General features: G+C 39.6%; 1 protein-coding gene across 4 annotated transcripts; it reads left to right on the top strand.

The window, feature by feature from the left end:
• The first annotated feature begins 62,007 nt into the window (after positions 1-62,007).
• LOC131191894 (protein SSUH2 homolog) lies at positions 62,008-115,401 on the top strand. 4 transcript variants are annotated; one of them, XM_058170500.1, is made up of 13 exons: positions 62,008-62,295; positions 63,935-63,996; positions 76,151-76,249; positions 77,831-77,909; positions 79,517-79,646; positions 91,946-92,006; positions 93,174-93,298; positions 95,547-95,609; positions 99,051-99,133; positions 109,084-109,176; positions 110,404-110,509; positions 112,024-112,131; positions 114,270-115,401. In XM_058170500.1, exons 1-13 carry the CDS (start codon positions 62,270-62,272, stop codon positions 114,408-114,410), a joined length of 1,176 nt encoding a protein of 391 aa, XP_058026483.1. In that variant the 5' UTR covers positions 62,008-62,269; the 3' UTR covers positions 114,411-115,401. The 4 variants fall into 4 exon arrangements, with proteins under 4 accessions (XP_058026483.1, XP_058026484.1, XP_058026485.1 ...); XM_058170501.1 differs by lacking the exon at positions 62,008-62,295 and adding an exon at positions 62,405-62,585; XM_058170502.1 differs by lacking the exons at positions 62,008-62,295; positions 63,935-63,996 and adding an exon at positions 67,228-67,349.
• The last annotated feature ends 28,778 nt before the right edge of the window (positions 115,402-144,179 follow it).

Here is a 144,179-nt window from a genome sequence, read left to right as displayed (position 1 = left end):
ATAAAACTAATTAAGCCCAATCTTTGGATATAATAAAGAGTTTTATTGAGACAAGAGAAATATAGGGTAAACAAAGGAAGGCAACAATCATAGGCACAGAAAATACCAATAAAGGAAAATATTTGTAGCTCAGGGTTGAAATTAAAAGAGGACTCCTTGGTGTCCTCTGGACTTGATTGGTTTTTTTGCATTATCCAAACTAAGTAATAGTGCTGATGTTAGTCAATATTAAATGCAGAATGACTGAGTAAAATGAACTTTGTATTTTTTTTCATTATTGCTGCTCTAGGAATTATTAATTTTGCAGACCTGTAGGGTATACTCTTTGATTTCCATCTATACAGACTGAAACAAACAATATGTTAAAAAGTTAGGATATTAATGTAGTTACTTACCAAGCACATCTAAATTAGAATAGAATAGAATTTTATTGGCCAAGTGTGATTGGACACACAAGGAATTTGTCTTGGTGCATATGCTCTCAGTGTACATAAAAGAAAAGATACGTTCATCAAGGTACAACATTTACAACACAATTGATGATTGTGTATCTTTACAATCCCCAAAGCATGTCACAACTTTTGAGCATCTCTAATGTTTGGAAATTGAAAGGTGAAAAATGTGACATGCTTTAACAGAGGGATATTTGTCATAAGAATGAGACAGTCAACTTCATTCCTTCAACAAACATTCATAGAATAGAATAGAATAGAATAGAATAGAATAGAATAGAATAGAATAGAATAGAATAGAATAGAATAGAATAGAATAGAATTTTGATTGACCAGGTATGATTGGAATTTGTCTTGGTGCAGATGCTTTCAGCATGCATAAAAGAAAAGATATATTCATCAAGAATCATAAAGTACAACACTTAATGAAAAAAACTATAAAGTTACTATTCCCTGACCAAGCAATGAGCATTTCCTGTCTTATTTATCACAAACTTTCTTATTCTTGGATGTTTATTATGTAGTAAAGTGAGGGGGAGTAAAAGAATAAAAATTACCAAAATTGCTTGCCGTTGCATATCTTAACAAAACAGTACATTGTCAAATAATGTACCTGAGAGCAATTGAAATTGTAATATATGGAAATACAACAGCTCAAGACCACTTCAGCTTTGACTAGTAGAAGTAGCAAGCTTTTTCATTTGCATACATATCCTCTTAACATTTGCCATTATGTTTCTGTTTTGAATGGGGGGAAATATCCAAAGAAAACACTCTTAAAAATGACACTTTTTGAAGGGGACAGGGATTGTGTGGAAGCAGCATTACCTATGAACCTCCTCCACATCTTCATTATTTGCAATATTCCAGATACAATATCCGTTGTGGGGAATTTAAAGTTGCAAACCAATTCCCACATCCAGTTGCTAAGTATAAGAAGACCAGGCCTAACAATGGCCAGCAGAGGCTGAAGCCTTTATAATGAGTTAAATTCACATGACACTTCAGGAGAACTATCAACTTGGACAGAGGGGAAAAGGAGATGGTGTTTTCAGAATCTTTATTGCAAATCATATCTGATATTGGGGAAAAAGCAACTGAATTGGAACATGACCTCCTGCATGGTTGATACAGTCAATCCTAACGACTGGTTTTTTTACTATGTTGTTCTGGGAATTCATATGCTTGATGACAAAACTATTAGTTTATGGCAGGGCTTTCACACTCATGGCCCACAGGCCGGATGCGTCACATGATGGCCACACCCACCCCAGGGGTGGGTTCTACTTACCTCCGCTACCAGTTTGCAATGGGAGTATATGCACTCACTTAGCTCTCTCTCGCACGTGCTTTTGCATGCGAACAGATCATTCATGATGACGCCCAGACGGGTGGGCGGGGCCTCCTGCCACTGTTACTACCGGTTCACAAGAACCGGACTGAATCAGGAGCAGCCCACCACTGGCCCATGCCCATTTTAACAAAGGGGAACAAAAGTCCCAGTATGTCACGTGATGCCACCGTGATGATATGAGTTTGACAGCCATGGGTTAAGGCATTGGGGGACGGAACTCATCTCATTGTCTATGATATTTAACATATTCATGAGACTCCGTGTACCACAACCAGCCTATAAATTGGAGCAAGTTATAGTTCTTCATAGTACAGGCCCTGGTTATTGATGGACCATTTATCCCCAGATTTTTCCTATTTTGTACAATCCAGCAGAATTTGCATACTTCAGATCCTATCAGTTACATAGTTTCATTTGATGGGACCCAGGGAGTGAGTTGCTTCTATTGCACCACCCACCCTCTGGAGCATGGGTGTCAAACTCGCTGTGTCACATGACGTTTCGCGACATTTCCCCCTTTTGTGGAGCTGGGGTGGGCATGGCCTGCATGCGACATGTCAAACAAGCCACAAGCCGCCAGTTTGACACCCCTGCTCTGGAGTAATATCCCTTCCCCAAGTATATGGTTCTGCACTTAGTTCCTGTTCAAATGAGCTCTTAAGTCTGGTTCCCCCTCCAAGTCTTGGTTTAAAGGGGCATGTAGATGTCTTGTGAGATATTTGATTTGGTACTTCCTGGTTCATTTTTCCAGAAACTTGTTTTTGTATTACTCTACCTTACTGTTTCATGCTATATTCAGTTTTATGATGAAGCCTTGGATGGCTTGTAAATTTAATGAAGAAATTCCCTTATGTCAACATTTTGACTACAAGAGCTTCATGTGGTGTATTTCAAGGAACAATTGCAAAAGCAGCTTTTGTCTATAAAGCCATATAGGCCTTTGAAAAACAATATGTTTTCAAGTAGACCTCTCCAGGTATTAAGATACTTAGAAACACGCAAACACTTATCTCCAGTTATTCCCTTTACATGGCTTTGCATAAAGCCCCTTGGTAGAAATCCAGAGCTTTGTATTCAAGATCTTAAAAGTCCCCAGCATTTCCTAAAGGAAAAAAAGAATTGCTGAATGATGCACCTGCTAAGTTGATTGCAGTGTAAAAAAAATAAAAGGGAAGTATGACAAGCTGGCTTACAACATTATAGGATGAGTTTGAGACCTCATTTTATTTTTAAAATGCCAGGAAGGAAACGGAATTTATTCCAGTTAGTTCAGAATCGAGTTGGAAGGGATTTTGCAGGTCTTCTAATCCAATCCCCTATGTATGCCATCTAACAGAGAGTAGTGAATTGGGGAAACAATAGAAGAATCATCATCAGAAAGGTGTGGCATATTCAAGAGGTGGTTTTCAGCAGGTTCTGACCGGTTCTAGAGAACCGGTAGCAGAAATTTTGAGTAGTTCAGAGAACCGATAGTAAAAATTCTGACTGGCCCCGCCCCCATCTATTCTCTGCCTCCCAACTCCCAGCTGATCGGGTGGAAATGGGGATTTTTCACTAACTTTCCCCTGGAGTGAGGTGGGAATGGAGATTTTATGGTATCCTTCCCCTGCCATGCCCACCAAACCATGCCCACCAAGCTACGCCCACATAACCGGTAGTAAAAAAAAATTTGAAACCCACCACTGGTATTTCTCTGTATAATGCAATATTGTTTGTATTAGCAGAATTAGAACCAGAAGGAGTCTTCTAGTCCAACCTCCTGCTCAAGCAGAAAACCGTATAGCATTTCAGACAAATGGTTGTCCAATCTCTTCTTAACAGTCTCCAGTTTTGGAGTACCTACAACTTCTAGAGGCAAGTCATTCCACTAATCAATTGTTCTAACTCTTAGAAGTTTCTCCTTAACTCTAGATTGCTTCTCTCCTTGATTAGTTTCCATCCATTGTTTCTTGTCTTGCGTTCTGGTGCTATGGAAAATAAGTTGAACCCCACTTATTTGTGTCAGCCTCTCAAATACTGGAACACTGCTATCATTGTTGTGCCTCATCCGCTTTCCCCGCAGCCGGGCCCGTCTTATCTGCTTCCGAACGCTGAGGAATGTCCTAACATGCCTCCCGGCCCCAGCCCTGGCTCCATGCCCAGACAGGCCGAGGAAGAAGAAGCGCCCCCAGCCCCCAGCCCTGGCTCCATGCCCAGGCAAACGGAGCAACTAGACCCCTCCCCCTCCCCCACAGCATGTGAGCCTGAGGAAGGTCAATTACCAACACCTGCAGACTGGAGTGACCCTCGCATCAAGAGAATTGATAGGCGGCGGCAACAGAAGGAAGGGAGGGGCAGGTCTGGATAAGTGCTGAGTCATGGAGCCACACCCCATGGCCTATATAAAGGATCTGCTTTCTGGCATTCTCTGAGTCAGGCAAAGTCTACCTTATCTTGCTGAAGTCACTTTCTGGTCTCCTGCCCGCCTTGAGAACTTTGCTTTGGCAGAGCTGCAGAGGCACGCCTGATTCGGATTTCCCTGACCCGGCCGTCAGCGGAGGAGTGGGACATGACAATCATATCACCCCTAGTCAGGGATGAAATCTACTTACCTTCCATACCAGTTCAGAAGTGTGCACTCCGCATGCATGCATTTGCTCCACTCACATGCGCACGCATCACATGCAATTTTGGACCCTCTGTGCATGTGCAAAGCCTTCTGCGCATGCACAGAGGGTCAAAAAACAGGTTACTTCCTGGTTCAAACCAGAAAGTAATGATGTCCGGGTGGGTGGGCAGAGCTTCGCGCTGCTGCCGCTACCAGTTTGGCAAACCACACACTGCTGCCGCTACCAGTTCACCTGAACCGGTGTGAACTGGTAGCATTTCATCCCTGTCCCTAGTCCTTCTTTTCTTTAGACTAGCCATATCCATTCCTGCAGCTGCTCTACATATGTTGTAGTCTCCAGGTTTTGTTAACCAGCAATGAGGATGAGGAAGAAAACATCCAATAGAATATATTTCCATATTTTCTCTCCTCTCAGCTTCCTATATGATAAAGGGATGGAAACAAATCTTCCGTCTTTCTAAAGTGACAGCATGCAAAGATAGAAACTTACCACATCATCATCATCATCAGAGGTGGGCATCAATCACATAACCGTTTTCTCATGGAAAAGGAGCTTCTATCCTTCCTACCATGGGCTCATAGTACTAATTTAATTGAATGTGTTCATCATCTGCTCCTGGCCTTGGCCAATGTGCAGCGATTCACAAAAGGATAGCAAATTCAATAAAAAGTGGTAAATCGGACCAACCAGAAATAAGAATATAGTTTAAGGAAAGAGAAAGGATGAGTAGTCCTGGTATTTGGCCCAGTAAAGAGTTGTTTATTTCTAATGGATGGCCTTTTTTCAACCCATTTCTAAGCTTGGTGGTTTTAATTATAATGTCATTTTATTCTCCTGTTATTGTTAGCCTTTCTGGCACTACATTTAGAGGAAAGTATAAATACAGTAAAATGAATAAATAAGTGAAAGCACACACCCAAGACTGAACATTGATTTGCAAAATGACAAGGACAATGTTGGCAAATGTAGCCTCCTCAAAGTCATTTCCATGGTCACATGGTCACATCGCTTGGGTTAATATTGAGAAAACTGGCTCAGCTTTAAAAATAGTGAACCCATTTGGATCTATCCTGCAACCAGGAAGGGCATCTGAAGACAAAAAAAATATTCAAAATTGATTTGGTGCTCATGTTAGCACAAGGGCAACTACTCATCAAAACAACTCAACTGATGAATCTGCTTTTTCTTTAAAAGCTGAGTATTAAAAAAACCTGATTCTTTAAAGCAGCCACACCATTTTTTTCCTCCAGTTATACACAGGAGCCAGAAAAACAAGGAGCTGCTTGAATGAATGGCAGAAAAGTGCTGTGTTCTTCCAAATAATTTTCAATGCCCTACAATGTACAAGACTGGAAATGACACAAGCCGCCCTAGCAAATCATTGGCAGAAGATGTACTATATGGGCTCATATGACAGAAAATTATAGCTAAAAATAAAGTTTTGAATTGTTGTATTACTACAAACTTCCCATGCAGTTATTTCAGGACTACTACTTCTCATTTCCTGCTATTTTATGCATGGAATGCACCATTATTTACCAAACTGTGACTATAAATAGAGTACAAAGAAATATATTCCCTTTTTATAAAAGCACACACGTGGATGGTGGCTTGTAGATGTTTATTTAGTTCCTTTACTTTGAAGTTTCAAGATCCACGACTTTCTCTCCATCAATTATCATCAAATATCACATCAAATACCTGTACAATTAGCACAGGGGCCCCCCAGGGCTGTGTGCTCTCCCCACTTCTCTTCTCTCTGTATACCAATGACTGCATCTCCAACGATCCCTCTGTTAAACTACTGAAGTTTGCAGATGACTCAACAGTGATTGGTCTCATTCGAGACAATGACAAATCCGCATATAGACGAGAGGTCGAACGACTAGCCTTGTGGTGCGACTGAAACAATCTGGAACTGAACACACTCAAAACCGTAGAAATGGTGGTAGACTTTAGGAGAAACCCTTCCATACTTCCACCTCTCACAATACTAGACAACACAGTATCAACAGTAGAAACCTTTAAATTTCTAGGTTCTATCATATCGCAAGATCTAAAATGGACAGCTAACTCGACAATTACCTGACCTTAGGACCTTTCGCCGCGAACTTAAAACTTATTTATTTCGTATGGCTGGACTAGCCTGATTTTTATTTTTATTGGATGGGTTTTTAAAACTGTGTTATTTTAAGGGGGAGTACGTTTTTTAATATTTTGGGCATTTAAATTAGTTTTTTAAGGGATGTTTTTAATTATTGTGTGTATTTATATTTTATCTGCCTGTTCACCGCCCTGAGTCCTTCGGGAGAAGGGCGGTATACAAATTAAAATATTATTATTATTATTATTATTATTATTATTATTATTATTATTATTATTATTAACATCAAAAACATCATCAAAAAAGGACAACAAAGAATGTTCTTTCTGCGCCAACTCAGTAAGCTCAAACTGCCCAAGGAGCTGCTGATTCAGTTCTACAGAGGAATTATTGAGTCTGTCATTTGCACCTCTATAACTGTCTGGTTCGGTTCTGGAACCCAACAAGAAAAACACAGACTTCAGAGGATAATTAGAACTGCATAAAAAATAATTGCTACCAACCTGCCTTCCATTGAGGACCTGTATACTGCACGAATCAAGAAGAGGGCCGTGAAAATATTTGCAGATCCCTCACATCCTGGACATAAACTGTTTCAACTCCTACCCTCAAAACGACACTATAGAGCACTGCACACCAGAACAACTAGACACAAGAACAGTTTTTTCCCGAATGCCATCACTCTGCTAAACAAATAATTCCCTCAACACTGTCAAACTTTTTACTAAATCTGCACTACTATTAATCTTCTCATTGTTCCCATCATGCATCTCTTTCTACTTATGACTGTATGACTGTAACTTTGTTGCTGGTAATCCTTATGATTTATATTGATATATTGACCATCATTTGTGTTGTAAATGTTGTACCTTGATGAAGGTATCTTTTCTTTTATGTACACTGAGAGTATATGCACCAAGACAAATTCCTTGTGTGTCCAATCACACTTGGCCAATAAAAAATTCTATTCTATTCTATTCTATTCTATTCTATTCTATTCTATTCTATTCTATTCTATTGAATGGGAAGGAGAAGACTCCCCACCTGTTAATCCTGCCTATCCTGCCCTTTGTGGTTCAAAAGGGTTTCTTTCTGTACAGATAATCCTCAATTTATGACCAGTTGTTTAGAATTGTTTCATGTTACAACAGACCCCTGAAAAAGGACCTGGTTTTGAAGTTCTGACATCAGCCCATCCCTGTGGTCATATTTTGGGTGCTTTGCATCTGACCCACATTTGCCTAAAGGAATCTAAACAGCAGTAATGCAAGCCAATAGGTATCTGAGTTGGGTCAGAAATTCTGATCCAGATTTGTCAAGGCTTAATGAAAGTTTTGTCCATACAACACGATCCAAAGAAACTCCTTACCAGCATTTGCCTATGACTTGGGGAGATGCCATCTTAAGTAGGGAATGCTTTCCCCCAGTTTGGAGGCCATGTCATTTTTGTCTTCTTTGTTGCTGTTATTGTTTTTGCACTTTTGTGGCTATTAGGTTGGTTCTGGTGATGAATGCAGTGAAATTCAATGTTGTGATCCCATTGATGTGATCAAATGCTCAATCTCCTTCATTAAAACTTTGCATCCTTCCCACTGTGATTTCAACCATTCTAGCTGATGAATTATACAGCACAGTCAAAAACATGCTCTTTGTTACATGCATTATACATGTAATGCACAGAAAAAAGGGACAGGGATTTTACTGTGTGGTTATCACTGTAGCTGCCATGTTGACTTTTTTGTCCCACTAAGTCAGATTCCCTTTAAGACATTCCGATTGTCAGGCTGGTTTTATAGATATTCTTGTGATTTTATATCCTAACACATTTCTTAACACATTTTATAATATATTGGTGTGTAACATGTTCATGTATACAAAAATGGGGGAGTGAATGTATCGACATTCATTGTGTATGTATAAAAAAATACAAGCTGGTGTCATTGAATTCCTGTGCAAAGTTTAGATGCAATTCAGTTAAGTTGGAATACTGTATAACCACACCAAATGCATTACCAAGTTCAAACAATTCAATTTACAGCTTTGGAGAACATTCAGTGGCATCCTTTGTTTTGATTTCTGATGTCGTAAACCTGAATGCATGGGCATTAAAGCCACAAAAGCAAAACAAGGAGGGGGGAGATAAAATAGAGTCTCTAGGAACAAAAGTCATTGCAAATTAGAATTAATTTCATTTCCTTGTAATGCAAATGCATTTAAAAGCAACTTCAAAGCTGGGTGATTATGGCAAAATGCAATCCTGAAAGAAATCAGCCTTATTGATGCTTCTTGTGATACTCTAGGGATTAATACATCTGGTGATAAAACTTAAAGAGCATGCTGTTGAGAGGGAGCTCTTAGCAGAACTTGGTTTTCGAGGGAAGGTGGTAAACCTAGAAATAAGGAGAAATTTCCTGACAGAACAATTAATCAATGAAACAATTTGCCTTCGGAAGTTGCGCGTGCTCCATCACTGGAGGTTTTTAAGAAGAGATTGGACCACCACTTGTCTGAAATGGTACAGCGTCTCCTCCTTGAGCAGAGGTTTGGCTAGTCTAGAGAAAAGAAGGACTAGGGGTGACATGATAGCAGTGTTTCAGTATTTGAGGGGTTGCCACAAAGAAGTGTGGCGAACTTATTTTCCAAAGCACCAGAGGGCAGGCAAGAAACAATGGATGGAACTAATCAAGGAGAGAAGCAATCTGGAATTCAGGAGAAACTTCATGACAGTGTGAACAATTAACCAGTGAAATGACTTGCCTTCAGAAGTTGTGCATGCTCCATCACTGGAGGTTTTTAAGAGGAGATTGGACAACCACTTGTCTGAAATGGTATAGGGTCTCCTCCTTGAGCAGGGGGTCAGACTAGCAGACCTCCAAGACCTCCTTTCTGACCTTGTTATTCTGGTAAGTCACTGAAGTTCAATGAATATGGAAGAGCTAATTTCTCAGAAGTCATTTTCTTCTGCAGAAAAAAACACCAAGATCTTCAAACCCCAATAAGCCCAACTGAACCCAAAAAGAGTCATGTTGGTCTAGCGGTTAAGGCAACAGGCTAAAAACCTGGTGACTATGAGTTCTAATCCTTCCTTAGCCATGAAATCCAGCTGGATGACCTTGAGCCACTCACTGCCTCTCAGCCTAACTCGCCTCACGGGGTTGTTGTTGTGAGGAAGGAGCATTAGATAAGTCAACCACCCTGAGTTGTTCATAAAAATAATAAAGGCAGGATATATATATATATATATATATATTTAATTAAAATTAATTGCATCAGAGGTACTGAATTGCATCAAGCTTGAGCATTACTACCCCCACCCCCCAATCCTTTTAAGGCTGTCACCCAATCAGAAATTCTGAGAATAAACGTCTGAATCATCTATTTTCCGGGTGTAAGTTTATTCATGGTGATGTGTAAGATGCTGAGAAATAGAGAAATAATTGGGCAGGGAAAGAATGACATCTCTACTTCCTTGTAGATACCATTTCCACAGGAAGGTATGAACAGATAGCTGCAATAAACGGCCTTCATAATAAAAACAGACTGCCTGAAGTCATTTCATATATCATGCATCCTCTTGTATGCTAATTTCTTTGGTTTTAAGACCACATTTAATTTCCTGGTCTGCGTCTTTTCAGAATATAGTAGAAAGGATTAAATATTTAAATTTACACCCCAGGAAATGAATTCTTTGATCTCCGAAAACAAGCATGTTACGATTAAGGAGAACCTTTAAAAAAAACAAAAAAACAAAAAACTCAGCCTGCTAGATTTTTTTACAGAGTAATAGATCTTGAAAAGAAGATTCCAAACTACCATTATTATCTGTAATCTTATTACCCCAAATTTTTGTCTAGTTAGAAAGTACAGATTTTTCTGTCTGTGACAAATTTCACACGACAGTGGTTTCTACTGGTGAATGGCTTTTATACATGCATAAATTATTTTCTTCGTAGTCTCATCTGAAGTCTTGCTAATGGCAAGTATTCAGGTACATCAAGGATCCTCTCAAATTAGTAGAGCCACTTGAATTCCAATTCTGGGCAATCTTAAAAATGGCTGTAGCACATATTTTTTCAAAGCAAATGCACTGACTCTTGCATTTGTTTTGCATATCTACCATACGTATTGGATCTAAGCTCTTTTTTGTTATCTTGTCTAAGAGCTGCTCTGAGAGTGAGATGCACAATTTCTACATTTGATAAACAAAGAAAATGACTCTGCGAAAGACAATAAAGTTACTGGAATTTAAAAATAATCGGTACCATTTTTAATAGAATAGAATTCTTTATTGGCCAAGTGTGCTTGGACACACAAGGAATTGATCTTTGGTGCATATGCCCTCAATGTACATAAAAAGAAAAAAAAAACCATTCATCAAGAATCATAAGACACAACACTTAGTAATAGCCATAGGTTACTAATAAGCAATCAAATCATGCAAGGAAACAAATAAAACAATATAAATTGTAAAGATACAAGCAACATGGTTATAGTCATAAGTGGGAGGACATAGGTTATAGGAAAGGATGAGAAGAATAATAGTAATACAGTCTTGGTAAATAGTTTGACAGTGTTATGGGAACTAGTTGTTTAGAACTAGAATGATGGCATTTGGGAAAAAATGTTCTTGTGTCTAGTTGTTCTGGTGTGCAGTGCCCTATAGTATCGTTTTGAGGGTAGGAGTTGAAACAGTTTGATGTCTTGGATGTGAGGGATCTGTAAATATTTTCACGGCCCTCTTCTTGATTGGTGCAGTATACAGGTCCTCAATGGAAGGCAGGTTGGTAGCAATTGTGTTTTCTGCAGTTCTAATTATTGTTTGAAGTCTGTGTCTGTCCTGTTGGGTGGCGGAACCAAACCAAACAGTTATAGAGGTGCAGATGACAGACTCAATAATTGCTCTGTAGAACTGTATCAGCAGCTCCTTGGGCAATTTGAGCTTTCTGAATTGGCACAGAAAGAACATTCTTTGTTGAGCTTTTTTGATGACATTTTTGATGTTAAATATATCAAAATATACATAAATCTTGATATATGATAGAACCTAGAAACTTAGAGTAGAATAGATTTTTTTATTGGCCAAGTGTGATTGGTCACACAAGGAATTTGTTTCGGTGCATATGGTCTCAATGTACATAACTTGAGGGTCTCTATTGTTGATACTGTATTGTCTAGTATTGTAAGAGGTGGTAGTATAGGAGGGTTTCTCCTAAAATCTACCACCATTTCTATGGTTTTGAGTGTGTTTAGTTCAAGATTGTTCCGGTTGAACCACAAAGCTAGTTGTTCAACCTCCTGTCTGCATGCAGATATGTCGTTGTGTCAAATGAGACCAATCACTGTTGTATCATCTGCAAACTTCAGTACTTTAACAGAGGGATCGTTGGAGATGCTATCATTGGTGTATAGAGAGAAGAGAAGTGGAGAGAGAACACAGCCTGGGGTGGTGGTGGTTCCTGTGCTAATTGTATAGGTATCTGATGTTATTTTACCTAGCTTCACCTGCTGCTTCCTGTCTGTTATGAAGCTTATGATCCATTTACAAGTGTGGTCAGGTACAGCTAGCTGATTTAGTTTAGTTAGAAGAATATTTGGAATGATGGTATTGAATGCTGAACTTAAGTTTACAAAGAGGACCCTTGCATAGGTCTTTGGGGATTCAAGATGTTGTAGGAGATGATGTGCAGAGTCATATTAACAGCATCATCTATTGATCTATTTGCTCAATAGGCAAATTGCAAGGGGTCTAACAGTGGATCTGTGATGGTTTTCAGGTGGGCCAGCACTAGCTTTTCAAAGGTTTTAATAACTACAGATGTTAGAGCAATCGGTCTGAAGTCATTCAGTTCCTTGATGGAGGTTAAGGTTAAGGAAAAGATGTTTGAAGTGTCCCTATGGGGGTATATTAGAATAGAATAGAATAGAATAGAATTTTATTGGCCAAGTGTGATTGGACACACAAGGAATTTGTCTTGGTGCATATGCTCTCAGTGTACATAAAAGAAAAGATACGTTCATCAAGGTACAACATTTACAACACAATTGATGATCAATATATCAATATAAATCATAAGGATTGCCAGCAACAAGTTATAGTCATACGGTCATAAGTGGAAAGAGATTGGTGATGGGAACTATGAAACGATTAATAGTAGTGCAGATTCAGTAAATAGTCTGACAGTGTTGAGGGAATTATTTGTTTAGCAGAGTGATGGCCTTCGGGAAAAAACTGTTCTTGTGTCTAGTTGTTCTGGTGTGCAGTGCTCTATAGCGTCGTTTTGAGGGTAGGAGTTGAAACAGTTTATGTCCAGGATGCGAGGGATCTGCAAATATTTTCACGGCTCTCTTCTTAAATTTATTTAATTTATGTTTTTCTCACATGCTGCAGTCATTAAATAAATCACTTAACTTACAAATAGGCCTGCACTTAAATAGCCTTAAGTATGTTCCTGGATACTTTATGAAGACGACTGAAGGGTTTATGGCATGAGAACTCAATTATAAGTCAAGTACATTAAAGCTGATCACTCTCCTTTTAATTACAAGGACTAAATTAGCTTTAACGTTAAGAAGACATTTTAACATGGTTGAAGATGGGACTTTCAATCTTGTTCTTGCAATTTAAACTAGGGTAAAAAAAAAAAAAAGGATTTCTTGTAATCTCTTTCCAGCCAAAGTATAAAATTCCATTCTATCCTTTTCTAGTCTTTCAGTGTAAATTTTAATATGGAAGTCAAACTTTCTTCCCTGATTCTCTCTTCCTAACAAACAACTGAGATTATTTCTTCTTCACTTAATGATCAGACATGTGAGTGACGTATGTGAAAAGAATTATTGTTTCAAAGAAGAACTATGTCCTTGACTATAGTTCTATTTTTGTTGCAAAAAGTATTGGAAAACACCAAACTGCCAGTAGACAATTGCACTGGAAGTGCTTTGCAAATCTTGGTGATGGTAACTATTTTTTTCAAAAGTCCCTGGGAAAGTAAACAGCCACAACTCATGGACAACTGGAAACCATTATATGAAGTAATTGTTTCCTTTTTAAACTGTTAAATAAAACATAGCAAATATTAGTATCTCTGTGGCAAATATTCCAAGGCTTTTGAAACCAGATGTTTAATTTGCCATTATACAGTATGACAAGTTTCTTTCCTAATGGATGCTCAGCAGTGGTGGGTTTCAATTTTGTTTTTACTACCGGTTCTGAGGGCGTGGCTTGGTGGGTGTGGCATGGCTTGGTGGGCATGGCAGGAGAAGGATACTGCAAAATCCCCATTTCCTCCCGATCAGCTGGGACTTGGGAGGCAGAGAATAGATGGGGGCGGGGTCAGTCAAAATTTTTACTACCGGTTCTCTAAACTACTCAAAATTTCCGCTACCGGTTCTCCAGAACTGGTCAGAACCTGCTGAAACCCACCTCTGATGCTCAGAATGGATAAATTTAGCTATGGTGGCTGCAGTGTGCTTGAGGTGGGATACAAATGTATAAAATTAGCAATGAGATGCCAACACAATAAAAGTTAAGTCTCTCTGGCTACTTTTTCCTCTCCTTGGATGACCTCACCTTTTTGTCCCATATTATTTTTCTTTGGTGACTACAGTTTTCACATCCCAGTAATTATTTTTGTGTAAATAAAGCAAATATCCATGTTTCCCTATCCTTAGTTTGACCCTCTAATCTTGGTTGGCAGTGATTACTTCTATTTGGCACTATCGATTAAAAATTGCTATCAATTAAGTTATTAAGTTATTTTCTCTTCAACAATTTTTTTTTACTAAAAAAGCAGTAAATCATAAAAAATGCTATCAACGGAAGACAATGCTGCCTGGGCCTCGCATAATTTTTTTGAAGGAATGGGACTTGAATTATAAAAGCCTCATCTGGAAGCTGTTCCAATACTAATCTATTTTTGTTACACTTAAGAAGTTAAAGAATAAAAACGTACAGTTTAGCATAAAATAAGGTGCTGGACTAGAACTCAATACAGGTAGTCCTCAAGTTATATACGTTTTGTGACCATTAGAAGTGGCACTTGGAAATGGCACTGAAAAAAGCAACTGATGATCATTTTTCAGAATATTTGCAGATATAAAATATAAAAATATTTGCAGATCACTCGCATCCTGGACATAAACTGTTTCAACTCCTACCCTCAAAACGACGCTATAGAGCACTGCACACCAGAACAACTAGACACAAGAACAGTTTTTTCCCAAAGGCCATCACTCTGCTAAACAAATAATTCCCTCAACACTGTCAGACTATTTACTGAATCTGCACTACTATTAATCTTCTCATAGTTCCCATCACCAATCTCTTTCCACTTATGACTGTATGACTATAACTTGTTGCTGGCAATCTTTATGATTTATATTGATATATTGACCATCAGTTGTGTTGTAAATGTTGTACCTTGATGAAGGTATCTTTTCTTTTATGTACACTGAGAGCATATGCACCAAGACAAATTCCTTGTGTGTCCAATCACACTTGGCCAATAAAATTCTATTCTATTCTATTCTATGATGATCATTTTTCACACTTATGACCATTGCAGCATCTCTATTGCTGCCTGGCCATGTGACCAAAGTGGCTTAGCAATTGATTCATATTTATGATGGTTGCGGTGGCCTGGGGTCATGTGAGCATCTTTTCTAACCTTCTGGCAAGCAAAGTCAATGGGGAAGCCAGATTCAGTTAACAAGTGTGTTATTAACTTAACAACTGCAGCGATTCACTTAATAACTGTGGCAAGAAAGGTTGTAAAATGGGGCAAAATTCACTTAACAATGGTCTCGCTTAACAACAGAAATTTTGGCCTCAATTGTAAGTCGAGGACTACCTGCAGTTTTTTGGTAGTTTTCCAAAGATGACAGAACTGCTGAAACTTACAGTCATATTTTCTCAGAAGTAAGTCAAATTGTGTTTGGAGGGTGCATTATTTCTACTAAACATCTATAGGGATTGTAGTCTTAGCCTAAACTAGGTTATGGATTCCCAAAATCATAAATCATGACCAAAAATGCTTAGCAAAAATAAATATTCTATGAAATTGCTTCATAGGCATGTTCCCAAGCTTATAGCAACCTGTTTCTTACTTTTTCTCTCTTTTCTAATTTAGTCAAAAATGTTGCGAGATGCTAGTGATAGGTACATCTCTATTAACTGTGCCAGTTGCAACCATATATGCAACTGTGTATATTTCTCATTTGGGTATTTTTGGCTATAAATGCTAATAACAGATGCAGCTACTATTGTCTTTCCCTTGCATGTATGTCACCTAACAGAGAGTAGTTAATTAGGGAAACAATAGAATCATAGAAGAATCAACATCGGAAATGTGTGGTATATTTCTGTATAAAGCAATATTATTTGTATTAACAGAATAGCAGAGTTGGAAGGGACTTTGGAAATCTAGTCCAGGGGTGTCAAACTGGTGGCCTGCAAGCCAGATGCATCACATGCAGGCCATGCCCACCCCAGCTCTGTGAAGGGGAAATGACACGTGACAGCAATGTGACGTGGCAAGTTTGATACCCGTGTAGGGGTGAAATGCTCCCGGTTCAGACTGGATCGTCCGATCCGGTAGCGATGCTGGCGGCTGGCTCAGAGAACCGGTAGCAAAAATCCCTGCCCCCCCCTGCCCCAGCTGAGCCACGTGATCATCAGAGGTTTGGGTTTTTTTACTTTTAAAAGCATTTTTTCTTTGGCCGAAAAAATGCTTTTAAAAGTAAAAAAAAGCCTCTGATGGCTCAGCTGGGATCTCAGAACCCTTTAAAAGCATTTTTTCTACAACCTCTTTGGCTGAAGAGGCTTCTTTGGCTGAAGAGGTTGTAAAAATGCTTTTAAAAGGTTCTGGCGATCAGGCAACTCAGCTGGGATCGTCAGAACCCTTTAAAAGCTTTTTTTCCTCTGGCGATCCCAGCTGAGTTGCTTGATCATCACAGGGTTTTAAAAGCATTCGGCTGAAGAGGTTGTAGAAAAAATGCTTTTAAAAGTAAAAAAAGAAGTTGGCCATGCCTATCATCCCCAGTCCTTCTTTCCATTAAACTAGACATACCCAGTTCCTGCAACTGTACTTCATATGTTTTAGCCTCCAGCCCCCAATCATCTTTGTTGCTCTTCTCTGCAGTCTTCCTAAAATCTCAACATCTTTTTATATCGTGACAACCAAAACTGCATGCAATATTCCAAGCGTGGTCTTACCAAGACATTATAAAGTGTTATTGAGCTTTTAGTAGCAAAAGTAGTGCCTCAATAAACTGTTGTCATTTACACATATGGTCAGCTTCTAGCTCATATGATTCTGAAAAGTAATAGTGAAGAAATCTGTATTTAGTGTCTTTGAAACTTAAAAGCAAAAAATATTTTTGTGGCTTCCTGTTTAACAGGCAGAATCCTTGGATTCTGCATGCAATTAGTCTCTTCCCATGGTCTTTAGACTCTTTTTCCTGTCTTCTACATCCTATTTTACACGCAACCTTTTCCACTGAAGATTATGAAACTCTTTCCCTAGAGAAGTGTGGCTGATCTTTCTCTTCTCAATTTCATTTGAGCACACAACTCAAACATTAAGCTTTGGACGTAGGTTCTTTTTTTTTCTGCTTTGGGCCCGCCGTTGAATTATTATACTATACTGATTGTTGTGGTTTGATTATTGTATTTAGTGGTGGTTTTGTAATAACTTTACCAAAACTACCAATAATTATATTTAGAGATCCTGGGAATAACAACAAAATAACCAGTACAAAATAAATGAAGCTAGACAAGTAAATTCCTAAGTGAAATCAATTAAATTGTAGTAAACACACGCAGATATGAGATATAGCTTTCCTTCCAGAGTTTGCCATCTGCCAACAGCAGTGGAATTTAGAATTTCTTTAGCAAGCTATTGCACAAAATCCACTTTTGCTGACTCTGCCCATAATTTCTACTTTAAAGATGGTACCAGTGATCAGAGCTCCTAGGACAGCAATGGCTAACCTATTCCAGACTGAGTGTCCAAAGTGCATGTGCATGTGCGCATATGTGCGTATGCCCACCGAAACTCCCCAAACGCAATGCACACATGCGCCCGCGCTTGTGCCCCGCCCCCATGCATGCACCCCACCTCCACGCATGCATCCTGGCCCCCTGAGCTGGGGCAACAGCTCACGTGCCATCAGAGGGGGCACTGCATGCCACCTCTGGCACATGTGCCATAGGTTCGCCATCACAGATCTAGGATCTCTCTCTCTCTTTCTCTCTTTCTGTCTCTCTCTCTCTCTCTCTCTGTCTCTCTCTCTCTCTGTCTCTCTCTCTGTCTCTCTCTCTTTCTGTGCAGGTGAATAATTATCTATAATTTCTAATCTTTGTTTCCTTTCTATGCTCTGAGACTCTTCTTCTTTCACTACTCTATCCTATTTCTTTGCTAGACCTGCACTTTGTAAATCAAACGTAAACATATATGGATCAAAGAACAGTGGTATAATCAAATCTCAGGATACTCTATAATCTCATTTTGTATAAGGGTTACCAATCAAGATATACTTGAATTCTTTATAGTTGGTTCACAATGGCATCAGAATTCAAAATCCATCCTTGAATCATATAAATAGACAAAACTTATACTGTGAGTCACACTACATTCCACTGGGAATTCTTTCCATCAGAGCTCAAGTATGACTCTATTAATATACTCAATGCAGAGGTGTATCAGCTTCATCAATGTGCCTTGAGATGTTCTTCTTCAGGTCATTTTCTTTTGTGTGAAAATCCTTTTCTTTGCAAGGGCTTGTATGACGTTCTGACATCGTTTTCCAGACTGCTGAACTTTATATGTTGTTTGAAGAGATTCAGATCTTCTCATACTTACGGAAAATCAAGCAAATAAAAATCCATCCAAATGTTGCATGCAAGAAATATCTGGAACGTTGTGGTCTTTTCACCTTTTCAAAACATACTCTCCTTCTAAACATCTATGGAGATTCTCAGTCATCAAGTCATGGTTGTCCCAAAGGTGCTTTTTCAAAAGGCAACTGGACTTCCTTTGTTTTTCCTTTGAAGACATTTCGCTTCTCATCCAAGAAGCTTTTTCAATTCTGACTCCTTCTAAACAGCTACGGGCAGCTGCATCAAACAGCCCATTCCAGATTTGCTGATAAATTTGCTTTCCTGATGCTTAGTTGTGTTGCTTCCACTCTGGACAGGAAAAGGGAATTAACAATGTATTTCCCACAGAGGGATTCAGTGCATCCGTATTCAGAAAATGCAGTCATAACATAACATAACATAATAACAGAGTTGGAAGGGACCTTGGAGGCCTTCTAGTCCAACCCCCTGCCCAGGCAGGAAACCCTACACCATCTCAGTCAGATGGTTATCCAACATTTTCTTAAAAATTTCCAGTGTTGGAGCATTCACAACTTCTGAAGGCAAGTCGTTCCACTTATTAATTGTTCTAACTGTCAGGAAATTTCTCCTTAGTTCTAGGTTGCTTCTCTCCTTGATTAGTTTCCACCCATTGCTTCTTGTTCTACCCTCAGGTGCTTTGGAGAACAGCCCGACTCCCTCTTCTTTGTGGCAACCCCTGAGATATTGGAACACAGCTATCATGTCTCCCCTAGTCCTTCTTTTTATTAAACTAGACATACCCAGTTCCTGCAACCGTTCTTCATATGTTTTAGCCTCCAGTCCCCTAATCATCTTTGTTGCTCTTCTCTGCACTCTTTCTAGAGTCTCAACATCTTTTTTACATCATGGCGACCAAAACTGGATGCAATATTCCAAGTGTGGCCTTACCAAGGCATTATAAAATGGCACTAACACTTCACGTGATCTTGATTCTATCCCTCTGTTTATGCAGCCCAGAACTGTGTTGGCTTTTTTAGCAGCTGCTGCACACTGCTGGCTCATATCTAAATGGTTATCCACTAGGACTCCAAGATCCCTCTCATAGGTACTACTATTGAGCAAGGTACCACATATACGGTACTGGTGCATTTTGTTTTTTTGGCCTAAATGTAGAACCTTACTTACAGTCTGTGTATGATAGTTAATTATAGCAGGTAGGGTTAATTAAATGGAAACTAAATACTTCCATGTAGTTTCCTTGGTAATAATATATAAGGGGCTTCCTTCTGGGATGTGTTTTCAACTTCCCAGTGTAGTCCATAGCAGTGGTGGTTTGCCCCCGGTTCGGTCCGGTTCTTGTGAACCGGTAGTAAAACCGGCGGGAGGCTCCATCTACCGATCTGGACGTCATCATGGACGATATGTGAATGTGCAGAAGCTTCTGCGCATGCGCACATGCACTCCTGTTGTGAACCGGTAGTAAAGGTAATTAGAATCCACCACTGGTCCATAGCCTTAGGATTTCATACCGATCTCCATTGCAAGGATGAATCAGCTCTAACTTTACTTAGCTTTCTCAAAATCAGTTAGTGTTGGTTAGCTGCACCAATGTTGAACAATAACACAAACATTTATTGAATGCTAGACAACTGAAATGGGCCGATGATATTGGAAGAAGGCAATCACGCACTCCTGGAATCGCCCAGATATTTTGCCTGATACATGACATTTGGACTCACCGCCTGGAAAACGTTTGAAAGAAAAGTGTAATAAAGGTTCCATGAATATTTTTATAGAAAGCACAACCTGGAAGAACCTGTTCACTATCTTCACCTTGGCAGTCCCACAAGGGAGGAAACAGTGATCACATGGGATGTTCAGATATTTGCCCATCATTAGCACTGAGGACACAGGTTTTAATTAGTTGAGCATAGCAGCTTTATAACGTTTCAGCACATTGGGGAAAGGTACAGTACATGGCAGAGGCAAAGCTGCTATAAACCAGCCCTGCATATAGATAACTGGAAATTGAAGTCTTTTCCTTGTTAGATTTGAAATGCATATATACGGTTCCCTGGCTGTTATTTTTTATTTCATTAAATTTCAAGGTTGCTTAACTCCAGACAGCCTTTGAAGGCTTACGTGTTAAAAGTAAAAAACCAATTGAGCATCTTATATTAGTTTGTAAGAACAGAAGAGTAGAAAGGAATGAAGAATGATTAAACTGGCAATAGAGATCAGATGATAATACAAGTAGTAGTACAATCACACAATTGAGTCCCAAAATCCTGTTGCTAAGTGAGATAGTTGTAAAATGAGTTTTGTCCCATTTTACAACTTTTCTTGCCACTAAGTGAAACACTGTGGTTGTGGGTAACACAGTTGTTAAGTGACTGGCTTCCCCAGTGACTTTGCTTGTTGGACAGTCGCAAAAGGTGATCCCGTTACCCCTAGGGACCCCTGCAACCATCATAAGTATGAGTCAGTTGCCAAGCTCTGAGTTCCAGTCACAGAACTGTGGAGATGCTACAATAATGTGAAAACTGATCATAAGTGCTGTTGTAACTTGGAATGGTCACTAAATGAACTGTTTTAAACCGAGGACTACCTGTAGCATATCTTCAAGGCTAAACAAAAAAAATAAAGAGGGGAGGGAAGGTGAAGATAAGGACAAAATCCGAAAATAGTTCCAGAAAGGAATTAGTAAATTTTTGCATAAGAAAACAGCAGAACATTTCTAAAGATTTGGTAGAACCTCAAAGAGAAAAGCCGTCTGTTATTTAGCTTCTTGATTATTATCACTGACCTTAAAGAAAAGTACTGAAGACAGTTTCAAAGCAGTAAACTACTCTCATTTCACAGCAGTCTTTAGGAACGGTGGCATTTTACAAAATAAAGCATCTCCCAAATTATTCACCCCACTGTTCCCTCTCCCACTTTAAAGAGCTATCGTGTTGGATTTCTGGATACCGTTGTTTTTTTTAAGCAAGAACTGACTGGCTTTAATGACAACTGAAATTATTGACCTCCTGTTGAGAGATGACTCTTTACAAGGCAAAGCATAGATCAGAATTTCAAAGTTCACACTTGCTTTCAATTTGTTCCCTTGAAGGGCAATTTAACCAAGAAGACTTATGGCTTCTCCGAGTAGAAAAACAGGGAATTAATTATTCAGGTAAGCACTCGGTTGCCACAATTCTGCAAGGAAGATGAGAGGTCCCTGATACTCAGGGATTACCCCCCAGCCCCGCCTGCCCGCCCCTCTTTATATGCAATCCAGCTCTCCAAAACAATCTTGACAATTTCTGCCACTTGAATGTATAATTAACATTCCCAATAATTGCTTTATAGATTCTGTTATTTTTCTTCTTCTTTTCTTATGGATCTTAAAGTACGAACAGGGTATGTGTGATACTCTTGTCATTTGGCTTTGTCATTGTACGTGAATATTCAAATGCAGGGACCACAAAGAAAAGAAAGAGGAGAAATCTAACAGCACCACAACTCCGATATGGGATGAAGAATTAGAGAAATGAATTTATGAACTTTGGTAGAAGGTTTATTAAAAATGGGAAAATGGATGGATATACGGGTAGCCCTCGACTTGCAATAGTTCATTTAGTGACCGTTCAAAATTACAACCACACTGAAAAAAGTAACCTAGGACAGGGGTCCCCAAACCTTGGCAACTTTAAGTCTGGAGGACTTCAACTCCCAAATACCCCAGCCAGCAAAGCTGGCTGGGAAATTCTGGGAGTTGAAGTCCACCAGGCTTAAAATTGTCAAGGTTGGGGACACCTGACCTAGGATTTTTTTTCACACTTACGACTGTTGCAGCATCCCCACGGTCATGTGATCAAAATTCAGGACACTTGGCAAGTTTATGACGGTCGCAGTGTCCCGGGGTCATGCGATCCCCTTCGGCAGGCCTTCTGACAAGCAAAGTCAATGGGGAAATCAGATTCACTTAACAACCGTGTTACTAATTTAACCACTGCAATGATTCACTTAACAAGTGTGGCAAGAAAAGTCATAAAATGGGGCAAAACACACTTAACAAATGTTTCACTTTATGACAGAAATGTTGGGCTCAATTGTGGTCGTAAGTTGAGGACTACCTGTATTTTAGGATGTTCATGGGAAACAGAGTGGGTAATGTGTGCTTTGTAGTGACGAATGAATGTTTGTTTCGTTGTTCTGGGAAGCTATAGAGTTGATATAGCATGAGGATCATAGAAGTAAATTGAATGCATTGAGAATGTTTGTGTACTACTACTACTACTACTACTACTACTACTACTACTACTACTACTACAGTCATGGTGGGAGTCTTGAAGCACTTCCAGGTTGAAAGGATTGAGCAGCGACAACACCGGGGCCCGGGGATTACCCAGTTGGGGGCTTTTTTCATTTCCCCATTAGATTGCCTACAGAAGTGGTACCTGTTTATCTACTCGTGATCACCTGCTTTTGAATGGCTAAATTGGCAGGAGCTGGAGCATGTGACAGGACCTCACCCCATCTCATGGCCACTCAAATGTTTCTGTAAGAAGTGTATAGTCAAGAATGAATGGAAGCAGAATGAGCATGGATTGGATGCTAAACTGACCATCCAGGACAAAGAAATACACTGAAGTGGTTTGACCATATAGAGCAGGTGTGTCAAATTCAGGGCCTGCAGGCTGAATCCGGCCTATGGGGTGCTTGAATCTGGCCCATGGGGCTGGCCTGGAAATAGCAAAGGACTGGCTCACGGTGCCTCTGGAAGCCTCTGACAGCCTCCTGTAGCACTTTGATGGCCAAAACAGGACACGCTCCCCCACCCTGCAGCCAGCCCGCAGAGAACTACAGTGCTGATCCGGCCCTTGAAGAAATCCAGTTCAACACCCCTCATATAGAGAGAATGCATGAAGAGTGAATCACAAATCAAATATATAAACCAAGAATGAATGGATGAAGAGAAGTGGGAAGGTTGAGAAGCTGCAATTTCATGGATTTCATGAGATCTCAAAAAAGTTGAAAGCGCAAAAAACATTTGTAAAGCTTTTGATTTATGGATGTAGTAAGATATTACAACATTTGTGTGTGTGTGTGTGTGTGTATGTGTTTATGTGGTGGTATAGATAATGGTGTTGGTGTATATTAGATTTCCTTAGGTCACTTCTTCTTCCTTTAATTTATTTTGCTCACTACTTGCTATTCTCTTTCTGTTTTTTGCTTAATTCTGCTTATCCAAAAGAAATTATGAGCTTGTATATATGTATATCGGAGTTCCAGAAAAAAAAAAGCAGTTCTTAACAAAGTGAAACACTGGAAATGATTGGTTTTGTGTTTTTTTGGGGTGGGTGGCGTTTTTTTTGAGATTACAGTGATTAAATTTATTTTGCTCATGAGGCATATTGTAAAATATTGCCAGACTTTTATGAAAAGAATATAACCATAGTTATTTAATTTCTATATGACCTTTTCTTTATATAACTTTACAAGAAAATAATGCCATTTTTAAATCTATCACAATTAAACCATAAATCTTGAATGTACTTGTACATACACCTTTTTTTCTTTTCAAGAAAAGCAATATCACACTGGCGTGGTTGTTGCTGTACAAATTCCTAAAGAATTAAAATTGAGAAAAGATTTGCAAGTATTCTGGATAAATAAATGGTGGTGCTCAAAGAAGCACTGATGAAGCTGCTACTATTTAAAAGATATTAAGATGTTTAAAAATATTAATAATTTGCCTGAAATCCACTACTATTGCTATTAGTATATACTATTTTATATAATTGTTATTAAAGATTTTTTTAAAGAAATATAAAAGCTAATACAAATTAATATAAATTAAGAAAAAGTAAAAAGAAAAAAAGTAAAAGAAAAATGGAAAATAAAGGGCCGGTGAATAGCGCAGGCTGGTAAAGCCTGTTATTAAGAACACAAAGCCTGCAATTACTGCAGGTTCAAGCCCGGCCCAAGGTTGACTCAGCCTTCCATCCTTTATAAGGTAGGTAAAATGAGTACCCAGATTGTTGGGGGGGCAATAAGTTGACTTTGTAAAAATATACAAATAGAATGAGACTATTGCCTTATACACTGTAAGCCGCCCTGAGTCTTCGGAGAAGGGCGGGGTATAAATGTAAACAAAAAAAAAAAAGAAAAAAAGAAAAAAAAGAAAAAAGATTCAAAGAAGTAGCTTCTTGTCTTTTTTATAGCAGATATATTTATTATATATTTATATGTTACTCTGTGGTTACGGCATAATTCTTTCTATAATCTATCCTGTCTAATTATCAAAACCATAAAGTCATTTTTTTCTGTTTCACATAAAAATTATTTAAGGGATTTCCAGTCAGCAGTAAATGCAGATATTGTAGGAGATGACAAAGCTGAGTCCAAGGGAGAGGTCAAACACAAGTCCCTGCATACTCACAAGAGAGCCAGCCCACTTTGAATTCCTTGTTATCTCCCACTCATTTCCCTTGACTGTTAGTAGGTCAGATTTTTGTACAGAGATTAAGCTTGCAATAAATCTTTATACTTATTTCAACTGCCTGGATCTGCTGATTTCCCCGGCACTTGACAGATATTGTTTTTTCTCTGATTAAACAGGTCAATTTAGCCATTTTAGCAAGTTCCATCATCTTATCATTCCTCCATTGTAGGCATTGTTGAATCTTTCAATTTTTGTGCATACAATAATCTTACTGCAGTTATCATATAGAAAAAGTAAAGTTTGCCTATCAAATGTCAGGGTAACAGCTCCCAACCAATGAAGATTCCAAGGCCAGAAGTTCCTCAAAGTTTCATTTTATTAGAGATATCATATTGGCACATCTGGGAAAACCTGAATCTGAAAGCCCCCGGTTTTCCCCACCTAAAGGAAAGTCAAAGTCTCTTCCCCTGGTACCCACATGCCCATCCCATGGTCCAATCAATCCACCATCCCAACTGGAGATGATTCCCCAGTCATGTCTCTCCAGGTGTAGGCTGAATGTCCTTGACTCCCAGAGAAAGGAATGTTGTTATGGCTATATATCTCCACCAACTCCAATCAAACCCGCTCCCATTTTCCCATAGCACTAAGTGTGGCAGCCCTGAAGAGCCAAAGAAAAAGATGGCCTCTAGGTCTGACATCAATCCCGAAAGAAAAACTTTTGGTTTCAGTTGCATATTAACTTTTAAAATCCTCTGAACATCTATATGTATTTGAATCTGGATTTTCTAGCTTTTTTAACCTCACTTATGATAAAAGATCTGTTTTTGTTGTTCACATTTCCAACACAGAAGGAGGAAGGAGCATTATGTATTTTAGTTGCCTTGAATTATTTATAAAAATAATAAAAGTAGGATTAAAAAAAAACTAAAAAGGTGCCTTTCTACATTGTAGGTGATTTCTCTTGTGCATATATCAATGGTGCATCATTTTACAAAAAATCTCTAAGATTATAACATAATCTAATTTTCAGTCCCTTCGGTCACATCTTTTCCCACTGTTCCATCTGTAGATTATAACCAAATTTTATCATGCATTTCTTTCACTTAGGTTTCAGACATCAATAAAAGTTTACACATTTTAGCAATTACGGTACATGTTCATTACTTGTTGAAACAATTCTGTTTCAAACTCAGTTTTAATACCTTCAAAACCATACATTATTTTTACTTTAAAAATCTAATAGATTTTAAGCATGACATTTGTCACATGCTAAACAAGAAGTCCCAGTTTAACTGATTTTTGGAGATTATATGTACCAGATTAAACTTCTATGTGAAATTTTGTTGACAGTAATATATTATTTAAATGGCTTTGCCCAGGTTAGAAAAGGAGACGATTTGAGGTCGTTTAATCTCAACTTCTCTTGCAGGTTTCAGTTCCAATCTATGGGTTGAGTGATTTTGATGAGTAGCTTTTAATGACTTGCTTTCCCAGAAGGAGGTTTAGCTATTTTTGAGAAATTGCTTTTAATCCCCTCACCCTCACTGGTTTCTTCAAGAATACTCAAAGTGCTAGACACAAAATGACCTTTGTTTTGTTTCTTGTCATTCTGTTTCTCTTGGCCCTATTTCGATGGCATTGAGACTCCAACTGGCCAAACCAGCAGGGATATTTTTAAGGTAACCAAGTATGTGGCCAATCAGAGACCAGGCAATGTGAGATAAGTAATGTCTGTTGCTGGAACTCATTCATATGTTATGATTTTCTGGGACTGTGTTTTGCTTTTATTTCAGGAAAACATCCAATAAGGTGTTATTGAATGTGGAAGAGTAGAAGAACCAGGCCTGTGACACTTTTTCCCTGCTGAAATCTTGTTCTTGATCAGATTCCTTCCACCTGCAATTTAAATGAGCAAATATTATATTTGCATTTCAATTAATCTTCTCTTTTCTCGGCAGTGCAAATGTCACAAGAAACCTAAGCCATATTAACTTCAATTCTGAAATGGTGTCACTATTCTCTCCTGCATATCACCCAACAGTGGGGCAAACATCTGCCAATCATAGCATTGCTGCAAACATAAAGTGGGCCTGGCTGTAGGAAACTGACACTTCTAAGTTTATTCCTATGAAATTACTATGCTAATGACTACAACCATAACAATTACTATATTCTATTACTATTAAAATATTTTCTCTGTACTGCAGCACAGTGTATAATATATATTGTCCAAGACAAGGTTAAAATACTGGTACAAAACTAAAAAAAATATATATATCCAAAAAACAAACAAAAAAATCACAAAACAATCAGAACATTAAAAAGGTACATCAAAAATGCACACCCATTTTATCCCTTCCAGTTGAATACTGAAGAACATATTCCGTTAGTTACCACCCCTTGTGAAACAGGCCCTCTCAAAAATTTTAAACTATTAAATATATTTGCAAATTGCTGACCTGTCTTCTATATGTTATAACATTATTGACAAAGTAGTTAAGAGATGGAATTAAGAAACAAACATAAATATTTGTTGCAGGACAAACTATCTGTCTGGGACGAGATAAGAATCGCTGGGAACCGGTTGAGATGGTAGACATTAATCCATACAGTCACCAAGGGCCAGACTTTACTCAGTGGTGCCTAACTAATAAAACTGGGTGATGAAGCATGCAACAGTGTGAATGTTCCATTTGTTTATGAATCTTGTATTTTTTCCCCCAGGAAATTAGAGAGCTGTTTTAAACAGTTATGGGCAGGTGTTATATTCTTTCACTCAATCCATAGCATCTTTTGGAATAAAAAACAAAACAAAACATGACACAGACCTATTACAAGTAAGGAGAAATTTTCTGACAGTGAGGACAATCAGTGGAATGCCTTGTGGGTGCTCCATTATCGGAGGTTTTCAAAAGTAGACCGAACAACCATGTGACCAGGTTGGTATAATGTCTCCTACCTTGAGCAGGGGGTTGGACTAGAACAGACGTGTCAAACAGGCGGCCCATGGGCCAGATGCATCACGTGCAGGCCACCCCAGCTCCGCGAATGGGAACAACATTGTGAAACATGATGGCAACATGACACGGCAAGTTTGACACCTGTGGACTAGAAGTTCTTTGAGACCCCTTCCAGCTCTATGATTCTATGTTCTATGAATCAACAAATATTTCTCTGTGGATACTTGAGTTTAAATTATTTTTTAAAACAAATTTATATTTTTGACAGGAGGTAAATTGTTCTATATCATCCTGTGAAAGCAGTAACTGGGCAAAAAAAGCAATCAAATCAATAAACAGTTAGGAATGTGAGCTGCAAAAGTAGCCAGCTAGCAAAGTAAAAGAGATATAGAGGAGAGAGGAGCTTCTGATCACCCAATCAGCAGCTTTAAAAGTATTTGTAACAGGTAGTTCAGATTTCAAAGACTCTGAAGATCTCAACAAGGCCTTTAATTGAACTTTAGTAAGAATAATTCATATATAATATATATGAATCATATATAATATATATGAATATATATATTATATATACATATTGAATATATTCGTTGAATATATGTTGAATATATGTTCAGCGGATCGAATCCCTAGTGCTGCTGTGTAATGGGGTGAGCTCCCGTTACTTGTCCCAGCTTCTGCCAACCTAACAGTTTCGAAAGCACGTAAAAATGCAAGTAGAAAAAATAGGGACCACCTTGGTGGGAAGGTAACAGCGTTCCGTGAGCCTTTGGCGTTGAGTCATGACGGCCACATGACCACGGAGACATCTTCGGACAGGCTTTGAAACGGAGATGAGCACCGATCCCTAGAATCGGCAACAAGTAGCACGCATGTGCGAGGGGAACCCTACCTTTACCTTTAAGAATGATGACTCCATCACAAACTCCAGGCAGCTTCATAGTCTGATTTCTACAAAATCTACTGCTAATGTTATCCCAACAATCATTCCATAGCAATAATTAAAGATGTAAAAAAAATAATAAAGTTTGTGATTTACTTTCTTTAAATGTATAATACGATGGAAACAAAAGGAATATAGACTACTAGATGTTATCATTACTGAGCCCAGTGTGTGTTTTGTTCAAGCACCTGAGGCTAATGACGTGCAAATGAGAGATTTGATTGCCACTTTGAAGCTGCTAATGATTCATCCTTTGATGTTTTAACAGAAACTTAGGAGACCGATAGCCTAATGTACTGTGTGTGTGTGTGTGTGTGTGTGTGTGTGTGTGTGTGTGTGTGTGTGTGTGTGTTAGAGAAATGTGGATTAGCTCCACAAGAGCCCAGGAGGATGGCAAGCAGAACGAGATCCAGGATTACAGAGACCTGAAAGGGGTTTTCAACATCATTGCATATTAAATTGCCTGCAATTTCACTGACTGCCAAAATGCATCACATGACCGGTTTTGTCCTCATTGGGACTCCTCAGATGAGAATAACCAGACATTCTTGGAATTCAAATTCTTTACCAGGAAATGAATTCATGGTCGTTCACACTTAGATGACTCCTATGCAGTACATTAGCTTTAGGAGCAATTGAGGTCCTTGTACTCAGTGGTTAGAGAATATCTAGAAAGGCTCTCAGAATACAGACCACCAGAGATACAGATGTTGTATTATATTATATGGCATAGCATTATGTTATAGTATGGCATTATGGCATATGGCATACCTATGACGTGTGTCCCTTGGTGGTCAGTGCAATTAAAAATATCAACAGGATATACAGAATATATAAATACAACAGACACATACACAGACATCACAAGAGGAGTGTGCAGAAGTCATGTAAAAACCCATACATGAAGCATGGCATAATGTAACATCTGTATCTCTCTGCTCACAGAATGTAGGGGAAGATGGACTGTATAGAGCATTCTGATAGACTAATTGTCTGCAATTAATTTTTCAGAGCAGAAAAATAGTTGCCACCCACCAATTCTTGTTTCCACAATAACTATGAAGCTGAAATGAACAATATGCTCATGACTAATTGTGTTATTTCTTAGGTATCATCTCTTATCTTCAATAATATTATTTGGTAGCAGTACACGCTCAAAAATTGGAGATATTCTGTTGATGCAGAATGATATTTTCAGAGTTTTAGCAGATATGTTTCTGCCTGCCTGCCTGCCTGCTTGCATCTATCTATCTATCTATCTATCTATCTATCTATCTATCTATCTATCTATCTATCTATCTATCTATCTACTGTCTATCTGTCCATCCATCCATCCATCCATGTACATACTTCTCAATAAATTTCCCAAAAAGAGAAAGTTGAAGATTGGACCAATACTGGATGCTCCTTGCTGGATGGCTTCTTGAGGAGGGACTGTACCACAGATTCCTTCAAGGCAATTCAACACACTCTCACGCAAGGAGCCAGCCTTTCACAGCTTGGATCCTATGACATGCCACCAATTGGGAAGTCTTGATGCAAAAAATGTATTTCTTAAAAGTAAAAGATACATTTATTTCTTGCCCAGTAACTTCATTAGTTGTGTGTGTGTGAGTGAGCGAGAGAGAGAGAGGGAGGGAGGGAGGAGGGAGAGAGAGAGGTCATATAATTGGTGTTCCTTCAAATCTGATATCTTCCTATTATGCATTGGTAGTGACTAAGTACAAGCAAGTCAGTAAATAATATTTACTACTAGTAGTATATATGAAGATCATAATTAAATATATAATTACTATTAGTAAATTGAATTGATATAGTAATTAAATTAAATTCTTCATAGCCAAAATTAATACATGCACATGTGCTCATTATGACATAGTTATATTCAAACCATTTTATGCTAATTATTTCAAAATCTTCAGTGTCAAAAGGAGTAACATCATTAAAAAGTAGCAGAAAACTATGATCTGAATTATGGGATAAAGAGCTTTGAGTCTTAAACTCATATGTGTTTCGTTTCGTTTCGTTTCGTTTCGTTTCGTTTCCTTTCCTTTCCTTTCCTTTCCTTTCCTTTCCTTTCCTTTCCTTTCCTTTCCTTTCCTTTCCTTTCCTTTCCTTTCCTTTCCTCTCCTCTCCTCTCCTCTCCTCTCCTCTCCTCTCCTCTCCTCTCTTCCCCTCCCCTCCCTCTCTTTCCTTCTTTCTTTCCTTCCTTCCTTCCTTTCTTTCTCTTTCTTTCTTTCTTTCTTTCTTTCTTTCTTTCTTTCTTTCTTTCTTTCTTTCTTTCTTTCTTTCTTTCTTCCTTCCTTCCTTCCTTCTTCTTTCCTGGAAACAAAGGAGATCCGAAGTGTTATTACTAGTCAGCAACAAGCCACATTTGTTACTGTGCTTGCATGTAACAAATTATCCATTTTTCAACTAAAATTGCTTACGGGTTGGTTCATTCATAAAAGAGTAACAAATGGAATAAAGGTGTCATTTTTCCATTTGAAAGGTTGTATAATTTACCCTTCATCAACCTCTACTATGTGCTGAACCTAGATTCAAAGAAGATGAGCATAGTTTTAAATTTTGAGAAAGACATCTATAACTTGGACTATGCTGATGACATTCTTATTAGGCAAGGGAACTGCAAGCTCTAGTAATAAAAAAAATCAAAGAGTACAGTGAAAAAAGTAGGACTAAAGTTAAATATAAAGAAGCAGACTAATGATAATCCTACAAAGATCGGAATCATGTAAACCGTGGTATTTCCTATGATGCTCCATGAATGTGAAAGTTGGCCTTTGAAGAAACAAGATAGATGAAACAAGAAGAAACAAGAAACAAGAATACTGATGCTTTTGCATTTGAGGAACAATCTCCTGTAGCACAAATTCAGGCAGCTCATCCAAACTATTTAAAGAAAACTTCTTTAGATCACCTTGTTTCTTCACGATCAAATCTTCATATTTATCCACTTTTATTTGTATGTCCTCCATTCCATTTTCCGAATAATTGCACTGGTTAATTTGCTCCAAACTCTCATCCAAAACGTCCCCATTTTTTATCAATTCGTATTTTTGAATAATTAAATACATACTTTCTGTGTAGTCCTGTATAAAGTCACGAATCCATTCTTCTGAAAGAACCTCCATAACAAAATTCCTGCTGAGAATCCCCTTGTTAAGTACTTAAACAGCGTAATATAATCCAACAGTCCACAGTCAAACACAATAAGATAAAATCTCCATTCAGTTTCGATTCAACAGCAAAGCTCCCTTTGATGTATCACTCTGCTTTCAGTTTCTCTAAAACGAAACTGAAGGGGGGGCGGAAGTCAGAAAATCAAAAATACTTGCAAACCAATAATTGTTCCTCACACTCGTTCCGCCTGCTTTTCGTATCCACAAAAAGAAATCAATTGCTAGCAGAAGTGGACACCTTCCTCTTTTCCTGCTTTTTCAGGAGCGCAGAGAATACTGGAGGTGGGGGAGGGGTAAATAAGGGGATTCAACCGTTCAGGACTTTGTATTACAAAAACAAAGCCCCTAGGGGAATCTACCCAAATCCTCCCCCTTGCTCTGTCTCTCTCTTTCAACCAGAGAGAGAAATGAAGCCGGGATCAGTTGTTAAATCCGACTTTTACCATATTCAATGCGGAGTGCCATAAATTAGCACCCAACGAGAAAGGTGGCGCCACCCAGAAGCCACTCACAAGCTTAATGTTTCCCAAGAGTTCTCTTTTTGGACTGATGGAATATACGGCAGTAATTTTTGGATTTCTGGACATAAGGAATTACTAGGAAATATTGTAATTGACTTTTTAAAAGGAGCAACGAAAGAAAGACAGAGATTAATGCACCAAAAAAAATGGCAAGAGACAAAAGTATTATTTTTGAAACAAGGTTTTTTTAAAATATTAATAGACAAAAATATTAGTGTCCCCGAAAGGCAATTCGTGATTATAAGAGACTAGATATTTGGATATACTGGACTTTGATGAGGAAGGACTAAAGTTGAATAGATATTGTAATTAATTAAATAATATTGTAATTTTCTCTATTGAAATTTTATAAATTTTATAATCTGTTGTATTGAATTTTAAATAGAATATTCTTGAAAGATCTTATGTAAGAAGGACTTGGGGGGGAAATTATATGGTTATATGGTTATAGAAGCTATAAGGGAGATATTCTCTGAACTGGATTGGATTTTTATGCTTTAGCTGGTTTTAAATATTTTAGGATTAATTTGTTCTACTGATTTATATATTTTATTACTGTTTATTGTTAATTTTTTGAAGGATTTGGTTATGTAAGGAGGAAGTCAGAGCTAGAGAGGGAGAATTGGTATAATAGTTTTGGGAAAAAATTTTTTTTTAGCATATGTTTGTTTTATTTTTAACTATACCTTGTGTTTGTTCCGGGAAGCCAGGGGGGAGGGGGGAGGGGGTTTGTGAAGGGAGAGGGGTTGGGGGGAAAGGGGAAAAAATTTTTTTTTGTAAAACTTTTTGAATAAAAAATTAAACAAAAAAAAAAAACCTGATGCTTTTGAACTTAGGTGTTGGAGAGTATACTTTTTTTTCCAAGTGTTTTTACATTTTATATTATTTATACATATCAATGCATGAATAGTGTGATACCTGGGTATCATACATTTTGATACAAATATACATAATATTATTGCTCATAGTTATTATATTTCATTTTCATTGTTTCATATTGTTTAAACATACCTAATACTACCACAAGGGATGTGGTGGCTCAGTGGCTAAGATGCTGAGCTTGTCGCTCGAAAGATCGGCAGTTCAGCGGTTCGAATCCTTAGTCCCACGTAATGGGGTGAGCTCCCATTGTCTCAGCTTCTGCCAACCTAGCAGTTCAAAAGCACGTAAAAAAGGCAAGTCGAAAAATAGGGACCACCTTTGGTTGCATGCTCCTTTGGTGTTTAGTTATGCCAGTCACATGACCACGGAGACGTCTTTGGACAGTGCTGGCTCTTCGGCTTTGAAATGGAGATTCCCCTAGAATCAGAAACAACTAGCATATATGTGCAAGGGAAACCTTTACTTTAAATATTACCGCCCTTCAATTTATAAACCTTCCTCTTATTATTACATACTGTATATCTTGTTATATATATATATATATATATATATATATATATATATATATATATATATATATATATATATATATATATATTTGTTTTCTGAGGTCGAACGTCGCCAAGACACTTCCAATTTCTGGAGAAAACCGAATAACCAAAGACCTATATATATATATATATATATATATATATATATATATATATATATATATATATATATATATATATATATATATATATATATATATATATATATATATATGTATATATATATATATATATATATGTATATATTTGTTTTCTGAGGTTTTCGCGGGTGTTTGTATGTAGGTCTTTGGTTATTCGGGTTTTCTTCCACGTAAAATTGGAAGTGTCTTGGTGACGTTTCAACGAAGTCTCATTCGTCATCTTCAGGCTTCAGCTTCGTGCTTCTGGGAGCAATGTGTGATTGCAGCTGTTTCTTCCTTTTTAACTGCTAGTGGGGGTTTGAACTGATTGGGTGGGAGCTTGGCTGTGCTCTGATTGGATAGTTTTTTTTGTGCTCTGATTGGCTGGGGGTGTGTCCTGTGTTGGTGGGGGCTTGGTTGTGCTCAGATTAGTCTGAGTTGCAGGGGGATTTGAGCTGGTGAGCTGCACTGCTGTTGTTTGGCTTCGTGTTTGTGGTCGTGCTACATCTTCATAGTGGGTGTCTGTCTGCTGTATGTATGGATTGGAGGGGTTTGAAATGGCTAATGTTGCAGCTGCGGTCTAGCTTCTGGTCCTTGGTCGTGCTTCCTGATCAGTGTGGGTTTGGGTCTGCTTTCTGGGTGGATGTGTGGTGGTGACATCCTGTGTGGACCTCGTGAGTGTGGGTCTGGTGTCATTCCTCATGTTAGGGACTCGTTTGTCAATAAGGGCGGGTTTCCAAATGGCTGGTAGGCGGGAGGTATCATCTCGTTTGTTCATGCTGTGTGGGCGTTTTTCTATCTCGATGGCTTCTCTGATTATTCTGTTGTTAAAGTGTTCAGTTTTGGCGATAGTTCTGGTCTTTTTAAAGTCAATATCGTGTCCTATGGCTTTAAGGTGTTGGACCAAGGAAGAAGTTGGTTCCTCTTTTTTGACTGAGTTCTTGTGTTCTTCAATGCGTGCACTTATTCTTCTGTTGGTTTGTCCGATGTATGTGGTGGGCAGGCGGTGCATGGGATTTCATATACTCCTTGATTTTCTAACTCAATTTTGTCTTTGGGGTTTCTTAGGATGGTGGATATTTTTTGGTTTGTGCAGAATGCTGTCTTGATGTTATGTTTGTGGAGGATCTTGCTGATTCTGTCTGTGGTGCCTTTTATATATGGGAGGAGGGCTGTGCCATTTTCTTGTTCTCTGTCTTGGATTTTAGTGGGGGGTTCTTTTTGGATTAGTTTGGTAATCTTATTTCTCTGGAATCCATTGGATGTTAGTACGTTAGTGAGAGTGTGTAGTTCGGTTTTTAGGTGTTGTTCGTCAGCTAAGCGTTTTGTTCTAGAGATGAGTGTCTTGGCTACGGAGTTGATCTGTGCTGGGTGGTGGTGTGAGAGTGCGTGCAGATAGCGGTTTGTGTGTGTTTTCTTCTGGTAGATGGTGTGTCCTAGGGAGCCATTGGGTTTCTTGTAGACTAAGACATCTAGGAAGGGAAGTTAACAGAAGTTAACAACCAACTTGTTAAAAGCAGACCCAAACCCACACTGATCAGGAAGCACGACCAAGGACCAGAAGCCAGACCGCAGCTGCAACATTAGCCATTTCAAACCCCTCCAATCCATACATACAGCAGACAGACACCCACTATGAAGATGTAGCACGACCACAAACACGAAGCCAAACAACAGCAATGCAGCTCACCAGCTCAAATCCCCCTGCAACTCAGACTAATCTGAGCACAACCAAGCCCCCAACCAAACAGGACACACCCCCAGCCAATCAGAGCACAAAAAAACCCTCCATCCAATCAGAGCACAGCCAAGCTCCCACCCAATCAGTTCAAACCCCCACTAGCAGTTAAAAAGGAAGAAACAGCTGCAATCACACATTGGTCCCAGAAGCACGAAGCTGAAGCCTGAAGGTGACGAATGAGACTTCATCGAAACATCGCCAAGACACTTCCAATCTTACGCGGGAGAAAACCCGAATAACCAAAGACCTATATCTATCTATCTATCTGTTGTGTCTTGCCCGCCCTCAGAGCAGCCGGGGCCTTCTTACCTGCTCCCGAACACTGAGGAATGTATGCCTCCCGGCCCAAGTCCTGGCTCCATGCCCACACAAACTGCAGAAGAAGGAGCATCTCCCTGCCCCAGCCCTGACTCCATGCCCAGGCAAACGGAGCAGCTAGACCCCTCCCCCTCCTCCACAGCAGGTGAGCCTGAGGAGGGTTTACTCCCAACAACAGCTGATTGGAGTAATCCTCGCATCAGAAGATTGGAGAGGCGGAGGCAACAGAAGGAAGGGAGGGGCAGGCCTTAATGAATGCTGAGTCATGGAGCCACACCCCATGGCCTATATAAAGGATCTACTTTCTGGCAGTCTCTGAGTCAGGCAAAAGTCGAACTTATCTTGCTGAAGTCACTTACTGGTCTCCTGCCTGCTCTGAGGACTTTGCTAGGACTTTGGGCAGAGCTGCAGAGGCAAGCCTGATTCGGATTTCCCTGACCCAGCCGTCAGCGGAGGAGTGGGACACGACACTATCTATCTATCTATCTATCTATCTATCTATCTATCTATCTATCTATCTATCTATCTATCTATCTATCTATCTATCTATCTATCTATACACACACACACACACACACACATACATACATAATACTATTATTCCCCTCTTATTTCTATCTCTATTTTAACTTTTTTCCCATATCACCATAATATTCAAAGACATTTCTTTTCTATCTTCCATCTTTCACCAGCTTTGTTATTCATATTTTCATATATTTATATTAAAATTTCATCCTTCATACTTTCATTGTTCAGTGTTTCAATGTACACTTCTAGTACCAATCACAATCATGTAAATATGTAGAGTAAATCTATTTATGTTCTTTCCAATCATCCAATCCATGTGATTCTACTATTAATATGCATGCAAGTGTTGGAGAGTATTCTTGAGAATACCACGGAATCAACCAAATGAATTCATGAACAAATCATTTCAGAGTTCTCACCAAGACCAGGGCTCCAGTTATCCTACTTTGGAGATATTAAGTGAAGACCTAGGTTTCTAGAAAAGGCCCTAATGCTAGGAAACACAGAAAGAAAGAGAACAACACTGGCAATGACTGTACCCTGGAAAATATATATATATGTGATCACTAAGAGTCAACAACAACTTGATGGCACATAGTAATCTATCAACATCCATGTGACATAAGTAGACATATCAACTAAGAAGTTTCAGACTGCTTTCATACCATCCACTCTGCAGGCTATTTTCTGCGGTTGAGAATAATCTTTATTCAGCTTAGCATAATTATTAAAATTATTGCATAGTTTTTTTTAAAAAGAATGTAATGCTAAAATTGTTTAAAAACACAGGAGGTTGTAATTTTGGACAACATTAGTTTTAACAGCCATTTTTTCAGGCACCTTAATGAAGGATTATGGTGAGTTTAAAATTACTGGATAACTTGCAACTCTTGTACTTGATCTGCAATTTCCTTTCCTAAACTTCTGCCTGATCTCATTGTATTTTGTCCTCTCACATGCTGCTTTCTTGATGGTTAATGGGAATTTGGGAGGAAAATAACAAGCAATAAATGCCACCAAATCAGGATTCAGATGTTCTTGAACTATACGGATTGCTTGAATAGAATCCAATCTTTCTAGACTCTGAGAAAGGGTGCTATTAAAGTAAATGTAACAATTAAATAGCTATAGAGAGCACTGATGATGTTACTTAGCCGGGTGATAAAACATCTGCAGGAAAACAACCAAACTGAGAGAGCACCAAGGACTTTAAACTAAACATATCTAGATAGCAAAGTAAGATAGCATCTCACTAAGTGTTGGAAGAAACTCTATTTGTTGAACTGGGATGAAATGTTCTTGTCCACATGCCTCTTTTCCTTCTGAACATCCATTTTTAAGAAAGGAATGTGACTTTAATAGCATAAAGAATCCAATCAGTAAGGGTGAGGAGCAAAGTCTGAAAGTTGAGCAGAACTAGGAGAATTTGGAAAACAGGACTCATAGGGGGTAAAAAAGATCTAGCAAAAGACCTGCTCCGTTATGTATCTGCCCCTCGACTAAAGTAGTGGGGAAAACCTCTGGAGAATGTCGCACCTGCTGAGGATTTGCTATGCGATGATCTGAAAGGGGGCATTTTGATATACAGATTTTGTCTGTAACATTTATTTATTTATTTATTTATTTATTTATTTATTTATTTATTTATTTATTTTGTCACACAGTATATATAAGCATAAGCATGAAATAACTATACAATATATAAGCATATATATAAGCATGAGTATGTAATAACTATATTAATTGGATATAACGAAAGGAAACAATAGGACAGGAACGGTAGGCAGGCTTGTGCACATTTCTTCCCTCTCGAAATACGGGGTGGGGGTGGGGGCAGCTCTTGGATAAAATGGGGTCCTTTTGTGTTTCTGTCTAGACAGTTATTGTTGTTCTGCCTTCACAGGCTTTTAGAATAATAACATTCTGATTGTTTTAGTTCAGTGAAATCAGTAATTTAACTGAACTGTGCTTTTATTTATCTTTAAATGAAATTGTGGAATATGAATAGTATAAATTACAGGCTGAAGCAATTATTCAGATTTAAAGATCAAAAAAAAGAGAGAGAAATGTTCATAGTGGCAAACAATGCACCTGTCTGCAATCCTGTCTCTTCCCCAGACTGTTCTGCAGTCTGAATAATAAACAAATAGCAATTATTTTATTGGTAGCTATTAAACCATGGCAAAGCCAGAAAATATGCAGAAAACAGCAACTCATGATTTTAATGATTATTGCATATCAGATGTGTACACACACACACACACACACACACACACACACACACACACACGATGTAGCCAATGGTTTACAAGAGAAGCCAAAGTTATTTTATCTTTTTTCATTCCTTCACCTTTCATCCATTATGCTATATCCTGATTTTGAAGATTCAATACTGTTCGATGTGCTGCTGTTTCGCTCCAGGTAAAATTGTCTTGTGTTTTATTCCAATATCTAGTTATTTGTCTATGTAAAATGACAGAATTTTGCCATTATCTTCTGTCAAGTCACAGCTGACTCCTGGGGACTCCAATGACAAAAGCTGCTTAAGTTGTCCTTTGCTGATGTACACAATTTTTGGTGTATTCCTGTGGCTTCGTTCCCTCCATGTCGTGCACTGTCTGCCTCTTTTCCTTCCATCCAATCTGCCCATCATATGACTGCATGACTGTAACTTTGTTGCTTGTATCCTTACGATTTATATTGATTGTTTCCTAGTATGATTTGATTGCTTATTTGTACCCTATGATTATCATTAAGTATTGTACCTTATGATTTTTTACAAATGTATCTTTTCTTTTATGTACACTGAGAGCATATACACCAAAGACAAATTCCTTGTGTGTCCAATCACACTTGGCCAATAAAGAATTCTAATCTAATCTAATCTAATCTAATCTAATCTAATCTAATCTAATCTAATCTAATCTAATCTAATCTAATCTAATCTAATCTAATCTAATCTAATCTAATCTAATCATCTTTTCTAATAGGTTCATTAGCTTTCAGAGTGTGTCCAAAGTATGGTGATATTGGTTTTTCACAATCCTTGTTCTCAATGAGTCACCTGGCTTGATTCTTCTAAATTTGGGTATTTGGGGGCCGCTTGGCTTACCTAAGAAAGCAGCTTTCTCCATAGTTCAAAAAGTGCCAGGATATTTTTATTTTGATATTGCAATGTATCCCTCTATCCACGTATCATAACAGGAAAGATAATTAAATTGGCTATGCTAACTTTTATGATAAGTGAAGTACCACTGCCTTTCTATCCACCTGATATTAGCTACATGGACCTTATGCCAAGCCTGACTGCATTCTGTCTGAAAGAAGGAGTTGGACTTTAAAAGTGGTCCATACTTGCCATATTACAACATTATCTGCAGAGTTCTGTGGCATTTTATAGAACTATGTTCTCCCTCATAGATAACCACATCCTGTTGTCATTGCCTTTCATGGCCTGTGACTGCTTAGTCATAAGAATCTATCTGGCTTGTATAATATCTAACATCCTTATCTGCAGCCTGTCACAACATTCATCATCTGTAAATATACCCTGTTTCCTTGAGCTAAGGGATGAGGAAATGTCATTTACAGATACGCACTTTGCATGAACTAGACTTTTCTTCCTCCCTGCCCCCCCGCCCTTGAAGTAGCCAATTTAGCACAGAGGCTAGAAATCTGAGAACCGTGAGTTCTAGTTCTGTCTTAGGCACAAAGCCAGATGGATGACCTTGGACCTTCTCTCAGCCCTGGGAAGAAGGACGTAAGGGCAAATGACTTCCAAAATCTTGCCAAGAAAGCTTCAGAAACTTGTCCATCAGGAGTCAGGACGTAATAGTAGAACGGAATGGAATGGAATGGAATGGAATGGAATGGAACGGAATGGAACGGAACGGAACGGAACGAAATGGAACAGAACGGAACGGAACGGAACGGAATAGAAGCTGGTAGGGACCTAGGAGGTCTTCTAGTCCAGCCCCCTGCTCAAGCAGGAGACCCGATACCATTTCAGACAAATGGCTGTCCAAAATTTCCAGTGATGACGGTCCCACAACTTCTGAAGTTAATTGTTCACACTGTTAGAAAGTTTCTACTTAATTTCAGATTGCTTTTCTCCTTGATTAATTTCCATCCATTGTTCCTTATCTTGTCCTCTGGTGCTTTTGGAAAATAAGTTAACCCCCTCTTCTTTGTGGTAACCCCTCAAATACTGGAATACTCTTATCATGTCACCCCAGTCCTCCTTTTCTCTAGGCTAGTCAAACCCAATTCCTGCAACTGTTCTTCAAAAGTTTTATTCTCCAAGCCTTTAATCATCTTAGATGCTCTTCTCTGCACTGTTTCCAAAGTCTCAAAGCCTTTTTTATAATGTGCTGCCCAAAACTGGATGCAGTATTCCAGATGTGGCTGAGACTTTAAGACTGATTCAAAGGCAACTCCCTCCAAAAGAGTGAATGGGCCAAGGCTATTTATCTGATGAATAGCAAGGACATCCCCCACTCCTATTTGTAGTAGAACAACTGAATTTGCCAGCATTTTAGAAATGACTGTATATTCGCCAAGGGTGCAATCGCATATAAAATGATTACACAAAATTAGCCCTGCAAAAGCTAGAGGCAATTTCTTTTGAGTCAGTCTATGAAGGATCAGGCTATGGATCAAGCTGATAGTCATAATATGATTTAGAAAGAATTCCATCTTTTCAATATGATATATTGCTGGTTTCTGAGATTTAAAAATCTGTGCCATATTATATGAAGAGGCTATTTCATAGTGTTCAGATTTAGTTGTATTTCTGGAATGGTGCATTTGTTGACTTTCCTCACAAAAGAAACATCAAAATAAATTTCAATCAATCAAAATAGACCTGGAAGGGACCTTTATGTCTTCTAGTCCAGCTCAAGCAGGAGACCCTATACCTTTTCAGACAAGTGACTATCCAGTCTCTTCTTAAAAACCTCCAGTAATGAAGCACCCACAACTTGTGATGGCAAACTGTTCCACTGTTTAATTGTCCTTATTGTTAGGAAGTTTCTCCTTAATTCTAGGTTGCTTCTCTCCTTGATTAGTTTCCATCCATCGTTTCTTGTTCTGGCCTGTAGTGCTTTGGAAAATAAGTTGACCCTTTTATCTTTGTGGCAGCCCCTCAAATACTGGAATACTGTTATCATGTCCACCCTAGTCCTTCTTTTCTCTAGACTATATTTATGTTTGTATATATTGTAACATGTTAGGGTACAGAGTATCTTACAAAAGCAAGGATGATAATTAACTAAACATTCTAGAAGTATATTGGCTTTTTTTTTTTTACAAAATTTTCAAAATAAATAGTAAATTTATGTAAATGTAAAAAGCATAAACATTAACACTAATCAAAAAGAGAGGAAACAAGGAAAAAGGATAGAAATGCAGAGAGAACCAAAACAAATAGAAGCTTCTGATTTCTTCTGCAGCATACTGGATATTTACAAAATTAACACTTACTTTATAATTACAGTGAAAAGAAAAAGCTCACTTTCCCCCCAGTATCTTATTTTTAAAAAAATAATCAAACCCACCAATCATACATGCATTCTTTCCATTTCATACGAAAAGTCTATACGGGATTTCTAGTCACTATAGATGTATTGTTTTTTTCCCCCAATCAAAGAATTTATTTTATCCATCTTTGCAAGTTCCATCACCTTCACAATCCATTCCTCCATTGTGGGTAGTGTCAAACCTTTCCATTTTAGAGTATATAATAATCTTGCTACAGTTGTAAAAAAATAATAATCCCATGACTTTTTCCCCTAATTTCTCTTCCATTAGTTCTACATGAAAAGACTCTAGTTTCAGATCTAAATTTATAATCTTCTGAATTAGCGTATGCATGCATCCAACATTTTTTGACTTAAAAGTATATGCCTACCTTATGTTCAGCTAATGGAAAGATTTAAGCTTGATGGGAAGAATTATGAATTTGAAAATGGTTAAGGTGTGGTGTGACTTTTGTGGTGCTGGCATTAATTATTGTGTATACCATGGACAGCTAGAGTAACTAACAGAGAGGTGTTAAATCATAAAACCAGACACATCACTGGAAGCTAAAATCATAACACTATATCTTTTTTTTTATTATTTTGTCACAACAGTATATGCAAACATTGATATAAAACAACAACACATCATAAAACATATATATAAGTAAAAGTATGCAACAACTATATTAATTTGATATAATGAAAGGGAACAATAGGACAGGAATGGTAGGCACTTTTGTGCTCTTATGAACACCCCTTATAGTCCTCTTAGGAATGGGGTGAGGTCAATAGCAGACAGTTTTTGGTTGAAGATTTTGGGATTTTGAGAAGAGACTACAGAGTCAGGTAGTGACTTCCAAGCTTTAACAACTCTGTTACAGAAATCATATTTTCTGCAATCAAGGTTGAAGCGGTTAACATTAAGTTTGAATCTATTGTTTGCTTTTGTATTATTGCGATGGAAGCTGAAGTAGTCTTTTACAGAAAGGATATTGCAATAGATGATTCTGTGTGTTAAACACAGGTCTTGTCGGAGTCGGTGGAGTTCTAAATTTTCTAATCCCAGGATTTCAAGTCTGGTGGTATAAGGTATTTTGTTGTTTTCAGAGGAGCGGAGAACTCTTCTTGTAAAATATTTCTGGACGCGTTCAATTGTATTAATGTCAGAGATGTGGTATGGGTTCCAGACAGGTGAGCCGTATTCAAGAATAGGTCTAGCAAATGTTTTGTATGCTCTGGTTAGTAGTGTAGAGTTTTTGAAAAAGAAGCTGCGTAAAATTAGGTTTACAACTCTTAGAGCCTTTTTTGCTATGTAGTTGCAGTGGGCTTTGGCACTTAGGTCATTTGATATGAAAACTCCAAGGTCTTTAACAGGGTGGGGGTCTTCTCTAAGGTAATGTCCATCAAGCTTGTACTTAGTGTTAAGGTTCTTTTTCCCAATATGTAAGACTGAGCATTTGCTGGTTGAGATTTGGAATTGCCAAGTTTTAGACCAATCAGATACAAAGTCAAGGTCTTTTTGAAGGGTAGAAGTATTGTTGGTGGTGTTAAATAGTTTGACATCGTCAGCAAAGAGAACACAATAACTTGAGATAAGGTCACAGAGATCATTTGTGTATAGTATGAAGAGCATCGGTCCAAGAATGCTGCCTTGGGGAACGCCACTCTTGACAGGAACAGGATTTGATAGAGCGTTGGCAATTTTGACCACTTGTTATCTGTTTGACAGGAAGGCATTTATCCAATTGTGAAAAGGTCCTGAAATGCCATAGGATTTTAGTTTTAGGAGAAGTTTATCATGTATTACTGAGTCAAAAGCTTTGGAGAAGTCTATGCAGATTGCATCTATTGCTTTGCCTTGATCAAGATTAGTGGTCCATAGGTTTTTGCAGTGGAGAAGTTGTAAGTTACATGATAATTTTTTTCTGAAACCAAATTGTTTATTATAGAGTAGGTTGTTTGTTTCTAGGTGGAGGGTAATGGATTGGTTGATGATAGATTCTATTACTTTGCATGTGACGCAACATAGAGAGATTGGTCTGTAATTTTCAACTAGGCTGGGATCTCCTTTTTTGAAGATAGGGATGATTGTGGCTAGAGAGTTTGGGAAGGGAACTAGTCATGAAAGCTTTATTAAAGATTATGCTTAGGGGTTCAGCTATATTAATTGAAAGTTTTTTTAAGAAGTATGAACATAGTCCATCAGGCCATAGATAATGATGGTTTCAGGTTGCGAAGAGCTTTTTCAACATTATCTTCTGTGAAGTCTATATGTGTTAAGTTGTTGTACTCATTGTTAGTACAATTGGGGAATGTTGGATATGAGCCATCACTGTTTACAAAGACTAAGCCAAAGAATGTGTTAAAGAGGTTTGCTTTAACTGTTTCATCAGTACATTCATTGCTGTTAGATTCTTTTAGTGGTGAGATGGATCTTGATTCTTTAAGTTTATTGTTAACAAAATTATAAAAAGCACGACTGGAATTTGTGCGCAGAAGATCTTCTTCTTGCTTGGTGTGGTAAATGGTGCATTCAGTTTTTATTTGGTTGCAAATATTTCTGTAGCGGTTTTTGAAGTTGCTACATGGCCCTTTTTGTTTTTTCTCCAGAGGGATTTCCTTTTGGATTGAAGCTTCTTTATTGATATGGGTAATTTGTTTTTTTTATTTTGGTGGTGATTTGTGGTACATATTGTTTGATGATTCTATTGATTTCAAGTAGGAAAACTCTGTAGTAATCTTCAGCAGTGATACAGGTTGAGAATAGATTTTGCCAGTCAAGATATGAGAGGTCGTTGTTTATGAGGTCATAGTTGGCTTTTTTGACATTGTATTTAGGAGTACTCTTATAATGACGATTTATGTGAGGACGTATATTGAGACAAAAGTCTATCATGCAGGGTCACTGTTGGAAAAGCGTTCTTTTATTTGTAGTCCATAAATTGAGTTCGTGGTATTGCAAAAGATGAGGTCGAGGCAGTTCTTGAGTCTTGTATTGTTAGTAACTAGTTATTCAAGACCTAGGTTTGTAACGGTGCTGTATAGTGTAGTATGGATTGGTTCGGTTGTACATTCATTTGTTATCCAGTTTATAGAAGGTAGATTTAGGTCACCCAGGAAGATGAGAGGATATCGACAAGATAAATATCTTGTATATATATATAAATATATATATAAATATCTGATTTACTTTGGCCATATTATGCGTGCAAATTCATTGGAGAAGGCAATGATGCTAGGAATGGTTAATGGAGAAAGAAAAAGTGGCAAACAAAGAACACGCTGGCTTAATGACATCAAATCTTATGCAAAGTTGAACATACAACTGAAAGAAGCTGTGATTGACAGGGAAACATGGAGAGCACTTGCCTATAAAGTCATCAACAGTCGGATACGACCAAATGGTTGAAAACAAACAAAACAAGATTGAATTTCAAGTGGAATTGTGTATGACCATAGTATTGCTATCATATACAAACTTTTATTGAAAATGGAAACAGAGAATGAACAAGTTAATGACTATATAATAAAAGAGGCAAACAATTTTGGATGATGTAGTATTATTATTATTATATTTTTATGCTGTCCATCTGGATCAGTTGGAGAGTACGTGGAACAAGTGAAATATACACTTAATTACAGCCTTAAAGAGAATTTTTATTACAATAATATATCATTGGTACATGATTGTCAAATTGTCAAAAATGTATAAGGGAATTTCAAATATCTGTTGGAAATGTAATGGCTAATGTGCATTTGAATTAAGACTTGCTTTGGGAAGAAAGATTGTTATTAATGCCTTTGGCTTCTGTTGCAAAAATTGTATTTTAAACATAATTTGCCAGTTTAGACTCTTTCTTTTATGATTATATAAATCATTGAGGTTATTTCTCTAGGAGTTCTTATGAGAGATAATTTTGGAAATGACATGGTATTCTTATTAGGTGGTCAACATGGTGAGCATGGCCCATTAATAAAATGGCTTCTGGGGGGCGTGGCCATGACCGTGGTGGGGTAAGGACCTTTCCTTCACTTCACAGGGCTTAATAATGAAGATTTATGAGGATTAATGCTGTTTGGAATGCACCGTTATGGATGAAAGTTAATAAATCATGAAGTGGAAGTGTTAATAGCCCAGCAGACTGAATTTAAAACTGGTAGGTCATCTGAAACTGCTTGAATTAAGGAGTTTTTACTGCGTGGGATGACCGAACTGGCAGACACAAGGAGTTTGGAATAAATTGCTGTCTTTTGCTTTCCTTATTATAATTATCGTGTTCTGTGTTAAATGCTGAGGCTAAGGAATATCAAAGACTGAATTTGTTAATGAGAAGAATTTTAATTGAAGAGATCGATCTTTTGTGCTGGACTGACTGGCTGATTGGCTGAAGAAGATTTTATTAGGTGGATAATTTTTTTATTATTTTTCTTTTGAGAGGAAATTAATAGCTTGTTTATATTACAGAAAACAAAAAAAGGACTTTGTTTTGAAGTTCAAGCTGGTTTGTTTTTTTTTTTTCTCTGCCGACATGGAGAAAAAATGGCGCTGATTAAGCTGTGAGGTAATTGTGTTTCTTTGTGGAGTGAATATGACTCATAAGTTACTGATAAGCTACTAACGAGTGCAAATAAGCCGTTTCGCTTCAATTAAAAGATTGTCGTCCCTTGATCTTCATTAAGACCCTCTGTAAAATTGGTTTGACTGCTGTCCTTTGATCTTCACTAAGACTCTTTTGGAATCCCAGTTTGAGAAATTTTTTGGTTTTTTGTTTTTTTTTTCAAAATGACTCAACAACTTTCAGAAACGCAGCAAATTGCTGCAGCTTTAAATAAAATTGGGGAAAAAATAGCAGCACTATCAGAGCGTATAGATAATTTGACATTTAAACTGACATCCGAAGTGCAAAATTTAAAGCAAGATATGGATGATAACTTTGCTAAACAAAAAGAGGAAATGACAATGATTAAAGATGAAATGGAGCAGCTGCATGTGCATGAGGCAAAAGTAGATCGGCAAATTGGCAAAATATTTTATAAAAATGAGCAGCAAGATAAGAGAATTTGTCTTTTGGAGGAAGAGATGAGGAAATATAATTTTGTTATCAGAGGAATCTCGGAAGAAAGGGAAGATAAATTGAAACAGCGGGTTTTGAAATGGATTAATGATTTGGATACGCAACTTACGTTCACAATAGCAGACCTGGCAAGCGTTTTTAGAATTGGATATAGAAGGCAAAATGGTTCTAACAGGAATGTGCTTGTCAGGTTCGCAAATCTTGGTGATAAGTTGGAAGTTATGGCCAAGTTAAGAGAGTTGGGAGATGCTTTGAAGTTTGAAGGGAAGACTATTCAAGTCTTCCCGGATATATCAAGAGAAGAAAGGGCATGGAGATTTTTTTTAAAACCAATTACAAAAGTTTTGAGAGATAATGGAATTAAATACAATTGGAGGCCACCACAACAATTGAAATTTTTTTATAAAGGAAGGATGCGTACAATCACCCCAGATATAGATGCATTATTATATTTACGGAGCTTGGACTGATTGAGATGGAGGATTTAATGGAGATAAAAGATCAAATGCTTCAGATGGGTGGAACATACGTGGAAACATCAATCTCAGAAGAAGAAAAAGGGGCTATTGGAGGGCAAGACTCCAAAGGGTTAAAGAGGAAAGAAATATCACCTGTGTTGGTTGAACAGAAGAAGAGTCGTGAGGATACAGTAGGAGAAGAAGCAGATAAGAGTCTTGGAAAATATGAAGCTGAATGCGGGTCATCGCTATCTTTTTTTTTGAGTGATGAATTTAAATAGACAGCCCGAAAGAAGTGCCCCGGGCATTGGCACGTCCCCTCTCCCCCATTCTCTTTATAGAGGCGAAACCGATGAGGATGTGGGGGAAGAAGATTGTTTGTACTTTATTGTTTGTTTTTTTTTTTTTTTTTTGTTTTCTTATTGTTGTTTATATGGTAGTTTAATGTCGGGTGGTGGGGGGCACAGAAAGGAAGATGCGGGGATAGGATTAAAAAATTTATATTTTAAATGGGAGTTATAAAAATAATGTCATGGAATGTGAAGGGTACAGGAATCAGATTAAAAGAAGAAGATTGGAGCTTAAGATTAAAAGGATTTACCAGACATTTTATTTTTACAAGAAACTCATCAGAAATCTGAAGATTCAAATAGAATGTATATAAAAGGTATGCAAATATATGAAAAGCATTTGGAACTTCAAAAGCTAGAGGAGTTGCAACACTGATATCAGATAGGGTGTACTTTGAAAACATAAGGTAATTTTGGATGAAGATGGAAGATATGTAATAATTGTTGGAAATCTTAATGAGGAAAAAGTGACACTTGTTAATTTATATTTACCGAATGAAAACAAAGAGAATTTCTTGAAAAATAACAAAATTTTGGAGAATGAAAGTGTAGGAAAGTAATTGTGGCTGGGGATTTTAATTTAATCAGAGATAAAATAGACAGTACTAATCCCACCGCTGTGGAGGAGCAAATAAATGGGGATTTTAAATATGTGGATGCTTCGAAACGGCGTGGTTGATGTGTGGAGAGAGGTTAAAGGAATTGAGAGTATACACTTTTTTTTCCAAGATATATAATACATATTCTAGAATTGATTATATTTTTCTTTCTAAAGATTTGTTGAATAATGTGGATAAGGTAGATGTGGGAATTTTTAAAGATTCTGATCATGCAGAAGTTATGGTGGACTTAGATTTTAATTTTGAGAAAAAAAGAAGCTATTGGAGATATGACGAGAAATTGTATAAAATGAAAAGGATAAAAAATGGATACTTAAAAAATTGGAGGAAAGTTGGAGATTAAATGATAACGGGGAGGTTAAATTTGAAATTGTTTGGGATGCGATGAAAGCGGTGTTTAGAGGGGAGAGTATTAAATTATCAAGTAGGAAATATAAAAATTATAAAATTAAAATGGAAAGAGATAAAATAAGATTAAAGAATTGGAAAATCAATTTTGCTTACTAAAGAAAAAAAATTCTTCAGGAGCTTAATATGTTAAGAAATAAAATGATAGAAGAAGATACAGAGTTAGTAAAAGAAATTTGAGATTTTTAAATAGGAATTTTTTTGAATTTAGTAATAGAAATTCTAAATTATTGGCAAAGATGGCGAAAGATAAAAGAGAGAAGAGAGAAATTGGAGTTTTGATAGATGATAGAGGTATAAGATGTTATAAAAAATTAGAGAAATGTGAAGTGGTTAGAAACTTTTTTCAGAATCTATATTCAAAGAAACCAATTAATCGGGGAAAATTGCAGAGTTATTTAGAAAAGTATGTGGTGAAAATTGATCAAACATATAAGGAATTGATGGAAGAAGATATAACACAAGATGAGATTAATGGAATAATACAAAAATTAAAATTAGGGAAAGCTCCAGGTGAGGATGGATTACCTGTTGAGTTTTATAAAGAATTTAAAGAATTAATAATACCAAGACTGCAAAATTATTCAATGGAATATTACATGGTGGGAAGTACCTTCGTCATGGAATAGAACGGTGATATCCTAATTCCTAAACCAGATAAAGATTTAGAAAGGATTGAGTCCTATCGGCCCATTTCTTTAATTAATCAGGATGCAAAGATATTTACTGCTATTATAAGTAATAGATTAAATAGATTTATAGATAGATATATAAGTTATAATCAAGTAGGCTTTGTGAAGGGTAGATACATGAGTGATATTGTTAGAAGAGTATTAAATATTATAGATGTAGCTGAATATAATGGTGATAAAATTGGTATAGTATCATTGGATATTTTTAAAGCTTTTGATTCTGTACAATGGGAAACAATTAAAGTAATTGTGGAGGCTTTAGGCTTTGGTAATAAGTTTATACATGTTATTTCAAAATTGTACCAAAAGAGCAGTGCAAGAGTGAAGGTGAATGGAATATTAACTGAAGAGATAAAATTAGAAGCTGGTACGAGACAAGGATGTCCCTGTCCCCAACATTATTTTTATTGGCTATGGAAATATTGACAAAATGATAGAAAAGATGAAGAATTAGAAGGATATAAGGGTATAAGATAAATTTGTATGGATGATACTTTAATTATTTTGAAAAATGTAGAAAGATTTGAAAAGATATATAAGCATTTGATAGAATTTGAAGAAATGACAGGATTGAAAGTAAATTGGTCAAAGTCAGAATTATTGATGGATAGTAATGGTAATGAGTCTGAGAATATGCAAGAGCAATTTGGGATAAGGATTAAAACACATTGAAATATTTGGGTATAGTGCTTTCACTTAAGGTTAAAGAATTGAAAAACTTAATTATGATGTGGTGATTAACGAAATTGAGAAGAAGATAGATAAATATAAAATTTTAAAGTTGTCTTGGTTTGGTAGAATTGCAATGTGTAAGATGATGCTGCCCAAGTTCAACTTTTTATTCGAGATGCTACCACTAAATTTGACAGAGAAAGATATTGAAGGATATCAGAAAAACTGGATAAATTTTGCAATGGTAGCAAAAGACCCAGATTAGTGAAGAAAATGTGGTATCAAAATCAAAAGGAAGGTGGATTAGGAATCCCCAAATTATTTAATTATTATTGTGCGTATGGTATCCGGATAGTGGTAAAAATACTTAAAGGTGAAGATAATTATTGGAGAGATTTAGAGTTAAGGATATAGAAATTTGGATCAAGGTGGTTTTAGATAAAGCAAATTTAAAATGTGTAAGTAGAAGTTATTGGTTAAAGGGATTAAGTAAAAATGTGGAACAAATTTGTTAAAATTTTAATTCGGATATAATCTTTTGGGGAGACAACTGGAATTTGGCCGATTAAAAATAATATAAAAGCGTAATGAAGTGATTAAAGAGGAAAATATAGAAATTATTAGAGATTGGATAAAAGTTATGGAAATGAAAGGAGGAATAAAGAAATTATTGAAAAATTAGGGTTAAGTTGGTTTGAAAAATACAGATAGAAAAATGGACAAAAAACTAAAGGAAAATTATTCGATAAATAGATGTGAAACTGAATTTGAATATTTAGTATCTCGGATTATGAAAGATGAAATTGGGCTAAAGGGACTCGTTAGTAGGGTTTATAAGATTATAAATTCTGATGAAAAATTACAAAGAGTGATGAGGACAAATTGGGAAAAAGATCTTAATATTGAAATACCAGAATCAGATTGGAATGTGAATTGGAAGAGTAGAATTATGAGAACTTTATCTATAAGGATTAAAGAGCACAATTATAAAGTTGTTTGGAAATGGTATTTGACTCCAGTAAGATTGTCACAAATGGATAAAAAAACTAGTAAAAAATGTTGGAGATGTGAGATGGAATTGGGGACTTATGAACATATGTGGTATAATTGTGATAAGGTTAAAAGTTTTGGCAACAATTGAGAAAATGATATTTGAAATGATGGGGAAAGTAATAACATTGAGAGTGGAAACTATATTATTGTTGGTAATTAAGGAAATAGAATTAACAAAATATGAAAAAGAATTGATTAGAATTATGATTATAATAGGTAGAATTATAATAGCTAGATATTGGAAACTAGATGTGATTTTTAGAATAGAAGAGTGGAATTCTGAAATGTGGAAATTAGCTTTAAATGATAAAATGACATGTGATATTAAAATTAGAAGTGGTGTGTATAAAGAAGATATTTTCTGGAAGACTTGGAAACCATTTGTGGACTTTGCGCTTGGAACATTGGACGCTTCAGTACCTGTACCTCGAGAACGTGGATTTTGGCAATCATGAGGATATATCCGAAGACCCAAATCTTCCTTTTATGTATAGCACAAGGGTGTAATAATGTATTTTCTTTTTGTTTGTTTGTTGCAAAAAAATAATAATAAAAAAAATAAATAAAAAAAAAATAAAAAAAAATAAAGTTTGGCACATCTGAAAAAAAAAAAAAAAATGGCTTCTCTAGTGGCCTGACAGTCACAAAGTACCAATTTACCAAAAAGTGATCTGCTGAGATTACTTCTTGCCATCTTTATTTATTTATTTGGAAAATTTATATTGCCACCTTACTCACTCATGAGTGACTCAAGGCAGCTTACAGGAAATAAAAACGCAATATAAAAGAAATAAAATAATAAAAATAATAATGCCCCACTGGCCACCCCGGGAACAACACACACTCATACCAGCCATTTAACAGGCTCCATCCAGCTCTGGGTTCTCCAGGCCTGCTAGCAGAACCACATCTTCAGAACCTTCCAAAAGAATGTTGGAGTGGGAGCCAGTCTAATTTCTGGAGGGATGATATCACGGAGCCACCATGGACAAGGCCTTTCTTCTGGGTCCTGACATATGTATCTACTTAGGGGAAAGGACAGTGGAGGGTTTCAAAAAATTTTTTTACTACCGGTTCTGTGGGTGTGGCTTGGTGGGCATAACAGGGGAAGGTTATTGCAAAATTCACATTTCCTCCCAATCAGCTGGGACTTGGGAGGCAGAGAATAGATGGAGGCTGGGCCAGTCAGAATTTTTACTAACGGTTCTCCAAACTACTCAAAATTTCCGCTACCAGTTCTCCAGAACTAGTCAGAACCTGCTGAAACCCACCTCTGGGATAGGACCCACAACATTCCTTCTCTCCCTGCTCTAGTGGGTCAGGTGGATGTGACCAGCAAGAGACGGTCCTTCAGATAACCTGGTCCCAAGCCATGAAGGGCTTCAAAGCTGACAATCAGCACCTTGAATTGCACCCGGAAGATTAGGCAACCAATGCAACTCCCGCAGGAGAGATGACACATGTGCACACTGAGTTCTGCACAAAACCATGTGGGCCACTGTATTTTGTACCAACTGGAGCTTCTGGATGCTTTTCAAGGGCAGCCCCATGTAGATCATGTTGCAATAGTCAATACAAGAGGTGACTAGGGCACGAGTGATCGTGAGTAGAGATTGTCGATCCAGGAAAGGGCGTAACTGCCATACAACCCACAATTGCGCACGACTGGCCACGACTGCCACCTGCTCTTTGAGCAAGAGTCATGAGTCCAGGAGAACCCCCAGATTACACACTGGGTCTGTTTGGGGCTGTTCCACCCCTTCCAAGATCAAAAATGGCAATTCTCCATGGCCCAAAGAACCCCAAACACAGAGCCACTCGGTCCTGCTAGGGTTCAGATTCAGTCTGTTGCTCCCCATCCAGCCCCTAACAGCCTCCAGGCACTGTGGCAGGGAGATCACAGCATCACTTAATTCACAACTGAGTATCAGCAGCAAATTGATGATATCTCAGTCCATGGTGTTGGATGATCTCACCCAAAGGCTTCATGTAGATATTAAATAGGAATGGAGAGAGTACTGAGCCCTGCGAGGGCTGGATCTCTCTCCTCCTATTAACACCAACTGAGAATGGCCACAAAGGAAGGAAGTGAAGCAGGATAGCACAATCCCCACAACTCCCAACCCTTTTCTGTCTCTCCACCCCAAGGTGGAGTAGATAGGTACAATAGTCTAAGCTCAGGACTGCAGCAATTCATCCTTTTATTGAATGGGACAGAGAGTCTGGCTGGTACCAAGTAAGGTCTTTGTGGCCATTGGAAGGCTATAGCCTGATGTTTGAAGTCCCCATATCTGTCTGCCTGGGAATTTGTCTGCCTGGGAATAATTGTCATTGGATCCAATGTTATTCTTTTCTGCTGGGTTTAGAATATTAGACAACGTTTAGAGAAAATATGCCCAACTTTTGCTTTTACATAGAGTCATAGATCTTTCTGAACTAAAATTTTACCCCAGAATATAATAAATATATGCTTACAGAAACTCTTTTATGAAATTTCCATTAAACCAGCAATACATTTTAAAGGGTATAATTAGCCAAAGGCAGCATATTGATTTACAAAGGTGGCAGTTGATTAGTTGGTTATTTATTCTGTAAAGGCAAATAATGGCAGAATATATTTAGAAACTCAAAATGAAAATAATAATGAAGTTCAAATATCTAGTTATGAAGTGATTTTCTAATTTATGCTGGGATGACAGCTAGCGAGTATTTATTTTAAACCGTGCTAATTAATGAAGAAGACGATGATGCTTCCAGAAGTTAACAGTTCACAGTTCTAACCACATGGTGGTGCCTTGATCATAATAAACATAGCAAAACATGTTCACCAGCTTTTAAAGGAGTTAGGACATTTTAATTACATTTCACCAATATATTGTTTGCTTTCTCTTGTATTCAAGTAGGCAGCATGAAAAAATCTGTCTAGCTGCAAGAAATTTAAGGTAGGTCTCCTGATATTTAAACATTTCTCATGAACACTTTGGGACAGGATCTCCAGTATTTTGTTTTAGTGTGAAGAAGATATGTTTGAAGCAATTGTATACTATCATGAAAAATTTAGAGCACATGTAAGACAGATAGAGCTAGTCCTTTATTGTTGTTAGCTGCGAAGTCATGTCCAACCCATCATGACCCCTTGGACAGCGTTCCTCCAGGCCTTCCTGTCCTCTACCATCCTCTGGAGTCCATTTAAGCTCACGCCTACTGCTTCAGTGACTCCATCCAGCCACCTCATTCTCTGCCGTCCCATTCTTTTTTTGCCCTCAATCTTTCCCAGCATTAGGCTCTTCTCCAGTGAGTCCTTCCTTCTCATTAGGTGGCCAAAGTCTTTGAGTTTCATCTTCAGGATGAGCTAGTCCTACTATTAGACAATAAGAGGAAACTGTCCCAGATGGCAGATGCTGGTGAGGGCAGCTTTGCCTTCTGGTTCTTTTTTCTAAACCCTTCACTGAGCAGCAAATGCCATAATATTCGTTCCAAGCCCTTGAATTTACTTGCAGCCTTAAGTACAGTTAATGACATAATCAGGTGAACAGGGTTGAAGATCCGACTGCTGGCACATTCAATGGCTACATGCAGAAGGGGAATAGGGAGCCATCTTATGCTGAGGCTCCTGTAACAAAATATTTCATGGCAATCTTGACTTAACTCAAGAACCCTATCCAGACATTGTTCTGATCATTGCCACTGGATGACTGAACTCCATAATAGAACTATCTGCAAATACATATATTTCAGATCAAAGAGTCCTAGGCTCTTTTTCTCTCAATTCTACTCCAATAAGGAGTAGGAAGAATCAGAGATTTCCCATGGAGTTCCATGCACTGTAGAAGTTAATAATCTTATTTGCTACTTTGTTTGATTTATGTTGTTGTTGTTGTTGTTAGTTGCGAAGTCGTGTCCGACCCATAGCGATCCCATGGACAACGTTCCTCCAGGCCTTCCTGTCTTCTACCATCCTCTGAAGTCCATTTAAGCTCACGCCTACTGCTTCAGTGACTCCATCCAGCCACCTCGTTCTCTGTCGTCCCATTCTTCTTTTGCCCTCAATCATTCCCAGCATTAGGCTCTTCTCCAGTGAATCCTTCCTTCTCATTAGGTGGCCAAAGTATTTCAGTTTCATCTTCAGGATCTGGCCTTCTAAAGAGCAGTCAGGGTTGATCTCCTCTAGAACTGACTTGTTTGTTCGCCTTGCAGTCCAAGGGACTCGCAGGAGTCTTCTCCAGCACCAGAGTTCAAAGGCCTCAATTCTTTGGCGCTCAGCCTTTCTTATGGTCCAACCTTCACAGCCATACATTGCAACTGGGAAAACCATAGCTTTGACTATACACACTTTTGTTGGCAGGGTGATGTCTCTGTTTTTTAGTACACTGTCTAGATTTGCCATAGCTTTCCTCCCCAGGAGCAAGCGTCTTTTAATTTCTTGGCTGCAGTCCCCATCTGCGGTGATCTTGGAGCCCAGGAGAATAAAATATGTCACTACCTCCATTTCTTCTCCATCTATCTGCCAGGATTGAGAGGGCCGGATGCCATGTTTGATTTATATAGCTACCCATCTCACATAAGTGACTTCTACAATAAAATGAATAAAACCAATAACATTCATAACATAAAATGAAAAACATAGCAGCCCAGCTCCATAAATAAACATAATTTATTAAATAAAGGGGAGTGAGTTATATCTATGATGATCTGTGCCTAACCTAGTTCTACAGCAATTCCAATAATGCCATTATCTCTTCTGTAACTGAGTCTATCTGCCTTGCTGCTAGTTAAAGCATCCACAATAAGATTTAAAAACCATTTAAAATGAAGAATTACAAGAACCAAATAAATAATGTAAAACCAAAGACAAAGATGGCCAAAATTAACATTAGCTAGAATGCTTTGTGGGAACAGCTGGCTTTTTCAGCGTCTTCCTGAATGCCATCATGGAGAGGGTTGGCCTGATCTTCCCTGGGGCTGATGGTGCCCCTGAAAAGCATCAGTAGTTCCTGGCTTCAGCTTCCTTCACTTCCCAGAACCAAAAGCAGTTTTTTTTTTTTAAACCAAACTGACCTCTTCAGGGCAAAAACCGTACAAAAATCAATGAGTAAATTTTATACTCTATACTTATGCTCTTCAATTAACAAAGCAGACCTGGACAGGGGAGAGCCAGATTTAAATCTCACTCCATTCCTAAGAGGACTATAAGGGGTATGCATAAGAGCACAAACGTGCCTACCGTTCCTGTCCTATTGTTTTTTCTTATATATATATGCTTATACTTCTTTATATTTCCTCCTTTATATATAGTATATATGTTTATATACTATATAATCATTTTGTGTGATGCTTGTGTATATTGTTATGACAAAAATAAATAAATAAATAAATAAAAATAAATAAATACACACCTCATGAGAGGATTTCAGTCAGTCACTTTCTTTCAACCAATCAATCCTTTCTTTCAACCCTTTCACTCTCATAGGGTTGTTATTGGAGAACGAGTGGATAGTCCCATTCATGATAGCAGGGATTCCAAAAGGATGGAGAGATATTAACATGGGTTATATAAGAGGCACTATAGTTGGAAAGGTCACAAGACTATGTTTGATTTACTTTGACTGTTTACTTTGGCCTGCAAATTCATTCAGAAGTCAATGATGCCAGGAATGGAAGAAGAAGAAAGGACAAGCAAGGAACAAGCTGGCTGGATAACATCAAAACTGATACAAAGATGACCATCCAACAACTGAAGGAAGCTGTGCTTGATGGATAGCATGTCCATAAAGTTGCCAAAAGTTGAACATGACTGAATGGTTAAAACAACAACTTGTGAAGGTACAGTGGCATTTGTTCCTCTGTCTATTTCTGCAGAAATTGCTTGGGAGGCCTTATTGGGTGCTGCTCATCTTGAAGAACTGAATCGGATAGCAGCAGTTTTGTTTTGAAGTGTTGAGGTAAGATGCACTTATATGATTGCTCTCAAGAAAGCAGAATCAAAGTTATAAAAATATTTGGGAGACACCAGAACCGCTAGCTAACGGAGAAATAAAACAGAAGCATGCCAGAGGAAAGTAGTGGCAAACTATTTCCATGATATTGCCAAGAAGACTCCTTGGACATGTCCATGAAGTCACCAAGAGTTGAACTTGTTGAAGAAACTTTATGATAGAGAAAGAAGAACATCAGCAGTCTGTTAACCCATGGGAAACTTTAGATGTTCACTGGCCTTATTTTGCTTGCCATGCAGAAAAAGGACTGTTTTTCAGAGCACTTTATTCATGGCAGCTTTTCATTTTATTTTGTATCTGAATCAGATTTTTAATTATCTCACCCTTCTTTCACTTTCTTTTATTTAGCTCAGCACACATTTAAGCATGTTTTCTATATGGCCTAATCAAACAAACAGAAGGTTGTTTTATTTTTGCTTTTTTCCTTATTGGTTTATTCATCCCCCCCCCCCGCCCAAAAGATCTTATACAAGTTACTTTTTCATACTTGGTATCCATATTTAGCCCAAATACACCTTTTGTTTATTAGGATTCTAGCAGTGCTACTGTATGTTGCTGCCATATTGGGTTAGATTGTGATCCATAATGGAGACTGGTTCACCAGCTAAGATTAATGGTTTAGATCAAGTATTCTTTATATTTTGGGCCACTCACTCCTTTGAGAATCTGGTGAAACCTACAGACCCACTTCTCATTTAATGTATTCATGTGTATAAAATACAGAGGTAGAACTGTATTGCGAAGGAATTCAGAGCCTCAAATACAGTTATCAAAATATGAACCCTGTTGTAGTCGTTGCTTATCAATCTTGCTCCATCCGCCTCCAGGGAATGCATTTCCTAGGATTTCCATACCCATTGGGATCTTGAGAGTTTCTATCTGGGAAATATCAGGTTGAGAAGCATTGGTCTATGGAATATGAGATGTTTGCCTATCTGTTTAACGTAAGACAGTATTTTAGGAAAAGAGGAAAAAGTTTGAAACAGGACCCTTTGTGAATGCAATCTAATTGTTGAATGCTCTGATGTTCTCTAAGCTTGGTTGTTTGCCTATGTTTTATTACCCACCTAGGCAATGAAATAAGTGCTAGTGAGAGCGAGGTTTGCTCCTTTTTTATATACAGTAGCTTGCCCTGTGAGTGCTGATGGAGATGTTTTTCTCATTGGTAATTTCTTGATTAGGGTATTGTTTCTGTTTGATGGTTTGTTTGGTGTTGATCCCTGCTTATCTGTGTGTTGGCTGTTGAAAAGGATATGTTCTGATCTTTTTGTTTCTTTGTAGCTTTTTACTGTTTCTTTTGAATGGTTGATTTGTCTGACTTCCAAACTTACAGGAATTCCTTAGTATTTCTGGAATTAGCTTAGTCTAGGACAGGAGTGTCAAACTAGTGGACTGTGGACCAGATGCATCCCGCACTGGCCACACCCACATGTGGTTTGACACCCCTGGTCAAGGATGTTCAGAGATCACAATTGAAACTATGTTTGAGTCTGTCCATGTGTTGTACAATTAAATGGTTTTCATTGTGTCTTCTAACTGCCAGTTAGTGTTTATGGATGTACTCTGCAAGTCTTCAATTTGTCTCTCCTAGGTAGTGGCTGTTACAGTCTTTATATTGTATTGTTGTAGATGAGTCCTATTTTTTTCTTGGACTTCTGAGTCTTTTGATTTACTTAAAATGTTTCAGAAAGCTTTAGTTGGTTTGTGTGCTATGTGGCTGTAAGAGTTTGAGGGTTGTTTCTGAGATGTTTTTAATGTATGGCAATGCTATCCTTTTCATCTTCTTGTGAGATAGGAAGTTATATAAATTTGATTAATAAATAAAATAAACAGGTCGTGTTGGTTGTTCTGTAGAAGGTTGAGTATTCAGGCACATTTGATAATTCTTTTTAAGCTTGGGGGTTTTTTTTCTGGAGTAATTTGTACTCAGACTGTCGACTTTTCATTTATTTGCTCAAATAACTAAAGGGAATTCTGCTAAATGAAGTCAAAGGTCTAGCATACAGCAAAGTATAGACTTTGAGAAGATCACAAGTAGGGCATAAGGTCAATAATGAACACCATCCTTTCACTGCAGCTACTTTGGGAATGACTCACATACTCGTTCTCTTTCTCCTTAAACCAAAAGGTCCCATAAATTTAGTATGCCTGTGTGCTGTTCACCAGTTTGTAGAAAATTACATGCTTAAATTTACCTTCCTCCACATTTATTGAACAAATCTTCAGGAGTCTGGTATAATGTCTATGGCTTCCTCTTTCACTATTAATTCTTACAACAGAACAGTTTAGGCAGAGAAGTAGTAATTTGTCCAGGGCTGACTGATTAGTTTCAGGGACTGACTCAAAGATGCTTTTTTCTTTCTTTCTTTTTTTATTGAAAAAGTTTTAACAAGCAAAAACATTTTTCCTCCTTCCCCCCCCCCCACAAAACCCCCTTCCCCACTCCCTTCCCCCCCCCTCCCGGCTTCCCAGATCAATCACAAGGTATTGTTATACATAAACCAAACATAGAATAAAATTTTCCCTTCTAATCCAATTAACCTCATCCAAATCTTTTCATTTCCTAACCCCCCCATTATATAAAATAATACATCCTAATTATTCAAAGGCAATCTGATATCTCTTAATCTGATATCTGTTTTGTAAATAATCAATCCATTTTCAAAGATGCTTTTTTCAAGAGGCAACCGGATTTTTTGGTTTTTCTTTGAAGACATTTCACTTCTCATCCAAGAAGCTTCTTCAGCTCTGACTGGATGGTGGGGAATGGAAGGATTTATACTTCTTGCAGACAGATGGTCATTTGCATTCTTTTAGCGGCTGGTTAGAATAGAATAGAATAGAATAGAATAGAATTTTTATTGGCCAAGTGTGATTGGACACTCAAGGAATTTGTCTTGTCTTATCATTTTTATAAAAGAGATGTTTTGGAAATCTGGAAAGCTGTATGGTAATGTAAAACAAATCAATTTATCACTCAAGCTGCCATCATTGCGGACAGGAGTTGCCATGTTTGAACTTTACCTGGGCAAATATCTCTTTGAATTCAGTTCTTAGTAAACATATCTGTAGCACTGATTAACTTAGGGGATCCCAAAGCCAGTGTTGGAAGAAATGTCCTTCTGGGCTCAGTTCCAAGTGGGGAAAAAGAGATTGAAAACATGGAGACTACTTGAAAAGATGGTTTAATGGTGGACAGGATCACATGGTTTGAGTTTCCGAGCAGAAAAGGGGAAGAGATACTGAGAGTCCCTAGGTTTTATACCCTCTCTGGCTTTGAACTTCCTGGGTCACAGGAAGAATATCCTGACTGGTTGCTGTCAGATGTCATAGCTAGCCTTGCTGGCCAATGTAATCTTCCCAGGTGCCATGTGGGGAATTTCTGTTGCTAGATGGGTCCTATTGTGTTGCAGATGATGGTCCATTGACAAAGTGGGGTGGGGAGTAGTCCTGTTGAAGACTACTTCAGCTTCAATCATAACAATACAAGAGCAAACAATAGATTTAAACTCAATGTTAACCGTTTCAATCTTGATTGCAGAAAATATGAGTTTTGTAACAGAGTTATTAATACTTCGAACACATTACCTGACTCTGTGGTCTCTTCACAAAATCCCCAAAGCTTTAACCAAAGACTTTCTACTATTGACCTCACCCCATTCCTAAGAGGTCTATAAGGGGCGTGCATAAGGGCACAAACGTGCCTATCTTTCCTGTCCTATTGTTTCCTTTCATTATATCCAATTTATATAGTTATTACATATTTATGCTCATATATATGCTTATATATTATATAGTTATCTTCTGCTTATGCTTATATATACTGTTGTGACAAATAAATAAAGTAAAAATAAATAAATAAATTGGGTTTCTGCTTCTGGCCCATTGACAAAGGTGGGCGGGGGGGGGGGGGGAGAGGCAGGAAGGTGGGAGCTGCTTTGTCTTTAAAACATGTTTCTCCATTTCTCATCCACGGAAATATATTCTGCCTTTTTAATATTTCCCAAAATATTTCATTCTTCTAGGAGAGGGGTGGGTGCTAACTTCCCACACCAGTTAGGCAGGGACTGGACTGGAGCCCATCAAAAAATCCCAGAGTTAGGAAAAGTCTTCCACTGGGCTATTTTGCTCCGGAATCTTCGAGTGCCCCGCCCCCAGCAATTACATCACCCCCAAATGTACACATGTATATATTTAGATATCTTTAGGGCTCACGCTCTGCAGGATGAGCGGTCAAAATGGGGGTGGAGAAGGCGAGGTTCTCGCCCATGAATAATTTGGGATCGAGGCTGGAGGTGCTTTTGTGCCTCCTGGAGTTTGCCAAGGTGCAGAGCAGATCCACTCACCCGAGCGGGCGCGAATACTTTGCCAAACTCCAAAAGGCACAAAAGCATCTCCAGCCTCAATCCCAAACCATTCATGAGCGACAATGACCGCCCTCTCTCGCCCTCTTCCTATTTTATTTCTTTTTATTTTTATTTTATTTATTTGTCACAACAGTATATATAAGTATAAGCATGAAATAATTATACGAACTGGATACAATTAAAGGGAACATTAGGACAGGAACGGTAAGCACGCTGGTGCTCTTAGGCACGCCCCTTACAGACCTCTTAGGAATGGGGTGAGGTCAATAGTAGATAGTCTTCGGTTAAAGATTTGGGGATTTTGGCCGCTCGTCCTGCAGACCGCGAGCCCTAAAAAATTAAACCCTTCCCTCCTTCGCGTTTTCCTTCCAGAATCCAATCCGGAGATTTTTCACAAACCGGAAAGTTGGTTCGTCGGGCGGAAAGGCTGGGCCGAGTTACTGATTTAAAGAGAAATGAAAGTGAAAGTTAAGGGGAAAGTCGGGAGCTTGTGGTTCGCTTCTAGCTTCCAGAGAAGTTCTTCGCAGCCATGGCCCAAGCAAGCCAAGCGATCCGGTGAGAGCCTTTTACCCTCCCGCTTCCCTGGCAGGACCCCCCCCCCACACAAAAAAAAATCCCTTAAGTATTTCAATAACTCTCTGCAACTAGGGGAAAAAAGGGGAAGTCGAGCGGAGCTCAGCTGACTGCAGAATGTAAACCGCGCGCCATCGTTTGTCTATTTCTGGAGACCGAGAATGCGATCTAACGAAGCCAGCCCACGCCGAATCCCCGGCTAAAGACTGGGGCTTTGTTCTCAGAAACCACGGTTTACGGATCTCATCTGATTGTCTAGGTTCGCACGGCAGGTGAAGATCACAGGGACCCGGTTTGCTCAACAACCCGGTCGGTTGTTTTATGGGTTGGTTCAAAAAACAAAACAAAACCCTGAACTGCCGTTTTCTTCTGAAAAGAAGAAACGTAGTTGAACTAGTAAACGCATATTTGCAGCAGCTCTGGGGAACGTAGAACAAAACTTCTATTGAAGGCACTCCGGATTCTTAATTAAAAACATAGGGCTTGATTCATACGGAATCATGAGGCTGCTCATTTAATCTCGCTGGCATAGTGACCTCAGGCTTCGCTCATAGTTTGCTTAATCATTGAATAAATTACCATTATCTGAGTTCACACAATATGCTGATAACAAATGGTTTACAAATTGCAATGGCTAGATTCATAGGTCTGCAGTAACAAGCCACATTATGACTGCATTCTTACAATACACCAATTGTATAAGTATGGTGTAAGATGTGTACTCATTGTGATTTATAAGCAATCTTTATGGAATTGTGATGGGCAGCTTGTGGCCTCAGGGTTGCAAGAGATCCTGGATCCTTTTTTATGACCCTTGGAGATTTTTCTGACCACGAATACTGAGATTTGAGTTGGGGTAGACGTAAAATCTGTAATTTATCAAAACCAAATTCTAATCTAGACCAAACCAGTTTGCAGGCCCTCAGCCTTTGAAAAATGCCAGTGTGCTCTGTGGCCATCAGAAGGTTGTCCACCCCTGCAATAAACTATCATTAGGCCATGATGACTCAGGATTGTGTGCATACACACATACATTTATTTACCTTTTGTCTGTGTTTCCCTTCATTTCAAATTAACCACATATATTGGAAAAATTAGAAGATTGCTCATTGCTTTGGGACAAGAAAAACAGAGTCACAGGAATTTAACCTTATTTGGCACAAATCATATCTGGACAACAAAAATACAGACAGCTATTAGATGACCACAAAGAGAGTTTTCAGAATCTCTCTTCTGTCATCTGGTTACTGATTTATTAGGCATAGCCTGGTTATATTTGAATTATTAATTGGCCATATTTTCCTCAGTGTTAAATATTGGATGCATGAGAGGGGGATTGAAAAGGGCAGAAGCTTATCCTCAGTTTCTATCTATCAAAGTTCACCTTTATAGTAACTACAATGGTAAAGAAATTAGATTTGGACCAGGGAAATCTGGCTTCATGTCCCCACTTGAACCTGGAGCTGGCTGAAAGGCTTTGGTCAAGTTGGTCTTTTTCAGTCCGGCTTCCTGATAAGATTGTTGTGAGGATCAAGTGAAAGGAGGTTTCAAGAGGAGGGGGAAAAAGGGAATGATAAACTGGTGTGCTATTTTATATCATGTTCTCTTTCTCTCCCCATAGCGATGCATCAAATCATAAATATTATGGAACTATTGATCAGATGCCTGCTTCGGAGATTTTTGGTATGAGAATTAAGCCATCACTACAGCAAGTATTCTAAAGATTGCAAGTGAACTCTGCAACATAATGAATGTAGATGTCATTGTCATGAATCCTGCTTAAGATAGGTTGAGTTCAATCAGATAAAAAAAATCATTGTGGCTGCAATCAGTTGATCTTCTGAAATTTACTCCTTTAACATACAACTCCAGTGTGTTTGGTGGGACTTCCTTTATGTTATCCAGAGCCCATGAGAATGCCAGATCAGATTGGCTGAGCTAACTGCACCTGCCTCACTTCTAGAGATGTGCTAGGAGCATTTTGGATCTGAAGCCAAAAAGCAGCTTCAGAATATGCAACAACTGAAAGAAGCTGGATCTTTTCCTAGCTTTGGGTGGTAGCTGCGCAATACTCAGGAAATCCTCAGTGTCTTTAATTGAAACATTTCTTGTTCCTGAGAGCTTCTATACATGGCTTCTATAGGGAGATGCTCACAGCTATGACACTCCACTTCTCAGATTCAGATTCAAAGTCCTGCAAATCCCCACTTGTCAATTATTAACAACAGGAAGCTTTAATACCTTCCAGGAAACAGCTGGAGTTGGCAAGCTGTGGTTCTCACCATAACCAATAACTTCAACACCATAGAGACTGAAACAAATTCTAGCTTTTCCCCCCCTTAAGGACCAATAACCTTTCTTTCACTGCAGTAGTATAGTCCAATTTAGGCACTGCGGGAGTTGCTGGATTTTTTTTCTTCTTCTCCAAATTATTTGGGACACAGAAACTTATATTACCCCTAAATAGGAAAATTAAGTCTTATAATACATGTATTTTCTCTAGAATTATTTTTTTACATTCTAAGATTTACCTCCACTCCCACCCCTTCCAATTTCTATCATTTCACTGCAAAATATAAATTGTGACATCCTGTGTTGTTGTTTTTTTTTGCTGTAGGAACTTTCAAAGCTTATTTCAACATAGTTTCCCAACCTTAAAACTGAAGAACTGCAGGCATAGGATTTTTGCTCTTTCTCCTCCAAATCTACTTCTTAATGTCACCCTGTAAATCTTAAATTGGCACATTCTGTCCACAAGTACCAGTGTGTTCTTTGGCACCAGCAGAGTTTTCCTTCAGCAGTTGCCTCCCCAATTTCCTTGATCTTTCTCCACCTCCCTTTAGCAGGTGGTAACCAATTTTACCTGTCCCAAATGCAGACTTAAGTATACAAAGACGGCAGTTATCTGCTATAGAGCTACCTAATCTGGACTGGCTCCCTAGCACCATGTAACGGGGTGAGTTCCCATTACTTGTCCCAGCTTCTGCCAACCTAGCAGTTCAAAAGCACATTAAACAATGCAAGTAGAAAAATAGGGACCATCTTTGGTGGAAAGGTAACAGCGTTCCGTGCAACTTTGGCGTTTAGTCATGCCGGCCACATGACCACGGAGACGTCTTTGGACAGCATTGGGTCTTCAGCTTTGAAACGGAGATGAGCACCACCCCCTAGAGTCAGGAACGACTAGCACATATGTGTGAGGGGATCTTTACCTTTAATCTGGACTGAAAAGATCTAGGAGATAGCAGGGAAAGAGATACAGAAAATGTTACTTTTTTGTGCTTTGTGGTTGTTATGAGTTTTGCAGCTGGTAGCCTGCTGCAGATAAGAGCTAAACAGTTTTGATTCAAAAGTGAAATCTTCTTGGGGGAAGTAACAACAGAGGGCTTCTGCTCTACCTCTAGCTCGGCCCCCCTATTGGTGAGCTCATTGGGAGGGGGAAGAAAGTAACCAGATGTAAACTCATTGGCATGCAACAAAGCATTTGGCCGGAACGAATAGCTTTGAAAAACCTGAGAGAATTCAGTTAACTGACAGAAAGGTAAGCTGAATTTAAGGAAATGAAGTCTACAAAAAGACCCCAAAGCAGGGGTGAAATTCTCCCACTTCTGACCGGATCTCACAATCCGGTAGTGATCGTGACCAGTGATTCGGCGATCCGGTAGCGATCGCTGAACCATTGGCGACACCCACTGCTCAGGTGTCATTACTTCCTGGTTTTAACCAGGAAGTAATGTATTTTTTTTAAGGTCTTTTAGCAGAAGGTTTTGTGCATACGTAGAAGGTCTGCACGCACATGTGATGTGCGCGGGCAGCGTGTGGACTTCCGAGCCGTTAAGGAAGGTAAGTCGATTTCACCCCTGCCCTAAAGCATGGTATTTTAGGGGAGAGGAAGCCTGTGGGAAAAGCCCTTGTACTGTGGGAGAGGACGTGTATTGTAGCTGTAGACTTTATACCAGTGTTTCTCAACCTTAGCAATTTTAAGCTGGAGGGACTTCAATTCCTAGAATTCTCCTGGCTGAGAAACTCTGGGTCCATCCAGCTTAAAGTTGCTAAGGTTGGGAAACACTGCTTTACACTGATTGTCTGCTTAGAGCTGTAACATAACAGTGTTTTAGATGAATCCATCCTTGGCCTGTGTGATTGGTGTTGGGCCATTCTCCAGACCATGGTTGCAAGATTCTCCCCCACCCAGCCATGTTTCCCTGATAGAGCACAAGTTGGACTCTTGTCCATTGCTTGGCAAGAAACAGAACTGGGCTTCTGCCCTCTGTCACAGCAGTAGATGAAGGCACACTCTTCCACAGCATTCTGCAGGTGTGGGAAAGTTGCAGCCCTGTCCAAATTCATCCCTGGAGGCGGAAAAAAAACTTGACTTGTTACAATGCATTTTTCCTCCATGTATGACTGCAGTCTAATATACTGACATATATGTGTGTGTGTGTGTGTGTGTGTCTTTGGTTGTTCGGGTTTTCTCCCGTGTAAAATTGGAAGTGTCTTGGTGACGTTTCGACGAAGTCTCATTCGTCATCTTCAGGCTGGTGTTTACTGCTTCGTGCTTCTAGGAGCAATAATATAAAATATACTGATAATATATAAACTGAAAACTAGAGTGTTTGGGAACAGTGGGGATTTGTGAAGCGGTTGTGGTCTGAATCTGCAGGAAGAAGGAGGGAAGGGGTTTTACTCTGGGTGAGAGACAAAGTGCCAAGGCGGAGACCTACAAGCAGCTCCACTTTAGCTTTCCATTTCCTCCACTTTCTCTGTTACTAGTCACACCTCTTCTACAGCTTGCCTTGATTACTCCTTCTAGTCTTTGACCATATTTAGGGCTCAGTAAGAGGAAAGGGGCTGGGCTGTTCCCTAGGCCCTTGTATTGGTATTTCCTGGGTTGAAAAAGGAAATGAGATTTAAAGAATTGAGAAATATTTCTTTCTTAGTTGCTCCTTTACGGTGATGAGACCAGCATGAAGGAAGATCGTCCTGGTGTTCCATAAATCACAGGGCCCTGGTGGATCTATTGCTTACAGTTACAGGCTGGTACCTGTTCGTTTGCTTCCCCTATCATGTTTTTCTTTTCCCTTCTTTTCTTTCCCCCCTTTCTACTGCTCCTCCTTTTTTCGCTCTCTTTTCGCTTTTTTTCTTTGCAATCTCAACTCTTGGTTTTTCTTGTCTATGGAGATTCTCGGTCCTCCAGGTCATGGCTGTCCCAAAGGTGCTTTTCTCAAGAGGCAACTGGACTTTCTGGTTTTATCTTTGAAGATGCTTCGCTTCTCATCCAAGAAGCTTCTTCAGCTCTGACTGGATGGTGGACTGAACCCTTCTTTCCCCACCATCCAGTCAGAGCTGAAGAAGCTTCTTGGATGAGAAATTGCACTTCTCATCCAGAAGAAAAAGAAAGTCCAGTTGCCTCTAGATAAAAAGCTCCTTTGGGTCTCGGTTTTCTGGTTTTGCTTTAAAAAAAAAAAGCATTGGCACAGGAATATGAAAATCGGGTAGCTGCCTTCTGACTAAAGCATTTTCAGAAAAGCTTTTGGGAGCTTCATAGATCTCATAAAAGTAGCTGTGGCTCATGAAAGTTTATGCCTTTTGATGAAATCGTTAGTTGGAAAAGTTACTACCAGACCCCTGATTTGGGTCTACAGTAGACTGATGGGTCTCCCTTCTGACAATGGCTTCACAAATAGAAGGAAATTTCTTCATCTTTGTCTCATGCTATAAAAATGACATGGCTTTTTTTTAAATAAAGATTTTTAATTGGCCTTTAGTTTCTCACCCAGTGAGAAGGTTTTTGGCTTGAAATAATGAGGAACTGGTATTTAGGGGAATATTCATTTTATGAACAGGGTGGCGCAGTGGCCTAGAGGTGAAGAGACTCACCTTCCACTTGAAAGGTTGAGAGTTCACTCCTAGGTAGCTGTTTCTCTATTAGGGTGCAAAGAAAAACTGTCTGCTGCCAACCCTGCATAGGCATCAGGTAGGGCATCCAGCCAGTAAACGCTCAGCTCCATTCAGTCGCCCCAAATGAAGGGATTAAAAGGTTATAAAAAGAAAAAAAATCAATTTTATGAACAGCCTCCATGGCAGCTATTTCTTTGTTCCTCTGAATTCAAAACATGCTCACCAGTCAAAAAAAATTCCAGTACTTATCAGAAGTAAATCTCATTAATTTAAGTGAATTGCAGCTATGTCTAGTTTAATGAAAAGAAGGACTAGGGGAGACCTGATAGCAGTGTTCCAATATCTCAGGGGCTGCCACAAAGAAGAGGGAGTCAAACTATTCTCCAAAGCACCTGAGGGTAGAACAAGAAGCAATGGGTGGAAACTAATCAAGGAGAGAAGCAACCTAGAACTAAGGAGAAATTTCCTGACAGTTAGAACAATTAATCAGTAAAACAACTTGCCTGCAGAAGTTGTAAATGCTCCAACACTGGAAATTTTTAAGAAAATGTTGGATAGCCATTTGTCTGAAATGGTGTAGGGTTTTCTGCCTGGGCAGGGGGTTGGACTAGAAGACCTCCAAGGTCCCTTCCAACTCTGTTATTCTATTCTATAAGTGAACTTTTCCCCCTGAACAAGTATGGAAACCAGCTCTACAAGAACAGCTCAGCAAAAAGCTTTCTTAAAAGGAGGAAATGTTCTTCATACAGGCATGCATACTCACTCATGGAGAGTTCTGACTATATAAAAAATAAAAGTAAACGTATCAGATTAATGAACCATATTATTTGAAGGGATTGGCTAAATTTTTCTTTTCAGAATGCAGTCCTAACCAAAAATAATAATAAAAAAAATACCCTCCCTATTAATAATAAAGTCACTTTTGGTTTTTTGGTTTTTTTAAAAGTAGATTGCTGCATGACTTGCAAAACCAAAAGAAGTATAAAGTATGGCTAGTTCTCATAACCTTCCTTCTTAATCACAGATGACTTTCATTTTTGGCTTGTCATTGGATTTCCTAAGCTGGAGCCCAGCAGTAGTCTTGGGTTGTGCAACAAAGGTCTTGACTTGCAAAATATCTTGGAAGTTTTAGAACATAAAAAGTCAAACAGGATATTCTTCATCAGAAGTGGGTTAAAATGAGAGCTCTGTAAAAAAAAATCATCACGGGCTATTTTGACTCTCCAACCTATTCTGAGTAATATGCATACTACATTTTGTGCAGGTTTCCTTGCCACTGAGATTAGAACTTTCAGCCTTTCATAAGCCTGCCTTGGCTTGTATGCCCTACCCAAAGCAGATCCCAACAGACATACTAAAAATGCAAAGGAGTCACAAAATGCTCTGAGCAATGATTTAGCAGGCGTTTTACCTCCATTACAGGTAGTCCTCGACTTACATCATCACTCAGTCTCATTGAGTGATGGTGCAAAGTTACAACGACATTGGAAAAAAGTGACTTATGACCATTTTTCATAATTATGACCGTTGCAACTGGTTCATGTTTACGACGGTTGCAGTGTCCCAGAATCTCTTTTGCAACCTTCTGACAAGCAAAGTCAGTGGGAAAATCAGATTCACTGTTACTAACTTAACAACTACAGGCGGTAAAATGGGACAAAATTCACTTAAATGTTTCTCTTAGCAACAGAAATTTGAGGCTCAATTGTGGCCATAAGTGGAGGACTACCTGTACTCGATGGTGTTCACCTTGACCCTTGGTGGACACTGATTAAGTATTACTTTGATTACACCGAGTTTTATTTTAAAAAATATTCTACAGGTAGTCCTCCACGTACGACCATAATTGACCCCAAAATGTATGTTGCTAAGTGAGAAATTTGTGAAGTGAGTTTTGCCCCATTTTATGACTTTTCTTGCCACAGTTCTTAAGTGAATCACTGCAGTTGTTAAATTAGTAACATGGTTGTTAAGTGAAACTGGCTTCCCCCACTGACTTTGCTTGTCAGAAGGTCGCAAAAGGGGATCGCGTGACCCTGGGACATTGCATTCGTCATATATATGAACCAGTTACTAAGCATCTGAATGTAAATCACATGAGGATGCTGCAATCTCATAAATGTGAAATGTGAAAACGGATACAGAGTGCAAAAAATGAAAATGGAGAATCAGGGAAGGAGCTGTGGTGGTGCAGTGGTTAAAATTAAGTATTGCAGGCTAATTCTGCACAAGTTCGATTCTCACCAGGCACAAGGTTGACTCAGCCTTCCAATCTTCCGAGGTTGATAAAATGAGGACGAATGAGATTGTTGGGGGCAATATGCTGACTCTGTAAACTGCTTAGAGAGAGCTGTAAAGCACTGTGAAGTGGTATATAAGTCTAAGTGCTATTGTTATTGCTACTGTTTGCCAGTTAGGGAAGATTCTGTTGCTATCTGAGGAGACTTAAGCTAATGGATAGGCAAAGGCCGGTGTACTTTGTAGCTTGGCTGCATCTGGTTGATGTCCAGAAAAAGAGTGATGAGGATGGTGTGAGGAAAGTCAGCTGGGCCCCCTGATCTGAATCTATAATTTTTTTTCAAGCAGGAGTTAGGTTTGTCTATACACAATGTTAACATTGATGATTTATTCATTTATGCATGCAAACATTCCTTGAACTCAGTGTTGACTCCTGACAACTGCCTAAATAAGTCCCTGCTGTTTCCTTGGCAAGGTTTTTCAGAAGTGTTTGTCATTGCCTTCTTCTTAGGGCTGAGAGAGAGTGAGTGGAGCTAGAGGTGGAACACTAAGGTACAACTAGAATTCACGGTCTCTTGTTTTCTAGCAGATGCCTTCACCACTACACCTACTTGGCTTACAAAATTTACACGAAATTGTAAGAAATGTTGACTGAATCCTTTATAGCAGTGATGGCGAACCTTTGACGTGCCAGAAGTGGCATGCGAAACCATCCCATGAGGTATGCACGGTCCCGCTGGCCTTCGCGCGCGGGGAGCACCAATATCCAGAAGAGGAGCAGTCCATCGCTCAAGCGCGAGCCAGCACCTAAACACCCAGATACCAGCATGGATGCGCGCCTGATGAACAGCTGGATATCACGCATGTGCATGACATCAACCTGGAAGTTCGGGTACTGGCCTGCACATGCATGACAGAACGCCACTCTTCTGGGTTCCGCCGCTCCTGCGTGCGCGATAGCCAGCTGACCAGTGCGCATGTGATCACAGGAATGCGGAATAGAAGCCAGCGAGGCTGCACATTCTTTGTGGGATGATTTCGCGTGCCGCTTCCAGCACATGTGCCATAGGTTCACCAACACTGCTTTATAGTCATCAAGATAAGGATGTAGAGGACGTTATCTTTGAAAGAGGGAGCATCTGCCTGTCTGGGGAAGAGGGATCACTTCACATAGGCATTAATTTACCAGAGGCATACCCTGCATACCCTTCTGATCATTGTATGTTGGATTCTTCTTGTGCTCTAAATGCAGGAATGCATGGATTTATTGTCTTTATCTTTATCCTTGAATGGATCAGCATCACCAGGGGACATCTGAAATGTTATATAGTAAGGAATGTGGACTGGTGTCATGAAGATTTCCTACTTGCATGGCAGTTTGATGTTGTTTATGTATGAGGTGAGAAGAATTGCAGAGACAGCAGTTCAATACAAGATTACCAGTTATCATAACCTTCCAGATTTTATGCTGTTCACAAAGCATAGCCTCTAATTACTAGAGTAAGTAGCACTGGACCCACAGTTAGGTTATTAAAATGACTTAAGAGAAACATTTTATTTTAATGTTAAGGTTCTGGAGTTAAGTTACCCTCTTGCCATGTTTCTGGTCTTAAGATAATAAATTTTATTACTATAAAATCTTTATCATCCCCTGTTCTTTTACACTCCAAGTATACACTGACAACCTATCTTTATTATCCTATAAAGAATGGGAGAAAATAGACCAAACATTCCAGCTGTAAGCAGTGTGACCTGCTAAGATATTAATATCAGGTTATCTATTTGCATTTTATTCACTTTTTCCTTTAAAAAGCTCTTTGTATCATTCACTTCCCACTGAATTCTCACATTATTCCTTGGGGGTAAGTTAGATTGAAAGATGATTATCAAAGTCCATCCCATTGGATTTTGTGGCATAGAGAAATATGAAGTTGTGTTTCTCCGTCTTATATTTCATTGACAGATAATACAAATTGAGTAATAATATAACCTTTTAGTATTATATAAATAGTTATCAAGAAGATTCTTTGATCCAAATCTCAGGATGAGTGTGCTATACTTTTAATAAGAAAAACTGGCTTTTTATGCAGTTAGTGTACATGATTATGAAATATAAATATCATCTAGAACACAGGTTGTATTCTGGTTAAGCACTGTAAATTAGAATAGAATAGAATCTTTATTCACTTTAAATGTACACTAATCAGCATACATTAAAATGAAATTTTGTTGCATTCAGCTCTCTCGTATAGTTAGATAATAAATGGCTTTATGCCATTTTCTGCTGTCAATATTAGTAGTTTCAGGATCAACTATTTTAATCTGGAGTTGATTGTACTTCAGGACAAACACAGGTTATGCTTTAGGAAATGTGAACTCTTTAATGAGCAAAATGAGCTGTCGAAGTGCTGTCCCGGTGCCTGGAAGCCGTATGGGTCTGGATGGGGAGAAACATTTTCAAGCTCAATCCCTCCAAGACGGAGTGGCTGTGGATGCCGGCACCCCGGTACAGTCAGCTGCAACCGCAGCTGACTGTTGGGGGCGAGTCATTGGCCCCAGTGGAAAGGGTGCGCAACTTGGGTGTTCTCCTGGATGGACGGCTGTCGTTTGAAGATCATTTGGCGGCCATCTCCAGGAGAGCTTTTTACCAGGTGCGCCTGGTCCGCCAGTTGTGCCCCTTCCTTGACCGGGATGCCTTATGCACGGTCACTCACGCTCTTGTCACTTCTCGTTTGGATTATTGCAATGCTCTCTACATGGGGCTCCCCTTGAAGTGCACCCGGAGGTTTCAGTTAGTTCAGAATGGAGCTGCGCGGGTGATTGAGGGAGCCACACGCTGCTCCCACGTAACACCGCTCCTGCACAGTCTGCACTGGCTTCCTGTGGTCTTTCGGGTGCGCTTTAAGGTTTTGGTTACCACCTTTAAAGCGCTCCATGGCTTAGGGCCCGGGTACTTACGGGACCGCCTGCTGTTACCTCATGCCTCCCACCGACCCGTACACTCACACAGAGAGGGTCTTCTCAGGGTGCCGTCTGCCAAGCAATGTCGGCTGGCGGCCCCCAGGGGAAGGGCCTTCTCTGTAGGAGCTCCTACCCTTTGGAATGAACTTCCCCCAGTTTGCGCCAATTACCCGACCTTCGGACTTTTCGCCGTGAGCTGAAAACGCATTTGTTTATTCAAGCGGGACTGGCTTAAATTTTTAATCTTAAATAATTTAAATTGGGGTTATTATTTATGAATTTTAAGGATTTTAAATTTGATAGTTTTAAATTTCGGCCTTTTATGGAATATGCTTGTTTTAAGTTTTTGTTTTAATTGTATATTGTATTGTTTTTATAATTTGGCTGTACACCGCCCTGAGTCCTTTGGGAGAAGGGCGGTATAAAAATCTAAATCAATCAATCAATCAATCAATCAATCAATCAATCAATCTGGAACTGAATATATTGTTTGTGCCCTGACTAAAAGTGGACTTATTAAACTAAAACATGATGCCTTTTCAGGGGGAAAATGAATGAGATTTCAAGAGAAATGGCGTGGATGTTTCAAAGCATCAGGGATACCATGATAAAGAACCAAAGAGAGATAAAAGACTTAATCCAAGGCATAAGTGACAAAGTAGAAAATATGATAGAACTGGCAATGAATGAAGATCAAAAAGTCCAGAAAAGAGAGGAGGTGGTGGAAAGAATGGAGAAAAAGATAGAGCAGACAAACCACCAAATAAAACAAGAGGATGAGAAAAACTTTTTGAGATATATAAAAATGGAATTGGAATTGGATAATTTGAAAGATGTTTTTGAAAGGGAGATAGGAATAAGGGTGGATACTCTGGAGATATGGCAGTTTAGGAGACAGGAGAAATATTTAGATGGAATAATGAAGATACAAATGTTGACAGAGACAAATATTCAAGAGAGGAGTGTGGGAGGAAAGGCAAAAAACGAACAAGAATTGAAATATTAAAATGGGCAAGGGATGATGGACAGAATAGAACTCTCCCCCTTTTCTTCTTCTTTTTTCAAATATAATGATGGCCTGATTAAAAACTAGAAATGGAGGTAGAAATAAAAATATACACCCTTATATGAAGGACTATGTATTAACATAAATATGTGTTTTGACATTAAGATTAGTAAGAGTGGCCTGACTAGAAGCCAGAATAGAGGTAGAAATAAGAATTAGGGGGAATATTAGTAGTTATAATTTTCATATAAATTGAAAATAAGTAATAATTGGATGGAAAGTTGAGAGGTTGAAAGATGGTATTACTATGTATGTTGATGATCATTGACATTAGAATAGAACACTAAATATTGAACAATGTATATTGCCTTATACATTGTAAGCCGCCTTGAGTCTTCGGAGAAGGGCGGGGTATAAATGTAAACAAAAAAAAACCTACTCTAAAATAATCAAAAACATTAATATTAGGATTATATAAGTTTGAGTAATGTATTAATAGACGTAGGGATGAAATTTACTTACCTTCCTTACTGGTTCGGAAGTACACGCACCACACGTGCATCACATGTGCGCGCAGACCTTCTGCGCATGCGGAAAACCTTCTGCGCATGCGGAAAACCTTCTGCCCCGGGCTGGTGGGTGGAGCTTTGCTCCGCCATCGCTACTGGATCGCCAGACTACCAGCCACAATCACTATCGGATCGCGTGATCTGGTCCAATCCGGGAGCATTTCACCCTGAATTGACGGTTATTATTTGTACCTACCCAGAGACCAAACTGTTCATTGTATTGATGTTGACATTTGTTTAAAAATAAAAACCCAATAAACCTTAAAAAAAAAGAGAAGTGGACTTCAGCTCCTAGGGTGTTCATACAGCTTAAAATTGCCAAGGAACAAAGAGTTGATTTAATGCCTGATGTTGCGTTGCTGAAGGTTTGAAAACACCTAATTGCTCACCTCTCCAATCTTTTGAGAGAGTGTAAGTGGCAAAATTAGTATCTTAAGCTTTCAGAGATTTTGTTCAGTTTTCTTCTTAAAAGCCCCCACCCCATCCACAGGGGGTTAAGGGGGGAAGTAATTCAGTGTTCTGGGGTTCTCAGGATTGCTGAGAGGTGACTTAAGCCTCCATAAAAATATTGTTGCAATTGAAATGATAGATTTGAAATATTGGGCTGTGGGAACCTGAGAGCTGCAAGTGGGGTGCTAGGGGAACTACCTGTGACCCATTAGCCATAGATTGCTCACCTCTGTCTTAAAGTTTTCTGAAGACAAGGTCCATATTGAGATGCATAAATTAATAGTTGTATCAAATGACCATCTTTTTGGGGAGAAATACATTTTAGACTTTTTTTCCAATGTATGTATCATATGACCTTTGAAAGAAAGAGAATATATAGGCCGCGGTGTGGCTCAGGCTGTAAGACAGCCTTTTATTAAACACAGCTGGCTTGAGTCCCACCAGGCCCAAGGTTGACTCAGCCTTCCATCCTTTATAAGGTAGGTAAAATGAGGACCCAGATTGTTGGGGGGGGGGGCAATAAGTTGACTTTGTATATAAATATACAAATAGGATGAGACTATTGCCTTACACAATGTAAGCCGCCCTGAGTCTTCGGAGAAGGGCGGGATATAAATGTAAATAAATAAAAAAAATTAGATGCTGTGTTTTATATGGCTTGTTAAATGTTTGTGTGCTAGTAGTATTAATATTTCTCTGTTGCGTGTTGTAGGGATCACACCTCCTGTTATGACAGCTGAAGTACCTACTGCTCCTCCTGCCTTTGATGTAAACAACGTGTCTGGGTACGAAGGCACTACAGTTGGAGATGGTAAGTTTGGTGTAGAACCAATGGTGGGATTCAGCCAGTTTGCACCACTTTGGGAGAACCGATTGTTAGCTTTTTGAGCAGTCTGACAAACTGGTTGTTGGAAGAAATCATTAGGGCAGAGAACCGGTGGTTAAATTACTTGAATCCCACCACTGTGTAGAACTGATGAAAATGATGACATCCACATGATAATATATTGAATGCTAAAGTGTCACAAGGCTCTTGTGTTGATTTTGTGGCAATTAAATTTGCTGCTTTGAGTGGAATTACCATATTTATCTGGAAGGAAGATTCCCTGCCCCCCAATAATTACATTGCAATGGCAATATCACTTAGACTTGTACACCGTTTCACTGTGCTTTGCAGCCTTTCCTAACTGGTTTACAGAGTCATCATATTGCCCTCAACAATCTGGGTTCCCATTTTAGCAATCGTAGAAGGATGGAAGGCTGAGTCAACCTTGACAGCCGATGAGAATCGAACTGCTAGCGGTTGACAGAGTTAGCCAGCAATACTGCATTCTAACTACTGTGCCACCATGTTGTTTGATCTGCAGATTAACTTAAACTTGTGGAGTGTGGCAATAGCAGCAGATGGAGGTGTAGAAAAAGAGTGAATGAGGAGGGTGTGGAAACAAATAAAGACAGTAACTAGCTAGAAAGAAGTTGCTTCCATTGCTTTGAGGGAAACATGGACAAGTTTGCTCATCTTGTCCTGCTCTTACTACCTGTAGTTGCTCTGGGTAGTGAGATTGGTGGCATATACCTTTAATAAATAATATAGAAATGCAGGTGGAGAGAGTGAAAGTCCACCATGTAAAGCCTCCCAGGTTATGAACGTTCTCCAGAGAGTGAGCACCCTCATATCAATCATACACAGCACTTCCATGGACTTAGAGGCATTCCCTTGCAGATTTTCTTCAAAAACATGGAGGACATTGAGAGATCGGTCCTGTTTGTACAGGACTTAAAATCTGAAGTATACTGACCTAAGTAGTGGGGAGAACCAGTGAACACAGTGGGACTTACAACAGAGGAGAAATGCATAGGTTTCCTATTTTGCAAATAGAAGGGGAAAAAAAAATAAAGGTCTATTTTCTCTACCCAAGTGATCCATTGGCCAGCTGCTCGACCATCACCTGTTACTTGTATTTGGTAACACTCTGTAAGGAAACAGATTACAGATTACACGGTAGACAGATGCATCCTGAGCATAGCAGGATTCTTACTGGACAATAAGGACCTTGAATTTAGGATGACTTACAATAGGATAAGCCACTTTCACGGCTCCTTCGACCACAGACTTTTTTTTTTGTTTTTTTTTTTTAAATTTTTATACCGCCCTTCTCCCGAAGGACTCAGGGCGGTGTACAGCCAAAATAAAAACAAAATATATACCATTTAAAACAACATTTAAAAAGAGCAAATTTTAAAGGCTGATTATTAAAATTTAGATTTAAAAATTTAAAAATATTAAGAATACCCAATTTAAAATTCAACCCAAATTATGCCAGTCCCAGTGACTGTTGGCCACTGTTTAACCTGCAGCCTCTTTTCTCATCTTTACTCCCTTCTTTTGCAGCAGGGAAGTATTTCCCTCCTCCACCTGATTCGTTTCCTTATCGGGAAAGTGAGCCAATGCCAGCTCAGACAAACTGGAAGTAAGATGGATATTTAAATCTTCTAAGAATCTATTTTTATTTTGCCTTTGCCTCAAACTAAGTGGTTATCCTCTGCTTATCAGGAGGAAGAGAAAAATGAAAGCGCAATAGATACACAGGTAGTCCTTGACTTATGGCCACAATTGAGCCCAATATTTCTGTTGCTAAATGAGACAGTTGTTCAGTGAGTTTGCTCCCATTTTATGACCTTTCTTGCCGCAGTTGTTAAGTGAATCACTCCAGTTGTTAACCAAGTACCATGGTGGTTAAATGAATCTGGCTTCCACATTCACTTTGCCTGTCGGTAGCTCACAGAAGTTGATCACATGATCTCAGGACGCTGCAACCATCACAAATATGAGCCAGTTACCAAACGTCCAGATTTTGATCATGTGACCATGGCAACGCCCCAATGGCCATAAGTGTGAAAAACGGTCATAAACCACTTTTTTTACAGTGCCGTTGTAACTTCGAACAGTCACTAAACGAAAGGTTGTAAGTCAAGGACTACCTGTTAAGTGAAGTAGCTCAAGCAGGAGATAAGAGCTGCTTCTATTGAGGGAAGATCATGTTCCTTATAAAGCATGGTTTCCTCAGCATCCAGTAGGTCTTTAGCTCACACCAGTGGTGTAGTACCAGTTTGGTGGCTGCGCATGTGCTCTGCGCGCGCCAAATGTGTGCTCTGTGTGTGCATGCCCAGTGCAAACCTGCACCAAATGCAAGGTGCGCACGTGCAGTGCACGCCAAAAGGAGGCATGTGAAGGAAGGTAGGTAGAACAGCGCACGCAGGGGTGGTCGTGATCAGTTGTGGCGCGAGATTGTTGGAGCCTTTTTTTTACTTTTTTAAATGCATTTTTTTACTACCTATTTGGGCGAATAGGTAGTAAAAATGCTTTTAAGAGGTTAAAAAAAAGGCTCTGACGATCACAGCTGTGGCACGCGATCATTGGAGCCTTTTTAAAAAACTTTTAAAGCATTTTTTAACTACTTATTCACCAGCTGAGGTGCACGATCGTCCAATACAACCTATTCCTGCCATTCGGGCGGGAAAAACGAGTGAGTCGGAAAGAAGTGGCAATTGGACGTCTGGGCGATTAGGTGGGCTTGAGCTGGGGGGGGGGCAGGGATTTTTGCTACCTGTTCTCCGAACCACCTGCCACCATTGCTACCGGATTGGCCCATCCGGTTCGGTCTGAACCGGGAGCATTTCACCCCTGGTTCACGCGGCTTTCATCTACTTGTTTCCAGCATAACCGTTCTTTCCCCAAAGCTTTCTTTGAATGTAAAAATGATGGGTGGCTACAACCGGTTGCTTTTGGGGGGGAAACAGAGAAGACGAAGAAAAAAATACTAAAACCCAAAGTCACTGAGAGAGGCGATGAGAATCCTAAGTCAATAGCGGCCTCTCCAGTTTGTCACCTGATAAATGAGGATCTGCTACTGAGGGTGCCTATTGGGGCTTTTCATTTTGTGGGAGAATCCATAGATGCTCTAAAAATTCTGACCATGCCCAGCAACTCAAAAGGTAGCATGTCCCTGTCCTGGAGGAGTATTTGAAGCTAGCCCTGTGATTTATGCTGTCTCCATTGTTTTTGCTTGTGCCACAGTATTCCTGCTATTTCGGAAGATGAAGCCAAAGAAGCTTTCATCGAGTATGCTGCAAGCAAGTGCTGCTATAGCAAGGCTCCAGCCAGAGACTTGATATTTCAGGATCTCCTAGCACTGAATACCTACAGAGTAAGAAGAATATAATGTTAGCATGTGTGTGCATGCAACAAACCGTATATAAAGTCATGCACAGGTAGTTCTTGACTTACCCCCATTTGTTTTGTGACCGTTTGATGTTACATCAGCACTGAAAATTGTGACATATGGCCATTTTTCTCCTTTACGACTGTTGCAGCATTATGTGATCAGAATTTGGACATTTGGCAACTGGTATGTGTTAATGACGGTTACAGTGTCCCGGGGTCATGTGATCTCCTTTTGCGACCTTCTGACAAGTAAAGTCAATGGCGAAGCCAGATTCACTTAACAACTTCAGTGATTCATTTAACACCTTGAGGCAAGAAAGGCTGTAAAACGGGGCAAAACTCATTTAAGAACAAGAAACTCACTTGCTTAGCAACAGAAATTTGAGGATCACATATGTTAAATTTGGACTATATGCTGCATAAAGACCTTGGTTAGAAATGTAGGTTTATTTTATTTATTTATTTTATTTATTTATTTGATTTTTATACCGCCCTTCTCCCGAAGGACTCAGGGCGGTGTACAGGCAAATAAAAACAGACAAGACAATATTATATAAAATGCAAAATTAAAAAACTTATTATAATTTGCCTAAAAATTTAAAATATATAGAAAACTAAAACCCCATTTAAAATTAATAAAAACTATAAAATCCATAAAATTTAAGCCAGCCCCGCGCGAATGAAAAGATGTGTCTTCAGTTCGTGGCGAATTAAAATTAATTAATTTTAAATGTAGGTTAAAATTAATTAATTAACAAATAAACAATTAATACAAAAAGAGTGCTTTACATCTGTAGGTTAACTCATGACTTCAGCCCCAACTTTTTCCAATAAGATTGGGACATTTCTAATATATGCAGGGAAAGCTTTGAAGAGTCATTGCCCATCGCTTGTTCCACAATAAGGCAAATTGATCTGTTTATGAAACTGTGAACCAAGAAGCCCCCTGATGTTCTTGATTTTATCACACAGTTTTCTCTCAAATGTTTATATTGTGTCTATTGATCTGAATATGCTGAGAAAGATTTGTGTTTTTTTGGCTTTTGTAAAGAGTGTAAGGTAATTCACATTGAATATTTAAAAGTACAATAACAGCAGTTTGTACAAAACAATATGTAATTTCAGGATAAAATGGCTTAAGAAAGGATATGTAGAAAATATGGAAAGTAAATAGAATAGAATAGAATAGACTAGAATAGAATAGAATAGAATAGAATAGAATAGAATAGAATAGAATAGAATTTTTTATTGGCCAAGTGTGATTGGACACACAAGGAATTTGTCTTGGTGCATATGCTCTTAGTGTACATAAAAGAAAAGATACCTTTATCAAGGTACAACATTTACAACACAAATGATGGTCAATATATCAGTATAAATCATAAGGATTACCAGCAAAAAAGTTACTATAAGTCATATAAGTTTCTCTATTTCAAGGTGCCACGGGTTTTCAATAGTGTACCTGAAGTGAATTCATCAGGAGAATAATTAAATTAGGAGCTATAACCGAATAGATTTTTTTCTCCAGTTCTCATTCACTGTATTGAGAACAGCATGGCAGACTGATATCCAGGGAGGATTACAATTTTACAATATACAATTTGTGTATATTCAACTGAAGGGTAGTAATTGATGAGAAGTTTCATTTTCCACAAATTTATTCAGTGGTCTTAGATGAGACCATTATTAAACTCTCATCTTCTGATATGGTGTGACAAAACAGAGGCAAGTGACAAAACATAGTGCGAACACTGTGTCATGTTGCACATTTTTGTCATTTTGGCATCATGGAGAGAAATGGACACCTATCTATAACCCTGGGAGAATAATACTTAGTGTAGTGATGACTGGAAAAAAAAATTGAAGGAATGGGGAGAATGTTAAGTAGACTGTCACTTCTGTTCAGATATGGTTTGTGTTTCTTCTGTAGCTTGCTGCTTTTTTTCCTTCTTGCTCCTTTCCTTACCCATTTCCTTTTTTTTTCAATAAAGTATCAGTGGTGAAGACAGAATCGTCCAACCAGGAAATAAGTGATTGGAAAGAGAATAGAAACTAGCAGTTTGGTAATTCACTTTGGGAACACAAGCACATAACATGTGATGCCCAGTTGGACTGAGAAACTCATCTGTTGCTCAATGTCTTCTGTACAGAGTTGTATATGTTTAAGAGACAAGAGGGGAAGGGGAACAAAAACTTCATAAAAACTTGCTGGCACTTTGTTTTTTTTTTTGTTTTTTTTTAATTTTTTTATTACTTTTTTCCAACAAACAAAAAAGAAAATACATTATTACACCCTTGTGCTATACATAAAAAAGGGAAGATTTGGGTCTTCGGATATATCCTCATGATTGCCAAAATCCACGTTCTCGAGGTACAGGTACCGAAGCGTCCAATTTTCCAAGCGCATAGTCCACGAATGGTTTCCAAGTCTTCCAGAAATTATCTTCTTTATACACACCACTTCTAATTTTAATATCACATGTCATTTTATCATTTAAGGCTAATTTCCACATTTCAGAATTCCACTCTTCTATTCTAAAAATCACATCTAATTTCCAATATCTAGCTATTATAATTCTACCTATTATAATCATAATTCTAATCAATTCTTTTTCATATTTTGTTAATTCTATTTCCTTAATTACCAACAATAATATAGTTTCCACTCTCAATATTATTACTTTCCCCATTATTTCAAATATAATTTTCTCCAATTGTTGCCAAAACTTTTTAACCTTATCACATTTATACCACATATGTTCATAAGTCCCCAATTCCATCTCACATCTCCAACATTTTTTACTAATTTTTTTATCCATTTGTGACAATCTTACTGGAGTCAAATACCATTTCCAAACAACTTTATAATTATGCTCTTTAATCCTTATAGATAAAGTTCTCATAATTCTACTATTCCAATTCACATTCCAATCTGACTCTGGTATTTCAATATTAAGATCTTTTTCCCAATTTGTCCTCATCACTCTTTGTAATTTTTCATCAGAGTTTATAATCTTATAAACCCTACTAACGAGTCCCTTTAGCCCAATTTCATCTTTCATAATCCGAGATACTAAATATTCAAATTCAGTTTCACATCTATTTATCGAATAATTTTCCTTAATTTTTTGTCCATTTTCTATCTGTATTTTTCAAACCAACTTAACCCTAATTTTTCAATAATTTCTTTATTCCTCCTTTCATTTTCCATAACTTTTATCCAATCTCTAATAATTTCTATATTTTCCTCTTTAATCACTTCATTACGCTTTTATATTATTTTTAATCGGCCAATTTCAATTGTCTCCCCAAAAGATTATATCCGAATTAAAATTTTAACAAATTTATTCCACATTTTTACTTAATCCTTTAACCAATAACTTCTAATTACACATTTTAAGTTTGCTTTATCTAAAACCACCTTGATCCAAATTTCTATATCCCTTAACTCTAAGTCTCTCCAATAGTTATCTTCACCTTTAAATATTTTTACCACTATCCGGATACCATACGCACAGTAATAATTAAATAATTTGGGGATTCCTAATCCACCTTCCTTTTGATTTTGATACCACATTTTCTTCACTAATCTAGGTCTTTTCCCACCATTACAAAATTTGTCCAATTTTTTCTGATATCCTTCAATATCTTTCTCTGTCAAATTTAGCGGTAGCATCTCGAATAAAAAGTTAAACTTGGGCAGCAACATCATCTTACACATTGCAATTCTACCAAACCAAGACAACTTTAACATTTTATATTTGTCTATCTTCTTCTCAATTTCATTAATCACCACATCATAATTAAGTTTTTTCAATTCTTTAACCTTGAGTGAAAGCACTATACCCAAATATTTCAATGTATTTTTAATCCTTATCCCAAATTGCTCTTGCATATTCTCACACTCATTACCATTACTATCCATCAATAATTCTGACTTTGACCAATTTACTTTCAGACCTGTCATTTCCTCAAATTCTTTCAAATGCTTATATATCTTTTTCAGGTCTTTCTCTACATTTTTCAAAATAATTAAAGTATCATCCGCATACAAATTTATCTTATACCCCTTATATCCTTCTAATTCTTCATCTTTTTCTATCATTTTTGTCAAAATTTCCATAGCCAATAAAAATAATGTTGGGGACAAGGGACATCCTTGTCTCGTACCTGCTTCTAATTTTATCTCTTCAGTTAATATTCCATTCACCTTCACTCTTGCACTGCTTTTTTGATACAATTTTGAAATAACATGTATAAACTTATTACCAAAGCCTAAAGCCTCCACAATTACTTTAATAGTTTCCCATTGTACGGAATCAAAAGCTTTAAAAATATCCAATGATACTATACCAATTTTATCACCGTTATGTTCAGCTACATCTATAATATTTAATACTCTTCTAACAATATCACTCATGTATCTACCCTTCACGAAACCTACTTGGTTGTAACTTATATATCTATCTATAAATCTATTTAATCTATTACTTATAATAGCAGTAAATATCTTTGCATCCTGATTAATTAAAGAAATGGGCCGATAGGACTCAATCCTTTCTAAATCTTTATCTGGCTTAGGAATTAGGGATATCACCGTTCTATTCCATGACGAAGGTACTTCTCCACCATGTAATATTCCGTTAAATAATTTTTGCAATCTTGGTATTATTAATTCTTTAAATTCTTTATAGAACTCAGCAGGTAATCCATCCTCACCTGGAGCTTTCCCTAATTTTATTTTTTGTATAATTCCATTAATCTCATCTTGTGTTATATCTTCTTCCATCAATTCTTTATGTGTTTGATCAATTTTCACCACATATTTTTCTAAATAACTTTGCAATTTTCCCCGATTAACTGGTTTCTTTGAATATAGATTCTGAAAAAAATTTCTAACCACTTCACATTTCTCTAATTTTTTATAACATCTTATACCTCTGTCATCTATCAAAACTCCAATTTCTCTCTTCTCTCTTTTATTTTTCGCCATCTTTGCCAATAACTTAGAATTTCTGTTACTAAATTCAAAAAAATTCCTATTTAAATATCTCAAATTTCTTTTTACCAACTCTGTATCCTCTTCTATCATTTTATTTCTTAACATATTAAGCTCCTGAAGAATTTTTTTTCTTTAGTAAGCAAAAATTGATTTTCCAATTCTTTAATCTGATTTTTATCTCTTTCCATTTTAATTTTATAATTTTTATATTTCCTACTTGATAATTTAATACTCTCCCCTCTAAACACCGCTTTCATCAGGTAATTTTGGATGAGGATGGAAGATATGTAATAATTGTTGGAAATCTTAATGAGGAAAAAGTGACACTTGTTAATTTATATTTACCGAATGAAAAACAAAGAGAATTTCTTGAAAAAATAACAAAAATTTTGGAGAAGGAAAGTGTAGGGAAAGTAATTGTGGCTGGGGATTTTAATTTAATCAGAGATAAAATAGATAGTACTAACCCCACCCGCTGTGGAGGAGCAAATAAAATGGGGATTTTAAATAAGTGGATGCTTCGAAACGGTGTGGTGGATGTGTGGAGAGAGGTCAAAGGAATTGAAAGAGTATATACTTTTTTCTCTAAGATATATAATACATATTCTAGAATTGATTATATTTTTCTTTCCAAAGATTTGCTGAATAATGTGGATAAGGTAGATGTGGGAATTTTTAAAGATTCTGATCATGCAGAAGTTATGGTGGATTTAGATTTTAATTTTGAGAAAAAAAGAAGCTATTGGAGATATGAGGAGAAACTGTATAAAAATGAAAAGGATAAAAAATGGATACTTAAAAAATTGGAGGAAAGTTGGAGATTAAATGATAACGGGGAGGTTAAATTTGAAATTGTTTGGGATGCTTGCTGGCACTTTGTAACTCTAGCTCAACTTTGGATAAATTATACTTACGACTTTATACTATAGAATACAATTTTTATTTTGTGGATTCTGATCGGTGGGTTGAATTTGAAGTCAGTGGCTGTGGGCCACATTCACCCTAAATGGTAACAGTCACAACAATAATAACAAACCATAATTCTAGACCAGGGGTGTCCAAAGTTTTTTGAGTGAGGGCCAAATACAGAAAAATAAGCAAAGGCCCGGGCCACGGGGGGGGGGGGGGGCTAAAAAATTTTGTGCCAGTTCTGTGGGCGTGGCTTATTTTGGGGTGTGGCTTGGTGGTCATGTGACTGGTGGGCGTGGCTAACTCCTCATGTGACTGAGTGGATGTGGCTATGGGCATAGAAACCTAAATACATAGAGACCTAAATACTGACAGCGGCTACCAGTAATCCTCGGCTTGCAACCACTCATTTAGCGACCAATACAACAGCACTGAAAAAAGTGACTTACCACCAGTCTTTGCATTTATGACCCTCGCAGCATCCCCAGTTACATCAAAAGTCAAGCTTTTGGCAACCAGCATGTATTTACTGGGGATTTTCCGCCGTCCGTCGCGAACTCTCTTCCCACTGAGGGAGACACAGCAGCCAATGGAGGGACTCCGGGGAGGCCCAGGCGAGGCCCGCACCGCTTCCTCACAGCCACTCAGGTGTGCCACGCGGCTCCCACCCAGGCCAGAAAGGGACGGGGCTAACTAGGGGGCGAGAGTGGGCGGGCACCGGCCCCTCCTCCGAACGCCGAGTGGCGGCGCGGCGCGGAGCGGCAGGCGCGGCAGCCAATGGGAGCGGGCGAGCTCGGCCGCGTCACGGGCCGGCACACGGGCCCGCGGCTGAGGTAAAGCGGAGCGTGTGGCAGGGTGCCGCGGCGGCTGCTTCGGCGGCGCATGGAGGCGATGCCTTGCTGCGACCGGCGCGTGGTGGGCCCGGCGGGGGCAGAGGCCGGGATGCCGGCGAGCGGCGAGGGCGGGCCTCGGCAGCTGCGCCGCCGACCCGGCCGGGCAGCGGTGACAGCCTGAGCCCGGACAGCAGCAGCAGCAGCGCCGACGGCAGCCGATGCTGCTGCGCTGGCGGGAAAGGCTGCTGTGCGGGCGACGGGGGCGCCGAGGAGGCCACGGCCACGTCGGCGACGGCGACGCGTCACGACTGGCCGGGATCGGCGGCGGCCCAGCTCAAACTCCTGCCCATGAACGACCAGATCCGGGAGCTGCAGACCATCATCCGTGACAAGTAAGCGCCCCCTGAGCGCGTGCAGAGCGCCGCGCCCAGAGAGGATCCCGCGCGGGGCTGGGAAGCAGAGCGCCTCGCCCGCCTGGCTTCCGGGGCTGCAGCCCCGCGTGGGGATGATGGGCGTCGCCGCCCGCCCGCCTCTTCCTCTGGTGGGCCGGGCTGGAGCCATGGGCGTCCTGGGCGCCCCCTACAGCCCAGTGGCGGAATGGCCGGCCCGCAGCCCCGGGTGGGCGGGGATCGCCTCAGCGGAGCCACTCCGCATCTGCAACCGGGCGAGCGGCGGCTTCCTTGGGGGCCAGGACGGGGGCCGCACCCCACTGTCCACCGAGAATTTGCTGCGGGCCAATAAAAACTGACCCGCGGGCCGCAGTTGGCCCGCGGGCCGTAGTTTGGACACCCCTGTTCTAGACAATCTTGTCAGCAGCTGTGGGGCCATAATTAATACTTTCTTGTGCTAAAATGCTTGGAAATTTGGCATCTACACAAATCAACCACCAAAAGACACACCCAGATACATTCCTTTTACATATTTTACGGCTGACCTTCTTGCCCTGCGAGACGCCCCTCTCTCGCGGGTTTGGCCCTCCATACTATCGAGGGCCCACCTTGAGGACGGGCTTTGGAGCCCCGAGAGGTGGCATGCTAAAAATAGGAGGCTTAGGGGCTTTTTAATTAGTTGTTTTAAGAAATTTTTTAAGGGGAGTTTTAATGGGGATTTTAAGGGTTGGGGGAGGATTCGACGGGTAGGGGAGAGAACCCGTCGGGGAGGGGGGGTGGGAGGGTTACGGCGGGTATTGGGAGTAGCCCGCCGGGTGGGGAGCCAGTCCTTGCGCGCTCGTGGCGGTTTAGTAATGGGTTCGGAGGTTATAGGGGGGGATTACGTTCCTTTTGGTGAGGGTGGTTCCATTTGCACGGTAAGTGGGAGGGGCAGATATGGCGGAAGGGGGGGACCGCATCGTTCTGGGGGGGGGGCGGCTCGGTGTCTGCGGGCGATCGGGCGCCCGATCCCCTCCTTCTCCGTTCCCGGATGGTCAAGACCCTCAGAGCCTGGGCCTTCGTCTGATGTTATGCAACGCACGGTCCGTGGCCAATAAGGCCCCCCTAATACATGATCAGATTCAGGGGGGTGCCGCGGATATTATAGGCGTTACGGAGACCTGGTTGGGCACTGAAGGGGGCGTGCCCCTGGTCGAGATGTGCCCACCGGGTTTCCGTGCATTCCATCAGCCGAGGGCCCAGGGTAGGGGTGGCGGGGTGGCGGTTGTTATTAAAGAGAGTCTAGAGCCGAGGGAGACCACTGTACCTCAGATTGCCGGGTGTGAATCCCTCTTTGTGAGGTGGGGTCATAGGTGTCAGATGGGCTTGCTGGTCACGTACCTGGCTCCTTGCTGCGTGACAGCCGCCCTGCCCGAGCTCCTGGAGGTGCTGGCTGGGGTGGCAGTTGAGACCCCCAGACTTTTAGTCATGGGGGACTTTAACTTGCCATCTTCCGGCTCGTCATCGACGGCAGCTCGGGAGTTCATGGCTTCCATGACGGCCTTGGACCTGACCCAAGTAGTTGATGGCCCTACTCACATTGGGGGTGGCACTCTGGACCTGATTTTTGTCTCTGGTCAGTGGTTGAGAGATCTGGACTTAAAGGAAATAGTCATTGAACCTTTGTCATGGTCAGATCACTCTCTTCTTCGCCTGGACTTTCTAACCGTCATTCACCACCGCAGGGAGACGGAGCCGTCGTTGGTTCCGTCCCAGGCGCCTGATGGACCGGATGGGTTCGGACGGAGCTTGGGCCATTTCCTGAGGGTCTGGCTCACGGCTCGGTTGAGGAACTTGTTGCGGCCTGGGAACGGGCCGCGGCGGGGGCCTTAGACCGTGTCGTGCCTTTGCGGCCTCTGACCCGGCGCAGGTCCCAACCGGCTCCTTGGTTCTCCGAGGAGCTGAGGGGATGAAGCGCGGAGAAGACGCCTAGAGAGTTCCTGGAGGTCTAGCCGTTCGAAGCTGATCGACACTAGTGAAGTCCTATACTAGGACTTACCTAGTGGCATTGAGGAAGCGAGGCGTAGCTACGCCTCCTCCCTCATTGCATCGGCAGATAACCGCCCAGCCGCCCTGTTTCGGGTGACTCGCTCCCTCCTACACCAGGGGGAGCGGGATGACCCGTTGCAGGGACGTGCTGAGGAGTTTAACGGTTATCTATACGATAAAATCGTTCAGCTTCGGGATGGTCTGGACCAAGATTGCGGTGACGCGGGTGAGATGTTCGAGGGTGGTCTTGGCGATATTGTCTGGGATGAGTTTGACCCTGTGGCTCCCGAGGACATGGACAGGTTGTTGGGTAGGCTGAATGCCACCACGTGTTTACTGGACCCGTGCCCCTCCTGGCTGGTGCTGGCCACTCGGGAGGTGACACGAGGCTGGCTCCAGGCGATTACGATCGCTTCTTTGGTGGAGGGCGTCTTCCCGGCCGCCTTGAAAGAGGCGGTGGTGAGGCCCCTCCTTAAGAAGCCTTCCCTGGACCCGGCTGTTTTAGGTAATTATCGTCCGGTCTCCAACCCTCGCTTCGCGGCGAAGGGTGTAGAGAGGATGGTGGCATATCAGTTTCCCTTACACCTGGATGAAACTGTCTATCTAGACCCGTTCCAGTCCGGTTTCCGGCCCGGTTACAGCACGGAGACGGCTTTGGTCGCGTTGGTGGATGATCTCTGGAGGGCCAGGGATAGGGGTTGTTCCTCTGCCCTGGTCCTATTAGACCTCTCAGCGGCTTTCGATACCATCGACCATGGTATCCTGCTGCGCCGGTTGGAGGGATTGGGAGTGGGAGGCACCGTTTATCGGTGGTTCTCCTCCTATCTCTCCGACCGGTCGCAGTCGGTGTTGACAGGGGGGCAGAGGTCGGCCCCGGGGCGCCTCACTTGTGGGGTGCCGCAGGGGGCGATCCTCCCCCCTACTGTTTAACATCTACATGAAGCCGCTGGGTGAGATCATCAGTGGTTTCGGTGTGAAGTACCAGCTGTATGCGGATGACACCCAGCTGTACTTCTCTACACCGGACCACCCCAACGAAGCCGTCGAAGTGCTGTCCCGGTGTCTGGAGGCCGTACGGGTCTGGATGGGGAGAAACAGGCTCAAGCTCAATCCCGCCAAGACAGAGTGGCTGTGGATGCCGGCATCCCGGTACAGTCAGCTAAATCCGCAGCTGACCATCGGTGGCGAGTCAGTGGCCCCGATGGAGAGGGTTCGCAACTTAGGCGTCCTCCTGGATGAACGGCTGTCTCTAGAAGATCATTTGACGGCCGTCTCCAGGAGAGCGTTTTACCAGGTTCGCCTGGTACGCCAGTTGCGCCCCTTTCTGGACCGGGATGCCCTATGCACGGTCACCCACGCACTCGTGACGTCTCGCCTGGATTACTGCAATGCTCTCTACATGGGGCTCCCCTTGAAGGGCATCCGGAGGCTACAGTTAGTCCAGAATGCGGCTGCGCGGGTGATAGACGGAGCCCCTCGTGGCTCCCGCATGACACCCATCCTGCGCAGACTGCACTGGCTACCTGTGGCCTTCCGGGTGCGCTTCAAGGTTCTGGTGACCACCTTTAAAGCGCTCCATGGCATTGGGCCGGGTTATTTACGGGACCGCCTACTGCTACCGAATACCTCTCACCGACCCGTGCGCTCTCATAGAGAGGGTCTCCTCAGGGTGCCGTCAGCGAGGCAATGTCGTCTGGCGACGCCCAGGGGAAGGGCCTTCTCTGTGGGGGCTCCCACCCTCTGGAACGAACTACCCCCCGGACTTCGTCAGCTTTCGGACCTCCGGACCTTCCGCCGCGGGCTTAAAACATACCTATTTAATTGTGCAGGACTGAGCTAGATTTTAAATTTATGGGTTTTAATTGGGTTCTGTTTTTATATTTTAATAACGGGCTTTAGAATAAGTTTTTTAATTGTTTTTATATTGTATTTGTGTTATGTATTTTTAAGTGCCTGTAAACCGCCCTGAGTCCTTCGGGAGATAGGGCGGTATATAAATATGATTAATAAATAAATAAATAAATAAATAAATAAATATTATGTTAAAGATACAATCAAAAGTCAGGGAAGGAAACAAACAGCCTAGAACAGCTCACCAGCAACCAAGCACAGATAAAGAGGAAACCACACTAAGAAAACAGAAGAAACAATACTCTAGCTCACAAGGCAAGCTCTTGCCCATGTTTCCTTGGAAAATAAGACACTCGGCTTATTTTTTGGGGTGGGTGGGGGTCTTACTGTTTTTCCATGTACAGGAGGCCCACTTCTGCTTGCTTGTGGGGGGGGGGCAGGAGCCATATGGTATGTGAATGCTGCTGCCACGAGGCAGGGGAGAGGGGAGCTGCCCACATGCCCTGCACTGGCTCACCTTAGGGCCCACACAGCCAAGCCATCCATGCTCCAACCCCGTCTCACCTCATGGCCACAGCACTGGTGCGCCACTCAGCCTTCTGCTCTATTGCAGCTGCAAGCCAGCAGAAGTGGGCCAGTGGCCACGTGGGCTCCTGCTGCTCATGGCTACCGGTGCTGCTGCTGGGAGGCAGATTGGGGCATGGATGGCCTGGCTGCGGGGGCCTGAGGTAAGTCAGTGCAGGGTGTGTGAGGTAGCTACACTCCCTCTTATCTCACCTCTGGCTGCGCCATCGCAAGCAACCAGATGGAATAGCCAGCTAGCTGCGCAGCCTCTTATATAGGGCTTATTTTGGGGGTAAGGCTTATATTAGATGCACGTATAAAACATGCCAAGGCTTATTTTTGGGGAAAGGGTTATATGTAAACAAACAGCAAAACCTGCCCTTCCTTACACTGATGATATTACCTAGCCTTGTAATGAAACGTCTGTGAGCTAACAAGCACCAAGAAACCAGCACCATTAGCTTCTAATATCCTAGTTATATAAACTAAGCAGAATAAAACTTTAGTTAAAGCAATCTTAACTCAGAATTTTAAACTAGCAGTTTTGATCATTGTGATAAGTTGTTTCTTTATTATATATAAAGATATTGGTCTTCTCTGCACTGTATGGCTGCCTTTAATAATATTTCTTAGAGATTTCTGTTAATCTGCTATTTTTTGAGACTAAGCTGTAGTTTTTATATTTATTGATATATATTTTTTTCAGTATTACTTGGAGACTTTCACTGAATCAAGGTCTTCATTATGGAAAACCATACCATATAGAGGTAAGTGTTGCTATGCTATAGTAGAACTTTGATTTTGCTGCTCCAGTATATTGTAGCTTTGTCTTCAAATGTATTCCTCCTGATGGTTATTGCGGAAATCATAGGGATGGTATTGGATTGTATTAAGCTTCATATGGGATTCAAATTCCATACTGGAGACATGTTGCTTTGCCCATCATCAATTTTCATTGTGTCATCTCACATTCAATTTTGTTCTAATAGACCCATTTATACATTCTTTTTTTAGTAGCAGCAATGTGGGCAGTGGAGACACGCTATAAGTTACGTGTGTGAGGATAGTTTCTGTATCCATGGAGTGTTCTGTATTCCAGGGCCTTATGGTTGATTCAGTACACTGGGAAACCATGGCTATAAAAGAGTCTTTTACCTCAGTTTGAAGAGGATATGAGGATAACAAAACCATAGGATGAAGCTAATATACTTGTCCTCACTTTCAAACTTTAGTAGTTAACTTCTGCCAAGAGAAAGGATGATGGATATGGCTTTACAGCACCAGTTCAAGATTAATGCGAGTTTAGGAAATTAATGATCTATTTACACCACTACAAGAATTTATTAATCTGGACACGGTAATGCATTTTGTAATTTATGCAGCAAAAGTGCTGCTTAAGAATTCCACTAGTATAATGAACTGTATAATTTGTTGAGTTCCTTGGAAGGGAGATTTTTTTTTTAATACTTAAATATTAACTCACTTATATAGGTAGGATGAAATATATGAACTGCATGACATTCAGGCTTTATCTGCTTTCTGAGAAAAATGGGCTCCTTTTTGCTATTATTCCCATTTTATATCCTGCCTTTCAGACCTAAGGAACTATTTTAAGAAAAAAAAAAACACAGCAAAAAAAGGTGAGAATTTCAACTCTCAGAATTCGCTAACCAACATGATAGGTTTGGGAGTTGAAGTCCACAAATGGTGTCCAGGTTAAAGATGCAGTTATCTGGTTACCTAGTTGGGTAATGAAATGTTTGAAAGCGGACAACCAAGATCAGGGAGCACTAAGGATTCCATAGTTCATCCCCAAGTTACATATATTCCCTTCCGTTGAAATTAAATATGTATGTCCCAAGCTATGCTGTTGAAATGTTTGTGCCCAAGGTAGAATATTATAACATTGTCCAATCATCCTTGCCTTCGATCAGGAGAGCCTGTTGATTCTGCTATGTATGGTGCAGCTCCTTCTCCCTGGGACATGAGAGTAGAAGTTCCTGAAATATTCAAAGACAACATGATAAGAATTAAAGTGCCTCACACATCAACAGTAAAGGTACAGAAACCAAAAATAGGACACAGTCAGGACCTCCCTCCCTCCCTCTTTCTCTCTGTCTCCTCAGTACAATTCTGTTCTTTGCTTTACATTATTTATTCATTGGGACAATATAAACTGCATTGCATTATGTAGAGCTTGGTTTGGGAGGTGTTTAAGTGCACAGAATTGCAGCCTTAATTCTCAAGCTCCTGCTGCTTCTATGGGAGAAGGTCAATAGCGATCACCGACTTTGCACTCTAGTTCACACTAGATTAAAGTGGAACATTAATGGAGATTTCTTTGGAGCTGACTGAAGAGAGTATGGAGCATCTCTAAGCAAGCCTGTCCACCTTTCCTATGAGGAGCTTGGGATTTGTTTTGGGAGTGCTCAGGGTGCTTTAATAGCCATTTAATAGCTAAATGGCCAGCCCATTTTCTTTCTATCTTAGAAAAGAGTCAGGTGGTTAAAGTCATCAAAGTTCAGACATGCTTCGTATTAAACAAACCCCCGAGGGGAGAGATGTAGGAGACATGCTGTTTGTGGGAGATGCCAATAGGCACAGGTGGATGTGTTTGAGGCTTAAATACAAGCTTAGGTAACCACAGCATCCAAACTGCCTTGTTTTCTCCTCACTGTTAGATTGTGATAAGTAGTTAGGTTGTTAGATTGTTCCTCATCTGGATAGGATATGTGTCAGAAAGATGGATCACTGGTGACTTAAGGAATTAAACCAACTGGGATTGTTTTTTGAAGAAAATATTTTCTGGGAAAGCAAGCCTATTCTCTTGCATTTATAAGTGGGTAATATTTTATTTATAGAATTCTTAATATTTGGAATTTTTTGCTATTCAAAGAAAAACAAAAGGCACAGTAGAAAAATTCCCAAAAACCTTTGGAAACTGAGGGTGATAGTTATGAGATCCATTCAAGTAAATGATTCGTGTATACATTTAGAACATGAAAAACTAAATTTAGTACACCATTTCTTTTATTTGCTGGTACAGACCTTTGTCCAAAAATAGGGGACTATTGCTGTAGTTATAAGAATCATAATGTCAGGGTGCTTTCTTTAACTATAAAGAAATTACTACCAGTTCTGATTTTTATTTTTATTTTTATTTTGCTGTGGAAAGGATTTTCAAGAGGAAACTATGGAGTATGGACAGAGCATTGAAGAGGGACAGTGCTGTTTAGTATTAAGTATTAAAGCCAGGGCTATAAATGGCTATATAAACAATATATATATTGTTTATATAGCAGAAGCCAGACCGCAGCTGCAACATTAGCCATTTCAAAACCCTCCAATCCATACATGCAGCAGACTGACACCCACTATGAAGATGTAGCACCACCACAAAGCCAAACAACAGCTATGCAGCTCACCAGCTCAAATCCCCCTGCAACACAGACTAAATTGAGCACAACCAAGCCCCCACCCAAACAGGACACACCCCCAGCCAATCAGAGCACAAAAAAACCTCCATCCAATCAGAGCACAGCCAAGCTCCCACCCAATCAGTTCAAACCCCCAGTAGCAGTTAAAAGGAAGAAACAGCTGCGATCACACATTGCTCCCAGAAGCACGGCTGAAGCCTGAAGATGATGAATGAGACTTCGTCGAAGCGTTGCCAAGACATTTCCAATTTTACGGAGAAAACCCGAACAACCAAAGACCTACATACAAACACCGTGAAAACCTCAGAAAACAAATATAAATAAATATATATATATATATATATATATATAGGTCTTTGGTTGTTGGGTTTTCTCCGTGTAAAATTGGAAATGTCTTGGCAATGTTTGATGAAGTCTCATTCGTCATCTTCAGGCTTCAGCTGCTTCTGGGAGCAATGTGATCGCAGCTGTTTCACATTGCTCCCAGAAGCACGAAGCTGAAGCCTGAAGATGACGAATGAGACTTCGTCGAAACGTTGCCAAGACATTTCCAATTTTACACGGAGAAAACCCAACAACCAAAGACCTACATACAAACACCCGTGAAAACCTCAGAAAATATATATATATATATATATATATATATATATATATATATATATATATATATATATATATATATATATATATATATATATATATATATATATATATATATATATATATATATATATATATATATATTAATAATAATAATAATAATATAATATAACTTTCAGACACTGATTTTACATTTTTACATTTCTTGTCACAGCTGAGTCAGTCATAGTAAAAGTTAAAGGGTGCCTTTAACATTTTTTTTATTTGAAGGGATGTCCAATATGTGGCTGTTCTGGTAGACGACCCTGTACCCAGTGCCATTGCCTCACAAGGGTATGTACTCCTTATATATATATATATATATTCTCTTTATTGTTAGCTAATGAATGTTATTCAAAATAATGGATGTACTTCTAAGTACTTCTAAGTCAGAGACATGTCTTGCTTTGTGTGGAACAGTTTGTCCCGTGAAGAAAGTTTTTTTAAAAAAAAAAAAGATTAAAAAGTTAACATCCTCAGAGCTATAGTTTGCAAATAGGGTTGATATTCATATTGATATAAATTAAGAGCCGAGGTGGTGTAGTGGTTAGAGGGCAATACTGTGGACTACTTCAGCTGACTGTTAGCTGTAGTTCAACAGTTCAAATCTCACCGGCTCAAGGTTGACTCAGCCTTCCATCCTTCCGAGGTGGGTAAAATGAGGACCCACATTGTTGGGAGCAATATGCTAACTCTGCAAAACTGCTTAGAGAGAGCTATAAAAGCACTATGAAGCGGTATATAAGTCTAAGTGCTATTGCTATATTAATGGTAAAAAGCTAGCAGTAGTGCTGTTGATGGTTGAACTTTCTTTCTGTTAGAAGGTTGGAAAGCCTGCTAGCAGAAAGAAGTCTTATTGGGTCTCTGATGGGTCATTCATCCAGCCCTACCTACCATTATTTGAGGATATGTCCAGAGGTGGGTTTCAGCAGGTTCTGACCAATTCTGGAGAACCGGTAGTGGAAATTTTGAGTAGTTCGGAGAACCGGTAGTAAAAATTCTGACTGGCCCCGCCCGCATCTATTCTTTGCCTCCTGAGTCCCAGCTGATCGGGAGGAAATGGGGATTTTTCAGTAACTTTCCCCTGGAATGGAGAGGGAATGGAGATTTTACAGTATCCTTCCCCTGGAGTGGGTTGGGAATGGAGATTTTACAGTATTCTTCCCCTGCCATGCCCACCAAGCCACACCCACAGAACCGGTAGTAAAAAAATTTGAAACCCACTACCGGATATGTCCTCCCAACAAAGCCTCCCTCTCACTGATAATCTCCTGGGGAAGGAGACTGAAGCCTGTTCAAGGCATTCCAGCATGGAGAAAGGAGTGTTTTTCACAGAAAATGGAACAAACTCTCCCATTTGGAGAGTCCATGGTGTGTGGAGGAAGTTCCAGGTGAGCTGGTTAGAGTGAACATCTGCTTTATTACAAAGTTCTATCCCCTTTGTACAGTGATGTTTTGATTGTGAGGGAGATTGCAAACCCAGCTTCCATTGCCACATGGTATGGAAGTGTGTGACCTGGAGTGTGAGCCTCTGAAATTGACTGAAATTGTAATTGAAAAGACTGGGCTCTTATATTTCTAAAGCGCATAGGGCATGGAATTTCAAGTGAGCTCCTCCCATGCCCTTCTTTTTTAAAAAGAACATTCTACCATACGATTTATTTATTTATTTATTTATTTATTTATTTATTTATTTATTTATTTATTTATTTATTTATTTATTTATTTATTTATTTATTTATTTATTTATTTATTTATAATTTAATTTTTATAACGCCCTTCTCCTGAAGGACTCAGGGCAGTTTACAGCCATATTAAAAACACAGAACATACAAAGTATAAATAACAGATTAAAACAAATTTAAAAATGAAATCTGGCACAGAAATGGCTTCACCATGGAACCACATTTTGCTTCTTCTTCCCTTTGAGAAGATGGGAACTGTGATTTGCTGTAATTTGGCACACGGATTAGGAAAGTATTTCTCAGACTCCTCGGTTGACTACCTAGTGCTCACTAATAGGTTAACTGGTCAGCCAGCCATTTTGAGAAACAAGGTGAATGAACTCAAGAGCACCCCACAGTTGGATGTGTTTTTCACACACTCACCAAACCCCTTTCTTGAACTCCATCTGCAAGAAGACTTAGCAGTTTTATCTCAGCTGCACAAATCCAGGTGACCATTCTTTTGCAGTTCAGACTCTTTTAACTTTTTGCCATCTAGTGGTAATTACTTTAATAGATCCTTTGTGGAAAATCCCAAAAGTGCTCTTTCAAGAGGCAACTGTACTGTCCGGTTTTTCTTTGAAGACTTTCGCTTCTCATCCAAGAAGCTTCTTCAGCTCTGACTGGATGGTGGGGAATGGAAGGATTTATACTCCTTGCAGACAGCTGGTCATTTGCATTTTTTAAGCAAGTCGTTAAGCCCACCTGGAAGTTTATCTGTGTTATCAGGGTCACCTGAGTGGGGCAAGTGGGTGGAACTTGGAACTGTTGAGAGGACTGTATTGTAGACTCGAGATAGATGATGTCGTATCCCTCCCCCTCTTTTGAGAGAGGGCTGTTCAGTTTTGACATAGATGGCCTCTTTGACCCTTTTTTCTAAAAGCATGCAAATCAGTGGTGGGTTCTAACCATTTTTACCACTGGTTCGCATTGTGCACGCACTTTGCATGCTATCACCGCGCGCGAGCTCACTTTGCTTGCACACGGGCCAAACTTGCATTTTGTGCAAGCACATTGAGTAAAAAGCAGCTGAGGCATGGCAATCCACTTTTCCGCGCCTTACAGCTGAGTTAAAAACAAAAGAATAAAGGTAGGTATAGCGCAGGGGCGGGCAGGAGGGCCCAGCTGACATTAGGAGCAAATCAGTTCGCTCTGATATCAAGATTTCCCCTACCGGCTCCCCCGAACCGGGGAGAACTGGTAGCAACCCACCACTGATGCAAATGACCAGCTGTCTGCAAGGAGTATACATCCTTCCATTCCCCACCATCCACTCAGAGCTGAAGAACCTTCTTGGATGAGAAGCGAAACATCTTGAAAGAAAAACCAGAAAGTCCAGTTGTCTCTTGTAAAAGCATCTTTGGGACAACCATGAAATAAAAATAAACGATAGGAATTGGTAGCTTTTCCTGTAGTTGGCGATAGTCATATTTTAGTTAGAAGAAATGACCAATCACTGTTTTTTTTTTTACTGTCCTGCCAAGGAGCTGCCATGCAATCTTCTGGAGCGGCGCTTCTGGTTCCATTGCAAGCCATGATGCATGTTGTGTGCCTCCTGAAGACACAAAATTGCCATTAAACAATGGTTGTCACTGTTGTCAATAGCACCTGGCTGCACACTATGCTCACAGCTTTCAGTGTGAATTTATTTACAGAAAGAATGATGACAGTGATGGTTGGGCCTCTCTCTCCTTATTATCCGCAGTGCAGGGTATCTTATTTATTATTCTATCAACCATCGAGAGTGGAACTTTAAAGAGTGATGACAGTTTCCATGGGAGTAAGAATTTTTAGAGGAAAGGAATTTCATAATGAGGCATCTTCCTCATTACTCAGTGACTACTTTCACAATCCTGCCCAATCTTAAAGCCACTCCATATAAAGTGTTGTTGTTGTTGTTGTTGTTGTTTTAAAGAGGAGCACAGAGGTCTGCTTTTGACTAATGAAAAAAATTTGTCGGTGGAAATCCAGTTAATTTGATGCTCTTCCATTTGATGTCATATGTCAACAGAAGCAGTGCTGGGTCTGTAATGGAACAGGATCCCAGTTCACTAATCAGAAGTGTTCTTCTTGTTCCGGAGCAGGAACGACCATGTACGTGAGTTACTGTAGTTTTTTTAAATTTGCATTCTAGGCTTGAATGTGAGAAAATGATTGTACTGACTTCTGTTCTGTAAATCGCAGCTGGGTGATATACTGTCAATAATCTGATAATGGATTGTCCTACGTGATGCCAAACCTTTAAGCTAGACTGAGACTAGGAAACCAAGGTTATGATGCTAATTTTACTTTTATTATAAGGTTACAGCAGGGGGGAAAGGTTCTAGCAGGTTCTAACAGGTTCTGGAGAACCGGTAGCGGAAATTTTGAGTAGTTTGGAGAAATGGCAAATACCACCTCTGGCTGGCCCCAGAGTGGGGTGGGAATGGAGACTTTGCAATCTCCTTCCCCCAGGAGTGGGGAGGGAATGGAAATTTTGCAGTATCGTTCCCCTGCCATGCCCACCAGGCCACACCCACCAAGCCACACCATGACCACCAAGCCACACCCACAGAACCGGTAGTAAAAAAAAATGGATTTCACCACTGGGCTACAGCAACAAAATCATCTAAGTCTGAATATACCTCCCCCTTCCCTCCCTTTATTTTTGTGAGTCCTGTCTAAGATGCTTCCTTGAATGATGTTTCTGCCCTAGACTCAGATTTCTTTTTATCTGACTTTGGTTGTGGCTTTTCCTCATCTTCCTCAAATTACTTCTTTGGTTCATTACATATGCATGTGTTCAAATATTGGAAAAACATTTACATGGAGCTGTGGGGGTGCAGTGATTAGAATGCAGTATTGCAGGCTGACTCTGCCCATAGCCAGGAGTTCGATCCTGACTGGCTCGAGATTAACTCATCCTTTCATCCTTCCGAGGTCGGTAAAATGAGGATCCAGATTGTTGGGAGCAATGTGCTGACATTTGTAAACTGCTCGGAGTGCTATAAAGCCCTATTGAGTGGTATGTAAGTCTGAACGCTATTGCTATTGCTACATCATCATCATTCTAGTCATTGTCTAGACAGTGCCGGCTGGCGACACCCAGGGGAAGGGCCTTCTCTGTGGGGGCTCCCACCCTTTGGAACGAGCTTCCCCCAGGACTTCGCCAACTTCCCGACCTCCGAACCTTTCGCCGCGAGCTTAAGACACATCTATTTATTTGCGCAGGACTGGACTAGATTTTAAATTCAAATTGGTTTTAATGGGGATTTTATTATTTTATTATTATTTTAATTATTCGGCCAATTATAATAAGTTTTTTAATGGATGTTTTATTTGTATTTATATGTATGTTTTTATCTGGTTGTGAACCACCCTGAGTCCCTAGGGAGATAGGGCGGTATAAAAATATGAAAAATAAAAATAAAATAAAATAAATAAATTGTTTATCCAATGCTGGATGAAGGCCTCTTCCATGTTTCCCACCAATACGGTCTTGAGCTTTCTTTTGCCAACTGGACCCACAATACTTGCTGGTGTTGTCGATCCATCTTGTTGTTTTGTGGATGTAAATCAAGGTGGATTTCCTACTGCTACATACTGACTATTTTTGCTATGTGAGGCAACATATTACTTCATTTTGTGCAGCTGCCTCATCCCCAATCATTTATTTATTTATTTATTTGTCAATCATATATAAGATAACAGTACAAACATAGTTTGGATACATGAAAAGAGTAAGTAAAAAAAGAATATTAGGGACGGTAGGCATGCGGGTGCACTTATGCACGCCCCTTACAGACCTCTTAGGAAGCAGTCTGCTTTGGAGTGATGCCTCACTGAAAAATAAGACACTTGATCTTGGTGGGTCCAGTTGAAAGCCCAGAAATGGGCCACTTCACCTGGTTGCTTTGCTTCAGCAAAGCACTTGGGAACATATTATCTAGAACAGGGGTGTCAAACTCAAGGCCTGGGGACTGGATCCAACCCCTGGGGTGCTTAGATCTTGCTCACGGGGTCACCCTGGAAACAAAAAAGGACCAGCCCGCAGTGCCTCTGCCAGTGAAAACACAGCTTGGGAGGGCTGCATGCGGCCTCCCCCGAGCTCCATTTTTGCTGGCAGAAGATTTCAGGAGGCCTTCAGAGCCAAAAACAGAGCTCGGGAGCCTGTTTTTGCTGGCAGAGTGCTTGGGTCACCACAGGTGCCCCCGACATGACTGACGTCGAGCTGCCCCCCCCAGCCCCCCAATATCAAACACAACCCTGATATGGCCCTCAATGAAATTGAGTTTGACACCCCTGGTCTAGAAGGAGGGATTACATTGCTCTGTGCAACTGTAATGGAGAGGTCCCATCCGAAGCAATAAGTCCCTATGAGTCTTTGCATGGATCTCCTGAGTAAGTATGCGTGCAAAACAGATTATTTGTCACATCATTATGTGGACTTGAAGCAATAGACCAGGAGCTCCCTGGTTTCAGATCTCACTCTTAATTTGAACTTACTAAGACTGTAAATAGACTTTCGGTGCAAAATGAGAGGAAGCATGCTTTTAAATGTCCTTAGAGAAATGAGAAGACGTTTTAGGGAAACAGCATACGAAGGTGCAATAGAAATGCTAATGTTACTTTTGTTGAAAGAGCCAGAATCCAGAGCTAATCAAAATGTAGCTTGAAAAGCAGCCCTCATTTTGACATGCAGCTGTCTGAGAAACCAGAAAGAGAAAAATAAGTTTCTTTTGTTTTGCTCTGCATTTCAAAGAAATATTTAGTGGCTTTCAGAAGCTACACCGGCATGGAAATTGAATACATCTCAGGTAAATCGAGAAGAGATCCTTGCTTGGATTGTACATGTTCTCTAGTTCTGTTTGGGCTTTATAAACAAGTATGGAAGTCACCATGTGAGCTATGATGAGCAGCCCCACTTGTTCTTTAAAGTTGCACTGGAGTTGTCTTCATGAATATAATGCAGTTTTCTACAGCCAGGAGTCCTTGCGTGTCCTGTAGATTTGTCCAGTATGAAGGCTTATGGGTTTGTTGGGATCCTTAAAGTAAAGGTGTTTTTGCTCCCCCACCCCCACCCCACCTGATGACTTAGGGAGAGAAAAGTACAGCATCTGGACCAGAATCTATAAAGACAATAAATAAATGACATTATGGAATCGTATCATAGTTATAGTATTCGTTATATACCATTCCGATGTGGAACACAACTGGTGGAAAATACATTTGTGCAACATATAGGGAGATTTATTTATTAAAATTTATACGCCACTCATCTTCCTAGCCATAATGACTCTGGGCAGCTTACAGTGCAATAAAAATAGTAATATAAAGAAATATATAAACATAGGAACAATTAAAATTACAAGAACTTGCCTGGAGCGGGGATGGTGCTTTCTCTGTCACCTCCTAAAACTTCCCAAATGGGTCCCCATGCCAACTGGCAGAGTTAAGTCTTAAGCCCCCTTTGGAAACCAGATGCATGGGATTGGCTTGCACCTCCAGTGGCTAGATATTACAAAGGGTGGGGGCTAGGGGTGAAATGCTCCCAGTTTGGACCGGATCTGGCAGCGGGTGGTTTGGAGAACTGGTAGCAAAAATCCTTGCCCCCCGCCCCATGCCCAGTTGAGCCGTGCGATCATCAGGTTTTTTGTTTTTTTTTACTTTTAAAAGCATTTTTTCTTCGGCCAAAAAAATGCTTTTAAAAATTAAAAAAAAAGCCTCTGATGATTGTGCGGCTCAACTACGATCGTTAGAGGCTTTTAAAAGCAATTTTTCTACAACCTCTTCAGCCCAAGAGGTTGTAAAAAAATGCTTTTAAAAGACTCTGAAGATCCCAGCTGAGTTGCCTGATTGTCAGAGGCTTTTTTTTTCTTTCAAAGGTGAAAAAAATGCTTTTAAAAGAAAAAAAAGCCTGTGACGATCAAGCAACTCAGCTGGGATCATCAGAGCCTTTTATAAAGCATTTTTTACACTTCTTCAGCCAAAGAGTTTGTAGAAAAAATGCTTTTAAAAGTAAAAAAAAAAAGTTGGCCACACCCATCCAATCAAATTACCCCCCCCCCCCCAAGTCATGCCCACAGAACTGGTAGTAATAAATTTTACATTTCACCACTGGCTATGGGGACTATGGCAGAACCTACTCTTCTTCTAGATCCCCCAACTGCAATTCCTTGGCTGACAGGATTCACAGTAGGCCTCTTCAGTTGGAATGTGTTGGGTGGGTCAGTCCCAGTGTACAAGATAACCTGGCCTCATCCCATAATGGGCTTTAAAGGTGATAACCAATATTTTGAATTGGACCTAGAAGCAGATCTGCAAGCTGTGCAGCTTGAGTGACAATGGTGTTACATGTGATATCTCAGGCACCTCCGGAACTGTCTACACCACGGTATACTGAACCAGTTGTAGCTTCTGAATATTCTTGAAGGGTAGCCCCATATCTAGAGCACATTGCAGTAGTCCAGATAAGAGATGATCAGGTTTTGAGTGTTTAAGCGCAGGGCTTCACGATCCAGGAAATGGTGTAACTGGCGCACAACATGAAGTTGCACAAAGATTCTCCTAGCCAAGAGTGCCACCTGCACCTTGAACAGGAATTGTGAGTCTAAAAGAAACCCCAGATTGTGCAATGGATCTGTCTGGGGTAATGCAATCCCATCCAGAACTAAAGATGGTAAACCTCTGGATCCCAATACATGAAAGAAAGCTAGATAAAAGAAAGATATGAAACATCAGCCTTTAATTCAGAGACCTCTTATATTTTGGGGGTATGCCACAATGTGTGTGTTTATGTGTATGTGTGAAGAAAAAGGCTTTTTATGTAGCACATTACATTATTAACACAAACCAATGTGTGCTGTAGTGTTTGTGATGCTTAGTGTCCACTTATCTCCAGGTTCTTTTTTAAATTAGTAAAATTACATGAAATAGCCTAACATTGCATAATTTCTTAGTTCTCTTATGAAATATCGGCCAAAGTTAAATTGTTTTCAATTTGATTTAATTTTTCCACTTTATCATTGTTCGATACCTATGATGGTATAAAGTATCTCCCGCCCCCAAAATCTGCTAATTCCTGAGTTTCCCAGTTGGTAACAGTGATAGCAGTCCAAAATACCTGTCTGGAACAGAGTCAATATTTAGTTGCTTAACTAAAAGTTTTATTCTAACATCTACCAGATCCAGCAGATGGCACCATTACCCAGCAGAAAAACTGAACAAAAAGGGAGCTGTATTTATTTAGTTATTTCTGAATTCCTATAAATAATTTCTTCCCATAAAGGAAGAAATTGCTATTATTTTTAATATCTAAGCCATTGGAAAGGGGACGCGGTGGCTCAGGGGCTAGGACGTTGAGCTTGTTGATTGAAAGGTCAGCAGCTCAGCGGTTCGAATCCCTAATGCTGCCATGTAATGGGGTGAGCTCCTGTTACTTGTCCCAGCTTCTGCCAACCTAGAAGTTTCGAAAGCACGTAAAAATGCAAGTAGAAAAAATAGGGACCACCTTTGGTGGGAAGGTAACAGCGTTCCATGCGCCTTTGGCATTGAGTCATGCCGGCCACATGACCACAGAGACATCTTCGGACAGCGCTGGTTCTTTGGCTTTGAAACGGAGATGAGCACTGCCCCCTAGAGTCGGCAACAACTAGCACGTATGTGCGAGGGGAACCTTTACCTTTACCTTTTTAAGCCATTGGAAAAAAGAAGTCAGAAGGAACTTAGATATTTGTGAAATTATACCTTAGACATTTGAAAAACTTGTTTTGCAAATTCTGTTTATTTTTCCTGTATTTTGGAGACAGTCCATAGATTGTCTTGCTTTTGTATTATTTTATTACAGGCAATTTTTCCCCGCTTGTCTATCATTCATTTGGGAAACCCAAAAACCTCTAGGCTTTTGATTCATAAATAAAATTGCATATCAACCCATTTTATTCCATATAGCTGCTGGAATTCATTGTAATAAGTTTGTTGCTAGAATAGATGAAGAAATATTTTACTTTTATTATTATTGCACTTTTGATCCACCCAGATTACCAGAGTTCTCGGGATACATTACAAAGCCATATAAAATATTAAATACAATAAATAATATGAAACATTAAATAGTACTGGAAATGTATAATACAAATCGCCATCCCGTATTAATGTCGGTAGGTGCTTAACATCAAACACTCAGAAAATGTACTTTGAAGAGAAGAAAATAATCAGGAAACTTTAAGTTCAAAGACTGGAAGGTTTCTCTTCCAAGGGTTCAGGGCATTGACCAGGAAATTGATGTAAAGTCACTAATGTGGTATAACTTTGGACTAAAGGTAACCCTCCACTTACAACAGTTCATTTAGTGACTTTTCTAAGTTACAACAGCACTGAAAAAAAATGACTTACGACCATTTTTCACACTTAACCACCATTGCAGGATCTCCAGGGTCACATGATCAAAATTCAGTTGCTTGGCAACTGACTTATATTTATGACTGTTACAGTATCCCGGGGCCTTTTGAGACCTTCTGACAAGCAAACTCGATGGGGAAGCCCAATTCCCATAACAACCATCTTAACCAATTTAGCAACTGCAGTCGTTCACTTAACAACTGTGGCAAGAAAGGTCATAAAATGGGGCAAAATTAACAACTGTCTTGCTTAGCAACAGACATTTTGGGCTCAATTGTTGTAAGTTGAGGACCACCTGTACTCTCTCAGCTTGTGAGCATAAAATGAGGTGATACATATGTGATCATGAACGTATTTATGGTGAACGACCCTTGAATTCCCAGAGGAAAGTACATAAAAAGAAACAGTCTTTTAGCAAAATTAACTCTGGTTGGCTTTCTTGGCAAGACTACAGAAGGCCCCAGAGGAAAGGTAAGAAATAAATGTATTGATTGATGCAATCAATTATGTCCCTTTGTCCTATCCACACATGCCTGCACATTCCACATGTACATCTCAGCAACCCAATCTGTCCAGGGATCGTCTTCCTCTGTCTTGAAGATTTACGGCAGCCATCTTATAGCATTAGACCTTTTGCAGGTTGAACAGCCCAAGCTCAAAGCATCCTGGCTTTTCCCAAAGCTGCTAAGAAAATTTATTCAGCTTTTGGGATGGCGCCGCTTATTGAGTCATTTTGATGTAGTGCCATGTAGAATATTGTAGGCCATCTGAGAGAAGAGTATCCTGAGGAAAACATCCTGAAATTGAACAGGTGTATCCTTTTCCTGCTATTTGTGATGCATTTTTCTTTTTGAAATTTAAATGCAAAACAATTTGTTTTCCTCACAAGAATTATCTACAAGGTTCTTTAAAAGAAGCCTTTTTTGGTTCAGTGGCTCCTCTTAGAATCTAGAAATTAGGTGGGGGGGTGTCTGAAATTGGCAGGAAAAGATGGAAAGAGAAATTAACTTCCTGTAATGGCCTAGTTAAGTAAATTACTTTAGAAGAGGATGGGATGAAACTAGATCAAAAGCAATAAACTGAAGTTTATTTAAGGAAGTACTAGTGGGTTTTAAGCCAAGCTGTTAAGATTCAATTCAATTGAAACCTTTCTAGTCAAGGGGTTTTCCCTGCCGCCTTGAAAGAGGCGGTGGTGAGACCCCTCCTTAAGAAGCCCTCTTTGGACCCAGCTATTTTGGGTAATTATCGTCCAGTCTCCAACCTTCGCTTTGTTGCGAAGGTTGTAGAGAGTGCCGTGGCGCGACAGCTGCCCCAACACCTGGATGAAGATGTCTATCTAGACCCGTTCCAGTCCGGCTTCCGACCCGGATACAGCACGGAGACAGCTTTGGTCGCATTGGTGGATGATCTCTGGAGGGCCAGGGACAGGGGATATTCCTCTGCCCTGGTCCTATTAGACCTCTCAGCGGCGTTCGATACCATCGATCATGGTATCCTGCTGCGCCGGTTGGGGGGATTGGGAGTGGGAGGCACCGTATATCGGTGGTTCTCCTCCTATCTCTCTGACCGGTCGCAGACGGTGTTGACAGGGGGCAGAGGTCGACCGCGAGGGGCCTCACTTGTGGGGTCCCACAGGGTCGATTCTCTCGCCCTGCTGTTCAACATCTACATGAAGCCGTTGGGTGAGATCATCAGTGGTTTGGGGTGAGATACCAGCAGTACGCTGGCGACACTCAGCTGTACTTTTCCACCCCAGACCACCCCAATGAAGTTGTCAAGTGCTGTCCCGGTGTTTGGAAGCTGTACGGGTCTGGATGGGGAGAAACAGGCTCAAGCTTAATCCTCCAAGGCGGAGTGGCTGTGGATGCCGGCACCCCGATTCAGTCAGCTGCAGCCGCGGCTGGCTGTTGGAGGCGAGTTACTGGCCCCAAAGGATAGGGTGCGCAACTTGGGTGTCCTCCTGGATGATCGGCTGTCGTTTGAAGACCATTTGACGGCCGTCTCCAGGAGGGCCTTCCACCAGGTTCGCCTGGTTCGGCAGTTGCGCCCCTTCCTTGATCGGGATGCCTTATGCACAGTCACTCATGCGCTCGTTACCTCTCGCTTGGATTACTGTAATGCTCTCTACATGGGGCTCCCCTTGAAGTGCGCTTGGAGGCTTCAGTTAGTCCAGAATGCAGCTGCGCGGGTTATAGAGGGAGCTACGCATAGCTCCCATGTAACACCGCTCCTCGCAGACTGCACTGGCTGCCTGTGGCCTTCGGGTGCACTTTAAGGTGTTGGTTATGACCTTTAAATCGCTCCATGGCTTAGGACCTGGGTACTTACGGGACCGCCTGCTGTTACCACACGCCTCCCACCGACCCGTCGCTCCCATAGAGGGACTTCTCAGGGTGCCGTCCGCCAAACAATGTCGGCTGGCGGCCCCAGGAAGGGCCTTCTGTGGGGGCTCCCACTCTGGAACGAACTTCCCCCGGGTTTACGCCAAATACCCGACCTTCGGACATTTCGTCGCGAACTCAAGACTCATCTTTTTATCCGCGCAGGGCTGGCTTAAATTGGGATTTTAATGTTTAAATTTATTAATTTTAAACAGGGTTTTCTTAGTATGGTAAATTTTAATCATTGGGCTAATTTAAAATAAGTTTTTTAAATCGTATTTTAAACTTGTATATTGTATTGTCGGTTTTATTATGCCTGTACACCGCCCTGAGTCCTTCGGGAGAAGGGCGGTATAAAAATCAAATAAAATAAATAAATAAATAAATAAATAAATAAATAAGAGTACAACGTGTACAATGAGATTGGCTGAGCCTCCCTTCGTGCACCCCCACAACCCAATACAACTCACAGTGAAAGACAGTAAAAGAAAAAAAGAAAAAAAAATCCCTAACCCAGTGAATCCTACTAACAAACACACAATTGTACGGCATCATGTGAACCAGGGGTGAAATCCAGCAGGTTCTGACAGGTTCTGGAGAACCAGTAGTGGAAATTTTGAGCAGTTCGGAGAACTGGCAAATACCACCTCTGGCTGACCCCAGAGTGGGGTGGGAATGGAGATTTTGCAGTATCCCTCCCCTGCCATGCCCACCAAGCCACACCCACAGAACCGTTAGTAAAAAAAAATTGGATTTCACTACTGATGTGAACTTATTGCACATAGCACCGGCCCCGTAAGTCAATCGTACTGTGTTGTTGTAAAGTTATTTTCCATTCAGAAGCCTGACAGCCCACAGATAAAAGCTGTTCTTCAGCCTATTTGTTCAGCTCCCTATTCTTCTATATCTCCTTCCCGACAGCAGGAGAATAAAGAAGTGCTGACCAGGGTATGAGTCGTCTCTGAGGATTTTCCTCACTCTTCTGAGGCAGTGAGCCCTAGCTATGTCATCTAGTGGTATCAGGGGACAGCCCACAATGTTTTGTGCTGTGCTCACTACCCTCTGTAATACCTTTCTATCCGTGGCTGTCAAGCCAGCATACTGCACTTTAATGCACTGAGTGAAGACACTTTCTATTGTGGACCGGTAAAAAGTGGTCGTCAGTTGTTGTTCCAAGAACTTCAAAGATTCATTCTTGTTATATTTTTCCATCCTAACTGCTGCATGGATCATGCTGTTATTTCCACTCTCTCAAAATGTCTTCTTGTCTCATTTCCTTTATAGGTGCAATGCCTGTTCTGGTCTGGGGACAACTGCTTGTACTGACTGTGGAGGAACAGGAAAGTTGCTGACATACATTGAGCTGCAAGTTGAATGGCAAGTTCTGCCAGCCTATAGACTGAAGAACAGCCTTTCTCATTCTACCCTTTATTTCTCAACAGTGGCCCACAGATTTGTCTGGGTGTTTCCAAGTAGGAGACAGAGACATAACAGTCTCCTGCTGTTCTCCCTGTCCCTCTCCCTCACGTAACTGGTGTTTGGATCCACGCTGTTCCCAGGCCTGAAGTAACATGGAGACATCAAGTCTGTTTGCCTGTTCCTCCATCTATCCTGAAAATTTTTTTTAATCCACTTTCAGAGACATCCAATTTACAAGCCATATTTATGCAGTGGGTGGTTGCTGGGTTATTTATTGTGTTGGTTTCTGGGTTATTTATTTATATTTTACAAAGAGAAGAAAAAAGAGAAATATATAGGAATTACAAATTGTAGCCAAGATTTAGAAACATTTCTGTAGCAAAATGAAGTGAAATTAAAGGGAAAAAAACCATTCCATTGGATGAAACATCTCACTTTTATTCTCATATGACAACTAGGATAAAAAAAAAATAAAGATTGTTTCATAACAGTTGTAGGTTTTACCACTTTCAAAACCATTATATTACATTGAACTAGTGGTAAAATCAAACAATAGGTTAATTGTGAGATATCTTAGATTTCAAAATGTATATATCATAAGTAATCATAGTTAGAGGGTTACTTTATTCTAAGAGGACCCAAGTCTTGAATGTGACAGCAAGCTGTATAAAATTGTATCCCATGAACAATACTTAGGTTAGATTAAAACATAAGGCTTGTTTTTCATGTATGAAATTATTTCGGCTGTTGTTGAATACTCCCATAATTTAAGCTGTCGTTCCTTTAAGGAAGAATTTCATTGTGAACATGTGAAGTTTTTTGGAACCTGTACAAATGGAAGACCTCCGATTCATGTCAAAAATAGTTATAATGGTTACATCTTGAAAATTGGGCTTCGATCTTTTGTTGCTTAACTTGGCAGTATTAAATTTACAGTGCTGGCCTGTATTTCAGAGCCATCATTAGCCATTTTAGAAGCATTGCTGAGGTTTCACTTCATTTTATCTCTTTTTGACATAATACAACATAATCATGTGTCTGCCTCATTGTTGATCTATATTAGAGGCTTCAGCAAGCAATTGACCTTATTATTCTTGACACAGAGTTTTTCTGAATCTGATTTGCTGTGAAAATAGGGTATGCACCAGAGGTTTTCTTTGTAAATGGTGTTGTTTGCCTTTACAGGAAAAATAACATTTTTGAATACGTGGTGGATGAAAGAACTGGGTTTCCTACTAAACTCTTCAAAGCAGTTAAAGGGAAGAAGCTGTTTGTGGACGAGCAATACTTGGTAATGAAATATGTATGGTAGAAGCACAGGGTTTATACCCCATGGCAGGATTGAAAAAAGCAATTTGAATGCATGTATTTACATACTTATGCATGCCTGAATGTATAGGTGCATGTTACACAAACATTCAGGACAACTTATAACAATTAAAAATAGCAAAATATAAATATATATAGTCCTCAATTATGACTGATTGCTTAGAAACTGTTCAATGTTATAACGGATCCCTCCCAAAAGGTACTTATGACCCAGTTCCAAAATTCTGAAAGTCAGTGTCTCCTCCAATCACGTGAATGCATTTCAGGCAGTCAGCAATTGGCTCACATTTATGACTTGTTTGCAGTGTCTGCCAGTTTTGTAACCATCATTTACAAAAAATAAATGCTGAAAATTGGCATTTACTTCAGGTTTTGTTTGTTTTGTTTTTTTGTTTGTTTGGGTTTTTTTGCAAAAATGCCCCATAACAAAAGTTAAGTTATTCATTTAACAACTGCTGCATTTGCTTAATGACTGCTGAAAAAAAAGGGGTCATAAAATTGGGGTAGTCATGTGATGATCCACTTTATGACTGTCATGACTTTCAACAATAAGGGGGCAAGATCTGTTAAGGTCGTAAGTCAAGAACTTCCTGAGTTGTGCCCTTTCTGCTATGGTGCCCACCTTACGAAACATCCTTCCTCTGGAGATCAGGAAGGCTTTGACCCAGGTAGACTTTTTTAAGGTCTTAAGACTTCATTCTGTGCCCAGGTCTGAGTCCCTGAGTATGTGCAAGGGCTGGTTTCTTGGTTATATTAGTAGTTTGGACTATGATGCTTCTTGGCTGCTGTGCATTTTAATTTTTATAATGTTTGTTTTTTATTTGTTTATTTAATTTTGTTCACTTCCCAGAACCACTTGTTGAGATGAGCAGTCATATATATGCAATGAATGAATGAATAAATAAATCACGGCAATATATCTTCTTCCATTTATCTGTGAACTTATCCAGTAATCGCTCTATCCAGTATTGGATAGAAACTTATCAAAAAAAGAACCAACTTAGAAAATAAGGAGAAATTTCTGACCCTGAGAACAATCAGTCAGTGGTATGGTTTGCCTTCAGAAGTTGTGAGTGCTCCAACTCCATGGGACCATGGCAGTAGTCTAAAGTTTTGGAATAAAAGACTGTAAATGTCTGTTGTACTTGACTGGGTATAGTCCATACAGAAACTGTTTCAGGGCTGTATCTAGCTCTATTTTCAGCATTTTGAAGAAGAGATTGTACAGCCATTTGTCCAGAATGGTATAGGGCAGTGATGATGAACTCCGAACCACCCACTGCAATCGCTACCAGATTGACCAAACCAGTAGCATTTCACCCCTGGTCTAGTCCATGCAGAAACTGTTTCAGGGCTGTATTTAACTCTGTTTTCTGCATTCAGTTACGTTTCTGTGAGTGTAGGGCAATAACATTACCCATCCCTTCTTTTTATTGTTCTACAGTTTTGTATCTCCTAAAAATTTTGTTTTCCTAGGTTCATCCAGTGATAAGCTTCCCTATCAGTGCTGTTAATCAAGCTTCCCGAAATGCCATTGAACAACATCAAGCTCAGTTTGGATCTACTGCACGGATAGTGAGACAGGTAAGAGCAACTGCGATTGCAAAATGTTTTTTTTGTAATGGTGATGATCTACCACAGTATTATGGATTAACTGATTTATACTCCCTTCTGATAGGGAGTATAAAGGAAAGGGAAATATGTGATGGTGGCAAATATCTGTAGTTCGGGTGTAGGATAAGGCTGGAGGTTTGTTCTCCAAGCTTGTGGAGAAACCACATTTGGAAACCAACCCACAAGGTCAGAGAATGAACCTCCATCCTCAAATATACCTTGGTACTGTTTCCCATGTAGTCACATCTCAAAGCAATTTACACTTTAATAACATGATTAAACTGGGACGCGGTGGGTCAATTGGCTAAGACTCTGAGCTTGTCAATTGAAAGGTCGGCAGTTCAGTGGTTCGAATCCCTAGTGCCACGTAACGAGGTGAGCTCCTGTTACTTGTCCCAGCTTCTGCCAACCTAGCAGTTTGAAAGCACATAAAAAATGCAAGTAAGGACCACCTTTGGTGGGAAGGTAACAGTGTTCTGTGTGCCTTTGGCGTTTAGTCATGTCGGCCACATGACCGCGGAGACATCTTTGGACAGCGCTGGCTCTTCGGCTTTGAAACGGAGATGAGCACCGCCCCCTAGAGTCGGGAACGACTAGCACAGATGTGTGAGGGGAACCTTTACCTTTACCTAACATGACTAAAAACTAATCCATATATCTTAAAAATAAACAACATATTCATTATGTTTCAGTGGGAAAGAAAGCAAAACCAAACATGCAGAAAAGGCTTAAATGACAAGAAATGGGCTTTATAGACACCCTAATGCATGTACTAGGAAATACAGAGAGTCCAGAGAACTAGTCTTCTACATAAAATGAATGTTTAAATTTAATTAATAGGATAAATGAATGAGATATTTTAAAAGAATATTGCAGAATTATTTCCAGGAGCGCTCAACTTCCTGAGTGTTAGACAGGGTAAATATTTGGGTGGGTGGGAAGGGGAGAGACAACACATATATTGCCTTAATAGGAATAGCACTTAGACTTATATACCGCTTCACAGTGCTTTTACAGCCCTCTCTAAGCAGTTTACAGAGTCAGCATATTGCCCCCAACAATCTGGGTCCTCATTTTACTGACCTCGGAAGGATGAAAGGCTGAGTCAACCTTAAGCCTGGTGAGACTCGAACTACTGAACCACTAGCACCCAGCAGTCAGCAGAAGTAGCCTGCAGTACTGCATTCTAACCATTGCATCACCATGGCTCTTAAGGTCTCTCTCTCTCTCTCTCTCTCTCTCTCTCTCTCTCTCTCTCTCTCTCTCTCTCTCACACACACACACACACACACACACACACACACACACACACACGGAGAGATACAAGTCAAATAATCAGTGGATGGATGGTTTGGATGGATGGATGGATGGATGCATGGATGAGGATATGCTTTCCAGTTAGTCCACCCTGTGGGGCAGATGCATCACACACTGGCCACGCTCACAAACAGTTTAGCGAACGGGGAAAAGTCACGATACATCACATGATGACTCTGTGATGACAGGAGTTTAACACCCCTGGTCTAATACATTGAAATTATAAACAAACAAGTGTTCAAAGAAGCCAGAAGGATTAAGAAAACAAGTAAATTATAGCAGCAAGCCGTTGTTGGTTTGGTTGCTTTATACCTGAGTGTCATTATCTATGCATGCATTTTTATTCTACCTCTTCTCTAAAGTGGCACGGTAGTGATGGGGAATCTCCTCTCATTTGGTGCCCGCAACCTGCCTTAGAGTACAGGATGAATGACTGTCCCAAGTTAATGCAGGACACTCAACAATTATAAGGGAATTTGAGCCTCTCTTAAGCCTCTCTTACCTATGGACCATCCTCAGCTTGCTTTCAAAAATTCTCTGAGCCGCTGAGGATCAATGTAGTGTAAGGATTCCTTCCCCGATGGTCACCTTCTAAAAATAAAAGTGGGGTGCTCAGAGTAAGAACAAAGGATGGGAAGGAAAAGAGACCCTCTTCCCCAAGGGAAAATCACCAGCTGCATTTGTGGAAATTGATCGTCCCTAAATAATAGTGATAGCAAAACTATACCAATCTGTTTCTCAAAGAGTTGGCTATTTGAAAGGTGACAATTCTACTTTTGGTCTTTTTGCAGAGACAAACCATTGAGCTGGTATTTCTTACCAAAGTGGAATATGAATGGAACAGGAAATCCTATTCCTATTATGTCTATGGGAATGAGCACAAGGTGTATGTGGAGGATTATCCTAAAAAGTGTGGCTGTACTATTATATGATCCATGGACCTTCCAGCCACTGACAGAGAAATCCTGATCATTCCTGCATTATGTCTGCTCATCTGCTTCACCCCCCCCCCCAGTTCTTTCTTGTTTGAATTCCTATATCTCAGATGAATTATAAACAATTGTGTTAGCCTTTAAAAGAAGACCTGGGGGATTATTACTACAGCTGAAACACTTTGCATATTTTTTGTACAATTGAATGTTCATTGGTTTTTGTTGATGGTTAAAAATACTTGTGTTGGTATATTAGTTATAACAAATGTTAAAAGTTTAAGCAAAACATCCTTTCCTATCTCTGGTTTTCCTTAGTTTTTTCTTTCAACCTGAATTAATTCATTATGTTCTGAGCCTTTAATGAAATATTTTGTTTCATTGGCTTGGTGCACTTGGCGCACGCTGTTGCCCAATTCCAGATATAATTTTGGATTTTTTTTATCAATAATTTTTAGTTGCACTCTTTTTTTTTAACATACTATTTCAATATAAATCAGGAAATGGATTATCCAAAGTGACAGAACTAAGACTTTGTAGAGACTAAAAGTTTTAAATTCTTTTGTTTGTGGTGAATTAGTATAGCCTTTATTGTCATTGTACATCATGTATACAACAAAATTGATTTTAGCCTCACTAGTGCAATCCATGACAAAAAATACAAACAACATAAATAGTATAAAGAATAATCCCTATGGAAATAATTAGGGGGGAAGAAGAAAAAGAAAAATTAGTCATATGTTTCTGTGTGTGTGTGGACTGATTATGGTTGATAATTATAATTATGTAAATATAATCCTTCAGTTGATTACTATTATGTCATTGATAAGACTGTATATGTAATACTAATTCACTTTACTTTCACTTTAATGATTACAAACAGAAAAGATCATATCCTAATAACTACGTATTATAATCTTTTTAGCCTGAAATTGGAGCTAATAAAGTGCAGTGATTCTAAACATATTGCAATAAAAAAAACTGAACACTCTGATACGCTGCTATGAGTTTTTAAATTTTCTTGCATAATATCGTAAATATTTTATAAAGCTATATATCCTTTTTTCAAGTGCTGGATGGAATGCTTCCATCCTAAAAAGCATTGTAACAAAATGGATTATAGAAAAGAACAAAAAAGAAAATACGGTTTCAGTGGAATGAAAGAGAAATGGGTAGTGACAGAAATAGCAATCAAAGGGGAAATAAATACTGAAGGATTTGGTTTTGTCATCTAATATGCTTTTAATATGCTGGCTCCTTCCTATTGTGAAAGTTCCTTTGGAGGAAGCTAATTGGGACTCACTCCAGTCCCAATGAACTTTCTGTTAGTTAAAGTACAAGAAAGAAAAATCTTACTGTGAGAAGAAAGCAGACCGGGTCAGTAATGAGGAACGTTGTCCCATTCTTCTGTTGGAAGAAAAATCCATCTGGTTCAGTTCCAAGCCAGGAGAAAGGCACTGGAGATAAAATGGAGGCTGAAATATCACATTGGCATAAGTATTCAGACCCTTCATTCAGTACTTTGTTAAAGCACCTTTGGCAGCAATTATAGCTTTGAGTCTTTTTGGGTATGACACAACAAACTTTGGACATCTGGATTGGGGGATTTTTTGCCATTCTTCCTTGCAAATTCTCTCAAGCTCAGTCAAGTTGGATGGCAACTGTCGATGGACAGCCATTTTTAGATCCCTCCAGAAATGTTCAATAGGCTTCAAGTCAGGGCTCTCACTGGGCCACACTCTAGGACAGTGTTGGGGAAACTTTTCAGCACTGAGTGCTGAAACGGGAGTGCGTGCGTGTGGGGGAGAAGCACTGGAAACCAGAAAAAACCTGGCGTGCACATGTGGGAGCGCAGGAAACCGGAAGACCAGTTCCCCAACACGCATGCACATGCCGGGAAGCTGAGCTTCCAGTTTTTGGCACGGGCACGCGTGCCAGTCACCTGGTCTTTTGGTTTCTGGTGCCCATGCGAGCATGAAAACCAGCTGCATATGCCGGAAAGTGGAAGCTCAGCTTCTTGGCTTGCGCTTGTGCTGCTCTTCCGGTTTCCAGCACTCTCCCACGCCCAAAAGCCATCTGGCCTGCGCGCATGTGCACACCAGAACCCAGAAGAGCAATGGGCAACAGCTGGTGTGTCCAGAGATATGGCTGCGTGACACTTCCGGCACGCATGCCATAGGTTCGTCATCTTTGCTCTAGGACATCCACAGTGCTGTCCCTAAGCCACTCCTGTGTTGTCTTGGCTGTGTGCTTAGGATGTTGGAAAGTGAACCTTTAGCCCAGTCTACGGTCCTGAGCACAATGGAACAGGTTTTCATTGAGGATATCCCTGTAGTTTGCTCCATTCAGCTTTCCCTCAGCCATGACTGCTGCTGAAAAACACCTCTATAGCATGATACTGCCATATCATGCTTCACTGTTGGGATGGTATTGGTCAGGTGATGAATGGTGCTCAATATTTAGAATTGAGGCCAAACAGTTCAATCTTGGTTTCATCAGACCAGAGAACCTTGTTTCTTACAGTCTGAGAGTCCTTCAGGTGCTTTTTTTCAAACTCCAAGCGGGCTTTCCTGTGTTTTGCACTGACCAAGTGGCTTCGATCCAACAACTCTGATCGGCGGAGGACTGCAGTGATGGTTGTCTTTCTAGAACTCTGTCTCATCTCCACACAGGTTCTCTGAAGCTCAGTCAGAGTGACCATTCGGTTCTGGTCACCTTTCTTACTAAGGCCTTTCTCCCGTGATCGCTCAGTTTGACCAGGAAACCAGCTCTTGGAAGAGTCCTGGTTGTGCCAATCTTCCATTTGGGAATTATGAAGGCCACTGTGCTCTTAGGAACCGTCAGTGCAGCAGAAATTTTATTTTAGCCTTCCCCAGAACTGTGCCTTGCAATAATCCTGTCTCTGAAGGCAGTTCCTTTGATTCATGGCTTTTGCTCTGCTACAGTATGCATTGTCAGCTGTGAGACCTTCTATAGAAAGATGTGAGCCTTTCCAAATCATGTCCAATCAATTTAATTTACCACAGGTTGATTCCAGTCAAGGTGTAGAAACATGTCAGCAACAATCAAGATAAACGGGAGGCACCGGAGCTAAATTTCAAGTGTGGTTGCAAAGAGTCTGAATACATATGCCAATGTGATATTTCAGTTTCTTCTTTTTAATACATTTATAGACATTTCTAAAATTCCGCTTTCCCTTTATCATTATGGAATATTAAGTGTAATTAATGAGAAAAAATGAATTTCAACAACTGTAGAATCAGGCTGCAGCATAACAAAATTGACAAAAGTGAAGGGGGTCTCAATACTTTCTGAATGCACTATATTTTCTCTTCTATTAATTGATTATATTTGGAGCGTGTCTATGGAGATTCTCAGTCATCCAAGTCGTGGCTGTCCCAAAGGTGCTTTTTCAAGAGGCAAGTGGACTTTCTGGTTTTTCTTTGAAGATATTTCACTTCTCATCCAAGAATCTTCCTCAGCTGAGAAAGCTTCTTGGATGAGAAGCAAAACATCTTCGAAGAAAAACCAGAAAGTCCACTTGCCTCTTGAAAAAGCACCTTTGGGATATACTTGGAGAGAAACCTATTTGAAAAGATGGATACAGTTGAAAAAAGAAGTACCCACAATAGAAGAATGGATATTGAAAGTTTCTGTGGTGGAGATGGATAAAATCTCAGCCTTCTTGAAAGACAGTACTCAAGAAAAATATCTAAATGAATGGAAGAACTGGGCTGACTATATTCAAAATAGATATCAGATTAAGAGATTTCAGATTGCCTTTGAATGAAGGATGTTGTTTTTGATTTTAATGGAAGAAGTCAGGTTATGTGAAAGAGAAGGATTATAATTGTGTTAGATTCCAAAAAATTAATGTATGAATGTTTGTTTATTGAACTATACCTTGTGTTTGCTCTGGGAAGTCGGGGGGGGGGGAGAGGGGGGTTTTGGAGGGAGGGGGGATGGGAGGGGAAAATTTATTTGTTTTTGTAAAACTTTTTAAATAAAAAAAAGAAAAGAAAAAATGGATACAGTTAGGATGAAATAGTAAGAGGTGCTTTAGCTATTTGTTGGTGGAGTGCGATCATGATTTTTCTTGAAACAGAAAGAGAAAAATTAGTAGAGTCATAGATATCTGGCTTAAAATGGCAATAGACATGCCCAAAGCTTCCTAGATTATTTCTCAAAAGCTAGAGTTATTGCATCAAAACCAGCATTTGTCATTTCCCTTCTTAGAAGCTCCTGTATTAAAAAAACTTCAACAACCAGTTGTCTTTCTATGACCTTGTTTTATTATTGTTGGTGGCATTGCAAACTTTGTGTCCTATTTTATAAATAGGCATATTTTAATTTATTTTAAGATTACTTACTTTAATTGTGTTGCCACCAGAGCTTTATTCTCACTCTGAAATTCTGTAGGACCACACAGTTTCTTCCGGAATGAAGGAAACAATCTGTTCTTGGCAAAAGAAAGAAAATTGTCGGATAGTGCCATTCTTACAAGATTATCTAGAGGTGATCAGATCCTTCAATTTTGTCTACTTTAGAGGCTAATTATTAGGCTTTTAAAGTGTGCTAGTTATAAATAGATCAGATCTTTCAGATGGTTTCTTTTTGATATATTGCCTTGGTTTTGACTTGGTCACTTTAGATTTTTTGGGATGTGACATTCAAACATATTATTCCAGCAATTTTCTCAGAACTAATACCAGCGCTTAAATTCTAACTAAAGGCAGTTTAATCACTTGATGAAAGACACATTATGGTGTGAAGATAACAGCCCAGTTGTTACGTGGTCAACCTTCAAAGGATGTCTCACCGTATTTCAAGTAAGGGTGTACAGACAACTTGATCTGTGGTCCTTTTAGAGACAGCGATAATTAAAAAGTCAACAAAGGCAAATAGCATATATATATTAAAAATGTTTAGGTCCAGGTAGACTAGATTGAGCCATAGCAGAGGACTTCAGGAATACTTTGACTTCAATATTTTCAAAAGTTAGGTGACAGTTTCCTAACCATGCCATCTGCCGTAACATAAACAGTTTTTCTAACTCCCATGTGAAATGCTGCCCATCAGAAAAGGCTGCCGAGGTACTCTTTGACATGGGAACAACCTGTGGAATCCCTTTAGGATTTACAAAGTAAATAATTGGACAATCCCTTCCTCCATATCTATGCTTTAAAATTAAGCTAGCGAAATGGTACCCAAGTCTTCCTTTTTCTTCTGTTCAACCTTGTCCGATACTTAGAGACTAGACAAGTTCCTGAAATGTTCCTGGCAAGGTTTTTCAAAAGTAGCTTGCCATTCCCTGCTTTCTAAGGCTAAGAGAGAACCACTGGCTCAAGTCATGTAGCTGAATTTGTATCTAAGGTGGGACTAGAACTCATAGCCTCCCAGTTTCTAGCCTGATGCCTTAACTGCTATTGTTGTGTCTCGCTCGCTTTCCCTGCAGCCGGGTCCCTCTTATCTCCTGCTGAATGCTGAGGAATGTCCTGGCATGCCTCCAGGCCTCAGCCCTGGCACCATGCCCAGACAGGCCGAGCAAGACGAAGGGCCTGACGTGCCTCCAGCCCTCAGCCCTGGCTCCATGCCCAGGCAAACGGAGCAACTAGATCCCTCCCCCTCCCCCACAGCATGTGAGCCTGAGGAATGTGAATTGCCAACAGCTGGAGCCTGGAGAGATCCTCGCTTCAGGAGAATTGATAGGCGGCGTCAGCAAAAGGAAGGGAGGGGCAGGCCTGGATAAGTGCTGAGTCATGGAGCCACACCCCGTGGCCTATATAAGGGATCTGCTTTCTGGCATTCTCTGAGTCAGGCAAAGTCTACCTTGGATTGCTGAAGTCACTTCCTGGTCTCCTGCCTACCTTGAGAACTTTGCTAGGACTTTGGCAGAGCTGCAGAGGCACACCTGATACGGACTTCCCCGACCCGGCCATCAGCGGAGGAGTGGGACACGACAGCTATATTAAACTGGCTCTCAACCTATGATTGAGTATAATAGGAATATAAACTTCCAAGAATGGCCCAAAAACAAAAAAGTGTGCTTTGGAAATAACACTTGGAGGGATAGATGAGGAACACTTCCTGAACTATGATTTGGTCATTTTACCATTATGGCTGGATCTATGGAAGATAAGGTTGAGTCACATCTATACCTAATGGTGGCAGGGGAGTGGCGACTTAAATATGAAGTTATCAAAAGTTGATAGAGAGGTTTTATTCTACCAGGCCTTGGCTCCCAGATTGTCATTACTGGTCATTGTTGTACTCTTGCATGTTCCCAGCAGAAAATATTGCAGTCTCATCATGCTCACTTTTACAAAAACTTTTCAGCCTTATGACTTTTGCAGTCTTTACAGTTAACAAGAAGGCATCCTGAGTTTCTTCAACTCCAATTATTGTAGAAATAATACGTCAGTGTTTGTGGCAAGTCTGATCTCCTATCTTGGAAGTCTCCGTTATCTGTAAAAATCACGAAATGATTGCAGGAAGCCACCCCCTCTCCCAGAAGAAAGAAATATTTTGGGAAAAATTAAAAAGGCAAGATATTACATTTCTGTAAAGGAAAAAGGGAGAAATGTGCTCTTAAAAGACAGAAAGCAGACTCAATCTCCCTGCCCCCAGCAGATACCCAGGCCAGCTTTTAGAAATGCAGATTTGGTAATCCATTCAAGAGAGGATATTTTGAAACAAAGGCAGAGTGATAGGATTAGCCCTCCTTCAAGGTCCAACACAGGGCAACACAGAGCAAAGCCATTAAGCCACAATAGGAATTGCCCAACCCCCTTTCAGAGCAGTCCAAGCTTCAACCAAACCTGGGAATTCAGTCAAACAATAGGATTTGTACTTTATACAGCTACAACCCAGTGATGAAATCCTCCGAGGTCAGCTACTGGTTTGTTGTGCGTGTGCATGCCCGGTATGTGCCAAATGCGTGCTTTGTGTGCATCCGCACCGCAGCACAGCGCTGAAAAAGAAGGCTTAAGACTTTTCTAAGGTAAGTGAAGGAGAGGGAACAGTGAAGGGGGGGGGGGAAACAGCTGTGCTGCGCAATTTAGATTCTCTAGAAAATAGGATTTCCTGCTTTCTAGCGAATATAAATTGTGTGGCACAGCTGATAATCAGAAATGCCATTTCGACCAAACCGGTAGCTTTTATTACTACCGGTTTGCCCGAATTGATAGCATTTCACCTCTGCTACAACCCCTATATGGCTTCATGGGAGTCTGACAACAGCCAATAGAATACATGTTCTTGCACAGGAACAGGAAGCTCAAGTGCAAAGCCCCAAGAAGGTATAAAAACCCTTCACTTTCAACTCTATTTTGTCAGCTGCACCAGAACCTGTTCATCAATAAATTGATCCTCTTTCCAATTAACCCCAAGCCTCCATTTTGTCTCCAGTCCCTTTCTCCTGATTTGGAACTGAACCAGATGGATATTTATTCCCACATGATAAAACAATTTGCATTAGACAAATTGCTATGAACATGTGCAATCCTGTGTCTTTGGGCTAATTATGTAGTAGGTGAAATAAGGAATTCCCTGATCTGTGACCTCAGTCAGATTATGTTTAGCACATTCCTGCTGGGGCCGAAGAAACAATTTTTTGAGTAAATGTGTTTGGACATGGCTGCAGGCCCAAATTTTCCCCTGCAATATGGGAATACAGTAATGAGTTCAGTTCAGTTTCTTATTAAGAGTCACTGATCTGCAGGACAGATGCTGTACAATATAACAAATAACAAACAAAACACTTTGTACAACTAAAGAAAAAAAAGGCTAAAAATAGATACCAAGTCAATGGACATTCATAATTTAGGATGCTGTGCCATAATTCAATATTAAGGCTGCCAGCTAAGATAATCGAAGAGATTGTCAAATGCAAGCAAATTCTACAAGTCAGAAAAAACCCATAATGGATAGGGAATTCATCTGATCATGCAGGAGAAGATTTAATAAGGGCTCTTGTCCCTAGAGAGAGATTGTCAGTCAGAGTAAGTGATTTTGATGTGTTTGCTGCGTAAATAAAAATATAAGTTCCTACATAAGTGGATGACTGGGCCAGTCACTCACTCTCATTTCAAACTATCTCACAGGGTTATTATTGTGGGGAAAACAGTGTTGCCTTGAAACTCGTGCACCCCAAGTTTGGTGTGGAACTGATGAAGGTGGGACCTGTAATGCAGTGGTGGGTTGCTCCCGGTTCGCTCCCATTCCGGGAAATCAGTAGTGGTTGCGGCAGGAGGCTCTGCCCATCCATCCAGATGTCATCAAAAACGATCTGAGCATGTGTAGAAGCTCCACACGCTCACAAAGCGAGCAAGTGCACCCGCACGCTACCAATAGCGAACCGGTAGCGCCAGGTTTTGGAACCCACTACTGCTATATGTCCTAGAAGCACACATATGTCAGCACATTTTACACAGCTGAAGTTTCTGGATTCTTAGCATTCTATAAACTCACAGTTAGTTTATAGTTCAGTGTGTTGTGCAAATCCTCAATTTGTTCACAGTTATTCAGTAAATCATGGGTTAGCATGCAGTAAAATTATAGCCTTGCTCCTGCTAAGTAATTTTGCTGGTAGAAAATGTTTCCTGTGTGCAGTTATCTGAGTAATTGTTTGCTAACCCACCATTCAACATGCAAACAATCAATTGTATAATATACTAAGCAGGGCCTGTGAAAAATGTTACAAGTTTAGATCATAGATAATATTGGAAGAGAACAAGCACAGTTAATTTGCAATTAAACCAGAATGTTTACTGATCTTTTTAAGTGATAGCATAAGCCTCTAAGACGTACATAATGTAATTGCTGTTTTGTTTAAAGGTGTCAAATGTACATAATCATCCTTTTGTAATTTCATTAAGGATGGCCAATTCAAAGCTACCATGAAGCAGGTTGAATTCAGGATGGTTTTTGTTCACTACCAGGAATTTAAAAAACTTTGAACAGTGAGGGAGGCAACTCAGTCTTTCATCTTTTTGACATGGGGGTCGGGGGTGGGGGATGGGAAATGTCTCAAGAAGCAGTTTGGTGACCTAGTGAAAAAATTATAGTGATATTTTCCAGCCCGTCCTTTAGTACTTGGGAGTTTTCAGGCGCGAATAGGAATCAAAATATTCTCATTTTTATTATTATTCTTGTTAAAAAGTTACTTGAAATGCTAGATTGTGTTGCCAAATTTTAAGGGGATTTTTAAGGGTAGAGATGAGACTCTTGTGATTCCTAGAGGACCAAATGCAAAACATCATAAACAGATTGGTTTTTGGCCTCTAGAAGAACAATAGTTGCAAGTTAGAAGTCAAACTAGGGATCTTTGGTGGTCTCTGAGCTTGGCTGCTTTCTTGCAGATATTTCATTACCCAAACAAGGTAAGATCGTCAGTGCTAGTGCTGATGAAAACACCCAAGCTTGGAGAGCACCGAGGACCCCTCATTTCAACTCTGACCTACAAATATTCTCCTTTAGCAATAGCAATAGCACTTAGACTTATACACTACTTCACAGTGCTTTACAGCCCTCTCTAAGCGGTGTATAGAGTCAGCGTATTGCCCCCAACAATCTGGGTCCTCATTTTACCCACCTCGGAAGGATGGAAGGCTGAGTCAACCTTGAGCCTGATGAGATTCAATCTGCCAAACTGCTGGCAGCCAGTGATCAGCAGAAGTAGCCTGCAGTTCTGCACTCTAACCACTGGGCCATCACGGCTCTTTAGAAGTCAAATTTCAATTAAATATTAGGAAAACTAAACATAGTCAAATAGCAGGCATGACAATGAGCTATATCCTTCACTGACAGTCTTCAAGCAAAAGATGGGCAACCAATGATTTATTCTGAATCTCAGCACTAAAGAGGGGGTGAAACTCAATGCCTAAATAATCCATTCCACTTTTACAACTCTGGAATCCTGTGAAGTCTTAACAGGCAGTCCTCGACTTACAACAGTTCATTTAGTGACCTTTCAAAGTTAGAACATCACTGAAAAAAGTGACCTATGACCGTTTTCCACACTTACAACCATCGCAGCATCCTCATGGTCATGGGGTGGTGGTGTCAAAATTCAGACTGTTGGCAACCGACTCGTATTTATGATGGTTGCAATGTCCCAGGATCATGTGATCCCCTTTTGTGACCTTCTGAGAAGCAAAGTCAATGTGGAAACCAGACTCCCTTAACAACCGAGTTACTAATTTGACAACCGCAGTGATTCACTTTAACAGCTATGGCAAGAAAGGTCGTAAAATGGGGCAAAACTCCCTTAACAAATATCTCATTTAGCGACATAAATTTTGGGTTCAGTTGTGCTTGTAAGTTGAGGACTACCTCTATATGTTTTACAGCCCAGGTAATCATCCTCCTTGTTGGTTGCTTAAGTGGCTTTGCTTTCCTATAGACATTTGTGAAGTCAAACTGTTTCTTCATGGGGGGAAAAACCCTTCACACAGAGTATAGGCATTGGATTCTCCCCAAACTTCAGAAGATTTATCTTCATTTGAAAGAAAATCTTGGTTTATTAGGAACAACAGAAAGCAGCACTATGAATAAATGACTGGAATTAGACTGGAATTGCTATAAACTGGAATTAATGTAGTATGAAATCACTTATTAATCTTTGATTTATCCAATATCCTTTAGATAATTAAAAGTCTGCTTAAGACTGCCTTAACTGCTAAAGTTCAGCATTATATAGAAATAAAGCAGAAAGCTCCTCTGGAATGCTGTGGCATTTGCTGTACCCAACTAAGTTTACTTGTGCCTATTTTTCTATTCTTTGAATATGTACTTAAATAAATCTCATTGGAAAAAAGGCTGTTTCACTGTAAGCAAATAAACTGGTTGAGAATAATCAACCAGGAAACATATTATATTGCAAGGCTGAACAAATCTATGGAGGTCTGTGATTTGTTACTTAAGCACATAACATTGCCATTGCTCATGCCACCTTGGAATTTTAGTGAATTGTAGTTCAATGAATCTAGGAAACACCAGATTGGAGAAGAATGGTGTTTCAGCAAATTCACCCTTAAGTATAAATACATTCTATTAAACACAAGGGTGACTGAGTTCTGAATATTATGTCTGGAACCCATACCACATTTCAGACATCAATACAATTGAATGTGTCCATAAATATTTTACAAGAAGAGTTCTCCACTCCTCTGAATATAACAAAATACCTTATGCCACCAGACTTGAAATCTTGGGTTTAGAAAACTTAGAACTCCGCCACCTTCGACAGGATCTATGTTTAACTCATAGAATCATCTATTGCAATGTCCTTCCTGTTGAGGATTACTTCAGCTTCAGTCACAACAATACAAGAGCAAACAATAGATTTAAACTTAATGTTAACTGCTTCAATCTTGATTGCAGAAAATATGACTTCAGTAACAGAGTTATTAATGCTTGGAACACACTACCAGACTCTGTGGTATCTACTCAAAATCCCCAAAGCTTTAACCAAAAACTGTCTACTGTTCACCCCATTCCTAAGAGGTCTGTAAGGGGCATGCATAAGAGCACAAGAGTGCCTACCGTTCCTGTCCTATTGTTTTCTTTAGTTATATCCAATTAATATAGTTATTACATACTTATGCTCATATATATGCTTATATATTGTATAATTATTTCATGCTTATGCTTATAGATACTGTTGTGACAAAATAAAATAAATAAAAAAATAAAAATAAATAGCTATGGTCAGTATCACACGACTGATATGTGAACCTCATTAAGTATGTCCTTGCTTTAGAAGCATATCTAAGTTTGTGGGGTTCTTTTGTAGCTTGGCTTGACATACATTGAGGTTTTTTTGATGACAAGAGCAGTAAGTACTTATCACAACAAATCAGCATCTGGACAGGCAAACTAACCACATCTTTTTATCAATATCCAAACTTTACCATTCTGAAAGCTTTGGCTGCAAATTCTTTAGGATTCCATCATACCCAAATCACCCCAACATTTCAGGTTTCAGAGACACTGTAGCCACATCTAGATGGTCACATCTAAATGCATGGGGTGAATCATGGATTTTATAGCCATCTGCCCATAGGCTCCCTTTTTATCAGTCTCTTCATATTAGTTCCTCTCTTACATAGCAACAAGAAGCAATCTTGATTCAATTTGAATTGTAAATTCCAAATTTGAAGAAAGTGATAGTAAGTTTACAGGATTTGATGGATATCTTTATTGCAAAATGTGTCTTCTTTTAAGACAACAATAGCCGGGAGGAGAGAAAAAACAGGACAAGTTTTTAAATTGTTCAACAAGGAGGCAGGTTGTGCTGAACCAATGTAGTAAGCATCCTATCCAGGTGTTAAAATTAAAATTTTCAAAAAAAAAGTTTAAGAAGGAAGATTTTGCTTTTCTGTTTCCCTTTCTGGAATGCCAAGCTTAACATGTCACTGAATGTCAATGGATTGAAAAGTGTTCATTGAGTTATTCTTGTAGGCTAACATGTTTTGCTGCCTCTCATCATTAGATTTTCTGGGATACCAAAAGCTTGGCATAGCTAGTTAGTAGATTGGGCCCTTCTTGAGAAGGATCTCCTCATTACTGACTTGGGTGGATTGCCAAGCTGGACATGGAATATGGGGAAGTGTCGACTCTTCTAGGTAGGAATTGGAATGATGTCCCCTGATAGTACTTATGTCAACCCTGAATTTGATTGGGATGTGGTCTTGTTTGTATCTTTGGGTATTCTGACATATTGGGGTGAAAAGCTCAGGAACTTCAATACTGGCTTTTCACCAGTTAGTATCAAGATGGTGTATCTAAATAAATTTGTTCTTTGAGAAAGCGGAATGCCTTGGATTTCAATTTGTGATGGATACATTACTTGGAACCTGACACTTTATGTCCAATGCAGCTTTGGATTTTCTGAGGAATTGGCAGGACTCGTACAGGTGATTGGAAACTTGGATTCTTCTAGAAATCATTTCTTTATCATCACCACCCAAATTGGGTTGTTTGTAGCTTGCTGACAATATCTTATGGTAGTTGCAGGGACAGTTAGAAGCAGGGTGGGCCTGTGAGACGCAATGGTAGAAAATTAGGCAACTCACGGAAAAGAAGGCTGTGACAGAGACAGAATAGCATTCATAATAGCATAACCTGAGAACCTCTCCAGGATTGATGCCTGTAAGTAATGGCTTGACAATCATTCATTCTTTGTTGAGATATGTCAACCTGCCGTTCCAATCATTCAGAAAGTCAGAGTAAGTGTAACCCCAAAACTAAGATGAATGCTGAGATGAGCTTCCAACTGGATTGGCAGAGCCAAGACAGACTATTTCCCACATTTTTCATTGCTTCTTCTTTTGATACTACAGATTCCTTTTGGGATAGAATTGTAATTTCTCATTATAACATGACTGACAACCTAAAACGTTCTGCTTTTCTATGCCATGGTACAAAAAATGTCTCCAGAGACAAGCATAAAATATAATTACGACTATTTTTGAGCCAAATCAATAAAATATGTGTTTCTGGCTGTATCACTGATAAAATGAGTATCATTTTATATTGCACACTATTTCTTATATATCAGTCTTTTCTTTTATTTCTTTGCTATTATGCTGCTTAACTGTCAACAACCACCGTTAATGTGAAAGTGTTAACAGCATTAAGGTAATAAAAAAAAACAAGCAATAAGACTCTTATTGAAGAGTCTTGTTTGGAAAAAAAAAAAGAATGTGTTATTATGCATAGGAAAGACCATAATTCAGGTTTCCAGGCCAGCCTCTTAGAGGAGAATATTTCACAAATGTAGCAATTGCATTGTAAAAAGGTTTGACTTGTTATTGCAAATCATCTGATGCAGCATCTAGAAAAATGGACCTGGATGGAAACTTGAAAATCTGAGCAGGTAGATAAGAGGGGAAAAAAAAAAGAGTCCACCTTCCATTTGTTCTCAAAGCAGAGAAATACAAATGTTACATTATCTCATAAATCCACTAAGGAGCGAAAAAGAGCAGATTAATCAGCAGATGTGGACACAAATACGAGCAATCGTAGTGACAATGTGGAAAACCATTTTGAGGAGTTTGGTGGCATATTTCTCTTTCATATTCAGAAAAGTCTAAAAGTTTTGAATCCATTCTGAATTTAAATCCCTTTAATTTACTGCCATGTTCATTATCTGGTTTGGTTCTGCAACCCAACAAGACAGAATTAGAATTGCAGAAAAAATAATTGCTGCCTTCCATTGAGAACCTGTATACTGCACGAGTCAAAAAGAGGGCTGTGAAAATATTTACAGATCCCTCACATCCAGTACATAAACTGTTTCAACTTCTACCCTCAAAATGACGCTATAGAGCACTGCACACCAGAACAACTAGACACAAGAATAGTTTTTTCCCAAACATCATCACTCTGCTAAACAAATAATTCCTTCAACACTGTCAAACTATTTACTAAATAAATAAATAGTTTAGAACTGCGCCGCCTTTCGTATGACCTGAGCATAGCTCATAAAATCATCTGCTACAATGTCCTACCTATCAATGACTACTTCAGCTTCAACCACAACAATACATAAGCACACAATAGATACAAACTTAAAGTGAACTGCTCCAAACTCGATTGCAGAAAATATGACTTCAGTAACAGAGTTGTTAATACCTGGAATGCACTACCAGACTCTGTGGTCTCATCCCCAAATCCCCAAAACTTTAACCTAAGACTGTCTACTGTTGACCTCACCCCATTCCTAAACGGTCTGTAAGGGGCGTGCATAAGAGCGCCAGCATGGCTACCATCCCTGTCCTAATGTTCCCTTTAATTGTATTCATTTTATGTATTCAATTCATGCTTCTACATACATACATACATACATACATACATACATACATACATACATATATATATATAATTTAATATGTACTCAAAAAATAATAAATAAATAAATCTGCATTACTATTACTATTAGTCTTCTCATCATTCCTATCACCCATCTCCTTCCACTTATGACTGTATGATTGTAACTTGGTTGCATGTATCCTTACGATCTATATTGATCGTTTCCTAGTATGATTTGATTGCTTATTTGTACCCTATGATTATCATTAAGTATTGTACCTTATGATTCTTTACAAATGTATCTTTTCTTTTATGTACACTGAGAGCATATGCACCAAGACAAGTTCCTTGTGTGTCCAATCACACTTGGCCAATAAAGAATTCATTCTATCTATCTATCTATCTATCTATCTATCTATCTATCTATCTATCTATCTATCTATCTATCTATCTATCCATCCATCCATCTCTGGATTCAAAAGCGCCAATTGCCTAGCACCTCTCCCTGCCCTGACACTTGGAAAAACAGCAACTAAGGCAAAAACAGCAACTAAGGCAAAGACAGAGTACCTGTCCTTGAAGGTCTTGAGATATTTTTCTTTTGCTTGACAGGCATTTCTATTGGCAGTACATCGTTTCTGTTCTGGTGGTAATCTGCCTTCTTCTAGGGCTTCTTTTATGTTCCAAAAAGGAAAATGGTTTCACAGAATAAGTCATACTTTGTTCTGATTAAATACATTGAATCTAGCTTTTTGGCAGGACAAAGTTTCTATCGGAATCAAAGCAGGTAGAGAAGGGAAGCTTTGAAGAGAGCTGAGGACACTTAGTTTTAATGCTGTAAGTGGTTCTGTTTGATGTTTGCTTTGTTGTGTTAACAAAGTTGTTTTAATAGTGAAAATACTGATTTTGCATTAGTGTTAGGTGCTATCCTCAGTTGGAGGAATAAAGTAAATTAGACAATTGAATGTAAATACACTGTTCAACAGAATGGGACTTCAAATGATTTACTTTTCTCTTACCTCTCTTATTTGCTTAATGGCATTGCCATTTCAGTCAAATAAGCTTTTATTCAATAAGTGCCAAGCAACTGCTGGTATAGAGAGAGATGATGATGATTTATGAACTAAATTCAATAAATAGAAGAGTAACTAGAACCATCACTGCAAATTACATGACAAAGCCATTTGTTCAATATTTCATTCAATGTGTGGAAAGGAGGCATTAGGTTCAGAAAAGACAGCACAGAATTTTGACAAGACACATCATAAAATAATGACAGCCTTTTCTGTTGTGTCATCTATTTTTGGAACATCATTTCCTTAGAGATTAGATTAAGAGAATAACAGAATAAAAGAGCTGGAAGGCTCCATGGAAGCCTTTTAGTTCAATCCCCTGCTCAAGCAGGAGACCCTATATTATTCTACAAATAGCTGGCCAATGTCTTCTTGAAAATCTCCAGTGTTGGAGCACCCACAACTTCTGTAGGCAAACTGTTCCACTGATTAATTGTCCTCACTGTCAGGCAATTGCTCCTTATTCCTATGTTGGATCTCCCTTTGATCATCTTCCAGTAATTACTTCTTGCCTTGCCCTCAGGTGCTTAGATGAATAGGTCAGCCCCTCGTCTCTCTGACAGCCCCTCAAATAATGGAAGACTGCTATTACTCCTAGTTCTTTTGTCACCCTAGTCCTTCTCTTCATTAGACTAGACATACCTGGTTCCCACAATCATTCATTGTACAGTATACAATGCCTCCAATCCCCTAATCATCTTTGTTGTTCTTCTCTGCACTCTTTCTAGAATCTTAACATCTTTTTTGTATCATGATGACTTGTTGACTTTTTGTAAGGCTGTGGAAATTGGGTTATGTCACTAGACATAGGCTTTTGAAAGTACAGCAGAACCCATGGGATTACTTGCTGATAGTTGTTTGTGATTGTATCGCAGCTGGGCTCTGATTGTGAAATTAGTAGTGCTGATTGCTATAAAAACTGTGCCAGTTGAGAAACACAGGTGCTGAAAAGACAGGGTTTGTGTCTCTCTCTGTTTGTATATATGTGCAGCCTTTGTGTGCATATAAAATATGCACATATACATATAAATCAGAGATGGATTTCAGCAGGTTCTGACCAGTTCTGGAGAACCACTTGTGGAAATTTTGAGTAGTTTGGAGAACCGTTAGTAAAAATTCTGACTGGCCCCACCCCCATCTATTTTCTGCCTCCCGAGTCCCAGCTGATCGGGAGGAAATGGGGATTTTGCAGTATCCTTCCCCTGCCATGCCCACCAAACTATACCCACCAAGTCATGCCACGCCTACAAAGCCACATCCACAGAACCAGTAGTAAAAAATTTTGAAACCCACCACTGATATAAATGGAGATATAAATGTGTGCATTTATATTTATATTCTTTGTCCTGTCAGCTTCTTCCTTCTGACGATATTCATTCCAGTTTTTAGAACAATAGTTGTTCATAGCAAAATGTTGTTAAGTATTTGGCCTTTGTAGAATTTCCTGCAGATTTCTGTAAAAAGTTACTGAATTTACTTTTCAAAGGCTTTCTAACTGATCGGTATGTGCACCATTTTATGGCTCGATGAAAGTAGTGTTACTTTCTTATGAAACAGTGGGGCTGTGCAGCACTTTAGGTCTGATCTCCAAAAGATGATCCTGAGAAAAAGCACATCTCATGCCAAAGATGTCTGCAGACTCTGACCTGTTCTTTTTTCCCCCATTAGCTTTTATTTGGAGTCAACAGGTTCTCCAAAACCAGCTTCAATGCCTACCTCTTAGATTTGCACAATAGTTTTTAGTATATATCCTTATCAGTAAACCACAAAAGAAAACCTGGGATCATATATTCTAGGATCAGCTTTTATATTTGTGTACATATAATAGGAATGTTTATTTATTGTTTTTATTCTGTAAGAAATATATTTTTGGGGTTTTTCCCCCCATTATAGTTCCATAGCTCTGCAATTCAAGCCACCTGGAATGTCTTTTGAAACAATCTGAAGCTCAATTTCCATCTACAACTCAAACACTGAGGCAGGTGAATGCAGAGAAAAGTAGCAAAACACTCAAAATAAAATCAGTAATCTACAGAGCAGCACGTTTTCAGGAATTTCTATTCCTTTCTATTTGAAAAGATTCTGCTTGAATGTGACTATAATGTTTTCCATTCTTTTCAGTAAATAAAGAATACATTTTCTGCACATGTTCTTCTTTTTAAATAAAACCCTTAAAATTATTTTTGCCTGAAAATCTCAGATGGTAAGATGTTATGCAATTAAGATTAGGTTTAAAATAAAATCTCTAGAGAACACAGAGACAGAAACTAGTTGGGGTCATTTTGAAATTCCATTATTATAAAACAAATTTATAATACATATCCCCAGGTTAGCTACATTTTACTCTGAAGATTTCTTAGGGATTGTCCCAGTGGTAGGTTGCTACTGGTTTGCCCCGGATGGGATGAACCGGTAGCAGCGGTGACGGTGGCAGGAGGGTCCACCCGCCCACCCGGATGCTCCTGCGCATGCACAGAAGTGTCACGCGCGAGTGCACACATGCGAATGGGCAAACCGATAGCAAGTTAAATTGAAACCCACTACGAGATTGTCCCCCAAATATGGATATTTAAGTTAAAGGTCCCATGCATAGCCCTACTGCATTGTTTTATCTCTTTTCTATTCAAACTTTGCATTCAAGGCAGCTTCCATTTTCAAGCAATTAAAAATACAAAAGATAAAACAAACAAGTGCAAATAATACCATTTAACTCTTGAGTAAAAAGAAAATTTTAATGACTTTTTTAACAGCAAAAAAAGTGGTGACAAATTCCAAAGAGAAGCCTTTCTGCTGTGTGTGAGATAAAAATCAATTTCAGAAAGAGTTTCTCTCTTCAAATCTTTATGGCTAGACAGATTCATGATAAAGAGGCTAACAGGCTACTTAGCTAAATGTTGCTTCTTTTTAATGGGTAAAACACCTCGGTACAGGTGGCCCTTCACTTAGGATCACAATTGGGACCAAAATTTCTGATGCTAAGCAAGGTGGAAGTTGCACCTGATATTACAATCTTTTTTTTTTTACCATGGTTGATAAAGAGATTGCTGCAGTTGTTAAGCGAATCATGAGGTCGTTAAAAGAATACAGCTTTCTCCATTGTTTGTTGCAAGCTGGCTGGAAAGGTTGCAAATGATGATCACATGACTTGGGATGCTACAACTGTTATAAGGACCAGTTGTAAGTTGTTTTCTTCAGTGTTGTTGTAACTTCAAATAATTGCTAAATGGATACTTGTAAGCAAAGACTACCTGTACAAGTGGCCCTTGGGACTTACATCTCTTTATGCATAACAGTCTGTTATCCAGCTGGAAGCTAGGTAGGTGACTGGACACATGCCTGTATCTTTGGAATACACTGTCCTTCCTCTCCGGATAAGGAGAGGACTGGAAATCACATGTGTTCCAACGTGCTCAATGTGAGAAGATAGAAGGACAGCAGTTTTCTGTCGATTTGAATGTTGGGAGATGATGGGATTAGCCTTCTTGTTCACCACCACAGCGCAGCCTTTTAAAGGACACCCAGTTTACAAACCTCACTTTTTAATCACTTTCAGAAATTGCCTATTACCGTATATACTCGAATATAAGCCGATCCGAGTATAAGCCGAGGTCCCCAATTTTACCCCAAAAAACTGGGGTAAACTGGGGACTCGAGTATAAGCCGAGGGTGGGAAATGAGGCAGCTACCGGTCGGGGAAACCCTCCCTCCCTCAGCCGAGAAGGCTGGCGGTTCCCCCGCCCCGCCCTCTCACTGCACCGGCAGGGCTTCCCCGCGCTAATGCAAAAGCCCGCCAAGTTTGCGCCATCCGGTATAATGTGAAAAAAAGAAGAAAAAAAAAACTCGAGTATAAGCCGTATATACTCGAGTATAAGCCGAGGGGACGTTTTTCAGCACAAAAAACGTGCTGAAAAACTCGGCTTATACTCGAGTATATACGGTAACTATTTTTAAAATTATTAGAGATCTTCGGGATGATAGGTTTGAAAAGCCTTCCTCAGGTGAGTTTATCTTCAGCTCTGAATGAAAGAAAAAATAATTAAAAGCTTAAGAATTTAAAGATTTGGAAAAAAGTAAATAAATAAGATGTTGATCTAAGAAAGTTATAAACAGATTGAGGGTCCAGATAAATTTGGAATATTGACTTTTTATTGTATGATTTTGGAGGTAACTTAAAAACAAACAACTTTTTATGGGTTATTTTGGTTATTCTGGAAACTGTAAGTCATAATAACAGATGCATGCTAAAACCACTAGGCACAAAGATAGTTTCTTTCCCCCATGCCATCACTCTTTTGAGCATCTAATTCCCACAGTATTGTTTCATGCCTAAACATATTTATCCATGTAGTAGGGTTGTATTGTTATTATCTATGTCATGTTCTCCTCTTTCTCACCTTCTCATCTTTCCTACTACCTTCTCCTATCGGTATCTTATGATTTATCGCTTGTTGTTTGTATCTTATGTCTATGATTGTATCTTATGATTTATGATCCATGACTTATCACTTCGTTGTTTGTATGTACACTGAGAGCTTCTGCACTGGAGACAAATTGCTCGTGCTTCCAATCACACTTGGCCAATAAAGAATTCTATTCTATTTTATTTGGAAACTGGCCATTAGAGGGGACTAAAGATTTTAAGCAGAAAAAAAAGAACAAGTCTGACATCAATTAATATTGGCATTAGTGTCTGGTATTAACAGTCAGATGGATAGATACTGTAAATTGGCACTGGGTTTGTTTGTTTTTCTTATGGTTTTTCTAATAGTATTACTAAACTATTAAGAGTAGTAATAGTATTACTATTAACCATTTGAAGTTGTGTTTCTCAAGATGCGTGGCAATATAAACCTTTTAAATAGAAAAATGAACAAATTAATGACTGATTATTTCTGCCTCCAGTCTGCCTACAAGCTTCTGCCTGCCTGCCTGCCTGCCTCTGTCTATCTGTGTATCTTCCAATATCTCAGGGGTTGCCACAAAGAAGAGGGAGTCGGGCTCTTCTCCAAAGCACCTGAGAGTAGAACAAGAAGCAATGGGTGGAAGCTTTATTTTATTTATTTATTTATTTATTTTTGTCACAACAATATATGTAGGTATCATACAAAAAGATTATATAGTATATAAACACATATATGAGTAAATATACGGAGGTATAAACATATATATATATATATATAGAAAGAAGAAAAGAAAAACAATAGGACAGGAATGGTAGGCACGTTTGTGCGCTTATGCACGCCCCTTATGGTCCTCTTAGGAATGGGGTGAAGTCAATAGTAGAAAGTTTTTGGATAAAGCTTTTAGGATTATGGGAAGAGACCACAGAGTCAGGTAAAGTGTTCCAAGCACTGATGATTCTGTTACAGAAGTCATATTTTCTGCAATCTAGATTAAAGCGGTTGACATTAAGTTTAAATCTATTAGTTGCTCTAGTATTATTGTAATTAAAGCTGAAGTAGTCTTTAACCGGAAGGACATTACAATAGATGATTCTGTGAGTTAAGCTTAGGTCTTGTCGAAGGCGACTGAGTTCCAAGTTTTCTAAGCCTAGGATTTCAAGTCTGGTGGGATAGGGTATTCTATTGTTTTCAGAGGAATGAAGAACTCTTCTTGTAAAATATTTCTGGACACGTTCAATTGTATTGATGTCAGAGATGTGGTGAGGGTTGCAAACAGGTGAGCTGTGTTCTAGAATTGGTCTAGCAAATGTTTTATATGCTCTGGTTAATAGTGTGGTGTTTTGGAAAAGAAACTACAAAGATTATATAGTATATAAACACATATATGAGTAAATATACGGAGGTATAAACATATATATATATATGTATAGGAAGAAGAAAAGAAAAACAATAGGACAGGAATGGTAGGCACGTTTGTGCGCTTATGCACGCCCCTTATGGTCCTCTTAGGAATGGGGTGAAGTCAATAGTAGAAAGTTTTTGGATAAAGCTTTTAGGATTATGGGAAGAGACCACAGAGTCAGGTAAAGTGTTCCAAGCACTGATGATTCTGTTACAGAAGTCATATTTTCTGCAATCTAGATTAAAGCGGTTGACATTAAGTTTAAATCTATTAGTTGCTCTAGTATTATTGCAATTAAAGCTGAAGTAGTCTTTAACAGGAAGGACATTACAATAGATGATTCTGTGAGTTAAGCTTAGGTCTTGTCGAAGGCGACTGAGTTCCAAGTTTTCTAAGCCTAGGATTTCAAGTCTGGTGGGATAGGGTATTCTATTGTTTTCAGAGGAATGAAGAACTCTTCTTGTAAAATATTTCTGGACACGTTCAATTGTATTGATGTCAGAGATGTGGTGAGGGTTCCAAACAGGCGAGCTGTATTCTAGAATTGGTCTAGCAAATGTTTTATATGCTCTGGTTAATAGTGTGGTGTTTTTGGAAAAGAAACTACGCAAGATTAGGTTTACAACTCTTAGAGCTTTTTTTGCTATGTAGTTGCAGTGGGCTTTGGCACTTAGATCATTTGACATGAAAACTCCAAGGTCTTTAACGGGATGGGGGTCATCTGTAAGGTAATGTCCATCTAGTATTAGTTTTTGGGTTCTTTTTTCCTATATGTAAGACTGAGCATTTGCTGGTTGAAATTTGGAGCTGCCAATTTTTAGACCAAGCGGTTAGATGATCAAGGTCGTTTTGAATGATAGAAGTATTGTCTGTGATGTTAAATAGTTTGACATCATCAGCAAAGAGAACACAATTACTTGAGATATGGTCACAAAGATCATTAATGTATAGTATAAAGAGTGTTGGTCCAAGAACGCTGCCTTGAGGAACGCCACTCTTGACAGGAACAGGATTTGATAGAGCATTGCCAATTTTGACCACTTGTTGTCTGTTAGACAGAAAAGCAGATATCCATTTGTGGAGGGGTCCTGAGATGCTATAGGATATTAGTTTTAGGAGAACAGGTGACACAGCAAAGGGAGATCGGTCTGTAGTTTTCGACTAAGCTGGGGTCTCCTTTTTTGAAGATAGGGATGACTGTGGCTAGTGACCAAAGTTTGGGAAGAGAACTGGTAGTGAAAGCTTTTTCAAAGATAATACTTAGGGGTTCTGCTATATTAATGGAAAGTTTTTTAAGAAGTATGCGCACAGTCCATCGGGTCCAATAGATAGCGATGGTTTTAAGTTGTGAAGAAACTGATCAAGGAAAGAAGCAACTTAGAACTAAGGAGAAATTTCCTGACAGTTAAAACAATTAATAAGTGGAACGACTTGCCTGCAGAAGTTGTGAATGCTCCAACAGTGGAAATTTTTAAGAAAATGTTGGATAACCATCTGTCTGAGATGGTGTAGGGTTTCCTGCCTGGGCAGGGGGTTGGACTAGAAGGCCTCCAAGGTCCCTTCCAACTCTGTTGTTGTTGTTGTTGTTGTTGTTGTTGTTGTTGTTGTTGTTGTTATTATTATTATTATTATTATTATTATTATTATTATTATCCCACCACCCCACCCCATACACACATACAGCTAGCAAAAATAAAGCTTGATGCTTATTTATTAAACATCAGCAAACTACATGAAATTTAATTGACAAAAAACAGAGCAGAAGGCATGCAAAAGCCAGGAAAGATTAAGGTAAGAACAAGCTAATCTCTCTCTCTTTCTCTCTCATCTATCTATCTATCTATCTATCTATCTATCTATCTATCTATCTATCTATCTATCTATCTATCTATCTATCTATCTATCTATCTATCTATCTATCTATCTATCTATCTATCATTATCATCTATCTGTCTGTCTGTCTGTCTGTCTGTCTGTCTGTCTGTCTGTCTGTCTGTCTGTCTATCTGTCTATCTATCTATCTATCTATCTATCTATCTATCTATCTATCTATCTATCTATTTATCGTCTATCTATCTATCTATCTATCTATCTATCTATCTATCTATCTATCTATCTATCTATCTATCTATCTATCATGTGTCAAAAATTCACAGAGCTTTCCAGTGCCATTGGAAACAATCCTGAAAGTTATTACCATAGGCAATCCCAAAGGAATGGGCTATAGTTGTTTCAGTTTCAACTCATTTAGGTGCAAATTAAAAAAATTGATGCAATTTGGTATAAAAGTGCAATTTATCTCCTGACTTCTGGATAATATAAACTTCAAATGGAAATGTAAATATATAAAATGTTCGCTCAGTTTGAAAACATTTCTTTGGTTTCCGTGGATTTTTCCTCCTATTTTCTGGTTTCACATTGCCACCCAGTGGCCCAAATATAATAAGCAGAAGGTAATTTTAGTCATCCCTTCAGAAGCTGTTTTGCCTTCCATAAGGAATCTGTTATAGAAGGTGGAGCTCCTTAAACTCAACTCCTACCCTCAAAACGACGCTATAGAGCACTACACATCAGAACAACTAGACACAAGAACAGTTTTCCCCTGAACGCCATCACTCTGCTAAACAAATAATTCCCTCAACACTATCAAACTAGTTACTAAGTCTGCACTACTATTAATCTTGTCATCATTCCCATCACCCATCTCCTTCCACTTATGACTGTATGACTGTAACTTTGTTGCTTGTATCCTTATGATTTATATTGATATTGTTTCCTGATTGCTTATTTGTCCCCTGTGACTATCATTAAGTGTTGTACCTTATGATTCTTGATGAACATATCTTTCCTTTTATGTACACTGAGAGCATATGCAGCAAGACAAATTCCTTGTGTGTCCAATCACACTTGGCCAATAAAAAAAAAAATCTATTCTTCTGACCCCTTCTTAACTCTGACCAGTCTTCCTGAATTAATCTAGGTTCTAGAAGGTCTGAAGGGCAACTGTGCATGTTTTTTTTTGTTTGTAAAAACAAGTAAAGGCATATTGCAGAAGTCCCCAGGTTTTTAAGTTGTAATTTTTTGGGGGGTTGAAATTTTTTATTAAACACATATTAAAACATTGGACAGTGCAACTGTCCTGGCATTATCTTTGCCATACATGCTAAAATAAACAATAAGTACCATATATACCTTATTATTTATATACATTTGGTCTATTCAGCATTTACATATATAAAGACATCATTTTTCTATCTATATTACTTATACACTTGTCTTAAATAATAATAATAATAATAATAATAATAATAATAATAATAATAATAATAATAATAATAATAATAATAATAATAATAATAATATCAGAGTTGGAAAGGACCTTGGAGGTCTTCTAGTCCAACCCCCTGCCCAGGCAGGAAACCCTACACCATTTCAGACAAATGTCTATCCAACATTTTCTTAAAAATTTCCAGTGTTGGAGCATTCACAACTTCTGCAGGCAAGTTGTTCCACTTATTGATTGTTCTAACTGTCAGGAAATTTCTCCTTAGTTCTAGGTTGCTTCCCTCCTTCATTAGTTTCCACCCATTGCTTCTTGTTCTACCCTCAGGTGCTTTGGAGAATAGTTTGACTCCCTCTTCTTTGTGGCAACCCCTGAGATATTGGAACACTGCTATCATGTCTCCCCTAGTCCTTCTTTTCATTAAACTAGGCATACGGAGTTCCTGCAACCGTTCTTCATATGTTTTAGCCTCCAGTCCCCTAATCATCTTCATTGCTCTTCTCTGCACTCTTTCTAGAGTCTCAACATCCTTTTTACATCGTGGCGACCAAAACTGAATGCAATATCTTATCCTCTTTCATTCTATTGTAATTACATACATAACCTTAATTTTCCATTTTGTGAATTCTAGTCAGTTCGTATTTTTCATCACTCCTTTCTGTTTCAGCCATTGATAAAATTTGTTCCATATCCTATAGTATTCTGACTCACCTTTGTTTTTCAATTCCAGTGTTAATCTGTCCATTTCCACGCATGTCAAATTATTTTAATCAGTTCATCTTCTAGGGCTATTTCCTTATTTTTCCAATTCAGGGCAAAGATCATTCTTGCTGCTGTTATAATATGTATTATTAAGTAAATTACTCCTTTACTATATTTCCCATTTATAATTCCCAATAAGAATAGTTCTGGTTTATATTCTATTTCTTCTCCAGTTACTTCTGTCAGCCACAAATGAATTTTCCGCCAATACTCTTTTGCATTTTTACATAAATTGCACATTTTGAGATCATGTTAAGAGCTGTTGGAAGAAATGTCCATCTGGGTTCAGTTCCAAGTGGGGATAAAGACACTGGAAACATGGAGGCTGCTTGGAAAGATGGTTTAATAGTGGTCAGGATCACATGGCTTGAGTTCCCGAACAGAAAAGGGCGAGGTGCTGTGTGCGCCCTGGCTTTATGCTCTCTCTAAGCTTTGAACTGCCGGGAGCACAGGAAGAGTATCCTGATTGGTTTTCAGATTCTCAGGGGGTGGGGGTCTTAGCTAGCCTTGCTGGCTGATGTAATCTTCCCAGGTGTCATGTGGGGAGTTTCTGTTGCTAGGTGGGTCCTATTGTGTTGCAGATGATGGTCCCATTGACAAAGGTGGGGAGAATGAGTTTCTGCCTCTGGCATATTGACAAAGGGGGGGTGGCAGGAAGCTGCTTTGTCTTTAAAACATGTTTCTCCATTTCTTATCCAGGGAAATATAATCTTCTGCCCTTTTTAATATTTTCTAAAATATTTCATTCTTCTAGGCGAGGGGTGGGTGTTAACTTCCTACAGGGCATACTCCCAAAATGCTTGCCACTGAGGCATAACATACATATATACATACATACATACATATTTCATTCCATCCCACCCATTAAAACATAATCTGCTGACATTCTCCTTTAGGGTGTCTCCTTTTATTTATTACCCTTTACCTTCTACCTGTGCATATGGACTTTGAAATAAATTCCCAGCAGCCTGTATCCATTCGTATTTTATTTTCTAGGAATACTTCTGTAGTCTAACAGGAGCTCAGAGGCAGTGTTAGAAGTGCAGATGGTGGTTGAATATGTTGCTTTCATTTGCAGCATGTAAGCTTCTCATTTACTTAAAAAAATACAGATTGATAACTTCATATTTTTTCACACACACAAAAAAGGTAAAAAAATCCTTAAATCAACCTTGGTTTCAGGATGTTTTTCAGTTTTCCAGTGCGTTGAAGTCCCTGGTGGCTTCTGAAAAATAAATTCAGGTGTGATGGTGAACCTGCAAGATGAAGGAAAATCCCCTTAGGTGTTATATTAAAACTCAGACTCTGAGGTTTGTCAATGAGGTTTAAGTCAGCTGTTTTCTAATAACATCTCATTGATTTCAATGAGTTGATGAAAGTGACATTTCCCCCCATCATCAAACAAAACACACATATTGGATGTCATACAAGACCACAAACATTGGGTCACATACAGCATGAGAAAATTTGAAACACAAGGATTGGGTGACAAAAGAAAAATATTGCAAGATTTGAGCAGTTTAGACAAGAGTGAAAGGCTCTTTGGTAAAGCAAAATGTTCTTAATCCTTGGCAGTATTTTACAACTCTATATGTTTCTGTTTTTGTTACTGTAAAGAATTTAATCTATTATACTGATATGTGAATGTGAGGTGAAGACAAATTTTATTTATTTATTTATTTTGTCAAACATGTACAAGATAACAGGTATAAATATAAACATGGATATGAACATAGGAAATAAGTACAAATAAATGGGGACAGTAGGACAGGGAAGGTAGGCATGCTGCTGTGCTTATGTACGCCCTGTCAGGCCTGGAAACCATACTAGACTTTAGGATTCCAGACGCTGCCACATTTTTCCCCTGAGGGGAAGAAGGGGGGTTGAGGGGTATGGTAACATTCTTCAAGCGGTCAAGGTCGGATGGTGTTCACATCTGCAGGAGGAGTGGCGGGAGGATATTCGAATGAACTGGGAGAACGTGGGACCATGTGACCAGCAAAGGAGTTAGGGGGGGTGGGACTCTTGGGGTTTGTATAACTGGGAAAAGAATCCGGAAGTTCAGTTTTGGAATTTCACTCATCGTGTGCCCGTTTCCTCATGCTAATAAAGAACTCTGAAAGACAATGGTTTCTGAGTTTTTTTTATGCAGAAGAGGTTTTTCTGGAACCTTGACATTATTCCAAAACTGATAACTTTCTTTTGCTTAATGGTACCCTCTCCTCCGCTCGGAGGGGGCCCGTTAGGGGGGTGCTGGGCCCCAGCCTCCGCAACCTCCACACTGGTGCAAAGACCCAGTGAAGATGGAAGGGCAGCAAGCTGAAAGTGTGGAAGTAGCACAGAAGTTGGAATCTGAGGACTTAGTCGAAATCACCTACTTCCCATCGGAAGATATGACTCAAAAACCCGAAGTGGTAGAGCCTGCTTGTCAGCTTGGTGCACGGCCCAAAGACCGTGGGATTCATGGGTAAGCTGTCGTTCGGGAGAAAACATTTCCCCGGGGCGGAATGGAGAGCCCCCTCCCTCTTCTCAACCTCGATGGAGGACAGTAAAACCCAGAGAATCGGGAGAGTCACTGGATTGGGACCTGAGAAACCCCCTGAAATCCCAGTCCCTATTAGACCTCCCGGAAACTTTTGAGCGTTTGGAAGTGAGGCCTCGTATAAGCTCAGCTCACCCACCTTGAGACCCTTTAGGTCAGCCTAAATTCACCTTCCCTCCCACCAGAGAGGGAGAAATTACTGAAGCTCGAAGCCATTCCGATGAACGCAGGAGGACCTCCCTCCCCTCCTTCAGACAGCAGGGAGTTCAGGCAGCACCAGGGACTTGGGGGGAATCGCAACTCCCCCCTCCAATTGACTTTTCCCGCCAACAGAGGCCTACGCTGCCTCCTGCTGCTTCTATTCCTCCCGGTTGGGCATTTTATCCTGGGCAAGGATGGATCCAATACCAATGGCAACCAGCCAGTTCAGCACCTTTCTCTCCTGGGGGCCCCAGGCCGATTTTTGCCTTGTCTGCTGAAGCATTTCAAGGACTTCCTTCTCAGCAGCCAGGGGGAATTCCCCCCCCTTTACAACTCAGCAACCAGCCACAATAGCAACGGCCCTCCCACAAATCCCTCTTCAACCGCAAGCAGGCCAGCTAAACCCACCTGCACCCCCTCACCCAACCCCTCCCCCTTTCAAGCCAACCTTTGATGGGAATCCACACCACCTGGCTTACTTTCTCAGCAGAATTGAGGCTTACGTTGAACAATATAGACATCAATACCCATCAGAAAGAAGCCTAATCAATGCCATCTCGGATGGTATGAACGTGGGGCTAGCCTCAGAGTGGATAGCTCAACTACACAATGAACATGCACCAGAACTAAACGATGTTCACGGATTTATGGCACTGCTTCGCAACCGGTTTCAAGATGATGACCTAATTGCAGAATGTGAAACCACCTTAAAAACGATGAAGCAAGGTAACAGGCCTCTAAAACAATTTGTATGGAATTTCCGAAGGGTTGCTGGTAATCTTAGACATTGGCCAGATCGCATCCTCCTCCACTACTTCAAAGAGGCAATCGATCAAAAAAGCCTGCTCCACCAGAGGAATCCCAGAACAACTAAATGACTGGTACAACGTGTCCATAGCTCTGGACAGAGAATTCAACCCCCTCCAAAGCCAATCACCAACTACAACTCCACAACGACCACCTACAAGACCCTCCCTCTTAAGACCAACCACACCCTCCACCTTTCAGCCTTCAACAATAATCAAATGCTACCATTGTGGAAAACTAGGACATCGGGCGTCAGTTTGCCTAGCCCCAACACCCCTCCCACAGTATCGCCCACCAACTGCTACCCGACCACGCAAACCCCCTCAAAAGCTTTCTCCCAAACAAGTTCGATGGGCTCAGTTTTTCAAACGGTTCCATTTCACCCTCAAATACATCCCCGGCGACCAAAATCTACTGGCTGACGCCCTATCTAGGAAACCGCAATTTGACAGCCAACGCGAAGAGGTAATACATGCAATGATTCC

This window comes from Ahaetulla prasina, chromosome 2 (assembly GCF_028640845.1).
Source record: "Ahaetulla prasina isolate Xishuangbanna chromosome 2, ASM2864084v1, whole genome shotgun sequence".
Classification (NCBI taxonomy): Eukaryota; Metazoa; Chordata; class Lepidosauria; order Squamata; family Colubridae; genus Ahaetulla; species Ahaetulla prasina.
The sequence above is the reverse complement of the archived record's forward strand: the minus strand, read 5'-3'. Positions and strand labels throughout refer to the sequence as shown.

Bases quoted from the DNA above. Each gene is read 5' to 3' on its own strand.
- LOC131191894 (XM_058170500.1), top strand. From the start codon at position 62,270: ATGGCCCAAGCAAGCCAAGCGATCCG. The intron at 62,296-63,934 runs GTGAGAGCCTTT...CTCTCCCCATAG, and splicing joins CAAGCAAGCCAAGCGATCCG to CGATGCATCAAATCATAAAT. The intron at 109,177-110,403 runs GCAAGTTCTGCC...TTGCCTTTACAG, and splicing joins ATTGAGCTGCAAGTTGAATG to GAAAAATAACATTTTTGAAT.